This window comes from Dermochelys coriacea, chromosome 3 (assembly GCF_009764565.3).
Source record: "Dermochelys coriacea isolate rDerCor1 chromosome 3, rDerCor1.pri.v4, whole genome shotgun sequence".
In the NCBI taxonomy this organism is placed as follows: Eukaryota; Metazoa; Chordata; order Testudines; family Dermochelyidae; genus Dermochelys; species Dermochelys coriacea.
Genome location: NC_050070.1, coordinates 147,767,356 through 147,911,534, shown reverse-complemented (window position 1 = coordinate 147,911,534; position 144,179 = coordinate 147,767,356). Strand labels below are relative to the sequence as shown.

The following is a 144,179-nucleotide window of genomic DNA, read 5'->3' as shown; positions in this document are numbered from 1 at the left end:
GGTAGCAGATGACAGAACGAGGAGTAATGGTCTCAAGTTGCAATGGGGGAGGTTTAGATTGGATATTAGGAAAAACTTTTTCACTAAGAGGGTGGTGAAACACTGGAATGCGTTACCTAGGGAGGTGGTAGAATCTCCTTCCTTAGAGGTTTTTAAGATCAGGCTCGACAAAGCCCTGGCTGGGATGATTTAACTGGGACTTGGTCCTGCTTTGAGCAGGGGGTTGGACTAGATGACCTTCTGGGGTCCCTTCCAACCCTGATATTCTATGATTCTATGATTCTATTTGGAACCTGAAGAACATCATTAGTGCTGGAAGAGGCAAGACTCCAGAGGAATCTGGCTGGAGAGCCAGGACCTGAACAGGAAACCATCAGAAAAAGCCACAATGGGTTGCTCAGGGATAGTAAGTCTGCTAAACTACACTATATCACCCTCCTGTCACAGGGTCCCTGGTCCTCTGTGGATAGACTAGGCCCAGCTCCCCTGGACCAAAATAAGTGAATCCAAGGTAGCCAGTTAAAAAGGACAGGGTTACACCTTGGCCTATAAAGGGCTGCTAGGAGGCAGGAATAGTGGGGATTGACTGAGACAACTGGGAGAGGGATAAAATGTGACAGTGGAGTGACAATAACTCCTGCAGTTAGTCCCCTGGAGCAAAGGTACTCCCCAGGTGCTCAGGGAGGTGGTCCTGAGGTTGCTGTCCCGAAGCAGGAGCAGAGCTGCCCAGAACTGGGAACCTGCCAGAGGCCCCTGAGAGGGGTGGAGCTGACATCTGCAAATAAGGCCTGAGTTAAGACTGTTTTTCTGTTTACTTGCTTTTATTAAGGAAACAAACCTCCTTGGAAGAGACTGGGTGTTGCAGCACATACTATGGCGCTGGGGAGAAGCCCAGCCCAGTGACATTCCCCCACCAAATTTCCAATCTAATGCCATTTGAGGTGGCAAAGGCAGACATACCAAGCAGTACATTTCTGTGTTTGGACCTAATGTTTGCACACTGGCGAATGTTTGTGGTTTTTATCAAACATTTAAAACTTTTGACAAATGTTGTTTAAAAAACAATCCAAATATTTCAACCAGTTCTCTAATTTTGTAGTGATCGGGGCAGCTCGGTAATGGAGTGCACCAAAGCAGTGTACCAGCTGCTGGTAGTGTACTAAGTCTACCGGGACTCCAAGGCAAGTGCTGGCGATGCTTCAGCAGCTAATCATTGTGGCTGCTGCTAACCCTTGTGGGTTCCAGTAACCATGCAAAGTGTGTCTGCACTGGAGCTGGAAGTGTGCTTCCTTGCTTGGTTGACAGACATGGGGTAATTCCGCTTGAACTAGCGTGAAAAAACCAGCAGTACAGCTGGTGCAGCACAGGCAGTGGCTCAGGCTAGCTAAGGGGTGTGGGTGGGTTTATATTCAGGCCAGAAGCCTGTACAGAGCTAGTACCTGCCTGTCTACCTGAACTGGGAAGCGTGCTCCCAGCTGCACTGTAGACCCTCAGACACATGGCTAAGGGAAAGGGTTTTTTTCCAGGGATGGCAGGAAAGGGAAAAGTTGCAAATACCTTAGGAACAGAGGTTTAAACAGTTATAGTTCAACGCAAGCAATGGTGGTAAATGTTTAGGCCCCTGGTGGCAGTCCCATCAAGAGCTAGGGCTCATCAGGCCTAGTGCCTGGGGTTTCCTCTCCAGCCCAATCTCTATTCTAGCAAACAAGAGCTTGTGGGTTTTTCAAGCCAGACTCAGACAGCGTCTCTTAGTAGGACCCCCCTGCACTGGCTCCCTGCCTACCTGCGGTTGCTCCCGCATCGGTCCACACAGACCTGTACCCAGCTGTGATCTGTGGCAGTCACCCCTGTTCCATACACGGCTCTGCATGTAGGTAGTGGGAATTTTGATCTCTACCCGGCTTCTCTGCAGCTCCTGGCTAGCAATGCAGCCACTGCTTCCAGATGGAGCCAGGCCACTTCCTGGAACAGGCCCTGTCCCTGCCCTGGCCTGGAGGAAGGGGATTGCAGTGGGGAGGGGGCTGATGGGAGTTGTAGTCCCCTGCTTAGCAGATCCATCAATTGTTCAAAAATCGGAAAATATAATGGAAGTGTCATTGACATTTCTTTATTTACTGAAATTTAGAATTCTTACAAACCTTTTTTTTGGGGGGGGGTCGGGAGAAGGGAACCCTCCACAACTTGTATCGGGGGTAGCCATGTTAGTCTGTATCCACAAAAACAATGAGGAGTCTGGTGGCACCTTAAAGACTAACAGATTTATTTGGGCATAAGCTTTCGTGCATAAAAACACACACTTCTTCAGATACAACATTGGAAAATGTTGCCCAACTGTAATTATATATAAGAATAATGCCCAAAGCCACTGGACTCTAGCCCTGGCCATGTGACAGGGTTAAAACTTTTTGTAATCCTGTCTTTGGTCATGTGATTGGGCCAAGAAATAAAGAGGTTTTGTTTTACCAGCACTTCTGTTCCACCTTCATTACATTGTGGACCTACTTGAGCTGATGTGATTTTGGACTTTGTTCCTTTTTGACACTACAGAAACTGTACTGTTTAATCCAAAAAACAAAACAACAAAAAACTGTAACTAGAAGAACATACTTCTCTTTATTCAGTCTATTGAAATATAATTTGATACCAATTAAACAAGCTTCTTATTTCATAACTGTCCATGTTAGGTAGAGGCAGTGTTACTGTAGACATTTTGGCCTTAGGCCTGAAGGAGGGAAAAGACCACCCCTGGATATATGAGAGACAAGGTGGGTGAGTTAATATCTTTTATTGGACCAACTTCTATTGGTGAGAGACACAAGCTTGTGTAAGCTCACCTGGTCTCTAATGTTAGATATAATTGGTTCTGGAATAAATGTGATACATTGTCTTATAAAAATGTATAATCCTTTCTGTTTTCCCTTGTCTATTTTTAAGGCTATTAGTGTTGAAATGGAAACATCAGGTTTAGTCCCTGAATGTATACAAGCTACTATTATACAGCTTCACTTCTCTTCTCATAGGGCTCTACTTTGGCTCACTACAGACAAACCTATTAAAAATGTCCATATAGTCACCTATATTAAAATGAAGTTGCTTGGCTGCCAGACCGTTTCTAGAGAGTTTATTGTGCACTTTTCACTCTGTATTAAAAATGTTCCAAATCAGACCATGACATCATCTTGATCTGAATGTTGCCTTACTGTTCAACTTACCCCACTTGCCCATGCTTACACTAGTTTGAAATCTTCTAGCAGCTTGTTGGTTCAGAGGCATAATTTTTGACTCACTATTTCCTCCCAAGTCTAAAAGGCAAACATCAGTGAGGTAGTGTGAGGGAAGGGGGTTATTTGCAAGATTCTGATTCCCCAGAGACCAATTTATTGGCCTGTTCAAAAAGCTGAGGATGTTTTTGTAGCATATAAACCAAGCTGACCTTGATAAAAACCTTTTGGGGGTGCAACACCAGGTTGTTTTCTGCCTTTGGTTAAACCCTAATATTTGGGACTAACTTAAAATGTTGATTGTTTTATTAAAGATTTGCAATTTTCTCTTCTCAAGAGGCTTGTGAACACTAGTTTCTTTCTAGGTATAGCCTGTGAGTAACCCACAGGGAATTAGCCACACTTACACTGTATATTTCACCATATGAGCCAGTATATTTCTAGCATGAACCCAAACAAAGGAGAAACTGCTGCAGTAACACTGTCAGAAAACATAACTCTAAAAACCAGATGCAGATTCCAGAACCAATGAAATCAATGGCAGAGAGGGAGGAATACATGTGTTTACAACTGTTTCAAGGAAAATATTAACCCCTTGCCAACAACAGCTGTGGCAGCACCAGCAGCATGAGTGCAGAAAGACATAATCACCTAGTCTCAAGGGGTAAAGGCCCAGTACCTCAAAGCAAACTAGATGTCTAACTCCCATCCCCAAGATGTTTAAGGACCTAACTCACATTTCAATGGCAGTTAGGTGCCTAAATATGGTTGAGTATCTGGGCCTAAAAAGTATGAATGTAACAGACAACTTTTTAAATTATTCAAACTATATAAATGTGAACATCTTCACACTGTATGTGCAAACAGATAACATTTGCTATTCATTTAATATCATCATAAGAAACAACCTCCTCTGAGTAAAATTGCTTTTTTCCTCTCCAGTAAATAGCACTAGCACTTCATGCCTGTAGGAAAAATTATGAGACACACTTAGGCCTGAAGGAGGGAAAAGACCATCCCTGAGATCTATTGCTAACCTAGCATTTCTTTGTTCTGAAGACCCCATATTCCATAGTGGAGTGCCCAGTGTTATAGCTACAGCCAGGGTCTGTCTCAGATGGCGTTAAGTACTGGCAGTGCAGTGTCATTAATTACTGCTGCTACCAGGCACCTGCATTATAGCCTGCCTAAGCTTTGTTTAAAACTAGCAAATGGGGAAATCACTCCGATCAAGTCCAAAGCAAGGTATTAAGTGATGATTTGCAAGTGATTACAAATGAGCACTGAGAACCAGAATCATGGTGCCCCATGTATGTAGTTAGGCCTTTGCCATATTAGAGCTGAAGCTTGTACTAAGGCATCCCAGCATACCACACACCAGTCATTCTGTAACCAGCACTCACCCTAGCTACTCTTGACCTTCTGTGTCTGGCTCCTTTCCTTCAGTGGACAAACATGCTTTGTATCACCAGTGCTAGAGAAATTCTCACCATCAGCCCCAACACTCTTTCTAAATAGTGTTCTTCTATTCTCTTGTAAGCTTCCCCAATAGGCTATTTACAATCACTGCCTTGGGTCCTCTCTTAACGCTGTTCTGGATTTCCACAATCTACTTTCCATCCATTCCACAGAAACTACACCCACCAAGGTCACTAATCACTTCATTGTGGTTAAGCCTGTTGGCCAATACTCCTTTGTCATCCTCCTTGATCTTTCTGCAGCCTTAGATCGTTCCCTCCCCATTGCCATTTTCTCCTCCTTTGACTTTCATGGCCCTGTTTTCTTTCAGCATCCACTTTGGTAGTTCCTCCTCTTTTCTGCACCCCTCACTCCCAATCTCTGCAGGAATCCTTCAAATCCTTCAACACTTTCTCTTTTTCCTCTTACTTGACACCTTATTTCCATGTCTTCAGTCTCTTTGCTGATGACTTCCAAATCTGCCTCTTCTCATCTGTCACCTTCTCTGTCTCTGGCCAGGGTGTGGTGTGCTCTGGCTATCCACAGATGGCGGACAGTCCTTTTGGACTTCGGCAGAAATCATAGGGTGAGGTTCTATGTGCCCTCATATAGAAGATCAGACTAAATAATTATAATGGCCCATTCTGGCCTTAAAATTGATGTAGCTGGTGTATGTTGGAACAGCCCACAAGGTGTTCTAACCCGTGCCAGGACTAAGCAGATAACCAAGAAGCTGTAACAGGCTCCCTGATTGTCCCCCATCCTTTCCTGCCTGCTGTATTGAAAGAGGTCTGGCACAGCTGAGAATTTTGGCCATTATTTCTAAACCAAAACATTGCATTTCTTATGCCTCCTACACTGTAATCTCTGAGGCAACGGCTGTCTTTATCTGTCGGCACTAAGATCATCAGTGCTTACAAGTAATAAAAAGTAAATGTTAACTCAACTCTGGTTCTGCATATCCATGATTACAGATAAAACTTTGTTAGTTTATAAGGTCAGGTTACTACTTAGATTTCAGTTTTTTTCTTCCAGTCTCCAATCATGAATATCATGGAGAGATTAAAATCATACATCAGGCATAACCAAACTCTGTTGTTTCTCTTCCTAATATGTGGAAGAGGATAGCGCATGGATAGATTAATTATATAGAAATATGACAGTTGTTCTGAGAGGCACCGTAGCTCCTGAAAATAAATTTATATATAAGGAATAATGTCCCTATTCATTGCAGGAACCCTGCTTTGATGACACTAAAAAGACCCTGCAACTTTGAACTTATATACAGACTCTGTAATTCAAATTGATCTCATTTGCATCTAAGGGTATGTCTACCCTATGAAATTAGGTCGATATTATAGAAGTCAATTTTTAGAAATCAATTTTATACAGTCAATTGCGTATGTCCACTCTAAGCGCATTAAGTTGGTGGAATGCGTCCTCGCTACCATGGCTAGCATTGACTTATGGAGCGGTGCACTGTGGGTAGCTATCCCACAGTTCCCGCAGTCTCCACCGCCTATTGGAATTCTGGGTTAAGCTCCCAATGCCTGATGGGGCAAAAACATTGTCGCGTGTGGTTTTGGGTACATGTCGTCAGTGAAAGCAACAGCAGACAATCGTTTCGCGTCTTTTTTCCGCTCATACACCATACCACAGAAAGCGTGCAGCCTGCTCAGCTCAGCTCACCGATACTGCCATTGTTGTGTCCTGGGTACTGCTGGCAGCAGACTGTGCAGTGGGTCTGCTAACCATCATCATCCACCGCTTCCGCTGCAACTCTTCTCTTCTGCAGCTCGGGGATCCGTTCTGGTCCTCCTGGGTGCTGCTACCCGTCGTCAGACACCGCTTCCGCTGCAACTCTGCTCTCCTGCTCTCATGAATCCCCCTCGCAGGTCCTCTTGTTGTTCTGTATAAATATCTATTCTTGTGGCATCCGTCTTTAGCCACCGCTTCTGCTGCAACTCTGCTCTCCTGCAGTCACCGTACCATGGCAAGCATGGAGCACGCTGAGATCACCGTGGCAGTTATGAGCATTGTAAACACCTCATGCATTATCCTGCAGTATGTGCAGAACCAGAACCTGCAAAAGCAGGTGAGGAGGTGACAGCAGTGCGGTGATAGTGATGAGGACATGGACATAGACTTCTCTCAAAGCACGGACCCCAGCAATTTGGACATCCTGGTGGCAATGGGGCAGGCGCATGCAATGGAATGCTGATTATGGGCATGAGAAACAAGCACAGACTGGTGGGACCTCATAGTGTTGCAGGTCTGGGATAATTCCCAATGGCTGCAAAACTTTAGCATGTGTAAGGGCACTTTCATGGAACTTTGTGACTTGCTTTCCCGTGCCCCGAAGCACAAGAATACAAGGATGAGAGCAGCCCTCACAGTTCAAAAGTGAGTGGCGATAGCCCTCTGGAAGCTTGCAATGCCAGACAGCTACGGGTTAGCCGGGAATCAGTTTGGAGTGGGCAAATCTACATGGGGACTGCTGTCATCGAAGTAGCCAATACAATCACTGAGTGCTGCTATCAAGAGTAGTGACTCTGGAAAATGTGCAGGTCATAGTGGATGACTTTGCTGCAATGGGATTCCCTAACTGTGGTGGGGTGATAGATGAAACGCATATCCCTATCTTGGGACCGGACCACCTTGGCAGCAACGGGTACTTTTCAATGGTGCTGCAAGCACTGGTGGATCACAAGGGACATTTCATCGACATCAACATGAGAGGGCCAGGAAAGGTACATGACGCTCGCACCCTCAGGAACTCTGGTCTGTTTGAAAAGCTGCAGGAAGGGACTTACTTCCTAGACCAGAAAATAACCATTGGGGATGTTGAAATGCCTATAGTTATCCTTGGGGACCCAGCCTACCCCTTAATGCTGTGGGTCATGAAGCCATAAACAGGCACCCTGGACAGTAGTAAGGAGCTGTTCAGCTATAGGCTGAGCAAATGCAGAATGGTGGTAGAATGTGCATTTGGATGTTTAAAAACTCACTGGCACAGTTTACTGACTCAGTTCGACCTCAGCGAAACCAATATTCCCATTGTTATTGCTGCTTGCTGTGTGTTCCACAATATCTGTGAGAGTAAGGGGGAAAAAGACATTTATGGTTGGGTGGGAGGTTGAGGCAAATGGCCTGGCTGCTGATTACACGCAGCCTGACACCAGGGTGATTAGAGGGGACAGCAGGGCATGCTGTACATCAGAGAAGCTTTGAAAACCAGTGTCATGACTGGCCAGGCTATGGTGTGACAGTTCTGTTTGTTTCTCCTTGATGAAAACCCACCCCTTGGTTCACTCTACTTCCCTGTAAGCCAACCACCACTTGTAGAGGCAATAAAGTCATTGTTTCAAAATCATGCATTCTTTATTAAACTCATCACACAAATGGGGGGGATAACTGCCAAGGTTGCCTGGGAGGGGTGGGGGAGGAGGGAAGCACAGAGTGGGGTGGTGGATAAGGGGAGGACAAGGCCACACTGCACTTCAAAACTTATTGAATGCCAGCCTTCTGTTGCTTGGGCATCTGGGTGAAGGCAGCTATGGAACTTTGGGAAGAGGGCAGGCGGTTACACAGGGGCTCCTGCTGCCTTTCCTGCAGCTCCACCAAATGCCAGAGCATATCAGTTTGATCCCCCAGTAGCCTCAGCATTGCATCCTGCCTCCTCTCATCGTGCTCCCCCTCCCCATCTGTCCTTGCATTCATTTTCTGCTTTCCTGGACTCGTACATTATTTGCCGCCACCCATTCTGCTGAACTCTTTCAGTGCGGGGAGGACTGTATGAGCTCAGAATATTTCATCATGAGTGTGGTTTTTTTTGCCTTCTTATCTGTGCTAGCCTCTGGGATGGAGAGGATAGTGGGAGCGATGAAACATTTGCAGCTGCGGGAGGAAAAAAGGGAGAGTAGTATTTAAAAAGACATTTTAGAGAACAATGGGTAGACTCTTTCAGGGTGAACCAAGCTGTTAACATTACATAGCAGTTGTGCTTTCAGTACAAGGTCGCATTTTGCCTCTTAAATTGAGGGCCTGCTGGTGTGGTGTGAGAGATCACACACGGAGGGCTGAGCAACAGAATTCAGCTTGCAGGCAGCCATGGTAAGTCACAGTCTTTCTGCTTCTTCAACCTTCATAACATGTGGAAATGGTTTCAAACAGCAGCACCCTTCTTTCCCATACCAAACACCCGTTGGGTTGGCCATTTAAAAAGAGGGACTGTACTGGCCGTGAATGCATCCCAAGTCTTCAGGTAAAATCAATCATTATATTTACAAAGATACATGCACCAGAGGTGCCTTCTCCAGCTTCATGGTCCAGGAGCCTGCCTTGGGAGGGTATTGGCTCCAGGGTGATAAACAGTTCCTGGCTGTCAGGGAGAATGGTTTCTCCACTTGCCTGCTGTGCGCTATCCTCATCCCCAAAATCCTCATGCCTGTTGCGGGAGACTCCCCCCTTGCAGGAGTCCATGTACAGGGGTGGGGCAGTGGTAGGGGGACCCCCTAGAATTGCATGCAGCTCATCATAGAAGCGGCATGTCTGGGGCTCTGACCCGGAGTGGCCGTTTCCCTCTTTGTTAGGCTTGCCTGAGCTCCTTAATTTTCATGTGGCACTGCTACGGGTCCCTGTTGTAGCCTCTGTCCATCATGCCCTTGGAGATTTTGGCAAATATATTGGCATTTTATCTTTTGGAATGGAGTTCTGCCTGCACAGATTCTTCCTCCCATACAGCGATCAGAACTGGTACCTCCTGTTTGGTCCATGCTGGAGCTCTTTTCCTATTCTGGGACTGCATGGTCACCTGTGCTCATGAGCTTGCCATGCTGGCCAAACAGGAAATGAAATTCAAAAGTTCCTGGGGCTTTTCCTGTGTACCTGGCTAGTGCATTGGAGTTCAAAGTGCTGTCCAGAGTGGTCACAATGGAGCACTCTGGGATAGATCCCGGAGGCCAATACTGTCAAATTGCATCCACACTACCCCCAATTCAACCAGGTAATGTCAATTTCAGCACTAATCCCCTCCTTGGGGAGGAGTACAGAAATAAATTTTAAGAGCCCTTTCAGTTGACAGAAATGGTTTTGTCATGTGGACGGGTGCAGGGTTAAATTGATCTAACGTTGCTAAATTCGACCTAACGCTGCTAAATTCGACCTAAACTTGTTGTGTAGACTAGGGCTAAGTCAGTTAAGTTGATAAACATGAGTTTAAACAACTAAAATATATAATAAAGCACATATATACCTCTTACTGGAAATATATCCAGATAAAAAAAGACAAAGTCTAATGAAAAGAAAAGGGGGGGGGGGGTTTAATAAATGAAGTATAATGTTACTAACAGGCACCCTTTGTTTGTTAAAAACAACGATCAAGCTGCCTGTAGTATTTCAATAGCTACATGGCATTGAGTGAGCATATCTAATTTTGGATGGGCAACCTTACATTGTTAGTCCAGCCCTGAATATACTTTTAAGGCAAGCCAGGATGCGAGGCACACTATACAGCAAGGCCCCTTATAGCCCCCCCCCCCCCCCGCCATGATCCTGCCTTACACTATGGCTCTTCCTTTCCCACATTAGGTATGGTAGTGATGAAGGCTTGAGCTGGTTGGAAAAACATTCCATTGGAAAACTTCCAATCAGAAAATGCAGATTCATCCAAAACTGTGGGAATGTGTTGATTTCAACAAAACTTTGGATAGAAACCTGCCTGGTTTCCTGCCACTTCCACAGCCCACCTCAGGAGCCTTCAGGGCTCCCAAGCTCCTCAGAAGTTAGCCAGGCAGTGTGCTAGAAATGGGAGCCCAAGATGATGGGACCAGAAATTTTTGAAATTTCCTTTCACAGGAGAGCTGAAATGGTTTTTACATAGCTGACCTTTTGTTCCAATTTGGAATAGATGTATTTTTTTAAATGTGAAATTTTCTGCAAGAGAAAAATTCCAGTTCTGGCACAGCTCTAATTGAGATCCTCTCTCACAGGCGCACGGGCAAGGGCAGCAGCAAGGGGCATCCTTCTTCATTCCAGGAGCTGCAGGAAGCGTACCCTGCTCTTGGGTCCTCTCTCACCCTTGGAGACAGGCAGAAGTGGGGAGTGCACTACTTACTCCAGCAGCAAGGGGTGTCCACTTAGTTGGGGGACCAGGGCTGCTGCATTTTTAGTCTTCCTGCACACACAGTGCTATGCTGGGCTGGTGTTGATAGACCTCCCCTGACCCCACAACTCCAAGACCCACTCAGGGTAACAATCCATTGAGATACATGGGGCAGTTCACCACATTTAAAGCTGTTATTTCAGGCGGACTGCACACTGGACACACATAGCTGCATCAGTTATGCTCAGATCACGTTTCAAACTTTTCTTCACAGTCATGAGTGCTAGATGCTTGCATTTTTTTTAAATGAAAGCAGAGATTCTGAATTAATCAGGACACAAGGAGTTTAGGCCCTATTCCTATATATTATCTATGCCTCAATCCAGCTTTGAATGTATTTATTTTCTTCACAATAAAGACACTGGAATGAATTAGCATGCCAAAACAGGACAAATGGCAGTTATCTTACAGTAAAGTTTAGTTTTGCCCAAACCCCTGCATCATATAAAATCAGATTCAGCCAAATCCTGAAGTCCTTATTCAGGCCCTGATTCAACAAACCCCTTAAGCGAATGTTTAACCCCCATTGACATAAGTGCTTTGCTGAATTGGGGCATCACTTCATACTCAGGAGAAGCTTTTATTCAAGTCAATGGAAGTTTTTCCTGGGTGAAAACTGGGTTTCAAATTTTCACCATTGTTTGACGTTTCAGGAACATGGCACCTGCAAATAAAAATCATCAGTTTTTTTTCTTTCAATCTTCCCCTAATTTAATTTTACCACTTATGGGTATTTGTACAAGCACAAACTGAGCAGTACAGCCTTGTAAGGCATCTGGTCAAGAGGCAGAATTAAACTTGTCATGATTAAGAGATTTGCCATAAAAGCAAGCGAAGAGCTCATTCCTCTTTCATTGATTCCATTTTAGGTTGTAAACTGAGAAGTGAATATTTTGTTAAAAAACCTGTGTTGTACACAATACCAGAAGGTTAAACATGATTTTTTTTTTTTTAAAAAGCAAGTGCAAGCTTTTGGCTACAACCCAGCAGACGTTTTTCTTTGTCCATTAAGATCTCCTACACAATGTTCCAGGGGAGGATGAAATTCCTTGGGTCATGTTGTTATAAACATTCATCACTGCAAACACACTCCTAATAGAAAGAACAGGAGACAAAATGTAAGACAGTGCCATGTTGAATGTGCTCTACCTATGGAGAATCTAAAGTCAGGACCGAACCAATAAAGCCAAAGACAAATAAGCCACCATGAGGCGATTAGAAAAAACAATTTGCAGATAGTCAAGCTCAGTAAAAGTTAAGAGGAGAGAAATTGAACTCTGTCATTGTAAACATAAGACACTGTAATACTGAGATATCAAAGGGAAGAGTTAGGTGTGTTGACTTTTATTTTAAATATCTAAACAAACAGGAAACGTACCGAGATCTCCCTTGGGAATCTTGCTAAAGAGATCTTACTTAGAAGCACTTCCAAAACCAAAGAATTAGCTTAAATTTCCTCCACTTGGGCTGGAGGCTCCCCGCATCTTCATAAGAACTGTGCAAAATCTCCATGTTATCCCATCTCTTCCTATTCCCTGAGCTCCCATTACTTGGTTCTGCCACTGAACAGGCTAAGTCTGAATCACCTTTTTTGCCCTGGTTTACACTGAAAAATTAGATCGACCTAGCTATATTGCTCAGGGGTATGAAAAAAATTACACCCTGCACACCATAGTTAGGTCAACCTATTGCCTGGTGTAGATGTAACTACATTGATGGAAAAATTCTTATGTCAACCTAGCTACTGACTCTCAGAGGGGTGGATTAACTATAGTGATGGGGAAAAAAAAACAACAACTTTCCGTTATCATAGGAAGCATCTATACCGTGATGCTACTGTAACACAATTATGGCACCATAGCTGTGCAGCTATAGTGCAAGTAAATCCTCTGTCCTCTTCCTGTGTCTTATTTCCCCACCCCACCCTCCTCAACAGTTTTCCTAATTAGCTCAGGTAATTTGGCCTCTGCCCTAATATACAGGGCCTACCCTCAGGTGAATTGGGGCTGTAAACAGATATTTTTTGGCATTCAACCATTGGCGTGTTCCGAGTCAAACTGGAGGAGAGAAATCCGTGTACCCTGACACCACCACCGGTCTATAATTCGTGCATCCGATGTCTCCCAAATTCCACAGGGACAGATTAAGGGGTTGGCTGATGCTACCTTCACAGACACTGCACCATCAGTTCCCAGCCAATCCTAAATGTGTTGTGTAAGAGAAGAGCAGGTGGTTGGGCAAGTGTCCTTAAAAGGAGCTTTCTGCTGCTTTGTCTGCACCTATCTTAGTCCTCACCAGGTTCCTAGCCAGCCAGAGTGCCATACATCCTACAGCAGGGGTCGGCAACCTATGGCACCCGTGCCAAAGACGGCATGGGAGCCCATTTTTAATGGCACGCTGCTGCCTGCTGGGGTCCCAGCAGGCAGCAGCGTGCCATTAAAAATCCGGCCTGGCCCGCTTTTCTCCGCTCCCTCCTGTGGGGGCAAGAGGCAGAGAAGCTTGGTCCTGCCGGCTCCCCTGCCCCTCCTCTTCCTCCTGTCCATCCCTCCCTCCCTGCCCGCCGATCAGCTGATGGCCCTTGTGAGGGACAGGGTGGGGGAGGAGCAGAGTCAGCATGCTCTCTGCTCCCAGCAGAGGCAGAGAAGAAGCAGGGGAAGGGCCTTGGGGAAGCAGGGCATATCCCTTCCAGCCCCGTGCCATGAGCACCCCACAACCCCAGCCCATACCCCCAGCCCTCTGCCCTGAGCCCTGAACACCCCCAAGGCCCCTGCCCTGAGCCCTGTACCCCCCTCACACACACCCAGCCCTCTGCTCGACTCCTTCACCCCCCCCCACAACCCCAGCCCTGACTGGCACCCCCACACATACCCAGGCCCCCCCACACCATGCCCTGACACCTGCACCCCCTCACATGCCCCCAGCCCTCTGACCTGACTCTTGCACCCCCCACACTCTGACTCTTGCAACCCCACATCCCCACCCTGAGCACAAAATGGGAGATCCTACAACTCCCCCCCCACATTCCCACTTGCACCCCTCCCACCAGATGGGAGCTGCCCAGGTAAATGCTCCACACCTAAACCTCCTGCCCCAACCCTGAACCCCCTTCCTCATTAGGGTCTGGCCAGACCCTACACCCCAATCCCCATCCTGCTCCTTCACCCCCAGCCCTGTGCTCAGTGCCCTCCCACCCTCAGCTCAGTGCAGAGAGAGAAGAAGAGAATGGCCAGAACCAGGGAGAAGGTAGGTACCCACTGTATGTGGGCAGGGCCGGGACCTCAGACCAGCAGTGGGCTGAGCGGGTCCGGCAGCTGGGATCCCGGCTGGCAGGAGCCAACGGATGGAACCCGAGTGGCAGCAGGCTGAGCTGCTCAGCCCGCTGCTGGTCTGGGGTTCTGGCTGCCGGCCCCGCTCAGCCCGCTGCTGGTCTGGGGTTCTGGCTGCCGGCCCCGCTCAGCCCGCTGCTGGTCTGGGGTTCTGGCTGCCGGCCCCTTGTCAGCTGGAATCCCGGCCACAGGCCCTGCTCAGCCTGCTGCTGGCCTAGGTGAACTGAACCCCAGACCAGCAGCGCACTGAGCGGCATAAAATCAATGTTTTACTTTATTTTTAAATGAAACTTCTTAAACATTTTGAAAACCTTGTTTATTTTACAATACAACAATAGTTTAGCTATACAATATATAGACAGAGAGACCTTCTAAAAAAGATTAAAATGTACTACCGGCACGTGAAACCTTAAATTTAAGTGAATAAATGAAGACTCACCACACCACTTCTGAAAGGTTCCAACCCCTGACCTACATCATGGTGTTCTGGCTGGTTGGCTTTTAGTCTTATGCCTTGGGCCACCACTACTGATTAATTGACCATTTTCCCTTTATAGGAGAGTCCTATGGAATTGACTAGAGATGAAACCAATAAGGTTCTATAGAAATGTAATAGAATTCTGTTAAACTACTCTGAAAACTCATAGAATACAATAGAGAATGAAGGCTTTTTATGCAGGGTTTTATCTGTAAAATCAACCTACATAAATCTGTGGAAGGGTGTAAATTTCTATTAAATTCAGTAGGATGGTGCAGAAAACGTATAGAAAAGTTATCCTGTTCTATGAAATCCTATAGGACTTTTCCATAAGGGCCAAAAGCGTGACTTAGCTTTTCTACAAGCAGCACTTCCTGACTGTGACTGGCAAGCAGCTCCTTCTCTGCAAGAATGGATTTTCTCCATCTTCCTTTGTTTTTTCTGTTTCTTCCTTTACTTTGTTTTTTTAAATTATTCAGTTTTGTCTCTTCTCCTGCTTCTCTGTTTCCATCCTTCCCCTGTAATATTTTTCTTCAACATTTCTCCTGTGGTTCCTGTATTCAGAGAAAAATGGGTTTGTTCTGAAACTTTGCATTTCCAGATAAACTCATGTTTAGCATTTGTGTTTTGTTTAGGGGTCTGCTAATAAACAAATCCCACGATAAGTGAACTAGTTCAGCTCCAAACTCAAAAACAAGAATAAAAAGAAAGGGAACTGTAGCGATGCAATAACTCACCGGTGCGGCACCTCCTGCTGGTCATCTGGGAATTAGCTCTTTTTTCCTGCTTACGACGGGCTCTCTGCAGGCCGGTGTCTCACCTGCCGCTGGCCCCGTGCCCCTCCCAGACCTTGGTACCCTTTATCCTAGGGTTCTGCCCCAGCAGTACCCCCACACCCTGGGTCTCCCCTCCCAGGGGAAACCCCAACCCTCTAAACCCACCTAGCTTCAGTGGCTATTGCCAGTCATCAGCTAGCCTTCACTCACTAGGGCAGATAGCAGTCCATAATGGCTACTCATCATTGGCACAGGGGTAGGACCTGCTGCCTTTGCCTATCCTCAGGCTGCCCTTCTGCAGCCCCAGTACCTTTTGGCCTTAAACAAGGCCTTTAGCCTGGGGATTTACCAGGCTAGAGCTCCCCAGCCCCCTTTGCTCTTCTCCAGCCCTGTTCTACTTCAGGTACCTTCCTCTCAGGCAGCTAGCCCTTCCCACTCCAGGGCTGGGCCCTAATTGAGCTATCCACAGCTCTGGTCAGCTACTCAAGTACTTTCACCCAGCTGTTCTTAATCCCTTTCCCTGCTGCAGCTCTCTCCAGGGCTGCTTTTATCCCCTGTTCTGCAGGAGTGGGGCAGCTGCCCCACTACAGGAACTATTCTGCTCTCTGGAACTAGCAAACCCATTTGGTGCGGTTCACCACAATCCCAGACACCTGCCCCTTTTGCGGCGTGAGGGATACCCTGGCACATGTCTACCTGGAGTGTGCCAGGCTGCAGCCCCTATTCCGGCTCCTCACCAATATCTTATTACGTTTTTGGTTGCACTTCTCCCCTCACCTTCTCATTTATGCACTCCCTATCCGTGGCCCCACAAAGTCCCGGGATCTCCTGGTCAACCTCCTCCTGGCCCTAGCTAAAATGGCCATCTACAAAACCAGAGTGAGGAGGTTGGCCGATGGAGTCTCCTGTGACTGTGGGGCCTATTTCCGATCCTCGGTCCGTTCACGTATCCGGGCAGAGTTCCTCTGGGCGGCGTCCTCTGACTCCCTTGACGCCTTTGAGGAGCAGTGGGCTCTGTCCGGGGTTCTCTGCTCGGTGTCCCCGTCCGGTTCCCTTCTTTTGACCCTTTGACCGCACTCCTGTCCCTGTTATTTTATTAGTTGTCCCCCGGAATTTTTTGGGTATCTAGGTCCTGTGGATCCCCCTTTTAGGCTGGGGGGGACCCTTTAGCAGTGGATGGGCTTCGCCCGCCCACTTCCCGGATCCCAATAAGACTAGCAAACCCATCATAGTAACTGCTGCCTTGCTGGTGGAGAGATTTAGATACATGCTGAAGTATTAATGCACAATGTCATTCCTTCCTCCACTTGAATCCTGCATCTTTTCTTCCTTCACAGCATCCCTCAGCTTAACTTTCCCCTTTCAAGATATATCTACACAGTGAGCTGCAGCAAGTCTCAGAGTCTGGGTTGACAGACTGTGATAGTGTGGCCTAGACCCAGAGGCCTCCTGCTAGAAACCTCAGAGTCCTACCACACTCCTGAAAGAAGCAGAAGAAAAGTCCTCCAAACAGCCTACAGTGGTGTGGGGAAGCTGCCAATGAGAGAGGGTGCAGGCAGCAGCCAATCAGGGCCCAGCAGACTCACATAAAAGGAGCTGCAGGGGCAGAGTCAATTAGTGATTGCTTGAATCTGGAGGAATGTGGATAGTGTTTCTGTCTAGTTGGAAGAGCAACAGGACTACAGACAGATCAGTTGTTGGCAGGGACTTGGGGAGCAAGAGAGAGCTCCTGGCTAGCTACTAGAACTGAAGATAGAACAGCTGGGGCCAGAAAGGATGAAGAGTCTCCAGGGAGGAAGCCCTAGGAGTATGGACCTCATACCAGGGTTGAGGGACTATTTGAACTGGATAAAGATGGCAGATTCACCTGACCAGAATGGGGTGTTTATGAGAGGTGGGTGCCATGCTGTTAAACAGACTTGGTTGGGCTACTCCCCTCCCCAGGTTTCAGAGCTGTAGCTCTAGTCTGAGCTTCAATGTCTAAACAGCTGTTGTTAGCATGGTAGCCTGAGCCCTGTGAGCCTGACCGAGTCTGTCAACCCAGGTTTTGAGACTCCCTGCCACAAGCTCTTTAGATGTACCCTCAAATGTCTATTCCATTACGTCTCTGTTCTTTCCTCCTGCCACCCTGTAGTGCAATGCTCAACTGTATTATACTGTTCAGCTACTAGATTTCTCTGGGTGTAACATAGCTTAAATAAGGTAACTTCAGCAGTACCTGGGAGAGCATTAAGGGATCTTATGATGAACACATCTCGTGTGTATCCTGCTTAGTAAGAAGCTCTGTGACCAGCCCATATCTGGTACAGGAACATGACCCACCCAGTTCCTCTCTTCTCCATCATTCTGTCTCTGTTCTCTTCTGTTCCAAACCTCTCTGTTTTCAACCTTCTCTTCTCCTTTTTCAATCCTCTTCCTAGAAAAACTAGTAATAGCCAAATCAAAAAAATAAAAATACTGTATGTTCAGTTCAGCAACCAAAATTTTATGCAAAATGTCTAAGCCTTTTGGGACCAAGATTTTAAAAACTGGGTGTCTAAAGTTAGACTCCTATGTTCATATTAAAGCACCTAAATAAGTAGACTGATTTTCAAAAGAGCTCAGCACCTCACAGTTTCCAGTGAAGTCAGACATTTCTACCAGTGCCTAACTGGATTCTGAAGTCACATTTTAGGCCTCCCATTTAAAAAAAAAAACAAAAAACAAAAAAAAAAAACAAAAAAACCCAAACCCATCTTAGTCCAGCTCTATAGGCTTTCACTGAGAATCCCACAGAGGCTCTTACGTGAGACTTCCTGTTTATTGACACAAGAACATGGAGCAAGACCTTGTAGCATTTCAACATTTCCATGTGAAGTCCTAAGTGGTATCATAAAGTACAAAGCAACTGGTGAAAAATTGGGGCTGGGGAAGGGACTACATATTTTTTTAACTTTATAAAAGTTCCTTTCAAAGGATGGAGCAAAGGTTCAGGGCAATTCTTATTTTTATGTAAAATGTGCCTTTCCTTAGATAATATAATTAATAAACTAGAAGAAAGAAATCCTGGAATGTAATATGCACTGAGAATTGTTTGTGTTGATATGAATCCTAGGTTCTGACTTCCCCGCTAGCCAGGGGGTGCTCAACCCCCTGCCCCACCTCTTCCTGCCCCTGCTCTGCCTCTACCCTACCTGTTTCCCTCCTCTTACTGCTCCCTCCCCTGCGGTCGCCCCCCCCCCCCCGTCCCTGCTCCTCCCCCTCCCTCCCAGAGCCTCAGGCACACCATGAAACAGCTGTTCTTCCTGGTGGGCGGGAGGCGCTGGGAGGGAAGGGCAGGAGTAGATCCATGGGGTAGTGGGTGAGCGAGAGGTGCTGGGGGGTTGGGAGGCGAGCTTGGCTGCTGGTGGGTGCTGAACACCTGCTAATTTTTCTCCATGGGTGTTCCAGCCCCAGAGCACCCACGGAGTCAGCGCCTATGATACGAGCAGTGTGCAAGAGAACAGGGCTGAGATGTGCTAGGATAAATGAGGACCTTACATATGTCTCTGATCCAGAAGATGCTGTGCAACTCTGGAAAGGTGCCCAAAAATATTGAAGTCAGTGGGAGTAAAAGGGACTCAGGCCCTCACAGGATCAGGCCTGGGGTCAGTCCAAATGTTGGGGACTGCTTTGTTTTAGCACTGATATTCATAAGGAAGAGGAGGGGTACTTGCAGCTTCATACATACAGTTACATCCCTTAAATAGTTATGCTTCATCAATTGCTTTACAGAGATCTGCCTGGCAGCAAGTTACATTCTAGCCCCCCCTAGTGGATGATCACAAATATAAGCCTGAGATGACATGAAGGTGATGTAAGGAGACCTAATGGCTAATCTAGATTTTTTTCTAAAGTTGAAACAAACCCTGCTAATATTAGGAGGGCCCTGGGCCACAGGAACTGAGGGTGACCCTTCCTTCTCCTAGAGTCAGCCCAAGAGCAGCCAAATATCAGACATTTTCATATGTGTGGCTGAAGATGGAAGAAGTCATAGCTAGCATTTCCAAATGCTCACCTTTTACCCTGTAGGGGAGTAACATATGGTGTAGCTGCTTTCACAAAGTAATGAAGGCCACCTGCTTGCATTGCAATATCATGCTGGGGATTTTTTTTAAAGGCTTGCTGCTTTATGATGTGATTTTTGTGCCATAATTGTTTGTGCTGAATTAGGTACTTCCAATGTCAACTGTGCTTGTCCAGTGCTGTTGGATGTGCATGTGATCAGCACCTTTTACTTGGACCAAAACCCAACTACAGAGGCTCCATTCCTTTTCCATATCCCCATTGCCTCACCCAAGGATGTAAAAAAATACTCAGCAGCCTGAACATAAAGTAATGTGAACCACCAAGGTCTGTTGAAGGATGGGTCCAGGAAGGCCATTTGCAGGTCAGGGCCAGCTCTGAAAGCAGACTCTTAGTGAGATGACATTCAGCACCTGGTTTTCTGCATCAGAGGAATCAGGAACCATGGAGAGACCACCCAGAGCTCTTCCTCCTATCAGAAGCAGCTAGGTCATGTAGAGGCAGTGTTACCGGAAGATTTGAAAGCAATTGCATTAAGCCAATGATGTTGCCTACAAATGTTGCTCTTAATTTAAAACCTTTATTTTAATTTATCTATTCTGGTAATTAAGGTTGTGGCCTGCCCTAAAGGAGGTTCCAGGGAAAGCCACGGCTAGCTAACTTTCTCTTGAAAGGACATGGATACAGCCCTCTGATCAAGAATAGACAGTCAAGCAGTAAATCTTTGAAAACAAAAGTAATATTTATTTAGAAGTGAGTGGTTATAATAAAAGAGTACAGATCGATTAAAATAAGGTTACAATTAAAAAGGGAATGAAGTGGCACAACAAATAAAAACACAACACTACAATAACAATTTCAATTTAACTCTGGCATACAGCTACTCCTTGCTTAATGTCATCGTTACATTCTTGAAAAATGCAACTAAGCAAAATATTGTTAAGAGAATCCAATTTCCCCATAAGAATTAACGTAAACAGGAGGGGTTAGGTTCCAGAGAAATTTTTTTGCCAGACAAGACATTATATACATATACAGTATAAGTTTTAAATAACTTCAAACAAACAATTTAATACTGTACTCACCAATGATGATTGTGAAGCTTGGTTGAGGTGGTGAAGTCATAGGGTAGAAGAGGGTGGATTGTCTGGCTGCTCCTCTTGCTGAACTTTCCCAACTCGAAAAAACACATCTAGAGATTGTTGTTTTGCTTTCCTTTTTTTTTTTCTTTCTTTATAGCAATTCGTTACATCACCAACTCCCTTAATCACTCTGGAGTTGCGTTTCCTGTTAGGATAGTCATCACTAAGGATTTGCAAGCCAGCTTCGGTCATTTGGAAAGCTTCAGAAAGACGTTTGGTAATCAAAATTCAATGGGTTGGTTCTTCTGCTTCTTGGCCCTCTTCTTCCATTGCTCTCATCACCTCTAGTTGCATCAGATCTTCATTGGTTAGCTCTTTTCTGTGTGATTGCAGAAGTTGTGTAACATCAGCTTCTTCCACCTCATCAAAACCCACTTTCTTGGCCAAGCCAAGGATAACTTTTTTCATAGCAGGGACATCTTTAAATCCTTTTAAGTCATTGACACATTAAGGCCACAACTTCCCCCATGCACCATTCATGCCTGCCTGAGTAACTTCAGCCCAGGACTCACCAATGTAATTGATGCACTTGAGGATATTGTAGTCATGCCAAAATTGCTGAAATGTAGGCTTGTCTTCCCCATTGGTGCCTATGATGACTGAGCTGGTCTAAAGTATTACATAAGTAATGCGCCTTAAATGCAGCGATGGCTCCTTGGTCCATGGGTTGGATGAGTGATGTGGTGTTAAGTGGCAGAAAGACAACTTTGACATTTTCGCACAGGTTGTCCAGGTTGATTGGATGAGCCAGTGCATTATCAATAAGTAATAAAATCTTGAAATCAAGATTTTCCTTGGCACAGTATTCCTTCCATGCAGGGACAGCATAGAGAGTCAGACATTCTGAAAAAATAGCTCAGTTAACCATGCCGTCTTATTGGATTTCCAAATGACCCGAAGGTGTTCCTTTGAAAATTCCTTGAGTGCTCATGGTGTTTCAGAATAGTACACTGTCAGGGGTTTCATCTTCATGTCTCCAGCAGCATTACAATCTAGAAGCAAGGTTAGGTGGTCTTTAGCTGCTTTAAATCCAGAAGCTGTCTTCTCCTCTCGGGGAAATGAAACTCCATTCAGGCATTCTTTTCCAGGAGAGGCCTGTTTCATCAACATTGAAGACTTGTTAGGTGAATAGACGCCTTCCTCGATTATTTTCTTGAGATAATTGGGGAATGTTTTAGTTGCTGCAGTATCGTCACTATTGACCTCGCTGGACATCTTGATGTTATGCAGGTGGAAGCACTTCTTGAACCGATCAAACCATCCCTGACTTGCCATGAACATCCCTGTCTATGATCTTTCACCATGGTCTCTCTTCAAATTGTCATACAAACTTTTTGCCTTAGCTTGTATCACTAGCAAAGAGGTATGTTAGAGGTATGTTCCGCAGGTTTTGGTCTTCTATCCACACTGCGAGAAGATGCTCCATGTTTTCCATCAAACTGCTTCTTGATCAACTTATTTTAGTAGCACTAAGTGGTGTTACACACTGAGCACTAGCCCTGGTCTTGTTGGCATTACTCCGAATTGTTCTCACAGTGGTCAGAGTAAGACCTAGAGCGATGCCAATGTCTACTGCATGCTTGCCTGCATAAAAACACCTTAAAACATCTCATTTAATAGCCAAACTAATGGTTTTCCTGGTTTTCTTACTGCTACTGCTAGGCATTCCACTATCACTTGCTGGGTGTTTTTGACTCATGATACTGGGTGATACAATCATAATGGGTTAGAAATGTTCAGGGAATACTTGTACTGACGCAACGTACACAATGGCTGCCACACTGAAGCAGGAGTGTCGCTTGGCTTACGTGACAAAGTAGTTACCTACTAGCAGGGGGTGGCCAAACAACATTATAACAGAACATTGTCTGACTTTAAATGAGTATGTTCTCTAATAGATCAGCAACATAATAACGAAACAACGTTAACCAGGATGACGTTAAGTGAGGAGTTACTGTACAACAATATAATCATTCACTTAATATTCTATAACTTAACAATATAATAATTAAACATGTAACCATATATTAAACATTTAATATTAAATACTTAAAACTAAGCATCTAGTAAGTGCTGGCCTGGCAATTACTAAATGGGTAGGAGAAGAACTCAGACTACAAGCATTCAGCTTTATTTACAATTGAAACCCATACGCTCTAGGACAGTGGTGGGCAACCTGTGGCCTGCAGGCTGCATGTGGCTCATCAGCGTAATCTGACTGTGGGTGGCGAGACATTTTGCTGACATTGACTGTCTGCAGGCACGGTCCCCCGCAGCTCCCAGTGGCCACGGTTCACTGTTTCCAGCCAATGGGAGCTGCGGGAGGCGGTGGCCAGCATGTCCCTGCAGCTCGCTGCTTCTCGCGGCTCCCATAGGCTGGGAACAGTGAACTGCAGCCACTGGGAGCTGCGGGGGGCTGTGCCGGTGGATGGTCAATGTCAGCAAAATGTCTCACCGCCCACAGTCAGATTACCTTGATGAGCCACATGCGGGCCACAGGTTGCCCACCACAGCTCTAGGATGTTAAAATAGAAGAAAATTCAACTTATAGAAGCCTTCTTAAAAGTCTCTCTGAACTGTCTTACAAGGTCCTTCTGCTCTGTCTCAATTGGGGATCGTTTGTAAACTTAGGGAACTCTGGTGAGTTCACCGCAAGCTGCTGCTGAGGTAAATGCTGCTCTGTGGTGGCAGAGACTGAAGCCTGTTGGTAGCTGCTGTGGTGGCTGCTGCAGTGGCCTCCTGCTGTCCGGGTAGCGGAAGCGGCTGTTGCCAGGGGCAACCTTGGAACCCTGGGAGGACTGCGGTTACCGCTACTGCAAGAGCTGCTTGGGAACGAGGCTAGCGAGCGTGCATCGCAGTGCTACTGTGCGGCGTGGCTAGGGTGCCATTGCTATGGCTTGTGGTGCTGCTGCAGTAGTAGCTGCTTTGTGAGTGATGGCCTCTAGTGAGCATTGTCTGAGGCTAGCGAGCATTGTCGATGCTTCTGATAGTGGGGAGCTAGCTTCTTTGCTGCTTGCTGTAAGGAAATAGTTAGCTTTCTAGCTTACCCAGCAGGGTTCTGCTGGTGTGGTTGCTGCAGGTCTGTGAGTGTCTTCTTTCTTCCAGGTGTCCTGCAGCATTCCGCTCTCCTTCAGGTCCCTGGCCCCTAAAAGGGTTTAGCCTGCTGGCTGTCACCTTTATATATGATTTGCAGCTCATTAGCTATAATTTGGCTGAATTATGATAATAATCAGCTTTCAGGGATTTGCATATGCTAATTTATGTCACGTGTACCAACATGATACTCAAGCTCAGCCAATCAGCTTCCAGTTAGTCACATGTACTTGTCGGTCCTTCTCCCATAGACTTCTATGGGCTCAATGTATTCCTATTAAGTTTTTCAGTTGACCTTTGGATGAACCCTAGCTACTTCCTGTTTGAAAGTCTCATGTATTCCTATGGGCTACAATGTATCTGTCTTGGATTTTGCTGAGTCATTCCCCACAGGAAGTGGAATTCACCATTGCATCACAGAAAGTGAAGTTATTACATCGTATGCAATGGACCCCTATGTGCCCTAGAAACTACAGTATTCTTAATTTTTATTTAATTAAAGACTTATTCCTAAAACAAATTACTATCCTAAGCATTCCAAAGGGTCCTGATACTATTATCACTCATTTTATGTCCAATTAATCAGTTTATAATTTTTCCGAATTTAAACCCTTTCCGAGGTTTCTCTACAAATTTCCAATTTAAAGATTTTTTTTGCCCACGCTACTCCTTTTGGAAGGCTATTCCAGAACTCCATTCCTCTGATGGTTAGAAACCTTTGACTAATTTCAAGCCTAGACTTGTTGAGGGCCAGTTCATGTGCATTTGTTCTTGTGTTGCATCTTAACTTAAATAACTCCTCTCCCTCCCCGCTTTTTATTCCTCTGATGTATTTAGAGAGAACAATTGTATCTTCCCTCATCTTTTGTTCTGTTAGGCTAAACAAGCCAAGCTCCTTAAGTCTCCTTTCGTATGGCAGGTTGTCCATTTCTCTGATCCTCCTCGTAGCCCTTCTCTGCACCTGTTCCAGTTTGAATTCATCTTTCTTAAATATAGGATGCCAGAATTGCACACCGTATTCCAGATGAAGTCTCACCAGTGTCTTCTACAATGGTAATAACACTTCCCTACCTCTACTGGAAATACCTTGCCTGATGCATCCTAGGATTGCATTAGCCCTTTTCATGGTCGCATCACATTGGTGGCTCATAATCATTCTGAGATTCACCAATAAATCCAGGTCTTTCTTATCCTCTGTCACTTCCAACTGATACAGCCCCAGCTTACAGCAAACATTTTTGTTGTTAGTCCCTAAATGCATGACTTTGCACTATTAAATTTCATCCCATTTCTATTACTCCAGTTTCCAAGGATATCCAAGTCTTCTTGTATGATATTCCTGTCCTCCTCCTTCAGTGGCCATACCTCCAAACTTTACCTCATCTGTGAATTTTATTAGCACACTCCCACTTTTTGTGCCAACATCCTTAATGAAAATGTTAAATAATACTGGTCCCAAGACCAATCCTTGAGGAACTCCACTAGCGACGTCCCTCCTGCCTGATAGCTCACCTTTCAGCATGACCTATTGTAGTATCACCTTTAACCAGTTCCTTACTTTCCTTTCAATTCTAGTATTCATCCCCATCTTCTCTAATTTAACTTCTGTTGAAAAAAGAGATAAGCTTCTGAACTCCACAACACTCTTCAGGCTTCCTGAAAGCTTGTCTCTCTCACCAACAGAAATTGGTCCAATAAAATACATTACCTCATTCACCTTGTCTCAAGTATATTTCAGATCACTTTGTACTGTCCATGACTACACTGACTTTCACACCTCCTGAGGCACTCTTCATGGACTTTTCATGGAACAGGTCCTGCTTTAATTTCTGTTTGGAAATTGTCTCTCTCACTTTGGGTACTATCACAAATGAAATGTGTAATAAAATTTAGGTAGCAGGAATGCAAACTTCTCCATGCCCTAGGCCTTGTTTTCCCTTCTATTCCCTTCTCCTGTTTCTGCCTACCCAGAATTTGGATCCTCTCTCCAAAGTGCATATCAATTACTGACTCAGCTGACAGTTATGAGAACTATTTCAGACTCTCTTAAACAAAACAATATTTGGTAGTATTTCTTGACAATTTACTTGAAATAGATTTAAATCGTAAAATGAAAAAAAGGTGTAAAAATATTCTAGCCTGGCCAAACTCAATGGAAAATGTTACGTACAAAGTATTGAAACATCTTCTTGTACCTAAATTTCTGTGTCGTCTTGACCTTTTCTCCCACCCTTGTCAGGAAACACTGCGCCAGCCTCCAAAAGGAAAATTTCTCTGAGCCAAATTTAGGCTGGGAGTTAGTAGGTGCAATTCATACTGAAGTCCATGAGAGTTGGCCTTCTTATTGAAGCAAAGAAAGCCTACCAGATGCTTCACCAGGTATGTGTTTGTCTGCCTCCATTGTGACTGAAGAACCTTTAGATGCCCCATAACCTCAGAACCTGCTTCAGTGAGGTGGTGAGTACCCACAGCTCACTGTAATGTCAATGGAAGTTGATATATACAGTGTTGTAGTAGATATGTTGGTCCCAGGATATTAGGGAGACCAACAGAAGTTGGTCCAATAAATGATATTACCTCACCCACCTTGTCTCTCTGATGGAAGTTGACATTCACCACCTCTGAAGTGGAGCTCATCACTTTGCAGAATTGGGCCCCAACTGTGTTAGCATGTGGCAGTGCCATATCTCCAGTCAATGAATGACCATCACTCCCTTTTGTTTTACAAACCTGTTTTTCTTTTCATTTATCAGCAAACTCAGTTATAAGACTTCTTGGGCACGAGCAGAGATAATTTCTTCTCCCGTTAATGTCTGTAATGCTTAGAGCTAATTGCAATTTTTAAAATGTAAAAAGTCCATTGAAAAATGGCCTTTTTTCAAAAAAGAAAAATTGTTGCAAAAAAAACTGACAGGAGTTCCCCTGCATAAGGACCCCAAAGTACAAGAATCCACTCCTTAATTAAGGAGCCAATAGTCAAGCTCAGAAAACAACCAGTGCTTTGTGGGCATGGAGTTGAGCTCCATTTAGTCTTAAATCAGTGGTAACTAAACTTTTCCTGTCATGCCCCCCATTATCAGTAATGGAATCTGTCCGAAGCCCCCCCCCACCCCAACATTACTGCATAGTTGGCTCAGCTCAGCAGAGGAGCTTGGGCTGAAGGTGGATCTGGGAGCAGCATTGGGGATCGGGGAGGAGCTGGGGCTAGAAGCAAAACTGGGCTAGGGTGCGGAGAGGGAATGAGGGCAGAGCAGGGATGGAATGGACTGCAGCTGATGCCAGAGCCAGGCTGGGGGTGGAGCAGGTGGCAGAGTGGTGCTGTGACTGGGGGACAGAACAGGGCTGGGTGGCATTCCCTCCCTGCCTCCTGTGGGGCAGGGAGGGGCCCTGTTTCATGCACCCCCAAACATTCTTCCACACCTTCCTAGGGAAACACCTTCCCCACAACTTGGGGACCACTGCCTTAAGTGTTTTGATCAGACTAGTACACATTGTACCAAGCAGCCACTTGGAGCTAAATTGTCCTGTACAGAGAAACTACATGAAAAGAATGGTAAGGTTGCAAAATGAAGTGTTCAGGTGTCAGGAAAAGAAAAGAGGTAAGGCTGGTCAGGCCACCTTAATCCTGCCCTCTTCCCCATGTGTGTTTTGATGCAGTCTTTCATTACACAGAATCTGATTATCCATTATACCCAATGGGGCAGCTGCAGGAAGCTAGTTATGGCTCCATGTTTCAGAGCTGGCATTCTCTGGTGCCAGTTATGGCTGCACAGGGGCAGCTGTAAATTATGCCATCAGAGGCTTGAGCATCGCAGAGCTCTGCCACACCACCTGCTCCCTGTCCCACCATGTCCTGAATCCAGAATGCCCGCAATAGGCCTAGGGTTGCCCGTTTGGATTGGATGTTTTCCTGGAGGTTTCATCACATGACAGTCTTTAATTAAAGATTCATCTTTAATTCCTGGAGACTCTAGGACACTCCTGGAGACTCCAGGACACCCTAAACAGGCCTCTTTTCCACCTTACATCCAGAGTGGAGGGGGTAGGTAGATTTAGGATAGTTTGCCAGATTATTATCAACAGAGAGTTCCCCTGCACAGGAGCCATTGTCAGCTTCTTTAAAGTCACTTCGCGCTGCGTATGATATATTGAATAGATTCCCCCACCACATCTAGCCAGCCCCCACACACACAGTTATGCCTAAGTATACACAGACAGTCAGACAGCCAGGCGACTGGTCGTGGCTTTATCAGGAACAGGAGAAGGCAGTCTGTCAGAACTACCAGGGAGATGGGACTATCCCCAACAAGGTAGCAATCAGGGCTGTCCTTACCCATATGCAAAGTACGCAGCTGTGTAAGGCACCAGGAAATTTGGAGCACCAAATTGCCTGGTCCCCGTGTAGCTGCGTGCTGCTCCAGCCCCTGCTCTGGCTCTTCCCCAAGGCCCCTGCCCTGCTCCACCCCCGCCCCTTTCCCGCCCCAGCCCTGCCTTTTCCCACCCTTGCTCTGCCCCAGCCCCACCCCCACTCCCTTGAGCTCTGCAGCAGGGCCGGGCCTGCACTCACAGGCGGCGGCAAGTGCAGCGACCCGGCTCGAGCCGCACCACCGGTGAGTGCTGGGGGGTGGTTCCTCCCTGCCCCCCAAGCCAGCCATGCCCCCTGCAGAGGCCTGCCCCCCCCAGGGGGGCTGCAAAGGCCCAAGCATTGCTAGGGACAGCCTTGGTAGCAATGTTGAGCAAGCTGGGGTGGCTGCTTTCATTAGGAGCCTATATATCTGCCTCAGAGTGACCTGGTTGGACGCTTGCTTATGGATTGGCTGGACCATCAAGACTCGCAGGGAATTACTTCAGATGGCTCATCAGGCTCAGAGCACATCAGGCTCACACTCAGCACACAGACTATTGTATAATTTAGTAGGAGGGGTGCAAATTATAAACCTAAAATTATCTCAGATCTCATTTAAATATAGCAGTAGTTCTGTCTGCCTCATTGGGAACTACTTGTTTTACTGGTTTTTGTTGTTTCCCTCATGTTGGTTGATTCCAATTCCACAGGTCAAAATGCTGATTTTAAGCTTTGGCAAGTACTTTGGGCCACAAACAGGAGATCTCTGGTTTTAATTTAGAATCCGCTCTGCAGAACCTACGGAACCAAAGAGGACTCAGTTTATTTAAAAAAACAACAGAAAAAATATATGGGAAAAAATACCTTCATAGTAAACCCTTATATCCCTTCTAGCTGTCCTTACACAACACTTAGAGTTATGTAATGTGGTTGTCTAGAACCGAGTACTTTCTCAGATACAGAAAGCAGTAACACTCTTCTAATAGCCAGAGGTGACAGAAGCTTTGGGAAGATATTGATATACATTCATTATATTGCTTTTACAGGCATTAAAATTTCTTCAGGGCATTTCCTGCTCTCAAAGGTGAATTCAATTGAATAATACTGAATCCCTGCTTAAAAAAACACTCCAGACACTCCTTTCCTGTAGAACAATTGGAAATTAAAAGGCCCAGGATTATACAGAAAGGGCACTGGCAGTTATGAATGTAATACTTTAGGAGATGAGATGGGTTCTCCTGTACAAAATTGAAGGAGAAGTTGCAGCTGGTTGAAAGCCAGGTGGTAGCGTAAAGTAAACTGTAGAGGGGACAGAAATCTACACACACACACCGCCCCTTCCTCTGTTCAAAGTACAAACTGATTTAAAGGGGTCCTGTAGTAGTGGTGGGAGAATGAAATCCTTACCCATGAGCTTTGTTAAAGAGACATACTCTAAGTGTTTCAGGGGAAAATAACTTACTGGACATTTATCAATATACAGTGTTTGCCATAGAATGCATATAAATTAAATTAATTTTAAAATTATAGGGTGGCTTTAGATTCACAGTGGCAACTTTAAAATATGAAATAATTTGATAACTTTTTGTCCTGTATCAAATATACTGTACATATATTCTGTTTTCTTTTCCCCTTTGTAATCAGGCAAAATTCAGAAACTGTAAATTTCCCCACTCACTCAGAACATGTCAGAGGAAAGAAATGACTATATATGTGCTAGCTGGTTAACATAGAGTATTGAGCCACTACTCATTAACTCTTACTCAGGATTTGTGTAACTTTCTGGTAATGACGGTATTCTAGGATGGCATTTGTGTAAATTGCTGGATATTACGTAGTGATGTTCCCCTGGTGTTATCCGGACCGGTGGTCTTCTACGTCACTCCAATCCTTGACTCTGGGAGCCACAGCCTTTGGCACGTAAGCTGCTCCTTGGATTATGCAACCAAGTGACACTAGCTGATATCTCTGGTCCCAGACACAACCCTAGGAACCTCCCTCTTGTAGTGTCCAGGTATGCCCACTGGATGCTGCAAGCTTATATGAGTTCTTCAATTTAACAAAGGAATTGATATGCACCAGGCTTGTTATCCCAAGGGGAGTCTCTGACATGCTTCAAACCAAACGCACTGCTTCAGGTAGAATAAACAAACAAATTTATTAACTACAAAGATATATAGGCAAAAAGTCAGAGTGGTTACCAAAATAAAATAAAATATAAGCACGCAGTCTAAACTCTCAACCCTATTAGACTGGGCAGCATCTATATTAAGCAGTTTTTGTCACCCCACTGGACATTACAGTCCTTTAATATACAGGTTTGTTTCTTAAACCTGGGCCAATCTCCTCTGTTGGAGTCTTGTCTTCTTCTCAGTGGTTTAGGACTTGTCCACACTGGCAATTTACAGCGTTGCAACTTTCTCACTTAGGGTGTGAAACTCCACCCCCCGTGTGCTGCAAGTTTCAGTGCTGTAAAGTGCCAGTGTAGACAGTGCACCAGCATGGGGAGCCACGCTCCCAGCGCTAGTAGCTAGACCCCTCGTGGAGGTGGTTTCTTTAGAGGGTGGCTTTAGATTCTGCTTTGCTGTGACCACACAAGCCACATTAAAGCACTGCCGCAGCAGTGCTTTAGCGTTGCCAGTGTAGACTAGCCCTTTGTTGCTTGCAGCAAAAGTGGGGTCAGGAGAAGCGCCCAGTATGTGTCCACTCTGTCTGTTTTATACCCTCAGTCCATGTGCTTGGGCAACACAAGTCCAGGCATGTCTGGAGGGCATTGCTGAGTCTTTCCAAGCAAGGTTGAGCAATTCCTCTGGTGTGGCCACATGCAGATGAGTCATTGCATTGTAGCTCCCTTGCTGGACAATGGCTGCTGATGGGTTTCAGAGTAGCAGCCATGTTAGTCTGTATCTGCAAAAAGAACAGGAATACTTATGGCGCCTTAGAGACTAACAAATTTATATGAGCATAAGCTTTCGTGGGCTACAGCCCACTTCATCAGATGCATAGACTGGAACATATAGTAAGAAGATATATATACATACTGAGAACATGAAAAGGTGGAAGTTGCCATACCAACTCTAAGAGGCGAATTAATTAAGATGAGTTATCAGCAGGAGAGAAAAAAACAAACAAAAAAAAACTTTTGTAGTGATCATCAAGATGGCCCATTTCAGACAGTGGACAAGAAGGTGTGAGGATACTTAACATGGGGAAATAGATTCAATTTGTGTAATGATCCAGCCACTCCTACATGCCACCAGCTTCCATCCAGGACACACCACACGATCCATTGTCTACAACCAAGCTCTAAAATACAACTGCATTTGCTCCAATCCCTCAGACAAACACCTACAAGATCTCTGTCAAGCATTCCTACAACTACAATACCCAACTGCTGAAGTGAAGAAACAGATTGACAGAGCCAGAAGAGTACCCAGAAGTCACCTATTACAGGACAGGCCCAACAAAGAAAATAACAGAACGCTACTAGCCATCACCTTCAGCTCCCAACTAAAACCTCTCCTGCGCATCATCAAAGATCTACAACTTATCCTGAAAGACGATCCCTCACTCTCACAGATCTTGAGAGACAGGCCTTACTTACAGACAGCCCCCCAACCTGAAGCAAATACTCACCAGCAACCACACTACAAAAACACTAACCCAGGAACCTATCCTTGCAACAAAGCCCGATGCCAACTCTGTCCACATATGTATTCAAGTGACACCATCATAGGACCTAATCACATCAGCCACGCCATCAGGGGCTCGTTCACCTGCACATCTACCAATGTGATATATGCCATCATGTGCCAGCACTGCCCCTCTGCCATGTACACTGCCCAACCGGACAGTCTCTACGCAAAAGAATAAATGGACACAAATCTGACATCAGGAATCATAACATTCAAAAACCAGTAGGATAACACTTCAACCTCTCTGGTCACTCAGTAACAGACTTAAAGGTGGCAATTTTGCAACAGAAAAGCTTCAGAAACAGACTCCAACAAGAGACTGCTGAACTGGAATTAATTTGCAAACTAGATACCATTAACTTGGGCTTGAATAGAGACTGTGAGTGGCTGGGCCATTACACAAATTGAATCTATTTCTCCTTGTTAAGTATCCTCACACCTTCTTGTCCACTGTCTGAAATGGGCCATCTTGATGATCACTACAAAAGTTTTTTTTTTTTTTCTCTCCTGCTGATAATAACTCATCTTAATTAATTCACCTCTTAGAGTTGGTATGGCAACTTCCACCTTTTCATGTTCTCTGTATGTGAATATATATCTTCTTACTATATGTTCCATTCTATGCATCTGATAAAGTGGGCTGTAGCCCACGAAAGCTTATGCTCATATAAATTTGTTAGTCTCTAAGGTGCCACAAGTACTCCTGTTCTTTTTGTTGATGGGTTGTTTGACACCCTGCCCAGGCACTGGTTACTTTCCTTGCTGTTGCCTCTGGGGAGTTAATATCTGGCTGATTCCCCAACTTTCAGCCTGTTTTAGTGACCACCATACAACACAATTCTCATAACTTCATATGCATTAATGATACACATGTATGGATAGAGAAATGACTTTCAGCAGATCATAACCTTTCCCGATACCTTACAAGGCATGCTTTATATGTAAGATCACGATTATATGAAAATGAGGAATATGGGTGTTAAAGTACGCTCCCCCAAGGTATAGAATGGCATTTATGTAAATTGCTGGATACTATGTATAAAAGATTTTAAATGTAAACGTACATTGTGTATATTTTTCCCCTTTTTCAGTGACAGAGAATTAGCTATCCTTTGAAAAACTGGCTTATGACTCCTATTTCTCAATCCTAGAAATAAAATATACTTAAGTCCATCCACTTCGTAGAATGGTAATTTCAAGAACTTTTGGCATCTCCAAAAATAAGATTTAAATGTCTAGATAAATCAGGTTTCAGAGTAGCAGCCGTGTTAGTCTGTATTCACAAAAAGAAAAGGAGTACTTGTGGCACCTTAGAGACTAACAAATTTATTAGAGCAAAAGCTTTCGTGAGCTACAGCTCACTTCATCGGATGCATTCGATGCAGCTGTAGCTCACGAAAGCTTATGCTCTAATAAATTTGTTAGTCTCTAAGGTGCCACAAGTACTCCTTTTCTTTTTAGATAAATCAGGTGACAAGTTAGAACATTGTGCTTCAAAAGATTACCATACCGTCATGCCAAAGTGTGTAAGATGTTCCTGGCTTGCTGCATGGCACACAAAGTAACTATTAAATGTGCATTATCTTTGAAAAGGCAGAAAGTATTGAGTCAAATGAAAATGATGAAGTGATCTTGCTGGGGTACAATTGTAAAAAGTTATGTAGCATTAATACTGTGTAGAACCCAGGAATATCCACCTCCAATAAAAGAGCACAGTTTCTAAGGTACGTACTTTATATTTGATTCACCCAGTATTTGAGGGCTATATTGGTTATGTTAAACTACTTAGAGGTTGGAATAGATACTTATTTGTAAATACATTGAAATAAAGAAATCAAATCACATGTATTTGTGATACAGCTATGTAAACATTTCTTTTTTTACTTTTGTTACACAGGGTGATGTTACCTTGTTGGGAGCTCTGTTTCTGCAATTTGTCCACCTCAACATAGCACGTACTAAAATCCTGCTAGAAACGTCTACTGCAGACATATTACATTGGTAATGTACTGCACTGTATTACTGGTTTAAGCCCCATTTTAAACTAGTACGGTGTGCCTATACTAGGGTTTTGCACTGGTACAAGTACACTGAGGTATTTACACAATTGCAGATTTCACTAATCTAGATGAGCCCTCCCTGAGCCTAATCTTTCTCTTCCAATGTTTTCAAATTCCTGCCTGCATTCAGCAGTGCCTCTATTGTGCATGGCAGAGAAGTGCTAGTCGATTGCATCATCTTCACTGCTGATACTTAATGCTGTGTGATTATACAATTTATATTAAGCATTACTTGTTACAGATGGAAACAAGTTGCAAATTTAGGCCCCGACTCAGGCCTCAAATTAAAATTAAGCACATGCTGAAGCACCCTTCCTGCATAGGGACATTTTCCTGAATCAGGGCCTAAGACAGTGGAATTGTTGACATAGCTGAGTCATTTGCTGCATAAAACCACTTGGTGTGTGATATGTTCAGGGACACAGTTATGAATTCTGTGCACCCCTCAAAGTCCTGTTGATTTCAGTAGGAATTTTGGATGGATAGAGAATGGGAACCCAGGGATTGCTTTACAACTTAAAAATTCTTCTAAATATTAAAAATACAACTTTTTGCAGCCACAAGATCTACTGCATTTAAATGTTTTAATAAAATGTTTTGCATCCTTGAAACAATTATAAAAAACAAAACAAAATAAAATTAAAAGTGAGATTTTATTATAGGTAGAAAACAGTTTATATTTTATTAATCCTGAAGCAACTCTAAAACCGAATTCAAAGCCTTCTTCAAAATCTTAAAACATTTAAAACACCAGTGGAAAACAATTGCTCTAAAACTCACTACATATTGTGGGAGCAGACATTGTCCCACTGAAATTAATATAATTTTGTCAAATTGCATTGAACAAATTACTATTTTGCAGGCTGCAGGTCTAATCCTGCCATCCTTATCCATGCAGAATTCCAAGTGAAGTCAGTGAGAGTTTTGTCTGTTTAATCTTCAGAAATAATCTCTCTGATCCTGATTCAGCAATCTATCCCTATTCAGCAAAACACTAAGCATGTTTACTGAATAGAGATGGATTTAAACATGTGCTTAAACGCTTTCCCAAATTGGTGAGTATGAATACTTTTATAATATGTAATCACTACTTAATGTGCCTATTAAAGTGCAAAATAATATATTTGGGTATTTGAAAATTTGACAATATAAATTTGTTACTGATATCCCATTTATTATTGTCAGTAAATTTTCTTTTTGATGTTTGCATCACTAGTCAATCTTCAGATGTGACAAAACTGTTGCTTCACTGATGCTTTCATTGTATAAGGGCAAAAGCTAATGAAAACAAAGAAAACATATGGAGAAAAGCTATATAGCTTGTGTTCCTCCCACTTAATTCTAATACTGACCTGTGCACAAGAAAAGTGACAGCTAATATCACAATTGCTATAACATTTGTTCCCACAAGGTGGCATTGATAGTACTATTTGGTAAAAAGTGTTACTAAGACTGAGCATCCCATTGAAGGTCAAGAAACTATCTCTACTTTTTTCATCTTCTGGTAAAGAATGGATCGGTTTAATTTGTAGCTGATAGTTACCCATGAAAAATGACACAAGAAGATAAAACTGGGTGCCAACTGCAGAGGAAAAATGAAAACCTGAATTTACACAGCGTGACCCTAAGCACCATTGTGTTCACAAGCTAGTGCAATGATATTTGTACAAAAAATGCTTTGTAAGGTAACTTTGAAAACTAACAGCATACTGGTAATTAATGTTGTAAAATGCATGTGCTAAGCTTATATGTGAAGTTATGAATTCCCTCTTTATTTTTGTTACTAGGCCAGTTTTAAGAGGACATGCTAGCTTAGGTAAAGGTAATAAACGGGTCAGTCCTACCTCAGTTTACATATGAGCCATAACCAAAGCTATTAAGCAAACCAGTGTGGGGGTGGGGAGGCTGTCTTGAGCATGAACTCGAGGGACAGAGATTTAACATGGCACCTGCACTGCAGAGAGACACAATAGGCTGAATCCCCAGGACAACCTTCGTATGTCTAAGAAGAAGAGAGTTCTTTGGGAATATAAGGAACAGAGGGAGATTCCATCTTTTTCTTTCACACCTAAGACAACAAGGGAAACCAACATCTCGTACTTCTGTAGAAGGTCCTGATGGAGAGACAGTCAGTCATGCTGGACCAACAGTAATTGGTGAATAGAACCATCTTAAACAAAAATGTGTGCCTTGCTGGATTAAGTTTTAGAGTTTTAGATGCGTGTTTTCACTTTTATTTGTTTGTAACCATCTTTATTTCTTTTACCTGGCATCACTTAACCTATGTCCTGCTTTTAATAAATAATCTAAGCCATCCCAGTGCTATGTTTGAATTGAAGTAATTGTTAACTCTACTTAATACCCATCAGTTAGCGATATTATCTCTTTAAAAGAGCAAACTAACGCTATTATTTCTCTGAATGGCCTAGAAGAGGGTCAGACACTTCCGGGAAGATGGTTGTGGGGAAATTTGGGACTGGAAGTATTTTAGGGCCATCTTGCCAGGTGTAGCCAAAGTTGGTGGAAACCCGGGGTTTCTGTTGTGTTGTGGCAGGCTGCTGGGGTCAGAAGGACTGAACCAGGGCCGCACATCACGTAGACACTTAGGATACTCCACGCTTGTCTGCTGGCTGTGGGCATCTGAACTGTGAGCCGTAGCAGCAGAGCATTTAAGGCACCCGGGTGACAGGGCAGGTGCTGACAGTACCTTACTGGTCTGGATTGCACCCCAACACGTGACACACTACATTAGCACACCAGTCAACTGCTGAAAAATAAAACCCAGGGGACTTGCAACATGCAAAGGGGTCAAGTGCCACCTCCTACAAAGCAGAGAGGTTTTACAGAATTCTTTTTGCTAGAAGCAACCTAAATCACAGATAAAAATTATGGCTGTATATAGCAAATAACCTATGTGAATGACTTCCTTCCCCACAATTCTTCTCATTTCACCACTTATGTATATTGATACATTGAAAAGCTATCACTCATAAACAGTGATCTTTTTCAGTGTCTTGTTGTTTTCCCTGCACGTTAAAAACCTCCAGGAGGAGAGGAAGGGCTCTGAAGCTCCTGCCCCCTCATGTCCCACTCACCCCAAGTTTCAGAGCTCCATGCTGAACCACAACTTCAAAGCACTATCTATACAGCTATTTTTAGAGCATTAGTGCAAGTCCTGCTAGCCCAACTCTGTCAACCTGGGCTTGGAGACTCGATCCCATAGGCACCAAAATGCTGTGTAGACATAGCCCTAGTCTCCAAGTACTGGACTGTGGCAGGCTTAGAGCAGGGCTACAAGAGAGAAGGGAGGAAATGGTTAGCTCAGTCCCTCTTCTGCACCAGCACAGGTGACAACCAGAATTCTGGTGCTTGCACTCCCCGAGTGTTACACAGCTGGGTAAGTGGAGCCAGCAGTACTCCACACCCTAAATTGGTAGCATGGCCTGCCCCCATTGCAAATGCTTAAAGGTTATTGCTGGGAGGACTGCATGCTGCTGATGAGACAGTTCATGAGCACACACCCCAGGACCACTGGAGGTATTCGGCCTGCCTCAGCACTCCTCACCCAACATCTTTGACAACTGCTGCTTGTGCAGTAGAGCTCAGCAGCAATCCTACGAGCTCAGTGAGAATTTAATTCCCTGGATACAGCATTAACTATAGCCCAGGTACATATTAGTTGCTGGAAATTTCAGGAAGAAGTTTTGCAAGCACAGTGGTAAAACATTCCTAACACATACAGCAGACTAGATGGAGGAGTTGTTCAGGACAGGACTACCTAGTGCCCCAACAAAGTTTGTTGGTGACATCCCTGTGCTTGGGACAATGAAAATATGTGACCATACGGTGGTACTCCATCTGAAGAACCTAGAGCCCTTGACTGCCAGTCTCATCATCTCACCAATAGACAATGCTGGAGAACTTGAAATACCTAGATGTATATATTAGAATTATTAATGAAATAGTTAATAGTATTGTCAGTGTTAGACTTCATTTTGATGAATGGGGCAATTCATCCCCCTTGGCAAGTGTTTTAGTTTGTCCAGAGAATTGATAAGACTGCTTTGGTTTATATTCAGTTCAAATTCTGAAAATCCTCACTGCAACTGGCTAGAACCATTTGTATTTAAATAAAAGCATACATCCTTCAGGGATTGACAACGACCGCCACTGTCTAGTTGGAGACAGGCTGAAAACTTGGCCCTTAGTGCTTAAGGTGTCATGCCGAAATTTTCATAATTTATTACCTGTCAATCCCAACATTCATTCCTCTAACTTGTTATTAACAACAGATCCAAGCCCTACCAGCCCTCTGAGAGATATTTGCATCAGAAAGTCATACTTCCTAAGGCAGGGCTGGGCAAACTAAGGCCCATGGGCCGAATCTGGCCTGCCAGCCATTTTAATCTGGCCCTTGAGATCCTGTTGGGGAGCAGGGTCCAGGGCTTGCCCCGCTCTAGCTCTGATCAGGGAAGGGAGGTTGGAGCAGGGTTGGAGGCCGCTCTGCGCGGCTCCCAGAAGCAGCAGCATATCCCCACTCTGCCTCGTATGCGTAGGGGCAGCCAGAAGGCTCCGCTCTGCACACTGCCCCCTGCAGCTCCCATTGGCCAGCAACCGTGGCCAATGGGAGCTGCAGGGGCAGCACCTGCAGACAGGGCAGTGCACAGCAGAGCTGCCTGGCTATGCTTTCACTTAGGAGCCAGACGATGGACATACCGCTGCTTCTGGGAGCTGCTTGAGGTAAGCGCACCCCGAAGCCTGCACCCCTGAGCCACACCCCCCCCATGCCCCAACCCCATGCCCCAGCTCTGGTCCCCCTTCTGCCCTCCAAATCCCTTGATTCTAAGCCCAGAGCACCCTTCTGCACCCCAAGCCCCTCATTCCCAGCCCCACCCCAGAGCCCACACCCCCAGCCCAAGCCCTCACCTCTCCCTCGCCCCAGCCCAGAGCCCCCTCCCACATCCTGAACTCATCATTTCCAGTCCCATACTGGAGCCACACTCCCTCCTGCACCCCAACCCCAATTTCGTTAGCATTCATGGCCCACCATACAATTTCTATAGCTGGATATGGCTCTCGGGCCAAAAAGTTTGCCCACCCCTGTCCTAAGGGGTAGAAGCCAGCCCAGCCCAGATGAGAGGACAAGAGGAAAAGAGTTAGACTAGATAAGACTTGCTTAAGAGAGAGCGGGGTTAATTAGATCAGATGGGTAAGAATGAGTTTGTGGGAGGAGGCAGGCAGGAAGGTGAGACTGTGTCAGCAGGAAACTGTAGTTTGGAATGGCTACCCAATACCAACGTGAGCAACTGTCCTGTAGAGTCCAAGGAGACTCACTCGCTTGTGGCTCCTGCAGATGGAAATTGTCACAGCCCTTTTAAATATTCTAAATTTGCACATCAGGGATAAAGGACAGATGGACAACCCTTGTCTAAGGGCTTGGCTATCCTTGAAATGCTATGGTGGTGCTGCTGTAGTGCTTCAATGTAAACACTACAGGAGGAGTTCTCCTGTTAATTCACCTCCTTGAGAGGCGGTAGCTGGATCGATGGAGGAATTCTTCTGTCGACCTAGCACTATCGACACCGGGGGTTAGGTCGACAATGAAGTTGCTCAGGGGTGTGAATTTTTTACACCTGTGAGCAACATACCTGGGTCGACCTAACTTTTTAGTGTAGATCAGGCATAAGGGAAAAAGGATTAAATAATGTGAAACTTTAATGTTATTTCAAAGTTTGAAACCTTGGAAGATTTCCTGTAACATATGTTCATTATAGCATAAAGAGCTTTCTTGGACTTCTGAAGGACTATATAATTCTTATATTTTTAAGCCATTTCTTAAATTTGTCTTCTGAATAAATCTGCTAATTCAGTCATTTGGAATGCATCCAAGTATTTACAGCATGGTTTCTGGGTAAGGGTTATTTCTGTGTAAGAGGAAATTAGGCCAGCAATATAGAATTACCCCTTACATTTTCTGTGCCCTGACTGGCCTGTTAACTTTTTCTTCTCATTTTGAACACACGCTGTAGAAAGTCTTCTATCTTCTGGACAGACAGCTCTTATCTCCTAGGTCAATGAAAGTGAACCATGCACTTTGGCCCAAAAAGTGAATATGCACTGGGATAATACATTTTGACAAAGATGTCCTTGAGTATCCTGACAAGCAGAAGAAATGTATGCAGACAGAAGAACATATTTCAAAATAAATATTGCCAGGGCATCAATGACCCTTTACAGATAGTTTCCAGTACTACAATTTGAACTGTCAGTGCAAAAAAAATAAATGTGTTAATCTGAAGATCAATGAGCAATCACCCAGCCCCTTTTAACTTGGAGGCTTTTTTTAAATTAAGAAGTGTGCTTGGTACATATTTAGGGACACTTGCAGCTTAGATAGGTGATGAGTCTAATGGGGAATGCCCCTCTCTTCCCTTTGATGTATAAAATAAATATTTGGTAATTTGTTAAAGAGGCTTGCCTATACACTTAAAGACAGTTGCCAAAACATTAATAGTTGATCAGTTGGCAAGAGCAAGCAGGACAAATGCGCACTTTTGTCAAAAAGTGGGGTCCAGAGGAACATGCGGGAAGGAGGGGAGAGCGGTGACGCAATCCCTGTGTGTGTGGGGGGGGAGGCAGGGCTCAGGCAATCAGTGGAGGAGGAGGGGGTTGGGCTAGCCCCACGTGGTGTCCCGTTTTCCCTTTGGGAAATACAGTCACCCTAGTAAACCATCTCCTGTTTGTCACAAAGTGTTAAATTGTCTTGTCGCACACAAAAAGGAGACACTTTGGTCAAGAAAATTAGATAAGATACTTCAGTCTGTGCTAAGTAGTTGCTGCTCTTAACATTTACAAAATAATAAAATACAAATAAAATAGAATATTTCAGACATATTATGTCACAATCTGATATGACTCAATATGATAGACACCTCATATTATGCACTGCTACTAGTGACACTCTCAAACGGATCCTCACAGCTCCTACCACAGTGAGGTAGGCAGGAGAGGCTTGTTAACCTTACTTGACAGAAGGAGAAACTAAAGCTGAGAAAGGTGAAGTGACTTGTCTTAGGTCATGAACTGCTCAGGGACAATTATTGGAGAGAAGCAGCAATTTTAATCAGACACATGATTGGTTATGATTTATTTGCTTGGTCTTAAGTTAAAAGAGAACAAAATGACCTGAGTCTCCTCCATGTCAACAGCCCCCTGCTCAGCCAATCAGCATTCAGACTCTCGGAGCTGGGAGGCTGAGCAGTCTCACGAGATGCCCCGAAGGATGGTATCACTCTCAGAGCACTATTCCAGCCCCCCCTCTTTGTGAGGGTAACCTCTTCACCCCAAAAAACACAAACATCCTTGGGGGAGGGAGGGAAAAAGGGAAGAGGGAAAAAAGAAGCAAGAGGATGAAGGAGGTAGGGACAGAGTAAAAGGACAAACCCCAATTTCCCCAGTGATTCCTAGATAGGAAATCAAATTCTACCACTTTAACCTAGTGTTTTCTGTACCTAGAATTCAGCCGGCACCAGGTGGATCAGACTGAACAGGTTCCAAACCTCTCCGAGGCTCTTACCTTCTAGACAGGGACGTTGGTTTTCTAGCAAAATGAGTAGTAGGAAAGGAGAAAGCTCTAAAAAGGTTCCTCCTCGTGCTCAAGTACATGAATCCTAATTCTCAGTCCTCAAGGAGAAACCCTAAGAAGGAGACTTGCTGCAGCAAAGACACTGGGGTCTCTGAGGTTGCCCCTGCTCTGTAACTCTCTCCTGCCTGGCTGATGTCAGGGTCTCTCTGTGAGGTCACTGCCTCCCTACCACCTTTGCCCAATAGGCTGAGGTCCTGCAACAGGCCTTTGTGATGTCACCGCAACACCCACCTCTTCCCTGCAAGGCTGATGTCCTGCCTCTGGCCAGCCGCTCTGGATGTTTGAGGTGCTCCCTGTGGATCACCCCACTCAATGACAGTTGAGTCTGAGGATCAAGCCGGCTACACAGTAAAGCTTCAGAGGCTGCTCCCTATGCCACACTCAGTTTTTCATAAATTAGTGATTTTAAGGCCATTAGGGACCATTAGAGCAACTAATCTGACCCTCTGCATATCCCAGCCCTCCTGTATAACACAATAGCTAGGTTTTGATCAAAGCACATACCAGAAAGGCATCTAGTCTTCATTAGAAGACATCAAGAGATGGAGAATCCACCATTTCCTTTGGTAGTTTGTTGTTCCAATGGTGAATCATGCTCACTGTTAAATATTTGTGCTTTATTTCTAATATGAATTTGTCTGTTTTCACTTTCCAGCCACTCGGTCTTGTTATGCTTTCTCTGCAAGATTAAGGAGCCCTTTAATACTCAATATTTGGTCTCCATGAAGGCACTTAGATACTTCAATGAAGTGACCTCTTGACCTTTTTTACAAGCTAAACAGATCAAGCTCTTTCAATAGCTCACAAGAAGGCATTTTTCTCCAACCCTCAAAACATTTTCTGTTTGCTGCACAATCTCTTCAATTTTTCAACATCTTTTAAAAATATGGACACCAAAACTGGCTGCAATATTCCAATCTGTCTCACTAATGCTGTGTCACCTCCCTACCCTACTCGCTACTCAGCTCATATGTCTAATGATGGCTTCAGCACTGTTCACCACAGCATCACTGGGAGTTCATGTTGAGCGGCTTGCCCAGTATGACCACTAGAACCTTGTCAGAGTCACTGCTTTCCTGGATAGCCCTATTCCATAGCGGTGGCCTGCATGCTTTGTTGCTAGGTATATTACCTTGCATTTCGCTCTGTTCAAACTTGTTTTGTTTGAATGGGTCCAGCTTACCAAGTGATCCAGATTGCTCTGTATGTCTGCCCTGTCCTCATCATTATTTACAACTCTGCCAGTATTTTGTCACCCACCCATTTTATCAGCAGTAATTTTATATTTTCTTTTAGTTCATTGATAAAAATTATTTTTAAAAAATTAGTTCTTGAGAGCCTCTTCAGACCCCCCTAGTACCAAATGCCTGCTCCCTACAGCCATAGGCACTGACTTTGTGGGTGCTCCAGGGCTGGAGGACCCATGGGGAAAAATTGGTGGGTGCTCTGCACCCACCGGTAGCCAAGCTCCCCGCCCCACCCCTGCCCCCCAGCTCACCTCCGCCTCCTCCCAAAGCACGCCATCCCTGCTTCTCTTCCCAGCTCTTGCCACCAAACAGCTGTTTCACGGTGTAACAAACTATGGGAGGGAGGGGGGAGGAGCGGGAACGTGGTGCACTCAGGGGAGGAGGTGAGGCCAGGGCAGGGATTTGGGGAAGGAGTCCAATAAGGGCTAGGAGGGGGCTGAGTTGGGGCGGCGACTTTGGGGAAGGGGTTGGAATGGGGGAGGGGCAGAGGTAGGGGGGGCCTGGCTGGAAGCGGGGGGTGCGAGCATCCACCCGTGCCAGCAGAAGTTGGCACCAATGCCTATAGCACAGCAGGAAAAGGCCATCCAGCCCTGCTGTTACATAGGGGCTAAGCACAGAACAAACACATGCTTAGGAGCTGTGTTATCCAGAGGCACTGAGCAACACGTGGGGGTCAGCAGCTTACAAATGCACTGTAGTCGTATAGTGTAGACAGGCCCCAACTGTGTCTCAGTCTCTCAACCCATAAAATGGGGATAATAAATGAAACCTTGATTATCTCTATTTTATAGCTGGGGAAACCAAGGCACACAGAGGTGAAGAGACTTGCTCATGGTCACAAAGCCAGCAATAGAAAACAGCAGGTCTTCTGCTTGCCAGTCCTGGACTCTCTGCTCTAACTTTAGTCTCAGCCAAACTAGAGGTTTTCTTCTTCTACATGTTCCTTAACTCCACATCACTACAGAAAAAAGATTTTCTATTAGCATCTGGCTCTAATGAATGTGGATGCCTTTCCAAAAGCTGTGCTTTGGCTCAGTAACATGTTATGGGTTTGACGGAGGAACCACTTAGTGATATTGTACGGCCTGTTATACAGAGGTCAGACTAGAAGGACAGAATGGTCCTTTCTGACCTTAAAATCTGTGAATCTATACATTTTCCTGCTGCTGCTAGTAAGATAACTCTGGTCATATTTTCTAACATTCACTTTCAGTTGGAATAATAAAGCAATACTTACAAGCACACACTACTCAGGGCAATTTATTTATCCAGTATTGGCTCCTAATGCATAACACCAAATTAACTTTCTTCCTTCTCTTAGCATGTGCTTTATCTTGCCTCCTTTCCCACCTCCACCCCCACTCTCTCTTCTAAGGAACTACCAGCAGTTTGCAGTAATAAAGGGTAGAAGCAGACAGAGTTATATGAAGAGAGCATGGAAGAGACAGGGTGAGTTAGCAGCAGATAGACTCTGATTATAGCATCATCTGCTTATTTTTATTAATTAACAATCTTAGAGAGGGGTGCATATATTTAGCACTAAAAAAGCAATTACATGCCGTCTGCATCCATAGAGTAGTGTGCTGTTGTAAGATTTCACAAGATAAGCAACATCAGGGTTGGTTGGCGCTTGGATAAGTGACCTCTAAAGAAAACAAAATGTGCTGTTGGGAGTACTGTGGATGTTTTAGTAAGAGGCACGGTCTGTTTGAGGCAGTTTGGAATCAATGTCCCAGCAGGGTGCTGCTGGACATGCTGCTTTTTGGCAAAAATGGAAAACGATGCTACTGACCACCACTCTCATGCTCAAAAATTCTAGTCCCAGACAGTCTCCTGGCCAGATGCTAATATAAGAAGCTACAATCTGCCTACCCAACCCACCTTTGAATAAAGTATGCTTTCTGAAATACCTGTCCTCAACGGTTTTCCCAGAGCTTGCACAATTATCACCTTCCACCCCAGAGGTAGCTGCTTTTCAATACAAGATAAAATGGTTTCTCTTTCATGAATCTGATTCAAAACCCAGTGAAGTCAACGAAGTTGACAGAAAGACTCATAATGAACGTTGGCGCAGGTCCTATCGGCATTAAGGATAGCCTTATTAGATCATAACCTGATCAGACCTTTCCAAGAGTTACTTTGTATAAGAAGAACCTACTATAAAGGTTAATCCTATGGTAAGGCATTCATCAGCCTTCTGAAGATCGCTTAATTATGTCTGGAATGGATTTCAGGGCAGCCAGAGAAGCAAAGGATTCTGGAGTTTAGACACCTCTATGATGGGATTCATTATAAAACAGGTTTCAGAGTAACAGCCGTGTTAGTCTGTATTCGCAAAAAGAAAAGCAGTACTTGTGGCACCTTAGAGACTAACATCTGATGCATCCGATGAAGTGAGCTGTAGCTCACGAAAGCTTATGCTCTAATAAATTTGTTAGTCTCTAAGGTGCCACCAGTACTGCTTTTCTTTTTATTATAAAACAGGAAAGTGAATGTAAAGAATTTTTAAATTTGTTTTATTATAAATTAACTTAAATTTCAAAACCAAGTTCTATCACCTCCAAAAAATTAGAACTTCTTTGTTTAGAAAATGTTGAAAGTGATGGGGAGGTCTTTTGATAATTTTGAAAATATTTTTTCAATTTTTTATTAAGCGGGTAATTTGTCACCATTCTTTTTCCATGAACCAGGGTGGATAAAAATCAATGATTTAAAAAAAATCCGATTTTTAAAATTTAAATAGGATTTTTTGATAACATGCTTTTTGAGAAAAAAACCTATCTAAAGATAGTTTTAATTAAGATACATTATAGCTCAAAGATATCTCATTGTGGAATAGGGATTATAAATTCTAATTCTATAGTATGAGACAATATATTCATGTAACATTTAAGAAAAGTTTTGTAAATGAGTTCCAATCATTCATGGATTAGGGACCCAATCTTATGGGGTTCCAGGGGCTTCTGTATAGATTATTTACGTTAATCTTTCTATCTACCCAATGGGACTCAGTGCTCAGTCTAGAAGATACCATCAGAGATGCTTAGTTTTGCAGTTCTGTGGATTTGTGTGTCCAGAGGTAACATGCTTGTTAACAGCAAAAATGTTTTAAATAAATAAATAATATATGGAGGTGAGAAATAACAGACCTCAACACTATTATCTCTGCAAATTTGTGTACACAGAGTCAATCCCTTACCTCTCTATGAACGTGCAAAGTTTCAAAAAGTTCAGTGAATAGAAGATTGTTGGGTGCGGAATAAATCTGGACAAGGACAAGAAGTCTCAAGATAAATGTGAGAAGCGAGGGACATATGCTTGTTTTGTTAAAATAGTATATGTTTGCTATTGAAGAAAAAAATCCAGAATACCTAACTTTGTTTTAGTTCAATAAAACAATTTAAATGTCTGTCTGGTGATGCTCTCCTCCTAATACAGCATGGCAAGAAAATCCTCCAAATATTAATGATTAACCTGTTGAATTGGAGATAGTTCACCTCCCAATGACTTCATAAATATCTGCTTCAATTACCTTTAGTAAATGAAATAACCAAACAATCATTCATTTTCTGTAAAACTAATCTGAAAAGTTTTCAAAATAAATTACTATTTAAAAATGTATAGTGTGTACCTTCTAAAAATGAAACCTATATCTATTTCTGAGTTGTGAAGAATATGTATTAAGTTTATAACAACCAACAAGAATGCACTTTTATGTAGAAAACCATGATTAAATCGAGTCTTCCTGATTAGTGATTTAAATAATGATTTAAATCAATTTGATTTAAATCAAAACCACCCTGCCACGAACAGTTTCGGTTTGAACAAATCAGCATTTTCCAATGAAAGCACCTTTCATAAAGATATTCCCACCCTGCTCTAGATCTGAGGGTTAGCCCCATTGTTGCTGTGAAGCTCAAAGTAGCTATGACACGAAAACTATGAGGTCAGCTATGAGCTCGAAGGTGACCTCTGGCCACTTGCTTAATTCAATCCAACTAATATGCTAGAATGCTGGATTCAGACACTGCCAGTCTCTCCTGTTGGAGCTGTTCCACTTGGTATAAATATTCATTGAGCCAGAAACAAAGACCGGGTGAGTAGGAGCCTGAGGACCAAGTCCCTGCGCTGGCTGATTCAGTTCAGGGACTTAAGCTGGGGACTCCCACATCCCAGAAAACTGTCCCAACTACTGGTATTCTGGGGTCTCTGTCTCCCTTGGTTTTTTTGACAACAGATTTCAAGAGGCCTCATTTTCCTTTTGCTTTGGAATGAAAACGAACTTCAAAACCTTGCAAATTTTTGCAAAACAGAATTGTTGTTTTCCAGTCAGTTCCAGGTACTGCCCCAATGCACTTTGTGGGTCATGGAGAAAAATAAATACATATTCTATGGCAGTCACTTCTAATGCCTGACTGCCTCGCGGTGGGTAACTCATCATGAGATAACGGGTAGAGGGTTGGGCAGGGGCACCACGCAGCCTCACAGTTCAATTCTTTATGAGCAAAATCGTAAAATACCTTTTCTTCTTCAACAGGAAGAACAGCTCCCACTGAAGTTAACAGAAGCACCGGAAAATCACCCCCATTAAAATTCTTGGAAGTACTTTTGAAAATCAGGCTACCTATCTAGATGCCTCATTTTAGGCACCTACTTTTGAAAATCTTAGCCCACAGAAACAAAAAATTAACTGATTGCTGCATCTGTAACCTTTTATTTCAACTTTGTGTTGCATCTGTCATGTGCTAGTAAATTCACCTCTGGTAATCCTTTCTAGCTTTATTTGGCTTGCATGAATATATTTGGCATAGTACTTAAAAATTAAAATATAAATAAAGGTTTGAAAGCAAGGTTTTTGCTACACTTGTTCCTGAACATCAACAACTGAAACACAATTAGCTAGAAGACTGGCACCATCCTATTGTCTAAAAATAGCAGCTGTATTATGTAACTTAAAATTATAACTCTCACTATACTAAAATCCAATCCTTTGGAAATAATGTACCTAATATTTTCATGAAGTTTCCAAGTCACGTAAGACTTTCTAAACTGATTTTCTAAACTGCTGAGCACCCACAATTCCTACTACTATCGGTGCAAGTTGCGGGTGCTCAGACCTCTGAAACCATGTTAAGACTTGACTGAGTACGGACAGCTCCCATCAACTGGAATTGTCAGTGTTCAGAAATTTTGAAAATCAGATACTTAATCTCTATTGAGATTATCTCAGTTCCCACTTGTAAAATGAGAATAATAATAATAATAATAATTCTTTGTATCAGAGGTGTAGTGAGGATAAGAACATAAGAATGGCCATACTGGGTCAGACCAAAGGTCCATCCTGCTTAATATCCTGTCTCCCGACAGTGGCCAATCCAGGTGCCCCAGAGGGAGTGAACCTAACAGGTAATGATCAAGTGATCTCTCTCCTGCCATCCATCTCCACCCTCTGACACACACAGGCTAGGGACACCATTCCTTACCCATCCTGGCAAAAAGCCATTAATGAACTTAACCTCCATGAATTTATCCAGTTCTCTTTTAAACCCTGTTATAGTTCTAGCCTTCACAATCTCCTCAGGCAAGAAGTTCCACAAGTTGACTGTGTGCTGTGTGAAGAAGAACTTCCTTTTATTTGTTTTAAACCTGCTTCCAATTAATTTCATTTGGTGGCCCCTAGTTCTTATATTATGAGAACAAGTAAATAACTTTTCCTTATTCACTTTCTTCACACCACTCATGATTTTATATACCTCTATCAAATCCCCCTTAGTCTCCTTTTAAAATAAAATAAATGTATTAATGTATTAGAAGTGCTCAGATAAGGGTGTGATGGGAGCCATAAAAGTACCCTGATAAAGCCATTCCTTGTAATAAGTGTGTCAAATGTATCAATCTCAGACCAAACTGAAAAGGACTTGGCTTCAGTCTTACAACGTGCTCCATTAAGGTCTGCACCCATATGAAACCTCAGTGGGCCGCTGTTTTGGCACAGAGATCAAGGCATTGAAGTCTAAGACCCTGATCCTGCAAACATTTTCTCACATGCTTAACTTTACCTCTGTGAATCGTCCTGTTGAAATCAAAGTGTGTGTGTTTTACATGATTTGGGCCTTACAGAGCTCTTATATGAGGGTGCAATGTAAAAGCCTGTGTGAGATATGGCACCCCTTTCTCTGTTGCACCAAACATAAGCTACTTGTCTTCACTTTCAAGGCCCTTCGTGACCTATCCCCACCCCACCTATCATCTCTCATTTGCCACCACTGCCTTCATTGCCCACACGTTAAACTTTCAAGCACCTTGTGCTTTCTCTCATGCCACTTCTCATGCCTGTAAACATCTGCAAAACGGTCTCATTATCTTTCTTCAAAACCCTCCTTTACTGTGATGCCTACGGAAACTTTACAGTGACTAAGCTTCCGGCACAAGTACACCATTGCCTGTCATTCTGACCAATTCTGTTGCATTGTTTCTTTGTCCTCCCCCGCCATCTGTCCAAATCTATCTGTCTCTTGCCTTATACTCAGATTGTAAACTCTCTGGGGCAGGGACCTGCTTTATGTTCTGCTCACACAGCCCCTAGCACAATGTGATCTCGGCCCACACCTGCGGCTCCCCTGAGCACTACGGGAACCCGAATAATCAAAGATATATCCCAGGTGATGGGAGGGCCTTGCTGCAGAAATCCCCGCCTCGCTTTCGCTTCTTTTCTCTGCAGCCACCTGTAAAGCAGCGCTGCTCCGAGGGGCGTTCCCCGCCTGGCACTGCCCAGGGCAGCGGACCCAGCCCCAGCCCCAGCGGGCCCCGGCCCCTGCCTAGCCAGGCTGCCCCAGGAGCCCCGCGCAGGGCCCAGCTGGGATGGGCGCACCCGGGGGGTTGCAGGAGACTTCCGCGGGGCCGGGATTTCACCCCGGGCCCTTGTCCCCGCCGCCGGGGAAGCTGGCTCCGCTTTGCCGGCCTGCAGCCGCCAGGCTCCCGCCGCCAAGGAGGAGCCGCCCCAGGGCGGACGGGCTCCGAGCTGGCCGCAGCCCTCCGGGTCTCCAGTCCCGGAGCGGCCCAGCAGCCCGGCCCATCTGTATCCGGGTCTCTGCAGCTCCTGGGCGGCCCCCTGCCTCACGCCGCGCCCGCCCCCTCCGTCCTCCCAGGCGGAGCCGCGTCTCTTCTCCGAGCCGGAGCCCCGCTGCCCCCGCGCTGCCCGGTACGTCACCGGGGCTGAATCGGCCCCCGGGGTCCCGCCACCGCCCTCCGGCTGCAGCCCGCCCGCCAGCACCCCGCCTCCCCCCGGGCAGGAGGCGGCGCCTCGGGCTCCGCACGCAGCGGAGGGGTGCAGCCCGCCCGCTTGGGGTATGGGCTGTGGAGCTGCGCGCCCAGTCGCCCCGCGCCGCCTGCTGAGAAGGCGCTAGCTCGGCAAAGGCACCTGAGCCCGCAGGCAGGGTCCAGCTCCCTGCGCCCCGGGCAGAAGGGGCCTGAGGGGCCTGTCACGCGCCCCGGGACGGCCTCGGGCTGTGCTCTCTGCTCCCTGGTTTACAGGTCCCGGCTGGGGCGCGGGAGAGAGCCGCAGTGAACGCTCCAGTGCCGGGGCAGGTGTATCTTCCTCTGCTCCTCTAACCCGTCCCTCTTTTCGCTCGCTTGTGCTTTTATAAAATATCCTCCCTTTGGGCTGAACGTGCCCTGCTTGGGGGTCAGCGGGCAGGGGAAGACTTTTGCAAAGTCTGAAGACTGTCTGTCCCTTTTGGCTGCTCTTTGATCGAGGGGGTGAGGGGAAGATAGCGCTTCCACCTCTTCAAAAAAAAAATTGTTACGACTACTTTTGTGCATGGAAATCTGTAAGCCAACTTTCAAACGCCAAATTGCCTGTGTGGCTAGATCTGAACAGAAAGGTAATCCTTGAGTGTCTTTGAAAATAATTTAGAAATTATGAACATACAAGCCATTTTTTAAAAGGCTCCATGTATGTACAATAGACATTTTATTAAACTATGTCAGTGCCTGCTGTAAAACAGGCTGTGCCACTGTATAGAGCCATAGCTAGGTATTTTGCATTTGTGCAAACTAAGGCAGCCCCCTTTGACTTTCACAGTTTCTTTGGGGGCATTGCAGGGAGACGGATCTGCATGCAGAATCTGATGCTGATCTTGCAAGCCCTTATGCATGTACATAATTTTTAAGCGCATGCAGGCAGGACAATATCTGAAGTTACACAAAAAAAGTCTGTAAAATCAGGGCTTAAATTTGTAAAGTGCTGTGAAAATATAAATTCCTAAATAAATGTTAAGTGTTGTTAGAAAATGTTGTAGTTTAAAAACCATAGAATTTTATAAAACCAAACTGCACAAGTTTCTTCTCTTAAAACAGAAATGCCCAAGAACATTAACTACAATATTAAGGTTACAAATGAAGGCCCCAGTCCTGCACACACGTAAGTGTGTTTGCAGAATGGAGGCCTTGAACACAAAAAACAAAACAAAACTGGGAAGTACATTTGTTAAGGTCGTCATTGCAACATTGTCTCCCTCATTGCACATATGTAGTATTTTATTTTATTACTATTGAGGCTATTAAATGTATGATATGTAAATATATATCGTATCTGCTTGCTGGTATAGACTTATATTTATGATTTAAAGGTAAGAGTATTCTGACAGATCGAAAAAGCAGATTTCATTCTCCTCCCCCTTCATTTTCAGATAAACAGAAATGTCTCACTCTGAAAACAAAGGGCTGATTTTGGGCATAATGGCAGGGGCTGCAGGAATAAGCTTGGTACTGGTTTGGTATCACAAGATCCGAAAACCTGGGGCAACTGCATTTCTAGATTTACGCAACAGATTTCATTATGTAGATTTGCAAAATGAAACGCATAATGAGCAAGGAACAGTGATGGTTTTACAAAGAAGACAGCTTCAGATACTGGAAAAATTGAATGGCTTACTACTGAATGTGGAAGAACTGAAGAGAGAGGTGAAGTTTCTTAAAGAAGCTGTTCCAAAGCTGGAAGAGCTTGTTCGAGATGAGCTGCAAGGGAAGGCTGATGTTCGTCGGATTAGCCCTTCACACAGAGCCACCAGAAAAAGAAGAGCTGAGACAGCTTATGGAGCAACAGAAACTACCAGCTCTGAGGAGGCAGATAGTGAAGGAGGGTGAGTCTAAAATATTTCATGCACAGTACACTTTAAAATTGGCATGCAAACATTCCATATATGCAGAATTATGTTCTGTAAACAGCAATACAATTTATTTGTTTCATGTGTACTTATTATTCTATATCTCAGCATCTGATAAAGCTTTCCAAATCAGTAGGGCCAGATCCTGTACCCTGCTGTGGCTGATTTGCACAGGTTTTCTAGGAATGTCTCAATTTTGATGAAAAAACAAATAAAAAATAAAGCATTTTGGAACAAATGGGATGGGATGGTTCAATATTTTGTTTTAACGTGACTTTTAATATTGAAATTTAGATCTTTCTATTACTATATAAAATTTGAGGTCAACATCAGAACAAAATGTTTCAATTTTATCAAAATGAAACAGTTTGACTTAATCATTTTTTTAAAAAATATTTATTTTGCCTGAAATCTTAAGTTTTTTGTTTGTTCCTATTCAGAATGAAAACAGGTTTTTAAATCATGAAATTTTCTGCATAACATAATTTCTGGCTCCTGCATAGCTCTGCTCCTGACCTTCTCATGGAGGCACCCCATATCGCCACAATTTCAGATGGGATGTTTAAAAAGAAATTCCTGGATCATTTTTTAAGGGTCCCGGTTGTGTCTAACAGTTATTTAGTGCTTTCCCTTCAAAGTGCGTTATACTTATCACTAATTGTGTTCAATGCTCCCTATTGCCTGAGAAGTGAGTATACTGTTTTCTTAGTGCTGTCATCACTTGATGGCCTGGAGACACAGAATTTAAGCTTCAGTTTCTGGTCTCACTTTCTGTAAATTTAAACAGGTACAACACGGGCAGTGGCAATACAGATTTCACAATATTGCCCTGATAATGCATCTAAATCCTGACCTGGAGGGCCCACTTCTAGGGTCAAGAGGTCTCCATACCATTCAGTCCTTGGCCTTTTTTCTAGGGCTGCAAATAAATGCGAGTTGTCATGGTGGATTATGTGGAATTTTATTAATAGGTTACTTTTATAATTAATTTTCCCTTTTAAGGGAAGGAAAGAAATATGAGCGGTTTGCCCCAACTGTGTGTTCTTAACTCTTTGGTGCATACACCACTTAGAGACTGTTCTGAAGAGAGCTCTCTTGCAAATGTCTTCATGGAATGAGTCAATGGCACTCAACTCTAAACATACTGTAGAATTGTAAAGGCCTGCATTTAGTAACAGTCTAAGATAGGGGTAGGCAACCTATGGCATGTGTGCCAAAGGCGGCACGTGAGCTGATTTTCAGTGGCACTCACTGCCCAGGTTCTGGCCACCAGTCCGGGGGCTCTGCATTTTAATTTAATTTTAAATGAAGCTTCTCAAACATTTTAAAAACCGTATTTATTTAATAGTTTAGTTATATCTTATAGTCTTATAGAAAGAGACCTTCTAAAAATGTTAAAATGTATTACTGGCACATGAAACCTTAAATTAGACTGAATAAATGAAGACTCGGCCCACCACTTCTGAAAGGTTGCCGACCCCTGGTCTAAGTCACAGCCAGCTTCTATGATCTGTCTTTAATGTGATGAAGGCAAAAGTTCTGGGATCATGCTTTTGGCTTAATTGTGTTTTAGTAGGTAAATTCCACAGAGAGAGCCTCTTTCTCTCTCCTTTGACATACTAAAGATGTGATACCATCAAAGAAATACAGAACAGCTCTTTTTCAGTATTTATGCCTTTTCTTTTATTTCTGACTTCTAGTGGCTTTAAAGGTAGTTATTGAATGATTCTATAAACAGGTGTTGGTTGCATATTACGGTAACGTGTTGTCTGAATGTTACATATGTGTAGAGTAGACTGCATCTAACACGAATACTGAATGCATCCGCTGAAGTGAGCTGTAGCTCACGAAAGCTTATGCTCAAATAAATTTGTTAGTCTCTAAGGTGCCACAAGTACTCCTTTTCTTTTTGTGAATACAAACTAACACGGCTGCTATTCTGAAAACTGAAAATTAGTAAATCTGACTAATCAAATATATTATACAAAATGATTATTGTTGGTCAAAGTTGTTGGTAGACTTCAACACTAAGATATTCCCCAGATGTATTTGAAGTTATATGTACGGTGTCTTTTTTTTAAATCAGATCAGATTAATGTAATAATAAACTATGATATTCTTGGATTATTAGTTTGAATGTCATAGGAGAATGTTTTAATGACATAGAGACTTACCTGAGGCTGAAATAATCAGTAGTAATTTTTTTCATACTAAGGTAACCTGCAAAGGTGAAAGTGTAGAACAACACATTACTACTGAAATATTTTTTTATTTTGAGCCTGAGTGGATACTCTACACCTTACCATCATAGTTCTTTGCAATAGTCTTTCCTTTGCAAATGCTTAATAATTTTACTTAAATTTCAAAGCATATACACAATATAACAAAACACCTAAGTGCAAAGCTGACCCTCTTGTCATTGAAATCGTTCCTTAAGATTCATTTTTTCTTTACCTATAAGAATCACAATTATAATCCCCCCCCCCAACTACCTTTTACTTGAATTGTGAAGCTGTGCACATGCCTAACCTGAGTCTGAAACATATTGCTCTGAAATCTAAGCTTGCTCATTATAATGCTCTCCACCTTTTGTTACTCCTCACTCACTGGATCATTTCTAAGTTTAGGTTCTGATTCTGAAAACATTTACGTATGAGCCTAACATTACGTACCTGAGAAGTTAGATTACACACATGGGTCAGTGTTTGCAAGGTTGGCCTTAGATTGAAAATTCTTTAGGGCTCAAATTCATTAAGGTACTTAAGCACATACATACGTAATCCCATTGACTTCAGTGGAAGTAATGATGTGATTAAAATTAGTCCTGATTAAAATGTGCTGCGTGTTTTCCAATCTTTATGCATAACTTTTAGAACCAGGGTGATATAAAAGGCTGCTAGCTTGTTCCCGTGAAACCAGTCATTGGGCTCCTTTTAGCATTTTTCACATCAGTAATTTTTAATATTTTCTTACTTTGTCATTTAACAATTGGAAGAATTCTCTACTTTGAGGTAAAACGGCCTCTGATTCAAACTGATAAATTGCATATCATCCTTGCTTTAATGAGAAGATACCTTTGTTGATTAGTTGTCTTGAAATCTGTGTTCCCTTCTTAGTATGTAATGCTTTCATACTGAAAATATTTAAAATATCTTATAAAGGTGTAGGGGAGAGAATAGTGAGTAAATTCATAGGTCGAAGATACTCAAAATGTATTTGTTCCCTGATCCTGCAAACAATTAAGCAGATGCTTAAATTATGTACTTGAGTATTCTCATTGCTTTGTGTCAATAGGGCTACTAATGTGTGAAGTTATGCATGTGTTACTATTTACAGGATCAGAGCCATAGATTGTACTCTCTTTGGATGTTTTGCTGTGGGGACAAGTACTTTTCAACTTGCTATCTGAAAAACTGTGAAAAGGTCAAGCTAGGAGAAGATTTTAAAAATTGCTGTACTACATCTGGGCTATCAGCATCTATCGCTGCTAGTTTTTTTGGTGCCCAGTTCCCTGGTGGACTAATTGAGTGTCTTGTGACTCTTTTCAGCAAGAATGGAGTTGTAGTATAATACATTACAGCTCTCAGAAACCACTGGTTTTGCCTTAATAATGTAAAATTGTTTCAGCATGTTTCATTTAATAATATACCTATCATTTTTCCTTTGTCAGAAATGATTTGAGATACTTTAAAAAAAGGAAAACGGTATCAAAATGAACAATGTCATTTATCTTTATCAAGGGAACAGATTGTCTCCTCCACATATGTCTGTGAGGATTCAAAAGCATGGGGATGAGGAAGTGCTACATATGAATATTAATACAGACTTGAGATTTTTTAAATGCACTTCCATAGGATCAGAGGGGGATGATGTGCAACCACCTGCCTGTTCCTATTCCTACTCACCTTACCTCCTCCCTCCTCCCCAGCACAGGCTGTGGACTGGAAAAGAAGTTCTTCCCCTTGTTCTGGGAAGTGAGGAAAGGCACATTATGTGGATTGATGGGGATATAATCTGGCTATAGAACATTATTCCCAGATATTTTTGTTTTGTTATTGATGAAGCTTATTCACTTGTTATAGTTTCCAAAACAAAATATTGCTTAGCTGTGACCTGCTTACAGATTTTCCAAGTGAAGTTGTTGAAAAATAGTATTTTATGATCTGGCCGTCCGGAGCTGATGCTTGGTATTGTCAGGTTGACACAAGACCCTTTGGAGTTCTGTGATGCACTTGCTTTTGAATGCTTCTCAGCACAAACTTGACCTTGGCATTTTTTGCTTATATAGGAACATCTTGTAGTAATCATATTAGTCTGTTTTTCAGCCTTGGACAGACAATGTTTTTACAGAGGGGGAAAAAAACAAATGGAGGAGGAGATGTTATTTCTGCTAGTTATCGTTAATGATAATTGATAACACTGAGACCTTGATTCCCATGCGTAAAATCAAACACTTTAAACCTTAAAGGGTATTTGATGTGGTTTGGAAAAGCTTTTAACTCTACACTTTTACAGTTAACGTCGTTCCGGAACACGTAGTTCCATTTACAATTACTATTTAATCATTGCTACTTTACGCTATCTAACCAAGCATTTTCAGTTGGTAGTTAAACAAAACAGCCCTTTTTACCTGAATAAGATTTCCAACTGATTTGAGAGAAGGAGTTCAGCACTGAAGCACACATTACAGCTGAAGAAGCATCTAAAAATGTACTGCTTTTTTGGTGGTTTATATAGTCATTATATACACACCACTTACATATGCAATAGCTTTACAACCAGTTCAAAATAATAATGAAATTGCAACATATTGCACTTTTAAATATGTTTTAGCAGACTGCAGTAAATGTTTAACAACTTTCAAATCCTGACTACTGAAGTCAAGGGAACTTTTGCCATTGGACTTCAGTGGTATGAGGATTCAGCTCTAAATTAATAAACTAAATATATAAAAATCTGTTCTGAATATTTCACTTCTTTGGTCCATCACACTTCGCTTTTTCAATTTTTCACTAAAAAGCTTGTGTTCCTCTTCTTTCCCTTACCAGTTGGGTAATTTAGGTTTAAAAACTACTGTGCCAAATCTGGCAATTCTGTTATTCAATAAGCACCTGCATACTTACTTTAACTTATCCAAGCAAGATATAAATGCACAGTGTCATTTTAATTCTGGTAGTTTTCTTAGAATGATGATTTATTGAAGACAGGATTACTTAAATAATCCTATCAAAAATCATTTAGCTCTATATTTCCAACACACTATAATCATATTTCTATAAAATAATTTGTGTGTTTTGGTTGTTCTGAGCAAATTTGAGTGAATTATTTATTGCTTAAGGTGTGAAATAAATATTAAAAATATGCAATTTGTATTTTATTCTGGTCATGGTAACTTTGAGTGCTCTGTGCTTGGTAGCAAATAATTTCTAAAGATTACTGCAAAGAGATTGTTCCATAAGAACATGATTTTCAAAAAATGGATGTCAACAGTTACTTACTTTTTTTGGGGGGGTGGGTATGTGCACCTAAATAGATGGCCAGAACTTCAAATGTCTTTTGGAGTTAGTGGAAATTGTTGGCTGGTCAGCTCTTTGGAAAATAAGGCCACTTATTTATCTCTGTGTGGCAATTTATAAAATAGGATTCTTTCCTTAGTTGTATTTTCCCATAACTCAGTCAGTTAAGTTAGTGAACTACTTTAGTTTTTCCAGTGTGGGATATTAATCTTCTGAATGTACAAAATATATTGATGTAATTGATAATGCTTAACATGTAAATAGCATTTGACATCATTAAAGCATTTTTAAAATGCTGTCATTGATTTTTGCAACATTCTTATGCAGTTGGCTAGTATTTACACCTGCATTTCACAGATGGGGAAAATGAGGCACAGAAGTAAAGTGATTTTTCAAAAAGAAAAGGAGTACTTGTGGCACCTTAGAGACTAACAAATTTATTAGAGCATAAGCTTTCGTGAGCTACAGCTCACTTCATCGGATGCATCGGATGTAGCTCACGAAAGCTTATGCTCTAATAAATTTGTTAGTCTCTAAGGTGCCACAAGTACTCCTTTTCTTTTTGCGAATACAGACTAACACGGCTGCTACTCTGAAACCTGTGATTTTTCAAGGCTACTATAATGAAATGTTAAACTATATTGTACTGTTCAGGCACCAGATGTGTCTGTGCATAAAATACCATACTTAAGCTAACCTCAGCCACATCTGGCAATACCTTAAAGGATCTTATGATGAACAACACATCTGCTATGTATCTTGCTCAGAAGCAAGCTCTGTAGCCGGCCCATATCTGGTAACAGGATCATATGACAACTACAGAGACAGTGTCAGAAACAGAATAAGAACTCTCAGTAGTCCTGTGCTCTAACCGCTAGGCAATGCCGCTGACAATCACTTTTTGCAGACTTAGGCAGAATTCATCAAGATTATTTGCCTAATATGCTAGTGATGATGAATCCATTGTCCAGTTTAGAATAGGGATAGTTTCCCATTCATTTTACAGTATCAGGAACTGAGCTAACTGTTTTAAAGTTGGGGAACTGGCACAAATTGTTATAGAATGTTTTGTCAATATTTTTAGAATATATAATTATAGTTTCTATAATTTTAGCTATATTACAGCTCATACTGATACTGAAGGAGAATCCGAAGAAGAAAGGCGATGGATTAGTTTACCTGCAGAATCTGCGAGACCAGAAAAGGAAACAGAATTATTTAATCTTCTGCAGCAGGTGGACAGTTTGCGTTGTGGTTCAGATGGTGATAAAAAGGAGAGCTTCAGACTGTTACTTGAGAAAGAGGAAAAGGTACTATGGGATAAATGAACAATTATTTTCATGGTCCTGGCTCTAGGTTCACTACTGTATATGCCATCCTTTTTAACTCTTTGAAATATTAGAACTATAGTATAGAAGAATAGAAGGTTTTGTACAACAATTGACATTTAAAAACAAAAATTATTTCAAAGTATCATCACATCAGTATTTTTATTAGGATGGCTGTAAAGGTGTAATTGTTTTGTTTTGCACTAAAGTTAAAATACATCAAGTTCCAGTTTGTTACAGCTTCTTAAGGAACAGACATGGCATGGACTTTTTAGACCATAGTTTTTTCATCTCTTAAATTTGTCCATATGGAAAAGTCCTATGGAATTAAATAGTGAAGAAACCAATAGGGATCTAAAGAAATTTAACAAGTGACTATCGAAATTACACTAAAAACCAATAGGGGAGAGATCCACTGAAGCCAATGGAGCTATGACGGTTTACATCACCTGAGGATCTGCCCCATAAAATCGAATAGAGTGATCATTAGTATGTAGTGGTTTTGTTTTTTTTTTTTTTTTTTTTTAGTGTCCTATAGAATTCTATAGGAGGGTATGATGGCACACTCCCCTCGAGTGCCTTCTAGTGGCTGGATGTGGTACTGCGGGCCTTTCTTGCACCTGTCTGTTGGATGTCGACCTCTCTTGGTGGGTCTTCAGTGGCTCAGCTCTCCAGCCACGTCTCGTAGTCGGTATGAATGAATAAACCCCTTCTGGGGTAACAAGGTTCCAACAGGGACAACCAGTTTGTCCTTATTAGTGTCTTCAGCAATGTCTCTGGACCCTTGAGTCTAGCCTCTTTATTGGGCTTTTAGTAAAGAGCTCCACCAGGAGTGTTGGTCTACTCTCATCTGGGCCCTGTTTCTTGGCCCTTTAAATCTAGCCCCTTTTCTTGGACTTTTAAACTAGCTGTGTCCCTTTCCAGGGCTTAGGCCACTCCAGCACTTGCTGGTGGGGGACCCAGGTCCATCTACTACTCCAGGTACCAACACACAGCAGCCACTTACTGCTCCCTCCATTTTGCTGCTGCTATTCCTTTGGCCTTTTCTCATACCACAGAGGTGAAGTTCTCAGAGCCTCTTCCTCCTCTCTGAATGCAAATACCACAGAACCCTTCTGTTCCCTCTGGAGCTCCTGTGTCCAGAGAGGAGCACCCTTCCCTGCTCCTCTGGTCACAACCAGCAACTGACCTGCTCAGGTCTTGCAGCTCCTTTTATCTGAGTCTCTGCTGGGCTCTACTTGGCTCCTTCCATGTAGCCTGTCTAGGCAGGTCTATAGGACCCACCTTTGCTCCCCTTTTCCAATGGCAGCGTGTAGTAGGACCACAGGGCCTCCAGCGGGGGGCCACAAAAGCCTAGTACACCCCATTACAGAGGGATATAATTCTCTATTAAATTCTAAAGAATGATTTGAAAAACCAGTAGAAAGTTACAATTTTCTGGTATATTCTCTAGGACAGAGAGAGCCAATTATTGTTTGCCAAAGTCCACATTTCTTGGTCAAGGTCCAGACTCCAGAGACGACGACAATTTAAAAAAAACAATAATAAGTAAAGAAAAAGATTTTGGGGTCCGTTCAAAAGTGTCTGTCAATCCGAATTTGGCCCGCAATCTGCCTATTTACTACCCCTGCTCCAGGACTTTTCCTTTAAGGTGAGCTTGACCTTTCAGCACTTATGCTCTCATTGAAATCACAGGGAAATTTAGGTGCAGTAATCGGTACAGTGCTCATTCTTCATACGTTTTTTCTGGTTAGGCAGATATTAGTTCTTCTGGTAGTGTTCCTTATTTAATAAGTGTAGAAAATAGCTGTCAGACTGGTAGATATGATACTTACTGTGAGTGTATGATATTTTTATTTCATGCACAAAGAAAACATTGTAATTGCTTACTACATGATATTTGTATAATGGATTACCTTTTAAATTGTAATAATGAACAGTTATAGAAAGTCCTTTTGTAAAGAAAAGAGGAAAAAAAATCTGAACAAACCTAATACATGGGTTCCAGCTAAGTGTCCCAATATTTATCTTCTCTTCCTAGAGGAAAAATTCACTTATCTTACTCTCCAAACATCATAAACATAGTGTGGCAGGAATAAAAATAGCCCAAGAGGCACCATCTTTCAATGAGGGGAACGAGGGGAGAGAATAAATGTGTGTTAAATTATTTTAACTATTATTCAAGGAAACTATATAAAATTAAATTTACATTTTGGTCAATTTAATGGTCTAATATATCTGCTTCTTCCTTCTCCTTTCAGTATGGAAATCATGAAGGGTTTCTTTGGAGACTTGCACGAGCTTATGGAGATATGTTTGAGATGACTACTGATGTTGAAGAAAAGAAGAAATATGTTGCTAATGGTAGGGGGAGCAAAAAACTGGCTAGATAAAATGACACCTAATTATTGTAGAAAGGCTCATATTGTGAACTTTTAGTGGTACTTTTCCCTGAAATGCCATAGTCCAAGCAATTTGTAATCTGGTTTTATAAGGATAGCATTTAGACCTTGATGAAAATGTTTCGCATGATAAAACTGCCATGTGTTTTGGCATCAAGCACCTAGTTTCACTCTACTCAAGAAGTCCAGGACTGGATTAGAAGGGGTTTTGCCAGTCAGGATTGGCTCCCGTTAGTGCTTTTAATCCTTAAATGTGAGCCAGACTGACACAGAACTAAAATAAAAAAAAATCATGAGCCTGATGACAGCTAAATAAATGCCAAGGCTAAGGCAATCTTTTTCCTAGGGCAAAGGTGGGGGTCTAGGGTTTCCTCCCCCCCCCCCAGCCCCACAGTTTAGTAACTCCATCTCAGGTGAGGAGGGCTGAATATGGCTCTTTCGGGTGCCTGGGAATACTGTGGACTAGAACTAGTGCTAAAGAATGAAAAGCAGAACATGCTGCATCCACTGCACCTAGCCTGTGTATCCAACATCTCTTTCTAGATGTCCTGTTGTCAGCTTAATCTCAAACTGGTCAAAACTAAATTCCTGATTTTTTTTTTCTTTATTTTTCCCCCCCCCCCCTCACTATCTCCATTTTTCCTCTGCAACTTTCCAAAGCACCACCATCCTGGCCATCACTCGGGTTCATAACTGGGAGGTCGTCATTTGCTTTCTCTCCCTGGTCCTGCACATTTAAGCTGTATCTAAATCCTGCCACCTCTTCCTCTTCAGTACCTCTAGCATCTTCCTTTCTCAATGAGAAATTCTCACCCAGGCTGTCTTGATCTTGACTACTGCAAAATTCTTCTCTCTTGCCTCTCTGACATCCCCATTGCCCCCTCCCTGTCCATACAACACACTGCCACTAAAATAATCCTCTTTGCCCATCTCTTTGATTACATCACTCCCTCTGTACCTCATCCACTGGCTCCCCCTGCATCAAATTTAACTTCTCCTTACTGCCTTCAGAACCCTACATAATCCTCAAAAAGAAAAGGAGTACTTGTGGCACCTTAGAGACTAACAAATTTATTAGAGCATAAGCTTTCGTGAGCTACAGCTCACTTCATCGGAAATGCATCCGATGAAGTGAGCTGTAGCTCACGAAAGCTTATGCTCAAATAAATTTGTTAGTCTCTAAGGTGCCACAAGTACTCCTTTTCTTTTTGCGAATACAGACTAACACGGCTGCTACTCTGAAACCTACATAATCCTGCCTCTCCTTACTTATCTCTTTGTCTTGTTCTGAGTTTTCATTAACCCACTCTGTTCCTCCAGGGATGCCAGCCTGGACTACTCATTTGACAGCTTCTCTCTCTCACACACCTCTCCATGCCTTCTTTCTTGCTATCCTTACACATGCAGTGTCCTTCCTGAGCTGCTCTGCAGGGTACCTACTCTGTCTGCCATCACATCTCCTGTGAAGACTCATCTCTGTCTTGATTCCTATAAGAAACTTGCTAACTGACATTGTCTTGCTTCACGACTAACTTGGATATAACTTACAAGCTTGGTATGTGTTTAATATTAACACAAGTATATCTTTGTTATTCCCTTCCCCTTACTCACTGTCCATTTGTTTACATCTGTCTGTGTGGTGAGCTCCTTCAGGCAGGGATGTTCCCTTTTTTGTTTGGAAAGTGCCCAGCATACTGGAGCTACCAAAATAAATAATCTCACATAATTTGCTGCTGCTTGTGATTAATTTTAGCACTTGTTCATGGGAGAGATGAGAAGCAACGGTGGTATGTGAAGTGGTCAGAAGTATTCATGTGATCAGCAATGTTGCATCACAGCCTGTTCAGATATTTATCCTGCAATGGCTGGGTGTTCTGAAGTCTCTTGCAGCATTTTTTTTTTTTATTTTTAGTTTTAGTTTTGGAAGAGGCGCAGAGAGAACTGTTTCTAAAGGGGACTTGGCACAGTAACTTATTTTTAATTCCCACAGGACAGAGGATTGTTTGCTTTACCTCTTGATTTTATAGTTATTTTTAATAATAGTAATAAAAAAAAGTGTGGCTTAATTGGTTACAGTTAAGGCTTTAGAAACAGCAAGCTCATCATCCGGACTCCTACTCAAAATGTGAATTTGGGCCAGTTGCTTAATTTCTTCATTCTTGAGTCAAAAGCAGAACATCACCGAAAACCAGTTGGTTGCATCTGAATTGAACTATCCTAAGTAAACAAAAGGATAAAAAATAAATGTGTATGTATTGTGAATCCATAATGTTACAATATCCCTCTGTGTTTAAATGGAAAATCAGATTGGCTTATTTTATATCTAAAGTATATCATCTCATAATGTAGTTCCTGGCTTAATCTAAGATGGAGAGATGCTTAGTGTATCTTTTTCTTTTACAGGAAAAATTGTCGCTGAAAAAGCTATTCAACTGGATACCATGAGTGCTGACAGCCACCAATGGTAAGTTTGAATAATGGAGAAATATTGTTTGTATTATGGTTTTCTGCAAAGTCAGAAAGCTGAAATTGTCTATAAACAATGTCCACAACAAGTCATATAAGAGTTACAGGCTTCATACTTTATCGTTGTAGATTATTGGTTGGATATCAGTTTTGCAAGTTAGCTGTTTATATGGTTTTATTTACCCAGCATAATGCAGTTGCATCTAATAATTACATTAAAATATTTTGAGAAAAGCTTGCTATAGTACATGAAACCTCATTTTTTTTGGTGAAACACTAAACAATTTTCCAGTAAGTATGATGAAATGCAGGAATGAGTATTTGATTATACCAGTATCTCATAATGTTCATACAAACTACTATTTTCCATTTTCTTTCTTTTTCCTAAACTATTCAAAACAGTTGTTTAACATGATTTTCTTTTTGAGGTTATTTTTATGTCATTCAAATGCACCCATCCAAAGCTGTAGATGAACTTACAATCTGTAGCAATGAAAGTTAACAATAGAGCCACATTCTTGTATGTATAGATTAGTATCTTTCTATGTAAGTATTCCCTCTGGAATCCAGAGTTTTAGACAGGTGCATTGTAATAATAAATTAAATGAACACTATATTCATAGGAATACTTTAGGAATAGCTAATTATGGAAAAAAAAAACAAAATAAAAAGTAAACACTGTAATGGAAGAGAGAGAGACAAATGGAAAATTATGGCTTCTGTGAACATTTGCAGATGTGGGTATATCTGGATATTAATTTCTGCATTTTATCATATTGCTTACTGAAATGGGGTTGGTTTGGGACCTCAAGATATTGGCCCAATGTCCATCCAAAATTGAAAATCCTGCCACATCCCCAGAATTGAGACTTTTCCATCACTCTTCCCAAATTAATTCTTCCTTCACACAACAAGAAAGAAACTGTGAGGGTAGTTAATGACTTGCAGCATTAATTGGAGACCAACAAACTTGGTTCTGTGGACCAGGAGGGTAAGGAAGCTTCAAAATAATATCTTCAGCTCCCTGTTATAAACAAGGGAGTTGTTTGCTGCAGCCTTCAGCTAATCTCCTAATATATTGTGAGGAGTAGGTGATTTATGAGATATTTAGGCCTTTCCTGGTTAACTCCAATAACATAAATTACACCTGGAAATGAGTTGGCAGCCAGTGCAGATCATAAAGATCAAATGTGATGCCTTCCCTGTGAGGAAGATTACATAGCAAATGAACCACTGCTTTCTACACTAGCAGAACTATTTTTACTGTCTTATATTTGAAAATTAATATATATTTTTTTCCTGTAGCTTGATGTAAAAATTAGGATCATGAACAAAATGACATATGAAAAGTTGGTAATAGAGTTGGGCAAAATTTAGAATTTCTTTTGCATGAGAGATTCCAACATTTCAAAATTGTCTTTTAGTCCCAAATTGGAACAGAAAAGTCAAAAATTTCCTGAAAAAAAGTTTTTTTAAAAATTTAGTTTTGGCGATTATCAAAATGATCTCATTAAGGCACTTTGCTTTAATTGAAACAAATTGTTTTTACCTTATTAAAATAAAGCACTTATCAAAGTCTATATGTTCCCATGAAATCTTTCAAGTTTGGCAAATCAGCATATCTGACAGAAACATATTCCATCAAAAAATTTTCTGCTAGCTTTAGCTGGTGTCTCCTCAGTGATGCTATTTTATTTATTGTTTACTTTTCTCCTTTCTGATGAAAGTTTTGTTTTTCTTTCATTCCAGTGTTAGTTTATTAATTATTTGCTAGTTATTGCATCAGTTTAGTCTCTGTTGCTATGCTGAGATCCGCACTTTGTGTTATCCCTGCACAGGGGTTCCTGAGAGAGTTGCTACACTTTTAAAATGGTGTATTTCCCCTTTCTTTGATGTTAATCTCTCCTCTCCTTGATTCAGCTCTGCTTTCTGGCTGTGGGCCATTAAAGAGGTATACTATGGAAGGGGAATTTAGTCTGTGCAAGAGGACATTTAATTTATCCCCTCCTCCTTGTCGACCTTGTCATAGTTTAGAAGTAAAATATTGTAATGACAGGCCCCGCTAGCAGGGAAAAATACTTACAAAAGTAAGGAAAGAAAAGGTGTCCCAAAACTAGATGGATCAAAAAACTTGTTCTAGAGGTTGAAGTGTGGAAGGAAATCCCATGGTGTCTTGTTGCGGAAAAAAAATATATGTTCTACAATTTCATCCTTATATTTCTGTCCTTAGAAAGTGTGAACTTTTCTTTTACTGTGCAACCAGAGGTAAGGTGGCTTTCCAAAAGTATAATGGCATTGTAGATTTTGTGGGTTTGGAATGATCAAGTGCTCAGCAGTGGTGGTGATTTTAAGGATTAATATGGTATAGATTCTAAAGTAGTTTATAATTCCACTTTGTTTATGAAGAATATTGTAATATTTGATATTATTCCCCTGATTAGTACTGGATAAGGGTTATCTCCAATTCACTTTGTAAATGTGATATAGATGGGCTGCAATAATAAAAGCAATAATATTATAGTATAATTCCTAGTAGGCAGCTAAGTCTACTTATCTGCTTTTATTAAGGCTATGTCTACACTTGCACTTATGTCGGCAAAAGTTTTGTTGCCTGAGCGATATAAATTTTGCCAGCATAAGCGCTCGTGTACACACCGTTATGTTGGCGGAAGATGCTCTCCCACTGACATAGCTGCTGGTGCTCATTGAGCTGGTTTTATTATGTTGATGGGAGGGGTCTCTTGTGGCTACAAAAGTGCTGCTGTAAGTGGAGACATGGCCTTAGTTTGTACAGTTTTCTCTTCCTTGATTACACAGAAACTTGTAATCTAATAATTTGGGGAGAAATGAAATTTAAATGGACAACTCTGAAATTGTACATCAAATTGTTATTCCTTCCTTTTGTGGGAGAAAATTTGTTTTATAAATTGGTACTAATGTTTCCCTGGATTTTATTCTGTTTGTCTATTGGGAACATAAAATATATGTCTCAGAGGATTAGGATAATAGGCTTCTTTGAAAGCTTTTCTTAGGAGCTCTTCTCTAATAATTAGGAGCTCTAATTAGAACATAAATAAATTTCTATATGTACAAGCCAAGGAAGTTCAGCAACCGTAAAGTATAATTGATTGAGGGGAAATTGCTAATTCTGTCCTTTTCCCACCCATACAGATTTTTTTTTTTTTAGATTTATTTGACCTGGTATCCATATTCTATATGTTCTATGTCAACTTGGTGACTTCATTTAGTCTGTTCAGAGAAGTCCTATGATCTGAGAATAAGTGATGGGCTTTCTGGGCAAAGACAAATATGCCCTTCAACAAAAAAAAATCTTCATATCTACCTACCTCTATATTTAAAAGGTTTTTAGCATAATGTGTTGGTTAGGAGTATGAAAAAAATCACACACTCCTACTAACATAACTGTGCTGGCAAAAGCCCTATTGTATACACAGAAATATCAGCAAAAAAGTTTTATTGCCAGTATATCTCTTTTAGTTTGCGGAACTGGTATAAGTTATTTATTTGGACAGAAGCATTCTTTTGCTGGAATAAGCAATGTCTTGATTAGGAGGGTTTGCTGATATAGCTAAGGTCGTTTTTAACTACTTTCCACATCTGCCTGCACAAAAATGCCTGGAATTGGGCCCACTGCCTGTCTGTGTTCAGTTGTGTGATCTGTCAGTGCAGAAGATAATCTTTTCGGCAAAAAGATATCAGTACCAGAACTAATCAGTGTTTTTAGCAGCAGCTGGCCAGGTACTCAATATTCATCTTCAAATTAAATTATCGGTGGGATAAAAATAGAAAGTACTGACCAAAACATCTTTTATCAGTCAGTCAGCCTTGGCAATCGATCTTTTTTCAGCCGCTAATAATCTCAAAATTAATAGATGCAGCCAGACTTCAGCTGCTGAGTGATCATATTTTATTTTATGGTTCCTGGATAGATCATGAAGCCTTTAGATTGTTTGATTAGAGATTTTAAACTGTTACTTTCAAGAAAACTTTTGACAATGAAAGTCAGCTGTAATTTTCATGTGTAATCAGTCCAGTACTCTGTGAAGAGGGATTAGAACTATAGTAAGATTTTAGCAAAAGATATAAATGTGCACTCAAATGTTTGAACACCTTGCAGCATTTTAACTTGTGGAACTTGTTGCAAGTTCCATGGGAACGGAATGCAAAAATTGGCATTTGTCAGTTAACCAGCTTTAAAAAAGAAAACAAAACAAAACAAAAAACCCAGCAACCTCAAACAGAATCTTGTTTGTTATTGTTTTATGCCCAAATTCAAGGTCCATTTTGGTCAATTTTATGGCCAGGGGGTATAAAATTAGTCAGCTTCATGCTTTCAGATGTTTAGATCTGAAATTTCAGTGTTGTAACTGTGGGGGTCCTGACCAAAAAGGTGGTCAGGGTTGGGGGAGGGAGGGGGTTGCAAGGCTATTTTAACTGGATCATGGAATTGCCACCCTTACTTCTGCCTTGCTGCTGGTAGGGGTGCTGCCTTCAGGGCTGGGCAGCTAGAGAGGAAGGCTGCTGGCCCGACGCCCAGCTTTAAAGCCAGCACCACTACCAGCAGCACCTCAGAAGTCATGGTCGGAAGTATGTGGGGTTGATTACCATATGGTTTTCCTGGCAGTCTCCCGCCCAAGTGTGGGGCCGACAGCTGGAGCAGCAGCATCCCTGTGAAGGGGTGTGTGGGTGTGTCTGTGTGTGACAGCTGGAGCCTCAGCTTCCCTGCGCAGATGGATCGGGGTGACAGCTAGAGCTGCTGAGTTTCCTGAAGCCGGGGGAGGTTCTCAGAGGTGTGTCTGCCCCATCTTGGGGGTGGCCCCTGCGGGGGAAGAGCAAGTCCTGTCCCTCCCCATACCCGGCCGGGAGTAGAAACTGGAGCCCTGCACAGGGTAGGGGCTCCCAGCTGGGCACCAAATTTCACAGGGGAGAACAGATTTCATGGTCCATGATGCGTTTTTCACGACCATGAACTTGGTAGGGCCCTATTTATGTCTGAGGTTTTCAACCTTTTTTAATTTGCGTACTCCTAAAAGATTTTGAATAGAGATGAGGACTACTTTGGAAATCTTGGACATAGATTGCAGACCCTAGTTTGAAATCACTGTTCTATTACCTTAATAAATACAAGGAGCTCTTAGAATATAACAGGTACATTTTTTTTATTTCAGCTACAGCATTATTTACAAAAACATTCTATTCTGCTGTTTTTTCTAAGCCACTTTTCTAGAACAATTGGTAAAACTAAATAAATGTTTTTCTGTGAGTAGCAAAGTCTTCCACACCTTTTTCTCTTTACACTTTTCATATGCTACTGCTCAATCCACCGTACCCACTTTTTGGATGAAGAAGGTTGGTTACAAGCTCTGCAAAGAGCAGAAAGATTTCAAAATGCTATCTCTTTTGGCTGACATTTGTTTACACAGAACGTTTTCTATACTTAGCGTGGCCAATGTATATGTTAGCCACATAACTAACCTACTGCCGCAGTTAGTTATTTCTATGCGTTTATAGGATGTCGCTGATTACAGAAAGTCTGAGAGTGCGCGCGCGCACACAAAATTTAATACAAATTACTTTTCAAAGTGAAATCTGCACTCAGTACAACTGCACCCACCACTCCTCTTTCCCAGGCACATGTATGTTAAGCAAAAGCTCTGTGCCAAACTCAGGGTCTGTTAGATCAGCAGGGGAAGTGAATTCTATAGTTGACCATGCTGAGCCAGCTGGGGTGGGATATTCTGGTATGATGGTGACCATTGACTGTCGTTGGCGGCCCCTGCATAGTGTGCTGGTTTTTGTGAATTGCATTCTCAGGCATCTGTCTTTCCCCATGTATTATATAGGGAGCTTAGGCTTCTAACGTGGGCTTTGTGGGTCCCATTATTGTTCCAGGGATTTTCTAGGCACATAAAAGTTACGTGGTGCAACACGAAGTTACACCTTGGTCCTTTGGTGGATCTGGGCCTCTGAGGCTAATACTGCCAACTAGGAAGTCATTTGTATGCTCTACTACAGAGGTGGGCAAACTATGGCCTGCGGGCCATATCCGGCCCGTGGGACCATCCTGCCCAGCCCCTGAGCTCCCGACCGGGGGGGTTCCCCCGGCCCCTCCCCTGCAGTGATGCTACCGCGTGGGCAGTGCTCTGGCCTGCTGCTCCTACCAGGGAGCGCAGCTGGCTTTGGCCGGGCAGCGCGCTCCTGCTGCTCTGAGCAGCATGGTAAGGGGGCGGGGATCCCGGGGGGCAGTCAGGGAGCAGAGGGCGGTTGGATGGGTGAAGGTTCTGGGGGGACAGTCAGGGGATGGGGAACAGAGAGGGTTGGGAGTGGGAGTCCCGGGGGGGCCTGTCAGGAGGCGGGGGTGTGGATAGGGTTTGGGGCAGTCGGGGGACGGGGGGTTGGATGGGGGGGTGAGTCCCGGGGGGCCTGTCAGAGGGCAGAGGTGTGGATAGGAGTTGAGGGGGTTGGATAAGGGGGTGGGATCCCGGGGGGCAGTTAGGGGTGGAGGGGTCCCAGAAGAGGGTAGTCAGGGGATGAGGAGCAGAGGGCGGTTGATTAGGGGGTGAGAGTCCGGGGTGGCTGTCAGGGGGCGGGGGTGTGGATAGGAGTGGGGGCAGTCAGGGGACAGGGAGTGTTAGAGAGGGGGTGGGGTCTCGGGGCGGTTAGGGGCAGGTGTCAGGGAAGGGGGCGGTCAGGGGACAAGGAGCAGTGGGGGGTTGGATGGGTTGGGGGTTCTGAGGGGGGTAGTCAGGGGGCAGGAAGTGGGAGGGGGCAGATAGGGGGTGGGGGCCAGGCTGTTTGGGGAGGCACAGCCTTCCGTACCCTGCCCTCCGTACAGTTTTGCAACCCCGATGTGGCCCTCGGGCCAAAAAGTTTGCCCACCCCTGCTCTGCTAGCTTAAACTTCAGTGTGACATTAAGGGTAAGTTGTTCTGTGTTATGTTTGTTTTGTAAAGAGCAAAAGTCCAATGTAGAGCACATTGTAACTTCCAGACTGGCTTATTGCAAAGTCATGGACATGTCTGGCTGTGTAAATGTCCAGTGTGTAAATGCCCAGCCAGAAGGTGCTTTCGGCTTCCTGTCACCCCTGAGAATCCAAAAATAGTCAGGGATCTGAATGCACTCTCAAACTATGAATTTCCGGAACTAAAGGGGAACAGCTCCCTCAGGAGAAGGGACGTGCATTATAACCATCACCATTATAATTTGAGAATCTTACTCATCATTTTGACTTTACCAGGTTTTAAGCTTCAGCCAACTCACAGCCTGTGTTACGCTCCCAGTCCTAGCAGAAGTTACTACTGCATGTGCATGAAACCAAGTTTGTAAATGCCTTAACTTGGTTATTATACATCTATGCACATGTGTGACTAACAAAAGGGTCTAGTCCTCAGGGCTAGGCAACTTGGACATCTCAAATTTTAAAGTATTTGAGTTGTGTGAGGACAGGAGAGGGCTAGGGAAGGGAGCTATTTATATGGGGAAAAAAATCTTTGTATTAACCCTCATCTAATACAGGGCTGAAGGGATTTTACAGAAAGTTCCCAGCAAAATAGAGAGTGCTGACAGGCACCCACAATAGCAGACATGTTCTAGATAATGTCAGGGTTTGAAGGGGGAATGGCTGTAAAATATTTCCCTAGGGAAACAAAGTTCATCAAGTGTGACAGACCCAGACCAGTGGGGTACAGGAGTCTGGTAGAAAGCAAATATACTGGCCACTGGATGAATAGTTTTCTGTTCCCTGAGTGACCAGAGCAGGGGCTGCTTTAGAGCAATCAGGAACCTGCTAGAACCAATTGACAGGCAAGCTAATTAAGAGACCTGGAGCCAGTTAAGAACATACTAGAATCAATTATGGCAGGCAGACGAATCAGGACACCTGGTTTAAAAAGGACCTCCCATCAGTTAGTGGGGGGTGTGCAAGGAGTGAGAAGGCGTGCTGCTGGAGGACTGAGGAGTACAAGCATGATCAGGCTTCAGGAGGAAGATACTGTAGTGAGGCTAAAGAAGGTGCTGGGGGGAGGTCATGGGGAAGTAGCCCAGGGAGCTTTAGCTCTCACATAGCTGATACAGGAGACGTAGACAGCTGCTATCCACAGGGCCCTGGGCTGAAACCCAAGTGTAGTGGGTGGGCTCGAGTTCCCCTCATCCCCCCCCAACTCCTGATTGGACACAGGAAGAGTTGACCTGGTCTGTGAGCAACACCAGAAAGGAAGGTCTAATTTGGAAAGGGATCTGGCCTGTCCCTGATCCACTAGGTGGGACAACAGAGACTGCGGAGATTGTTCTCTGTTTCCCCCATGCTGGCCAGTGATGAGGTTAGCTAAGTGAAAGGTAGGTTTGAGCCTTTAGCAGAAGCGGCCAAGCTGAGGGCTGCTGTGAACCTCTGAGATGAGCAAATCCGCCAAAAAGTGCAGGACCTACCAAGGCAGAGGAGGAACTTTGTCACACAAGACAGAAATATGTGTGAGGATAGTAATTTACAGCTAAGGTAACTTTCAAACTTGGAAGTAATATTTTTACACACACTTTTATAGCTAAGGTTCATAACAGTTTTCTCTTTTAATTACACACACATTTTTATATTATAGCTGAGCCAGATAGCACCACTGTGTCTAAGCTGAGCAGCTGTTTCCATTATAAATTCTTCATTTTTTTAAAGGGTTGACGCTTTGGCCAAAAAACTTGCCCTCAGCTGAAACTTAGCATAATGATGTCTCAGGTTGGGGAAAGATTTTTCCCATGTTTGATTTATGAGGAGACACAAATAACGTGTGTGTGTGTGTGTGTGTGTGTGTATGGATCTGTTTTTTTATATTTTTTTTAATTATGCTTCGTGTCGACACATTGTATAAACTAATCACTTATTATTTTGACAGAAATAATGTAAAACTTCAAATATATAGGCCTAGATGCAAGAGAGATGTTTCAGGGGCTGCAAATTGTTGGTTGGTAAGTTGGCCTAAGGGAGAACTTGTATAATTTACTGTATATTTCTAACCTCTTAGCGGGTAAATTATGCACATTTAAAAAACAGGTAGAGGGCTACAGCAGTAAGATTACATAATTGCTGAAGCTAGTGATTAGAGTTGATTGTAATTTTTTTCCTGCAGAAAATGTTAAGGCTTGCTTATTTATCTATTTATTTGCAGAAAACAAATATTTTTATTCGAAAATGCTAGTGTAGAGTCTCCTGGGAGTTGTAATTCAGGTGGCTCATGCTCCCAGACTCCTTTATAATATGGGCTCCCTGCTCAGATTACATCTTCCATGATTAAGGCTGTGAGTCTGTCATGGAAGTCATGGATTCTGTGACTTCTGAACAGCTGGTGCTGGTTCAGGGGCTGCCCAAGGCATGCAGCCCCTGGGTCAGCAGTTTGGGTGTGTAGGAGGGGGCTGAGGGCTAGGGGCATGGGGTGCTGTGGGGTGCTTAACTCAGGGTGGCGGGCTCCCCGGCTCCCACTGACATGGCCCTGCAGCTCCTATGCGGGAGCAGGGAGGGGGCTCTGTGCTGCATGCTGCCCACCCCCGCAGGCCCCGCCCCCATAGCTCCTGTTGGCTGTGCTTCCCGGCCAATGGGAGCTGCGGCAGCTGGCACTTGTGGTGGGAGTAGTGGAACCCCTGCCCTGATCCCGCCACTGCCTAGTATTGCAGGAATGCTGAGCCGGGTAGGAAGCCCCCGCTGCCCTCCCCCCCCAACACCCTCCCAGCACCAGTGGGGTCCTGGGCCACCTCCCCCAGCATCTGTGGTGCCCTCGGACTGTCCCCCCCACAGAACACCCGCGGCCCCCAGCCCAAGTTTTAGTCATGAGGGTATTTTTAGTAAAAGTCATGGGCAGGTCACAGGGCCATGAATTTTTGTTTACGGCCCGTGACCTGTCCATGACTTTTACTAAAAATACCCGTGACTAAAACGTAGCCTTGATAAACTGTGGTCTCCTTCTTGGTGAAGGGAAACAGTGAATCATGGGAGATAGAGCCCAGCTCATAGAGGAAAATTGGGGTATGAGGCGCTTTGAGCAGCAAGGTCCTTTGATTAGTGACACTGGTGGAAATTCTGCAGCAATTCACATAGGTGAATGGAACATAGTTTGGGATTGCGGCATAAACACACCAGTTGGATGTTTCTGTTAAAATAGTCAGTAAAGGAAATAATGACAATTAAATTATCATAGTTAGGTTTCAGAATTAACACTCAGTTGAGATTAACGGAGCTATTCACACCTCTGAGAACTATTGTTTCACACTGCAGATTCATGAAGATCTGACTGTTGATTTATGCTCTGTTTATATTTTCAGAGTTATATCTGCAGCCAGACGAGATAAGAACAAATATTTTAAAAATTAAAGTTTAGTTTCTAGGGGACAATTCTGCTACAAATTCCATGGCCACAGAAATGCAGAAGGCCCATAATATTCTGTGAATGTTGTTTTGGGTACAACAAATTAATCTGTATTGAATACTAGTCTAAAATGTGTGCCTTGGGATTCCTCTTTGTGTATTGCTGTGTCCTTTACAATGTTTTACTATATGAAAAGTCTCAGATTTAGTTTGCATTTGTGTGGGTGTTTTTTTAAAAGTGTTGGTTTTTTTCCAGTGTGTTTGCTTGTGTTTGCTGCATATGTGTCTGCTGCACCTGACATTTCCATGGAGCTCCGCTTTATTACTTTTATGAGATCTTACAACAAAAACTACTGTTCCTGCCAGCCTGGATTAACCAATGTGTACTCTCGGAACTTGCACGGGCCCCTATCTTAAGGGGGCCATCCGATGACCGGGGGTATGATGGGGAACCCTGAGCAGCTCTGCATTTCAATGCCACTTGCTCAAATTTGGCCTGACTGCCCCCCATCGATGCAGAACTGAGCAACCAGGACCAGGAGAAGCTGCCCTAGCCCAGGATGGCACTGATGAATGGCCAGCAAGGTTGCGGGGATGGTGGGTGAGTTGGTGGTGGGCTATGGGTTTAGTGAAGTGAGCAGTTGGGGATGTTGGCGGTGGCAGGGTTGGAGGCTCGGATGTTGGGGGCTGTGCCCAGTGGGGCTGAGCTGCTGAGGGCTGTGTGAACAGGATGTATGTCTGGGCTGCTGGAATGTGTGTGAGGGTTGTCAGGTTAAGTGGGGGACAGTGGAGGTTAGTTGGAGAATATGTGGAGTAGGAGGAGCACTCGGAGGTCTGTGGGGAGAGTGGGGAATTGGTAGTATGTGTGTGGGGTGGTGCATGTAGGAGGTGGGGGTGCTTTGCTGTCTATTTTATGAAAGGTTTGGAGCAGGCAATTCCCACAGTGCACAAGGCCCCAAAATTCTTTCTTCCAGGTCTGGTTCCTGCCAGAGTCTACAGTGTAGGCTCTGTTGCATTCCAAGTAAGGAAAAACTCAGGACTTGCAGTTTCTTAACCCCAACCCCACACTTTCACCAACATATGTAAATGAGGATCCCACTGATGCTTTCCGTGTGCCCTGAGACTAATCAGATTTTTATAACTAAAACACTCTATAAATGGTGGTAAGAAAGGCTATAACTTTAGGTACAAACCCATGATATCTGTAATGTAAAGTAACAGTAATCATAAACAGCACTGTAAATCACAGAGCTGAGAGCAACTCTGTAAGGCTTTAACATCTCATTCAAAGCCAGACTTAGCAAGGAAGCCTAGGAGGCAAGTTGCACTGCCACAGAAGCAATCAGTGTGTGTCTGAGGCTGTGTAAGCAGCACATACAGCCATGGGAGGGGGGAGCGTGTGCAGCTCTTCTGGCTGACACAGGGAACTTGGCGGATGGACTCGGAAAATAAGGGTCCAGTGGCGGGATGATAATTGTGAGAGAGGACCTCTGAGAGGAGCAGTGAAAGGGAAAAGGGAGGAGCTGAATGAGGCTCCCATGGCCGGGGGCAGGAAATCAGGAACAGCATTTGGAAATCATAGAATATCAGGGTTGGAAGGGACCTCAGGAGGTCATCTAGTCCAACCCCCTGCTCAAAGCAGGACCAATCCCCAATTTTTGCTCCAGATCCCTAAATGGCCCCCTCAAGGATTGAACTCACAACCCTGAGTTTAGCAGGCCAATGCTCAAACCACTGAGCTATCCCTCCCCCAGGATCAGCATTGATAACTGTGTGAAAATGAACCCTTCTTTTCCTGGGCTTTGCATGTATTTGAACATTACCCTTTAAATAAAAAGTTTCACTAAGAGAGCAAGTGTGTGTGTGTGTGTGTGTGTGTGTGTGTGTGAGAAATGTCCATGAATGGAAAACTGCCTGGCATTCACAAATAGCACTTACCCTTTCCCTGTTTTCCAAATTTACAGACCTTTGATTACATTACATCTAGCGAGCCCAGGCCTATTCAAATGAGAATGTTTAAAGCCTTCCTAGGAGACCTCAAAGCTCATCCCCTGCGGGGGTAGAGTGGGTGGGTTTCCAATCTAGGGTCCATCTGGGAGGAAAGGGAAGGAGAGCAGGAACTGGGGTGGACTGAGGGAGGTGTGGGTAGGTCAGGAGCAGGTCTAGAGGGTTGCGTATCATTTCCCTGCCTCTGGGCTCATGGAATTTATCTGGAAAAGTAACAGCCTTTGCTGTGGATCCACCTCCTGGGGGCCCATGCAGGTGGCTATGTTGCCAGAGACCATCCCTGGCTGCTAGCTCATGTCTGCACCCACCCATTTAGAGATGCCAATACAGAAGGTGAAAGTCATGAATTTAGGAGTGTCTCAATCTGATGCATGCATTACATGTTTTAGGCATGAAGCACTCTTTCGGAATGGACCTTTTAAAGTCGGATGCACTGCAGTATGAACAAGGAGACCACCAGGGTCCAGAGTAATAACGGGATATGAGGCTTTTGTAGTGATGGCTCTGCCTTTCAATCAACCTTCAGGGATCTTTAGGCAAACGCCAGCCTCCTCTCTCTCCTCCCCTTTCCATCAATGGCATGGGATGTGAAAGTATCCTCACGGAGAAAGAAAAGGAGTACTTGTGGCACCTTAGAGACTAACAAATTTATTAGAGCATAAGCTTTCGTGAGCTATGAAATGAGCTGTAGCTCACGAAAGCTTATGCTCTAATAAATTTGTTAGTCTCTAAGGTGCCACAAGTCCTCCTTTTCTTTTTGCGAATACAGACTAACACGGCTGCTACTCTGAAACCTATCCTCACGGAGGTTTCCACTGAAAATATGCCCTCCCTCTGCTTTTCATGCTTGAGCAGAGATGATCTGTATCATTAATGTTTGGCAGATGATTAGTTTGCTTCTGTAAGGAAAATTAGCAATAATGATTTTGGAAATTCTCGGATTTTTATCTTCTGAATGGAATGCCAAACTCACAAAACCCTTTTGGCTTTGTTTACAAGATCACATCATAAATCTCATGGGTGTGCAGCAAACAGTCACGTTTCAAATGTTACTTCCCCTGAGTGAATGGGGCAGAGGGACAGTGGTATTAGCTATATGTACTGATGAAGCACAATATGCTTCAAGCATTTCTAGCAAGGCTAGCAGCAGAATTGCTACTAATTATTGTTGCATTTTAAAAAATTAATCATACCATGCAAAATAACTCTTGAGTCATTTAATCAACATGACTATATTTAGAGATACTTCACACATTTATTAGAACTATTACAGGACATTTTCTGAACAGTACACCTCAACTTTGTTTATAAAAATGTGATGAAGCAAGATCCATTTATTACCAAGAAGGATGGGTTTACAGAAGTTAGAAGAGGGTCCCAGGACTGACTATGGGCTAAGATCTTGGTTTCCCTGTAGAGTTTTTCATATTTGATACACTGTTGTAATACACATGAAGACAAAACTCAGATTTGTCTTGGAGGTTTTAATATTTTGTATTACTAAAGCAGACTAATTGGAGCTATTTCATTTACAACTTCAAAAACAACCTATACATTCTTCTTCATTCTTCTTTAGCTGTGCTGATTTGGATGGCCTCCTAAGTCACTTAGATGCATTGGCAAATATTGTAAACTACATCTTGTTTTATTACTGCAGGAGAATAACTTAGGCCCCTAGCATATCTGCTGAGAATCATGTTTCTTCTGTCAAGATTTAGGGGATAGACTATGTAGAACAAATGTTCATCCATAAATTTCCTTGTTTTTAAGACAGATATAAATCCTAGAACTATCTACATTTTCTGTGTTAACATTTGGGCTGTTTCTGAACATGCAAGGTAAAATGGGCTGAATGAACCTGCTGCACTTCCGATTGTAACAGCTATGCCCTAATATGTCTTGGTTTTGACTAAATGCCAATAGACCACCTGGAGCATGATCAGGGAAAGGTTAATTCATTGTATGCTGATCTTCAAGGAGCTCCATGTAGGCAGACCCATCCACCTGCATAGAGCTTCATTGCAACAGGTCTCCATGTGGGCACTGGGATGCATCCAGCCAAAGCTCATTCCAAGATCAGATCCTTGGTGACTGCTGAAAGCTAGCTAATTTTTATTGTGTGTTTGTGCAAAAAAAACCCCCCAAAACAAAAAAACAAACCCCAATGTTAACTGCAGGAGAATAATTCTTGTTTTTCAGTAAGATATTTTTCTTCCAGAAATCTCGACATTTTTTACCTTCATTTCCATTTTTCTTGGTTTGTCTTTTTGTGTTTATGCTTTTTTTCAGTGTCTCTTATACAGTGATTGTACTAAAGCATATTTCCAAGTTCAAAATTTGATTTAACTTTAACAGAAACAATGTTTGCTCATACAAAAGTAATAACTAAAAAGAAAAGGAGTACTTGTGGCACCTTAGAGACTAACAAATTTATTAGAGCATAAGCTTTCGTGAGCTACAGCTCACTTCATCGGAATGCATCCGATGAAGTGAGTTGTAGCTCACGAAAGCTTATGCTCTAATAAATGTTAGTCTCTAAGGTGCCACAAGTACTCCTTTTCTTTTTGCGAATACAGACTAACACGGCTGCTACTCTGAAAAAAGTAATAACTGTATCCATTATGTTTGTTTAATGAGCATGTTTGAATATATGGGTATTTGATATTAGTTAAGTACCAACATTAACTCAGTCGTGGTGTCACTGTTGTAGGTATCTAGTCTTTAAAGATTTGCTCTTTATTTTTCCAGACCTAAGCGTTATAAAGTTTTATTCTTTTTATACAGTATCTGAACATTTTGTTTTTCACAAATTTTATAATACTGTAGTGGAATTACATTGTCATACCAAAAAGAAAAGGAGTACCCGTGGCACCTTAGAGACTAAAAAATTTATTAGAGCATAAGCTTTCGTGAGCTACAGCTCACTTCATCGGATGCATTTGGTGGAAAAAGCAGAGGAGAGATTTATATACACACACACACACACCCATTGTTTCATGTTCTCTCTCTCTCTGTGTGTGTGTGTGTGTGTGTGTGTGTGTGTGTGTGTGTGTGTGTGTGTGTGTATCATACACACTGTAAGGAGAGTGATCACTTAAGATAAGCCATCACCAGCGGCGGGGGGGGGCGGGAGAGGAGGAAAACCTTCCATGGTGACAAGCAAGGTAGGCTAATTCCAGCAGTTAACAAGAATATCAGAGGAACAGTGGGGGGAGGGGGAGGTGGGAGGGAGAAATACCATGGGGAAATAGTTTTCCTTTGTGTAATGACTCATCCATTCCCAGTCTCTATTCAAGCCTAAGTTAATTGTATCCAGTTTGCAAATTAATTCCAATTCAGCAGTCTCTCGTTGGAGTCTGTTTTTGAAGCTTTTTTGTTGAAGGATAGCCACTCTTAGGTCTGTGATCGAGTGACCAGAGAGATTGAAGTGTTCTCCAACTGGTTTTTGAAGGTTATAATTCTTGACGTCTGATTTGTGTCCATTCATTCTTTTACGTAGAGACTGTCCAGTTTGGCCAATGTACATGGCAGAGGGGCATTGCTGGCACATGATGGCATATATCACATTGGTAGATGCGCAGGTGAACGAGCCTCTGACAGTGTGGCTGATGTGATTAGGCCCTATGATGGTATCCCCTGAATAGATATGTGGACAGAGTTGGCAACGGGCTTTGTTGCAAGGATAGGTTCCTGGGTTAGTGATTCTGTTGTGTGGTGTGTGGTTGCTGGTGAGTATTTGCTTCAGACTGGGGGGCTGTCTGTAAGCAAGGACTGGTCTGTCTCCCAAGATCTGTGAGAGTGATGGCTCGTCCTTCAGGATAGGTTGTAGATCCTTGATGATGCGTTGGAGAGGTTTTAGTTGGGGGCTGAAGGTGATGGCTAGTAGCGTTCTGTTGTTTTCTTTGTTGGGCCTGTCCTGTAGTAGGTGACTTCTGGGTACTCTTCTGGCTCTGTCAATCTGTTTCTTCACTTCAGCAGGTGGGTATTGTAGTTGTAGGAATGCATGATAGAGATCTTGTAGATGTTTGTCTCTGTCTGAGGGTTTGGAGCAAATGCGGTTATATCGTAGCGCATGGCTGTAGACAATGGATCGAGTGGTATGATCTGGATGAAAGCTAGAGGCATGTAGGTAGGAATAGCGGTCAGTAGGTTTCCGATATAGGGTGGTGTTTATGTGACCATCGCTTATTAGCACCGTAGTGTCCAGGAAGTGGATCTCTTGTGTGGACTGGTCCAGGCTGAGGTTGATGGTGGGATGGAAATTGTTGAAATCATGGTGGAATTCCTCAAGAGCTTCTTTTCCATGGGTCCAGATGATGAAGATGTCATCAATGTAGCGCAAATAGAGTAGGGGCATTATGGGACGAGAGCTGAGGAAGCGCTGTTCTAAGTCAGCCATAAAAATTCCAACACACCTCTGACCAACATATTAACCCACAGAGACCTTCCTGCCAACACTACAAAAAGAAGGATTCTGGGTGGACTCCTCCTGAAGGTCGAAACAGCAGCCTGGATTTCTACATAGACTGCTTCCGCCGACGTGCACGAGCTGAAATTGTGGAAAAGCAGCATCGCTTACCCCATAACCTCAGCCATGCAGAACACAGTGCCATCCACAGCCTCAGAAACAACTCTGACATCATAATCAAAAAGGCTGACAAAGGAGGTGCTGTCGTCATCATGAATAGGTCGGAGTATGAACAAGAGGCTACTAGGCAGCTCTCCAACACCACTTTCTACAAGCCATTACCCTCTGATCTCACTGAGAGTTACCAAAAGAAACTACAGCATTTGCTCAAGAAATTCCCTGAAAAAGCACAAGAACAAATCCGCACAGACACAGCCCTGGAGCCCCGACCTGGGGTATTCTATCTGCTACCCAAGATCCATAAACCTGGAAATCCTGGACGCCCCATCATCTCAGGCATTAGCACCCTGACAGCAGGATTGTCTGGCTATGTAGACTCCCTCCTCAGGCCCTTCGTTACCAGCACTCCCAGCTATCTTCGAGACACCACTGACTTCCTGAGGAAACTACAGTCCATTGGTGATCTTCCTAAAAACACCATCCTAGCCACTATGGATGTAGAAGCCCTCTACACCAACATTCCACACAAAGATGGACTACAAGCCGTCAGGAACAGTATCCCCGATACTGTCACGGCTAACCTGGTGGCTGAACTTTGTGACTTTGTCCTCACCCATAACTATTTCACATTTGGTGACAATGTATATACTTTCAAATCAGCGGCACTGCGATGGGTACCCGCATGGCCCCACAGTGGGCCAACATTTTTATGGCTGACTTAGAACAACGCTTCCTCAGCTCTCGTCCCATAATGCCCCTACTCTATTTGCGCTACATTGATGACATCTTCATCATCTGGACCCATGGAAAAGAAGCTCTTGAGGAATTCCACCATGATTTCAACAATTTCCATCCCACCATCAACCTCAGCCTGGACCAGTCCACACAAGAGATCCACTTCCTGGACACTACGGTGCTAATAAGCGATGGTCACATAAACACCACCCTATATCGGAAACCTACTGACCGCTATTCCTACCTACATGCCTCTAGCTTTCATCCAGATCATACCACTCGATCCATTGTCTACAGCCATGCGCTACGATATAACCGCATTTGCTCCAACCCCTCAGACAGAGACAAACACCTACAAGATCTCTATCATGCATTCCTACAACTACAATACCCACCTGCTGAAGTGAAGAAACAGATTGACAGAGCCAGAAGAGTACCCAGAAGTCACCTACTACAGGACAGGCCCAACAAAGAAAACAACAGAACGCCACTAGCCATCACCTTCAGCCCCCAACTAAAACCTCTCCAACGCATCATCAAGGATCTACAACCTATCCTGAAGGACGAGCCATCGCTCTCTCAGATCTTGGGAGATAGACCAGTCCTTGCTTACAGACAGCCCCCCAATCTGAAGCAAATACTCACCAGCAACCACACACCACACAACAGAACCACTAACCCAGGAACCTATCCTTGCAACAAAGCCCGTTGCCAACTCTGTCCACATATCTATTCAGGGGATACCATCATAGGGCCTAATCACATCAGCCACACTATCAGAGGCTCGTTCACCTGCGCATCTACCAATGTGATATATGCCATCATGTGCCAGCAATGCCCCTCTGCCATGTACATTGGCCAAACTGGACAGTCTCTACGTAAAAGAATGAATGGACACAAATCAGACGTCAAGAATTATAACCTTCAAAAACCAGTTGGAGAACACTTCAATCTCTCTGGTCACTCGATCACAGATCTTAGAGTGGCTATCCTTCAACAAAAAAGCTTCAAAAACAGACTCTAACGAGAGACTGCTGAATTGGAATTAATTTGCAAACTGGATACAATTAACTTAGGCTTGAATGGAGACTGGGAATGGATGAGTCATTACACAAAGGAAAACTATTTCCCCATGAAGAAAAGGAGTACTTGTGGCACCTTAGAGACCAACAAATTTGTTAGTCTCTAAGGTGCCACAAGTACTCCTTTTCTTTTTGCGAATACAGACTAACACGGCTGCTACTCTGAAACCTATTTCCCCATGGTATTTCTCCCTCCCCCTCCCCCCACTGTTCCTCTGATATTCTTGTTAACTGCTGGAATTAGCCTACCTTGCTTGTCACCATGAAAGGTTTTCCTCCCCCCCCCCCCCCCGCCGCTGGTGATGGCTTATCTTAAGTGATCACTCTCCTTACAGTGTGTATGATAAACCCATTGTTTCATGTTCTCTGTCTGTGGGTGGGTGGGTGGGTGGGTGGGTATATATAAATCTCTCCTCTGCTTTTTCCACCAAATGCATCCGATGAAGTGAGCTGTAGCTCACGAAAGCTTATGCTCAAATAAATGTATTAATCTCTAAGGTGCCATGGGTACTCCTTTTCTTTTTGCGAATACAGACTAACACGGCTGCTACTCTGAAAATTGTCATACCAAGAATTACTAAATACTCCCCGCTTTAAAGGTGTCTGCTGGTTCCTAATTGAACCACTAGATGGGGCAAGTGACTGTGGAGTGGTATACTCTTAAGAGGGAAGTTCCCTAGCAGCGTGCAGCTCTGAACCCTGAACATGCAGGTAAATGATGAATTTGGATAAAAGGAGATTGTTAATATTTCAATATGTGTAGTAAAAGCAATGTTCCAATTTTATTTCTTTTGCTAGCTTTGCTAATAAATATGCCACAAGTCCATACATGGATCTTTATGCACCGAAGACTTTCATCTGGCTGTTTATTGTTTAATTCCCCTTGATTTATTTTCTCTAGTGAAACATTTTACCAGGTGTGAAAGTATTATTTGTCTTGAAGTAACATCCAAAATGTTGGGCAGGACAATGATTAGCACATGTTTTGTTAGTCCCATGCTTTGGTTTAGTGTTTTAAGGTGCTCCTGTAACTAGCCACAGAGTCCACATTGGTTAATCCATATAATAGATTATCAGTTTACAAATAAGGATAAAATTTCACCTTCCCTACCATCTTTTATTTATACACGAATGCATCCACACGTGGAAATCTGAAAAGTTATCAATTCTGTCTTTAACCAACCACTATCCACAAATGATTGTCCAACGTGCTTTGCAATTTTAACTCTACATAATTAAGTAATTTGTATACACAAGTTGCCAGCATTACTGTTTATGCAGATAGAAAAGTAGAACAATGCAGCAAGTATGAGTTCCTTATTTTTAGAAAAGGGAATGTATTTAAAATTGATATTTTTAGCTTGTTTGTTTTTCATTTTGTGTGTATTTTGTTGGGATCTCTTCATATTACAGATAATCACTATAAATAAAAGTACTGCTCTGAACTGGTTTAAGCTAGGGCCCTTTTTCCCTTGTCACGCACAGACAGGAAAATACTGCAAGATGCGGGATTAGCTTGTTCGCTTTTCATTGTTTTCTTTTCCAGCAGCAATCCGTTTAGCCATGGTATGCTGAGTTTATCTGATTAGCACCTAATGAGTAAAGGGGGTAGGAAACATGTTGCCTAGATTTGAGTAATTTATGCCAAATAACATTTTTAGTACCTTTCCCCTCTCTCTAAATACCTGAACTTTCGTGACCTTCCTAGTTTCGCTTCTCCTTATCGGCTCTTTCCCATATGAAATCAGCTGTTTAAGTTGACTCCGTACCAGCGTGATTAGCCAGATTCTGCTCAGTGTACATCTTGCTCAACAATGTTTGACAATCTGTCTGAGAGTCGCATGAATTCAACAAATGTTATGCCCACTTTAATGCCTTACCAGAAAACATTGGCAGTATCAGAAATCAGCAGTTCATAACATGATTATTTTTATCATTGATTCTTATAATAAAAGCGTTGGATTTATTTATAAGCAGTAAAATGATATTTTATTACTTGTGTCAACAATTACAGTATGTACATTTAACAAGAATTCACTAGTAGTTTGAACTGTTAAATCTTTTAAAGAATCCAATAAAGCTGAGATTTAATAATGCTTAAAATAAATGAATACTAACATACTGTTCTTCTTTTACTGTCATTTACTTGCTAAGTTTTTTGCATAATTCTCACTTTAACTTGATACTTCAACTTATTTTTTCTCTTTTAGATTACTCTTTATTTTGATTTAATAATGCATTGTGAAATCTTAAATGTCTTAGCTGAACTCTACAAGATTTAAGAAACCATATTTGAGTTTATGCTGCTTTAATACTTCTATACAGTGGTGTAAAGTGGCCTTAGGGCAAATTAAAATCAGGCCCAGGGGGTCTGTTTTCCTCTCTGTATGCATGCATGATTCCATCATAATTGAAGTAATATGTGCACATCAGTAAGCGTGCATAAGCTCCTGGAGTTTCAAGAAGATGAGAATATTGTTCAAATAATACAAACCTAGAGAGGGAGTCCATTTAAAATATTTCTAAAACAGAATATTTTCCCCAATTATAATTTTTTTTGAGTGGCCCTAAATTTCCTTTTGAAATGCTAATGTCTCCATACCTAGTTATTTATCATAATTTGAAAAATCTTGTAATTATAGACAGTTTGGAATGAAGGCCTTGATCCTCCAAGCACTTAATGTACATGCTTAACTTTATGCCTGTGAGTCATCCCATAGAAATCAATGTACATAAAAGATAAACATTCCAGAATTGGGGCCTAAATGAATAGCTCAACTGGCACCTCATGGCTGCCCTGTTAAAATGCTGCTTGCATCCAACAATTGATCATGGGCTCATATTGAAACAGGGAGGAGAAAAAAACCAAGATATGATAGGGTGTGTTTTTTTTCCTAGGGGTGAATTTTCATGTGAAATTATTCTTTTTAAATAGTTAAGGCAACAGGTTCTAAGATGCACCGTGAGGGGAGGAATGTGATAGAAGTCCGTAGGTGACTTGGCTTGGAACCATAGAAAGAGCAGCATTGTGTGGTTTGCTGTAACAGAACACACATTTTAGGAAATTTAAAAGTTAACTAGACACAGAATATTAGAAACACTAGAACAACTAACGAACATGGAGGAATGGGTAAAAGGGAGATTAAGATATTTGAAAAACTTCTAGAAAGCTAGGCAGCAGCAAAGAGTGAAAACATTGCTTTACTCAGTAACAGCAGAAAAAGCCATAAATAAAATAAATAAGCTTTGAAGTGTCTATTTATATTCTGATTGTTCACTCGTGAGTGTAAGCACATCACAAAGAGCCCCACCTTTAGCTGAGAATACTCTGATTATACCTAGTGCTACATCTTTGAGTACAGTGTAATCTATTTATATACATTTCCATAACAAAATCTACCTCAAGAGAAAGTTAAGGTAGCATTCACAAGTCAAGAAATGGGAGTTAAGATTGTGCACACAATCTTAACACTCTTCTCCCTTGTACATAAGAACGGCCATACTGGGTCAGACCAATGGTCCATCTAGCCCAATATCCTGTCTTCTGACAGTGGCCAATGCCAGGTGCTTCAGAGGGAATGAACAGAACAGGCAATCATTGAGTGATCCATCTCTTGTCATCCACTCCCAGCTTCTGGTACACAGAGAGGCTAGGTACACTCAGAGCATGGTGTTGCATCCCTGACTGTCCTGGCTAATAGCCATTGATGGACCTATCCTTCATGAATATGCAGTCTGGTACAGGCTTTAATTACATGATCACATACAGTTTCTCAAATACAATATCATAGACTAGTCTCTGTGTAGCTGCATCTTCTACTTCTGTGTGCTTTCCTGCATATTCCAGACAAATGGAATCTGTGAAAGTCATTTATACAGAAGATGTACATACAAGATCTTCTCTGAGCTTTGCACACCATGAACTATCAGTTCTATCCTTTGCTTTCACTCATGTTTCTAACATCCCTATCAAATCTCTCCTGTACCATGTAACTGATGTGATGATCATTGCATTCTTGTAATAATTAAGAAACTATTTCTGTGAACCTTGCTAGCCTGTGAATACATGAATGATGCAACCATGTGATCTGAGTGCCAATCTTGTATTCTTTCAGTCATAGCTGCCAATTGCTGCAGTTACATTCCTATCAAATGTGTGTGGTCCTGCTGGCCTTATTCGCGCCTCAGGTATATTATCAGTAGCGGCTTGATGTGAGGATATGTGTTTGCAGATGAGGATGGTGTTAATATCTCATGGTCAATTCATGCAGTTAAAATAATTGCAACTCATGCTGGCTGCCCACCTTGCCCTAAGTCCATGCCCCTGAGCACACCTTGGTATGATCACAAGCTCAGTATTTCCATGCTATCTATTAGGTGAGTATTTGTCTTTGCTTTTGGACATCATGGGTTTCCTTCCTCGGTGCTGTCCAGGGCCTGTCTTGTCACCCCCACTGGCATTCTTGACATAACACTGACGCAACGTAGTGTTCAGCTAATCTACTTGGTGCTGCTTAGTTGTGATACTGAGTGTGCTGATTGCTCCACCATTGAGGTGAAATGATTTGCTCCAGCAGATTCACTGCTGGCTTCAGGTCCTGAAAGACAGGATATGATAATGCTGTTTTCTATGTATAGCAAGCTGGGCTCCTTTTTCAAGCTCGACAACCGCATCTGTGGCAACTTTCACCCTTCTCTGTATGCCAGGATAAATGTGTGCTGCTTATGTAACCCATATTAAGAGAGTGTGGATCTTTCTCCACCTCTCATGGCTGGTCCACATAAGGTTAATTAGTTTATTACAGCTGACAGCTAGAACCCAAAGGGTAAAAATGTTCAGAAGTGCCTAATTCCATTTGGGAGTGTGGGGGGAAGTGACTTAGGCACTCAGTCAATGGACTTAGGCTCCTAAGTGCCTAGGTCACTTTTGTAACTGGCACTTTGGTGCCTGAGTCACTTGGTACTTTTAAAAATGTTATTCTTAGTCCTTTGATTTAAGTAGTGGAAACTCATACTTTCAGCTCTGAAGGAAGGTCCCTGGTTCAAACCCCATTGACGGACTAAATCAGTTATACTTTCTCAGTGTCTGGCAAATTTTTGATGCCAGTTTATCATGGCTTTTCTATTTTCCAAATATGCACAACTCACATTAAATTTTGGGCCAGCCAGTAAATCTTTATACATTGCTAGACTATTCCTGAGGTAATTATGGAAATATTTTATAATTTGGTTCAAAGGGGTTTGACTGAAATGATCATAAATGTGTGAACTTTATTTTTGCTGCTTTGCTTCCCCCTCTCTTCCCCACAGGTTTGCAATTATGTGTGGCTATATGTCTGAGTTTGACAGTATACAAAACAAAATCAAGAATGGCTGTCTCTTTAAGGTACGTTTTTTTTTAGTAGTTTCATTAACAACTCTTCTTAATTTACTTTCCCTGATAGTATAAAAGGGAGGTTTTTTCAGCAAACTAATTTAGCCTCAGGGCATGTTTCAATGCCAGTGTTATGGTTAAGAAATTATTTGTTTCAGAGTAGCAGCCGTGTTAGTCTGTATTCGCAAAAAGAAAAGGAGTACCGGTGGCACCTTAGAGACTAACAAATTTATTAGAGCATAAGCTTTCGTGAGCTACAGCTCACTTCATCGGATGCATTTGGTGGAAAAAACAGAGGATAGATTTATCTGTTTTTTCCACCAAATGCATCCGATGAAGTGAGCTGTAGCTCACGAAAGCTTATGCTCTAATAAATTTGTTAGTCTCTAAGGTGCCACCGGTACTCCTTTTCTTTTTGCGAAATTATTTTTATGTGCTTCTACCACATATTGTCCATTAGCTTTCAAACTACAAAGATTTAAATATGACTTCATATATCAATGCCAAGATTTTTTGCTTTATTCCTTGACCTAAGCAAAATGGGGAAAAGTGATTCTGCTGTTGTAATTTAAAAAAAAAAATAGAAAATTGAAACATGTTTAACACTAAATGCAGCAGTTTCCTACAGTGATTGATGTTGCTTCATGTCACCTTGGGGAAGTGATAATTTTGTTTAATGTTTTCCATTTGCAGATGCATGCATATTTCATATTCAGAAATTTGGGCCATGTCACTTAGCATTGTAACATGGGGGAAGGTCTTGCTAGGAGCTTTGTCCTTGTCCTCCTTTTCTAGCTTTACATCTTTCCCAGGGATACATACACACACACACACACACACACACACACACACACACACACACACACACACACACACACACACACACACACACACACACACACACACACACACACACACACACACACACACACACACACACACACACACACACACACACACACACACACACACACGGCTTCAATTATCATCTTTACATGGGTGACTCATAAATCTTCCTTTTTCTCCTGACTCATCTCTGCTCCCCCAAGCCTGTATTTCAACCTCTTTCCAGCATCTCCTCTACAGCAACAGATTATACCCCCACAGAGACCCTCAGCCTGCTTCTTGAAGTCCTGGCCCCTAGGATACTGGCAAGAGAATGCCGTGGCTAGCATCCCTGCTTCTGTTAGCTACACCAACCAGTGCCCAGTGTCTGTGTTGTTTCCTTTGTAGCTCCAGTTTTTAAGGTTTCTTTTGATGTTTAATTTTTATCTATTACATGGCACCATGGATGTGCATCACACTTTATAAAACAAAAAGAAGGAACTAAGTCTCTGCCACAGAAAGCTTAAAATTTTAGTTGTAACTTAAAGGTGTCTAAGGAGAGGTTTTGCCGTCTGCTATTATTTGTAAACGTTATTTATTGAGGCTCACATGCACCTATATGATCCATGTAGCATACCACCTTGCTGCACAAGTAGTCCCAATGAATGAATGAGACCCAGAAATAGAAGGCTGATAAACTTGTGCTGCTGTTCAACAAGAGCAAGGGTAGCAGAATTGTCTCTTATATAGCACTATTCAGCGGTATTAGGGCATTTTACATTACACAGTAAATAAAGAAAAGAAAAGAAAAGGAAAAAAAAGGAAAAAAAAAAGCACAACTAATAAACACCTATGCCAAATAATGCAGTTTATATCAATGAAAATGCTTCCATAATTAAGTAAAATTGTTAGCAATTGTCTAAATTGAAAGGTGTAATTTTAAATTGGGATGCAAAAGAGCATATTGTATACTATCAATATAGTACATAACTCATCTTAGACAGCATTCCACCCTAACAGTTCCAAGTGAGTAAAGCCTAGAATATCTCGACACACAGCAAAGGGCAAGAATTGAGGAAAATGGATCGATCACGAGCCAGATATAATTACAAGAGGTCATGTAATTAAAAAGCAATTTTTGCAGTTATAAAAGGAGTGAGTTTAAGAAGAATCTCAAATGTTAACAGTACAATTTTCAGCAAGATTCTCCTCTTCAGACGTAACTTCTGAAATTATGTGAGTAATATAGAAACATGGGAATTATAGGGAAAAATAGATTGGAAGAGTAGTATATATGTGAATAGTTTGCCAAAAAAAATGAAATAGGGAACTCTCAGATCTGCAAGAATATGATCATTTGAGTGGGTCAGATGAGAAGTTATAATACTTTATACCACTATTTTAGTGATTGGCTTAGTTAAAAAAAATAAGAGATCTAGGAAAAGTGAAACCTACAGTATCTGACAATTAAGTTATGTTGAGAGGCAAGTGATAAATCAGGGTTGGAAAAAACTCCTTATTCTTGAAATAATGGTTATGCAGAAATAATTTGCCTCAAAAATGAGACCTGAAAATGGAGGGAGGAGGGGAAAGGTGGGTTTGGAAGAAAACCATCTAATTTGATTTTTATTATCCTTTGTATTGTTTAATTCAGACCCATTTTATCTCCAGAACTGCGGCGTGCAGGCACAGGAGCTGTACTTCAAGTCACATTTCAATTGAAAAGTTAGATCTGTGGTTCAATTCCTATCCTATGTCCAATTAATTCTAGGTTTCTGACTATCTGCCATGGATGTATTTTCACATTATCCACCTCACAGAAAACCAGGTCCTACTTCTAAATATAAAAGATTACGTGGTGCCATGTTCCACACTAGCGAAAGTTACACTTCAGTAGTTGATCATTAGTTCAAGCATACGATATCTAGGAAGCAAAATAGGAGTGTTCGCATGGGGTTGATATGCTATACTTTTCTAATACCCGATAGGGATAAAACCAAAGTTTTAGTAGGTTTGGAGTACATCAGTCTCTTGTTTGTTTGTTTTAAAGCTCTTTCAACTGTTTGTTTGAACTTCAGAGTTGTTAGGTCGTATTCTAAATGCAATGTTATGGTACGTTATGTGCAGAGTTATTAAATAATTGTTTGTGGTTTTCTTCGGTAAGCAAGGATATTGCCAGTTAAAATATTTACAGATCATTTGAACTGTAGCAAAAGCAGTCACAAAAGAGAATTTAAATAAATTTGCACTGATTTTGCAATGCAGTTTTAAAGTTTGAAGGCAACTCCCAACCAGAAATGAATATCTCATTTTCTTTCTTTTGAACTTATTTCTAACAGGAGCATCTAGACAAAGCAATTGAACTTAAGCCTGAAGATCCCTTTTTATATTACCTAAATGGAAGATGGTGCTATTCAGTAAGTTGTTTTCTATGCCTAACAGTTGACTTGAATGTGCTGAAAAATGATAATGTTTACAATGGAATAGTGTAACTGAAATCTGAGAGAAATGACACGTTTATTGAAGTGGAAACTTTGAAACTGTAAACAAAGCATTGCTATGTACTTGTCATGAAATCATTTCTACATGCCTGGTTATTAATACAGACTGTCCTTGTTACCCATCATTCTCCCACATGTTAACTATACCACATACTGCTATTCAAAGCCCCTTGTTTTGAATTTTGTTTTATTATTTACACATATCAATGAAATGGTAACTAAAATTTGGAGAGGAAGCATTGGTGGCTAGGTGTTAGGTAAAAGCTCCTTTCTGCAAGCCCCTCTATTGGTTTTTTTTTTCCCCCCCTTTAGTCTGGTATTTCTTCTATAGCTCAGCTTTCCTAGCCTTGCCCCTGTTTCAGGGCTTACCTCCCTTTTCAAAGTCCTCACCCAGTCCTGCCCTTCTCTCTGGCCTACAGTCCAGGGGTGTTCCCTTTTCCTGCTCTCAACTTTTCTTCCCAGCCTTCTCCTAGTCTGGCTAGGATCCCAGGGCTTCCTCCTCCCAACCTCTCTCTCTTCAGAGACTGATTGTAGATTCTCTCTGCAGCTCCCTTTCAGCTTTTAACTTCCTGACTTTTAGTAACACACAGCTCCTTCCCAGCTGGCACTCATGTTTCATTAAATCCGGCTCTTCCTCCCGGTGCATCCAGGAACATAACTGGCCTTCCCAGCCCACATTAGCTCTTTCAGGCCCCAGGTGGGGCAGACATCCCATCTTAGTACTGTAGCTTTGTTAGATTTTCTTGGAAGTTATACAAACAAATACATGGCTTTTTTTATAGTAGTTTTTCATTACTCCAGGAGTGATACAGAACAGCCAAAACATACCAGTGAAACTGTACCAAGGCCTCTAATAAAGGCCACTTAAATGTTAAAAGTCGACTGTTGAGTTTTCTTTTTGCAAATTACTCACAATTGCCAGACTCACCCTTGGTGTAACTCAAGTGATTTCAGTGATGTTACACCAGGGATCAATTTGACCCAATTTCTTATACCATATTCTTTGTAATTCTCTTCCTCTCATTCACTGGTAAGTGAAAATTTGTGCTGGATAAATGGGTAGATACATATGCAGACTATTATGGCATTTCTCAGCTCTTACAAGGCAAACGATGAAAGTATTTGCCTTGGAAGCTGATAGTTTACAACAAGGCTGCTGTCCAGTTACTTAATTTCTGCCAAAAGTCCTGAGACATTATACAATTACTTAATTCAATTCCATCTTAATATACTGTAAGAAAACAAGAAGAACCTCTCATGATATTTAAGTAGGTGACAGTAATATTTTTGCTAAAATTGGATGGATTGGAAGGTTTTATTGAGGACAATTGTTTTGTGTGTTTTAGTTAGCTATTACTAAGGAAGCAGTGAGGGAGGAAATTCTTTAGGGATGCAAGTCTCTTCCAGGCTGAATTTTCAGATTGAATGGGTTTGTTTTCTTGATAGCAGATTCCTGGTATTTGAAAAAGACTTTGAATGAACACAATTTGCATTTTGTTAATTAGCTGATAGCACTAAGTTCTGGTACTGCTGGATCCTGGGAGAAAGGGAGGCTGTTAAGAACTTCTCATGTAGCCTTAAAATCTCCAGTAGAGAATTGAAGTACGCTCCCTGTCCTCCAATAGCAGGATTTCTTATGAGATTTTTGGCAGCCACCGCCTCTGGCAGCAGTCTATGGGGTAGCTTTCTTTCCTCCTTGGCAGTAACAGTTACTGTTACAGCAGCTGCCAGTCCCCTTCCCCCTCCATGGTTTCTGGAGGTGTCATCTGATGGTTCCCCTCTTTGGCAGTAGGTGGGATATCTTGGTGACCTCTCCCCCTCCAACATTAGTAGGGTTAATCTGGGAGTTGATGACTCCTTGGGCGCTCTCCTCTGAGCACCTTTTTCAAGCAGGGCAAACAAAAAGAAGCACGGAAAGGGAAAAGACCAAACCCTCCTCATCCTCAGATGATGAACTGTCGTCATCTTCAGACTCCCAGGTGTATGACAGACTCCAGTGGGGAAAGCTGGCTTTTTTTAAGACAGATGCCCTCCAAAAGCTAATTGTTCATCCTTCAAAATTGATCCTGATGGTGGTGTGGATTCTATTCCTCCAAGGGACATCAGGAAACAATAAAATCCTGGCATGATGCCTTGTTTTCAGTATCTGATTTCCAGAAAATATAATGGACTCTGAATGGAAAGACCCCACAAAAAGAGGGGCATCACCAGATTATTCCAGAAGGGGTATAAAGTTCAAAGAGGGAGAGCATCAAAATTCTCCTGAGATCTCAAAGGGGATTCCCCCATTTGTAAGATGCTAATAAACCCACTGTCCCAGTAGAAGGGACAGGCACCCTCAAGGATCCTGGTGACGACAACCTAATGTTTCTTCTGAAATTAAACCATAATGCTTCCTCCCTTGCCCTTTTCAATGCCGTCAGGGTAGCTTCAAGCTATTAAGTTAGAGCCATGGGCTATCTTCAAAAATACTAACCTAAGGAAGGTTCAAAAGTCAATCAGAGGCCTGCAGATGGCTTGTTCTTCGTTTACTGTGTTCCTGTGATATCAGCCTGCTCTGCTCTCCACTCCCAGGAGGAACCTGTGATTCTGAGCCCAGGAAGCAGATAGTGGGTAAAATCCTGGCCCAACTGAAATCGAGGGAATTTTGCCACGGACATTGAGAAGGTTCACGTTTCACCTAGTCTATCTGAAACCCATCTTGTACAGGCCTCCCCAGCTATTTCACAGTCTTTGGGATAACCCTGAACATCGTAATTAAAGGGTTTTTTTAAACTAGAATAAATTTGAATTCAGCAGCTCCAATACAATTCATTCTTGGCATCATTATAGCCCTGAAACACCTTTTTAAAAATAAGACACATTCTAGGCCAACGTTGTCCCTTTTATTTTTTGCACCACTTCCATGACACAAAGGGGATGGAGAGCAGCTCCAATAGGATGGGTGGGGATTCTCTTCACCTAGGGGAAGCGGTTGGAGTATAAATCTGAATGCTTAAAGCTCTGTAGAAGCCAGTAGGATGCTTATGTATTATCCATAATAATAGTACCAAACCCTGTGCACATTAAATATTATTAAAACTGAAATATTGCCCATGCATACTTTTAAAATGTAGATAACTGTGTTGCTTTAAATTGGTGTTTCTTTTTAATATAAAAAATGCAGAGCAAAGCTATTTATTTTGGTCTGAGCATGCAAATGCGCACCCAAGTCAGCCAAAATACAAAACCAGACCCCAGTAAAGTAATTCTGATTAAATCTAGTAAGAAAACAAGACAACTGCCAGACAGAACTTGTATTTAAATTTCAGTTTGCAGAATTAAAGCAGCTAATTATAAATTCCACCGTGGAAAAACTTGGAAGTCCCTTCACTATTGAATCATATTAGGGGAGCGTGTGTGTAGTGATTGTATCTATGTAGTGTGTCTGTGTGTATAACTCTAGAATTTTGGGTGGTCCAGAGAGTTTCAATATGAGCAGTTTCTCTTCCCTTCCTTTTTCTCTCCTACCCTACTAATGGGTTCTCTGCGTCTGGATCAGATGGACCTAAAGATACCAGTAATAACTTCCTCCCACTCCAAGAGAGCAAAGATCATTGCAGCAATGGATTGGCCTGAAGAAAGCAATATATTCTTTTAAACTCTGCTGCAACTTCCCTGTCCCACTCAATGAGTCTTAGAAAATAAAGAGCAGGTGAAAAGTGCAGCATGAGGAGGAGGAGGAATCATTTTATCTACACACTAGCTTACATTTGTATATTTTCACTCACATGCCGCACTTAGTAGCGCCATGTTGGCACTATGCATTGTAGGGGTAAAACAAGTTTTAATGAACAGGAAACAGTGAGCTTGTCTAAGAGTGTGTCTTTGAACCAGGTCTTTGAAAGAGGCATTGGGAGGGAGAAAGATAATGAAAATAGCTAAAGTTACTTCTTAATATTGTTTATCTTCAGAATATTATTTTTAGTGGTTTTTCAAGTGAAAGACTCACTGACTAAATCATTCCTCAGGAACTGGCTTTTACCAGAAGACCAGCAAGACCTGGCCAGGTTGCTTTGTCTCCATGCAGTGCTACTCAAACTTGGCCAAAATGATTGAGGTCAGACAAGAAAGCAGTCTGTATACACTTTACTGTTGTATGCTGGCTAAATTAATACTTTGCAATGGCATATTTTATAGAACAGTTTAAATAAGAAATTAAAAAAATTCACATTCCATGAAAATTAAAAAATTGTAGTGGATGGCAGTGGCTAGGCATATGTTATGATAGTTAGTTTTGGATAGCTTTCCATTAAAAAAAAAATCTATCAGCTTTCAAAATCTGGTGGATAATAGCTGACAGCAGCAGCAAAGAGCAGAGGAGCAACTAAGTAAGGGTTTGAGGGTTCTGAAGTTCTCCATCCTCTTCTCATTCACCACCGGTCATCAGTACTGTGGCAGAAGAGAGATGAATTTTAAAGGCTGAAGTCTTTGGTTACAATGTGATGCTCTGTCTAAGCTGAGACTGGTTTGGCTAACCACATTTTCCAGCTCCTGGTTCTCGCATGAATTCTTCACATCTCTACGTTCTTTGGCTGCATCCCCTTCTCTCTGGCCCCTCTATGTAGGTCATGTCAGCAGTTGCCAAGGAATCATAGTGCCTGACTTCTTAGGCATATGCCTTGTGAGTCCTAGTCAATTTCAGTAAGCGTCAGGTGTACGGTTAAAGTACAGATGTGCAGGAGAATCATCCTGCTTTTCCTCTCCAGAAGCACTAGTTTTTTCCTCCAAACATTAGTTGGGGGGAAAACGGGTAGTTCCTCCACTCAGTGAAGTGGCATCCCATTTGAGAAAACAAGGGGAAAACTCGGGGGCGGGGTCACAAGGTTATTACATGACGAGTCGTGAGCTGTCAGCCTCCACCCCAAACCCCACTTTGCCTCCAGCATTTATAATATGTGTTAAATATATTTAAAAGTGCTTAATTGATAAGGGGAGGTTGCACTCAGAGGCTTGCTATGTGAAAGGGGTCACCAGTACAAAAGTTCGAGAACCACTGCTGTATTGTCATCTCTTCACTGTTCCTGCTTTGATTAGGGATTTGGAGTCTCTGGTTCATTGGATTAGGTGGTGGAACTAAAAATATTATGGCAGTAACCCTCTCACTCTCAAGAATCCTTTCTTGTGACTGCTAGAGTATGCCTAGATGTATATGGGAAGGAAATGGCACACAGTATATACTGTAGTGTGACAATGGCGACACAGAATGAAGAAAACTCCAGAAGGTCCCTTTACACCAGCCTGTAATCCTGGGAATTGAGAGGCTCCTTGGCATGTGCTATTGGTCAGAATTCAAGCGGACAGCTGGGCACCTACTTAGTGATATCTGTGTCACACCACTGCACAAAAAATGAACTTGTCTTAGAAGAGCATTAGCTACCCACATAATGACCATATCAACAACTGCCTCTAATGGTCAGAAACATTTAGTAGATGGGCTATCAAGCTATACCATCTATTTCTCTATACCCTCTAACTCTGACCTTATAAAACTGATGTGGGTAGTGATAATCTCATGTCGGTTTAATCAGTATTTTGCACTGAATTTCTCATGATTGTGTTTTTTTACAGTAAAAAGGGATTTATTAAAAAACCCTTTAAATTATGTCAAATATTCAGTGTGTGTATAAGAGATGACTCTTTGGGATAGTGAAGCAAAAATATTTTATTAAAAATTCCTTTGTGTTCCTTTGCACACCAAATTGTATAACTATACAGTAATGCAAGGCAATATTTTGCTCCACAACTGAAAAATAAGCCTAAAGTATATTTTCCTTCTCTGATTTTATTATAGGTAGCACAGTTGTCTTGGATTGAGAAGAAAGTAGCTGCTACTCTTTTTGGGACTCCACCAACTTCAACAGTACAGGAAGCTTTGCAGAATTTCCTTAAGGTAGATCCTATCCAACAGTTTTCCTGAGTAGCTATTTACCAAATACTCTGTGTGACTGTTTTCAAGAGATCAGCATAGCAGCTATAAATTAAGGTTCTATCACATATTTCTGCAATAACTTTTTTTTAAAAAGTTAGTATGGGGTACAGTGAGTAGCACCACTTACTTATTCTTTTTTTAAAAAAATTTCAGTAATCTCCCAGGTTAATTGCTGTCAGATTTCATTTCAAAGCTACAGATGCTTCTGAGACAAAAATAATCATAATGAATAACTTGTGTTAAGCCCATTTTTTTAAGGGACTTGCATAAGTGAGGATGATTTTTATGCAATTTGAATGGAAAACTCTGACACTGTAGCAGTTTCCTCTTTCTAATCTAAACTTTGCATTCTGTAGCTTTCAGTGGGACATTCTTCCTTGTGTGGGAGATGAGTAAATACTGAGTGCACGTAATATGAAGAAAAATGGATGGCTCCATCACATAGAAGCATGTTCTTGTGCATTTGTCTTTGAATTCATAATTTTAAGAAAGCTGTGTGTGCACGCGTTAAAGCTGCCATTGGGCAACTTTGATCAGTTACTGCTATTTCTGCAGCTGATAAGTATAAGCCAGTTAAATTCAAAAGGGTAAATTTTCATAAATGTGATTTCTTAGAATCATAGACTAGGTTGGAAGAGACCTCAGGAAGTCATCTAGTCCAACCCCCTCCTCAAAGCAGGACCAACTCCAATTAAAGCATCCCAGCCAGGGCTTTGTCAAGCCGGGACTTAAAAATCTCTAAGGATGGAGATTCCACCACCTCTCTAGGTAACCCTTCCAGTGCTTCGCCACCCTCCTGCTGAAATAGTGTTTCCTAATATCCAACCGAGACCTTCCTCACTGCAACTTGAGACCGTTGTTCCTTGTTCTGTCATCTGCCACCACTGAGAACAGCCTAGCTCCATCCTCTTTGGAACCCCCTTTCAGGTAGTTGAAGGCTGCTATCAAATTCCCCCTCATTCTTCTCTTCTACAGACTAAATAACCCCAGTTCCCTCAGCCTCTCCGTGTAAGTCATGTGCCCCAGCCCCCTCATCATTTTCGTTGCCCTCCTCTGGACTCTCTCCAATCTGCATCCTTTCTGTAGAGGGGGAATCAAAAACTGGATGCAGTACTCCAGATGTGGTCTCACCAATGCTGAATACAGGGGAATAATCACTTCCCTCGATCTGCTGGTGGTGCTCCTACTAATGCAGCCCAATATGCCATTAACCTTCTTGGCAACAAGGGCACACTGACTCATATACAGCTTCTTGTCCACTGTAATTCCCAGGCCTGGTCTACAGTATGCGGTTATTTCAGAATTAGCCGAGTTACTTCGAAATAAAACTGATTCCGTTCACATGAACAAACCAGTTTTTTTGATTTAAAGGGCTCGTTAATCCGATTTCTGTACTCCAACTCAGCAAGTGGAGTAGCGCTAAAATCGAGATCGCAATTCCGGGTTACAGGTACTGTGGACGCAATTCGATGTTATTGGCCTCCGGGAGCTATCCCAGAATGTTCCCTTGTGACCGCTCTGGACAACACTCTCAAGTCCGATGCACTAGCCAGGTAGGCAGTAAAAGCCCCGGGAACTTCTGAATTTCCTGTTTAGTCACCACCATCACAGGCGACCATCAGCACAGTCCACCATCACAGGTGACCACGTGGTTCCAGATTTGCAAACGAGCTCCAGCATGGTCCAAATGGGAGGTACTGGATCTCATCACATGTTGGGGAGACGAATCTGTTATGGCAGAACTACGTTTCAAAAAAAGAAATGCAAATACGTGTGCTAAAGTCTCCAGGGCCATGACGGAAAGAGGCTACTCCAGGGACACGGAGCAGTGTTGTACAAAAATCAAGGAGCTCAGGCAAGCATACCAAAAAGCCAGGGAGGTGAACAGGCACTCTGGGTCACAGCCCTATACATGCCGCTTCTACCATGAGTTGAATGCAGTTATGGGGGGGTGACGCCACCACTACCCCACCACTGTCCGTGGACACCTGCAAGGGGGGAGTAGCACGGAGCGAGGAGGATGAGTTTTTGGAGGACGAGGAGGAGGAGAGCGCACAGGCGGCAAGTGGGAAATCTGTTTTTCCCCCCTAGCCAGGAACTATTCTTAACACTGGAGACAATAGCCTCCCCCCACTCCCAAGGCATGCTCCCAGACCATGACTCTGGAGAAGGCACTTCTGGTGAGTGAGAGCTTGATCGGAGCCATGGGGTGGGGGGAAACCCAGCTGTGCTGGGCTGTTAGTGTTTAGTTTAAAGGGCTCGCTTATCCCTGCTCAGAGCCTCATCGGAGCCATGTGGCAGGGGGGAGGGGGAAGGGTGTTGTGTGAAGCGAGAGCCTGGCAATTTAAAAGCATTGAAATGAATGTGGAAGAAGCAGAACCCCATGTGCCCCTAGGACTTACCATGGCTGCCTGCAAGATGAATTCTGTTGCCTGGCCGCATGTGATGGCTTACTCATACCAAAGTGGCAGTCATAGAATCATAGAATCATAGAATATCAGGGTTGGAAGGGACCCCAGAAGGTCATCTAGTCCAACCCCCTGCTCAAAGCAGGACCAAGTCCCAGTTAAATCATCCCAGCCAGGGCTTTGTCAAGCCTGACCTTAAAAACCTCTAAGGAAGGAGATTCTACCACCTCCCTAGGTAACGCATTCCAGTGTTTCACCACCCTCTTAGTGAAAAAGTTTTTCCTAATATCCAATCTAAACCTCCCCCATTGCAACTTGAGACCATTACTCCTCGTTCTGTCATCTGCTACCATTGAGAACAGTCTAGAGCCATCCTCTTTGAAACCCCCTTTCAGGTAGTTGAAAGCAGCTATCAAATCCCCCCTCATTCTTCTCTTCTGCAGACTAAACAATCCCAGCTCCCTCAGCCTCTCCTCATAAGTCATGTGCTCTAGACCCCTAATCATTTTTGTTGCCCTTCGTTGTACTCTTTCCAATTTATCCACATCCTTCCTGTAGTGTGGGGCCCAAAACTGGACACAGTACTCCAGATGAGGCCTCACCAGTGTCGAATAGAGGGGAACGATCACGTCCCTTGATCTGCTCGCTATGCCCCTACTTATACAACCCAAAATGCCATTGGCCTTCTTGGCAACAAGGGCACACTGCTGACTCATATCCAGCTTCTCGTCCACTGTCACCCCTAGGTCCTTTTCTGCAGAACTGCTGCCGAGCCATTCGGTCCCTAGTCTGTAGCGGTGCATTGGATTCTTCCATCCTAAGTGCAGGACCCTGCATTTATCCTTATTGAACCTCATTAGATTTCTTTTGGCCCAATCTTCCAATTTGTCTAGGTCCTTCTGTATCCTATCCCTCCCCTCCAGCGTATCTACCACTCCTCCCAGTTTAGTATCATCCGCAAATTTGCTGAGAGTGCAATCCACACCATCCTCCAGATCATTTATGAAGATATTGAACAAAACGGGCCCCAGGACCGACCCCTGGGGCACTCCACTTGACACCGGCTGCCAACTAGACATGGAGCCATTGATCACTACCCGTTGAGCCCGACAATCTAGCCAGCTTTCTACCCACCTTATAGTGCATTCATCCAGCCCATACTTCCTTAACTTGCTGACAAGAATGCTGTGGGAGACCGTGTCAAAAGCTTTGCTAAAGTCAAGAAACAATACATCCACTGCTTTCCCTTCATCCACAGAACCAGTAATCTCATCATAAAAGGCGATTAGATTAGTCAGGCATGACCTTCCCTTGGTGAATCCATGCTGACTGTTCCTGATCACTTTCCTCTCCTCTAAGTGCTTCAGGATTGATTCTTTGAGGACCTGCTCCATGATTTTTCCAGGGACTGAGGTGAGGCTGACCGGCCTGTAGTTCCCAGGATCCTCCTTCTTCCCTTTTTTAAAGATGGGCACTACATTAGCCTTTTTTCCAGTCATCCGGGACTTCCCCCGTTCGCCACGAGTTTTCAAAGATAATGGCCAAGGGCTCTGCAATCACAGCCGCCAATTCCCTCAGCACTCTCGGATGCAATTCGTCCGGCCCCATGGACTTGTGCACGTCCAGCTTTTCTAAATAGTCCCTAACCACCTCTATCTCTACAGAGGGCTGGCCATCTCTTCCCCATTTTGTGTTGCCCAGCACAGCAGTCTGGGAGCTGACCTTGTTAGTGAAAACAGAGGCAAAAAAAAACTTCAGTATAAGAGTGTACACAAAACATGTGCTGTCTACTATGAATTGCCTGTTTCATTGAGAAAGAGTGTCCTCTTTGTTCTCTAAAATGTATCTTTTAAAATACTACCCTCCCTTTTTCTCTTCCTGCAAGCGCAAATGTTTTAATGTGGTCCCTATCTACTCCGTCCCAGAGGCTGGTCCAGATTAGAAGGCGGAAAAAACGAACTCTGGATGACATGTTTGCCGAGCTCATGCAGTCCTCTTGCACTGATAGGGCCCAGCTGAATGCATGGAGGCAAACAATTGCGGAGTTGCATAAATCATTACATGAATACGAAGAGACGAGGGACGCACGCGGTGAGAGCAGGCAGGATGCTATGGTCAAGCTCATGAGGGAGCAAACTGACATGATCCACTGTATGGTGGATCTAATACGGGAAAGGCAGCAAGACGACAGACTGCCGCTGCGGCCCCTGTATAACCGCCCTCCCTCCTCCAAGTTCCATAGCCTCCTCACCCAGACGCCCAAGAACATGGGGGGGGAGAGGCTATGGGGACCCACACAGTCAACCCCAGAGGATTGCACAAGCAGCAGAAAGCTGGCATATCTGAAATTTTTATTTGGTTTCTGGACTTGTCCTTCCCTCTTTCTCCACCCCCCTAACCTAATACAGCCCCCCACCCCCTGGTCTAGCTTCTGATTTCTCTCACTGTTTGGTGCAACAAATAATAAAGAATGTTTGTTTGTTTTTTTAAACAATTGTGACTTTATTTTCTTTCACCATCACAGGTGACCACGCAGTCCCAGATTAGATAGATAGATAGATAGATATAGGGGGCGGGTAACTTTGAGAAACAAACACAACTGTCACACCTTAGCTGGCCAGTCATGAAACTGGTTTTCAAAGCTTCTCTGATGTGCAGCATGCCCTGCCACACTCTTCTGTTCACCCTGTTGACTGGCTGTGCAAAACTGGCCACCGGGTGAGTTGCCTCAACCTCCCATCCCACCATAAATGTCTCCCCCTTAATCTCACAGATATTGTGGAGCACACAACAAGCAGCAATTACAATGGGGATAACGGTTGTGCTGAGATCTAACAGAGTCAGTAAGCTGCACCAGCCCGCTTTCAAACGTCCAAATGCACATTCTACACTTTCTCAGCCTATAGCTGAACTGCTCCTTACTCTGTCTAGGGTGCCTGTGTACGGCTTCATGAGCCATGGCATTAAGGGGTAGGCTGGGTCCCCAAGGATAACTGTAGGCGTTTCAATATCCCTAACAGTAATTTTCTGGTCTGGGAAGTAAGTCCCTTCCTGCAGCTATTCAAACAGACCAGAGTTCCTGAAGATACGAGCGTCATGCACCTTTTCTGGCCATCCCACGTTGATGTCGGTGAAACGTCCCTTGTGATCCATCAGTGCTTGCAGCACCATAGAAAAGTACCCCTTGCGGTTTATGTACTGGCTGCCCCGGTGTTCCAGGACCAAGACAGAGATATGCGTTCTGTCTATCGCCCCGCCACAGTTAGGGAACCCCAGCGCATTAAAGCCATCCACAATGGTCTGCACATTTCCTAGAGTCACTACCCTTGATAGCAGCTGGTCAATGATTGTGTTGACTACTTGGATCGCAGCAGCCCCCACAGTAGATTTCCCCACTCCAACCTGATTCCCAACTGACGGGTAGCTGTCGGTTGTTGCAGGCTTCCACAGGACTATGCCACTCGCTTCTCAACGGTGATGGCTGCTCTCATTTTGGTGTCTTTGCGCTTCAGGGCAGGGGACAGCAAGTCACAAAGTTCCATGAAAGTGGCCCTACGCATATGAAAGTTTCACAGCCACTGGGAATCATCCCATACCAGTCTGTACTTGTTTCCCGGGCCCAGAATCTGTGTTCCACGGCGTGAACCTGGCCCAACACCACCATGATTTCCCAATCGCCACATGCCATGCTTCTAGGAATGTCTGTGTCCATGTCCTCATCAGTATAGTAATCGCGCTGTCGTCGCTTCCTTGCCCAATTTTGCAGGCACTGCACATACTGCTGGATAATGTGTATGTACACATTGGTCAAAACTGCAGCAGAGATCTGAGCGGGCTCCATGGCTATGTCGCCTGCATGGGTAATCTTGGAAAAAGGGTGCGAAATGTAGGAGAGCAGAGTGGCAGCGGAAGAGGTGCAGTTCAGTTCACCATAGCTGAAAAAAGGCTGGAAAAGGTTGCCTTCTATAGCTTTCATGGACGCGGGAGCACAGGACAGACAACGTGGAGAAGCTTGGTAGAGCGGGAGAGCAGAGTTGGCAACGGAAGCTGCGCTGCTTAGTTCATGATGGCCGAGCAGAGTTGGCAGCAGAAGGGTTCGATGAGGAAGAGAATGAGTAGATACTAGAGATTACGAGAGAAAATGCGAGGTGGATTCATATTAGCAGGAGAGCAGCGGTGCACCATCTGCTGAAAGCAGTATGATGTCTGCATGCCAAAAAGGTGCAAAATGATTATCTGCCGTAGCTTTCACGAAGGGAGGCGCGACTGACACACCCAGAAACACCTGGGAGAATTTTTTCCCATCATGCACTGGGAGCTTAACCCAGAATTCCAATGGGCAGTGGGGACTGCGGGAACTGTGGGATAGCTACCCACAGTGCACTGCTCGGATATTCGACGTTAGCCTCGGTACTGTGGACTCATTCCGCCGAATTCACATGCTTTAGTGGGGACACAGAAGACTGAATCTATAAAATCGCTTCCGAAAATTTGAATAGAATAAATTCGAAATAATTTCGTACTGTAGACGTACCCCAGGCTGTAGAAGTGCATGGGATTCTTCTGTCCTAAGTGCAGGACTCTGCACTTGTCATGTTGAACGTCATCAGATTTCTTTTGGCCCAATCCTTCAATTTGTCTAGGTCACTCTGATCCCTATCCCTACCCTCCAGCAGTTTCTACCTCTCCCCCAGCTTAGTGTCATCCATGAACTTGCTGAAGGTGCAATCCATCTCATCATCCAGATCATTAATGAAGATGTTGAACAAAATTGACCCCAGGGCAGTCTGCTTGATACCGGCTGCCAGCTAGACATCAATGGGATCACTACCCATTGAGCCTGACGATCTAGCCAGCTTTCTATCCACCTTATAGTCCATTCATCCAATCCATATTTCTTTAACTTGCTGGCAAGAATACTGTGAGACACCGTATCAAAAGCTTTGCTAAAGTCAAGGAATCAACTTTCCCCATATCCATAGAGCCAGTTATCTCATCATAGAAGGCAAAGGTTGGTCAGGCATGACTTGCCCTTTGGTGAATCCATGTTGACTGTTGCTGATCACCTTCCTCTCCTCCTAGTGCTTCAAAATGGATTCCTTGAGGACCTGCACTATGATATTTCCAGGACCTGAGGTGAGGCTGACCGGTCTGTAGTTCCCTGGATTCTCCTTCTTCCCTTTTTTTAAAGATGGGCACTATATTTGCCCTTTTCCAATCGTCTGGGAACCTCCCCTGATCGCAATGAGTTTTCAAAGATAATGGCCAATAGCTATGCAATCACATCAGCCAACTCCCTCAGCACCCTTGGATGCATTGCATTAGGCCCCATGGACTTGTGCCTGTCCAGCTTTTCTAAATAGTCCTTAACCTGTTCTTTCACCACTGAGGGCTGCTTACCTCCTCCCCATACTGTGTTGCCCAGTGCATCAGTCTGGGAGCTGACCTTGTCTGTGAAGACCGAGGCAAAAAAAGCATTGAGTACTTCAGCTTTTTCCACATCATATGTCACTAGGTTACTCTCCCATTCAGTAAGGGTCCCACACTTTCCCTGACCACTTTCTTGCTGCTAACGTACCTGTAGAAACCCTTCTTGTTACCCTTCACATCCCTTGCTAGCTGCAACTCCAATTGTGCTTTGGCCTTCCTGGTTACACCCCTGCATGTTCAAGCAATATTTTTATACTCCTCCATAGTCATCTGTCCAAGTTTCTACTTCTTGTAAGCTTCCTTTGTGTGTTTAAGCTCACCAAAGAGTTCTCTGTTAAGCCAAGCTGGTCATGTGCCATATTTGCTATTCTTTCTGCACATTGGGATGGTTTGTTCCTCTGCCCACAATAAGGCTTCTTTAAAATACAGCCAGCTCTCCTGGGTTCCTTTCCCCCTCCTGTTAGCCTCCCAGGGGATCCTGCCCATTAGTTTCCTGAGGGAGTCAGTCTGCTTTTCTGAAGTCCAGGGTCCGTATTCTGCTGCTCTCCTTTCTTCCTTTTGCCAGGATCCTGAACTCAACAATCTCATGGTCACTGCTGCCCAGGTTGCCACATTCTTCTACTTCCCCTACCAATTCTTCCCTGTTTTGTGAGCAGCAGGTCAAGAGGAGCACGGTCCCTAGTTGTTTCCTCCAGTACTTGCACGAGGAAGGTGTCCCCAACACTCTCCAAAAACTTCCTGGATTGTCTGTGCACTGCTGTATTGCTCTCCCAGCAGATATCCAGGTGATTGAAGTCCCCCATGAGAACCAGGGCCTGTGATCTGGAAACTTCTGTTTAGTTGTCCAAAGAAAGCCTCGTCTACCTCATCCTCCTGCTCTAGTGATCTACAGCAGATGCCCACCACAATATCACCCTTGTTGCACTCACCTCTAAACTTAACCCAGAGAGACTCAACGGGCTTTTCTCCAGTTTTATACTGGAGCTCTGAGCAATCATACTGCTCTCTTACATACAGTGCAACTCCTCCACCTTTTCTCCCCTTCCTGTCCTTCCTGAACAGTTTATACCTATCCATGACAGTGCTCCAGTCATGTGAGTTACCCCACCAAGTCTCTGTTGTTCCAATCCCATCATAGTTCCTTGACTGCACCAGGATTTCCAATTCTTTCTGCTGGTTTCCCAGGCTTCTTGTTTTTGTGTACAGGCACCTAAGGTAACTAGCTGATAGCCTTACTTTCTCAGTATGAATCAGGAGACCTCTCCTGTTGCATCCTCCTCCTTGTGTTTCTTCCCTGTATCCCACTTGCCTCAGGGCTTAGGTTTCCATCCCCTTCTTGAACTATTTTTCAGATTTATTGGGCACATTTTTCCTCAATATCAAGCTTGCTTTTTTTCATGTCCCTACTTCCTTTAAAAATAAAATGAACACAAATTCCTGTATTGTTGGACAATACGTATCTACATCTACACTACCACCCTGCCTATATAACCAATGTTTATTCTATTTAAGGGTCACTTTCCGCTAAGTCAGTGAAAAACTCCCATTGACATCAGTGGACTTTGGCTCAGGCTCCAGTGCTGTAAAGTAACGGTAGTTTTAAGTGATCTTCTGCACCTGTCTAAGCCTGATGATAAATGTTTGTGCATTTTTTTTCCGCAGCACCACCAATAACAGCGAATGTTTTGGCCTAAGAAATAGCAGCGGTAGTAAATTCCGCTGAGACGTCATAACTACTCTCCTCGTGGTTACCAATTATTTTGTAAAGAGTTCAATCATCATTAAGATTTGCACATCTCTTGTATATTCAAAAAGGGGTAATATCTGTGGCTCGTGCTGAAATAAGTTGTTTTTGAATACATGTATCCAACTCTGCAGGGCATCAGAGGAGTCTATCGTCTATCCAGAGCTCTTACAACAAAGTTAGGGGAGTCAGATGCTCCCAAATATATTTTAAAGACATCTTGAACTTTCCAGGAGAGAGGGTGAAGAAGAGGGTGGAGACGCAGATAAAAGAGGGAAGGAGAAGAGGGGAAGGGTGAAAAAAAATTGTTCTTGCTCGCTTGCTTATTTGACAGAAGAGTAAAATACCACTTTTTAAAAAAAAATTATCATCTTTCACCTGGTATGAATGGGTGAATGCTGTTGATTTGTACCTGGAGTGATGCATTTTCTTGATCCTTTTACAAGCATTTTAGACACAAGCACCAGGACTTGAGCTAAGTCTCAAAAAACGACTTTTCCAGCTTTTGCTTGTTAACTGTAAGAATGTTACATGTATATTTTTTTTAAACAGTGCTAAAGGGATTATGGAGCATTGGTATGAGATGATTCAACCAGAAGAGGCTCAGCCTAAATCTTTGAGGAAGCTTTGTGCTTTATTGGAAATAGAATCTTGATCGCATTAGTCTTATCATGCTATATTTGTATGTCTGTTGTTTCCTGTATTTTATTATCCAGGCTGAAGAAATGCATCCTGGATATTCCAAATACAATTATGTGTTTTTGGCAAAGGTAACTAAAACAGTTTACTTAAAAAATATATATATATAAAATTCATAGAATCTGGTATTATAGAGGGGCCTGGTTAGTTTTTACACATTTTTTTTTTCTTTCAGTGCTACAAAGATCTTGGCCATAGAAGCAATGCACTGAAATACTGTGATTTTGCATCATCATTGTTACCAGTTACCAATGAGGTGAGTACCGAAGTGACAACAAGTTTCTGTTGTGATTGTTGTCCTCTTTTTGGCACTCATCACTGCTGTGTCCAAATGCACTATGGTAATAAAGCTACTCCACTTTACCTCTTGAAGGTGAAACCCTCCTCCTTTCTTTTTAAGCCAGTTTATTACAATAGTTGATTGCATCTGTGTGAAATATCTTACAAAATGGTTGTTTGGGAAGCTTCCTAAAGCTTGCTCTAAAGAGTCTGGTTTATGCCAAAGAGTTGACCCATTTGTAATTCATCTATTTGTATTAAACTAACTTAAGCTCAAACTGTTACGTGTGTCCACACTAGCCATTCTTCTTACCCGCACAGTCCAGGGCACCCCAACTTTACCCTTCTGTGGGCTCAAGGCGTAACCCAGTTAATTTAGGCACTCACCCTTTCCCAATTCCTAGGCACCTATCCTTACCCAATTCCTAGAGCTCAGGGACACCCATAGAGCTCAGGGCATAACCTGGTTAATTTAAGTACCCACCCTTACCCAGTTTCTGAGGCTCAGTGGGTTTGCAGGGCCTTATACTGGTGAAAGAGCCTTACAGAGTAATATCCTTAATCTCTATTTATTAACAGTTACCAAAATAGAATACACATGCTAATCATACAATGCTCATCACTCCCAATAAGGCAGATGAACTTTTCTTAGTAGCCAGTCAGGGATCAGGTCATCCGGGGCTCCTCCACCTTCTGCACGATATACTGGCAAGTTGTTGAGGTCTGGCAGCTCTGATCTTGGGCTATGTCCTGGAGTTAATTTCCAAAGAACTTCCTTTTGGACCTCCGTTTATAAGTTAACCTTGAGTCCTGCTTAGCTGTACCGTAATCAAAGTGCTACAAAACAGTATTTTTCACCAATCCTAGCCCATTATGAAACAGTTCTTTAACCAATCAGACCCCACCACCTTAACTGATATAAATCTTGCAAAATTAGTTATGTAACAGACAAACAGTCAAAGAATCAGACAGAAACCATGCAGCTAAACAACAGAGAAGTGGGGACCATAAAGGCAAAACAATAAAGAAGTATAGATTTCACAGTCACATCTGTTGATAAGTGATTCCTTGCCAGACAGAATGCTATCAAACAAAGTTTTCTTTAGCCATCTTAAGATCTGTTTCTTTATCTGTTAATGGTCGGCACTATTACGACTGGAGCGCCTTCTTAACAGCCCGATGTTACATTGTTTTGATGTGATTTACATGGAATGTGGGGATGTGACTTTCTGCTTCTTAGCTCATGGCTGCTGCTGTCCTAATGTGGCTGCAGAAAAAGGCCTCAGACTTTACATGCTGCAAAGTTTTGCCCCACATCCGCATTTGTGCTGCCCTAAATAATGTCAGTCTCAATGACTCTGGATTCTGAATTTCTGGTTCTGCTTCTAAAAGCAGTGTACTCTGGAACCTGGTGATTCTGCAAGGCCACCAGTGCATTGTGGGTCAGTAGCAGAAGGAGGATAAGTTTCAACTTGTCTTCAGCCACAGTACTATTAAACGAGTACAGTCTGAACCTGTTACACCTGCTGAAGAAAGTCTGTTCTAACTGACTATTAGATCCTTTGTTGACCAATTGGAGTGCTTTGGTATGTGGACACAACACGTTCTATAACTACTCTAGAGACTTCAACTGGTTTAATTTCTCCAGTGTAGACCAGGTCGTGGCAATAAAATCCATACATATTCTCTGATCTCCTGTAGAAGGAAGTTCCACAGTTACAGACCTTCCACTGAAAATGCCCTAATGTCCTAGAGTCCTTTATCGGCCTAAGACCTCGCTGTGAGCATAGCAGATATGGTGGGACAGGAGAGAGATATAGAGGTGGTTCCTGAGAGAAAATGGCCATATCCCATTCAGTTCTTGAAGTTAAGGAAATAAGACCCTTAAGTGGCCCCATAGTTTGATTGATAACTGTGTCAAATGTTCCTGCTCAGAAGACAGACCACTGCCTGCTGCACCAAGATCAGCTTCTGGGTGGGCCTTAGTATAAGCCAAAGTTAGGGTATAGTGTAATCAACCGTGACATTTTCTGGTAATATATATTGGTACAAATATTAATATTAATCTCCTTAGCAGTGTTTCATTCTTTACTTAATGCTAAGATATGCCTTGAGTTTCTTTTTTTTATATACTAAAGTTAAGAGGATCTGTCATCAGTTAGCAGTACACAGTAGATCCGTCATCAATTAGCATTACACAGTAGATTGTAGAAAAATCAAGACCATGGGCTTTGGGGAACAGTTTGTAACTGAACTGGTTTAAGCAGAGACCGTTTAGTATGTCCACATGAGTCATAGAATCATAAGACTGGAAGGGACCTCGAGAGGTCATCTAGTCCATTCCCCTGCACTCATGGCAGGACTAAGTATGCTGAATGGTTTTGCCCCCATGTTCACCCTCGTGCTATTCACATGATGTTGCAATGAGCTCTGGGTGAAAAAGTAGAGGAAATCATTTTGGATATTACAGTAAAAATGCATCAAAATAGAACAGACAGATCCCAGAAGGTTATGGTGAGCACTTGATCCCTCAAATACAGCAAGCCAAAAGGAACAATTCTCCAAGACATATGTGAAAACTGGTTGAAGAAAGCTTGAGGCAAACAGCACTGTGTTAAAATGCACTAGAGAACATTTGGACACCAGCAATGTCTACATGGACCAACTAATGCTCAGCACATTATTGTGCTTTAGAAATCATACCCTGTAGAGCGCAGCACCCCACTGTGTAGACAAGCCTAAGAGTGGGGACCAATTGAGCCCCTCTTAGCAATAAAATACTTGTTCAATTAAAACACTTAAATGATTCACCCTTTTCTGTTGTGCATGATTTTAAAGATATTACAACATTCTGGCCCTGGATTGTTGTTTGCCTGACTTGGCTTTGTTTACATGTGAAATGTTTTGGATTAGATTTAGAAGAAAGTCCAGGAAAAAGAGACTTTGGGGTCACAGTGAGTAATGCAGTAAAACCAATGTGTGTGATCAAACAACAAGCAAAGTCTGTGAAACTATAATGTAGAGATTTGAAAGATGAATTGTGCCAAATGTCAGCCCTAATTACATCTGAATTAGAATGTTGTGGATTGTTCTGTTTATTGAATAAGGGAAAGACTATTATTGAAATTGAAAAAATGTGATGGAAAAGCTCCTGAAATGATTCAGGGTTTGGAGATTAAGGCGGGAAGAATATCTAGTCGGATTACTTTGGGGAGGGAAGACGTTGTACTGAGAATGCAGAGGCTCATGGAAAGAAAATAGTAAATGGATACCAGTAAAGTTTCTAAAGTGGAAACAGATCTGAAAATAAGGAGGTCATAGATTGAAGATGGAGAGGAAGGGAAGCAATTCAGGCACAATGTATTCAATGTGAAGGTTACTTCAGTATAATTGTGTAGTCTCAAGGTTCATTATATGACATATGGCTTAAGATGCTGTCACAGTCATGCTAGAAATCTGTCATTTCCGACTAATCACAACCATCTTCTCAAGTGGTTTAAAATGTCAATTCAGCAGGGGAATTCTTTGATTATACTTTTTTAAAGATTGGTTCTTATTGAGAAATGTGTACATTTACATAAAAAGCAGAAGCATAATATAGACAACACTATCATTCTACCTGTCACTCAGGCCCGTAACCTGGGTATCATCTTTGCTTTGAACCTCTTTCTAAGTCCTCATTTCCAGGCTATGTCTAAGTCTTGAAGATTCTTTCTGTGTAACATCTCTAAAATATGACCTTTCGATTGATCCAGCCAGCCAGCTAAAACCTTTGTCCAGGCTCTCATCTCGTGTCTTGATTACTGTGACATCCTTTTCTCTGGCCATCACAAATACAATCTTGTCCATTCAGAATGCTACTGTAAAGATCATTTTCTTAGCCCATCACTTTGACCATGGCACCCCTTTCCTTGCATCCCTTCAGTGGCTCTCTTCTCTGTCATATCAAACATAAGTTACTTGTCATTACTTTCAAGGCCATTCACGATATATCTCCACCCAATCTATTATCTCTCATTCACTAATGAAAAGTCAACTCCCTCCTCTGAGCCACCCATGATGCCAGTCTCCATCGCCCCTTTGTTAAATTTTCAAGCAAGCACTGTTGTGCTTTTTCCCATCCTGCCCCTCATGCTTGTGAGAAGCTCCCCTTGAATATTCACTAAACTAACTCATTATCCTCTTTCAAACCTCTCCTAAAAATTCTACTTTGCTCTAGGGCAGTGGTTCCCAAACTTGTTCCACCGCTTGTGCAGGGAAAACCCCTGGCAGGCCGGCTGGTTCGTTTACCTGCCGCATGTGCAGGTTCAGCCGATCGTGGCTCCCAGTGACCATGGTTGGCTACTGCAGGCCAATGGGAGCGGCTGGAAGTGGCGGCCAGTATGTCCCTCGGCCCGCACCGCTTCCAGCAGCTCCCATTGGCCTGGAGCAGCGAACTACAGCCACTGGGAGCCGCGATCGGCCGAACCTGCAGACACGGCAGGTAAACAAACCGGCCTGGCCCACCAGGGGCTTTCCTTGCACAAGCAGCGGAACAAGGTTGGGAACCACTGCTCTAGGGTCTACAAAAAGCTTGACTGCAGTTAGACAGCTGGTGTGCTGAGACCACTGCCTGTTATGTTGATAAATATTGTCTCATTGTTTCCTTGTGCTTCCCCCCCACCCCCGTCTGTTGATATCCACCTGTTTGTCTCTTGTCTTGTAATTAGATTGTGAACTCTTTGGGGAAGGGACTGTCTTTGTTCTGTGTCTGTACAGCGCCTAGCACAAGGGAGGCCTTGGTCCATGACTGAGATTCCTAGGTTCTATAATAATACAAATAATAAATAATAGACTAAGGGCTAGATCCACAAAGGGGACTTAGTCTCAGCATTGCAATGTCTAACATTTTTTTGTCTCCTGCCACCTAATAGAATTCATTCTCAAGTTAGGCAGCTAGGCTTCTTGTACAAAGCATGGGGAGAGTTAGAAGCCTAAGAATGGGAGTCACAAAAGCCACTATGTGGACAAGGAGCTGCTTAAACTAGCCCGTAGGAAATACTGAGGAGAGAGATGTGGCCTAAGCCCCAGCCCTCAAAGGGGCTTAGGCGCTTAATACTGGGCCAGAAGGAGGTGCCTCATGTACTCGGGATTCACAGCCATGAACCCTCTCCTGGAGTTAAGTGCCTAAGCCAAGTCATCCTCTTTTTCACAGAAAATGGAGGAGGTGGTAATAGTGGCTCCCTTCTAGTCAATATCCCAGTGGCTAGAGAGCTCACCCAGGACACAGGAGACCCCGATTCAAATCCCCACTCTGTCTAATTTGTATCAGGAATTTGAACCCAGGTCTCCACCCTCTCAGATGAATTCCCTAACTACTGGTTTCTGAGGTGGGAATCTATCCTGTTGAAACTGTTCCACTTTGTACACAATAGTTAGATATTCACTGGACCAGGATTGGAACTATCAGGTGAGTGCCCTAACCATTGGGCGAGAGAGCTGTTCTCTCTCTATTTAAGTATTTCCTACAAATTGGAACAGCTTCAAAAGCAAGCAAGAATGACCCACCCCAGAACACCTTAAAGCCCAGTGGTTAGGCACACACCTGGGAAGGGAAAGAGATCTTGCTCCACATCAGGCAGAGTAGGAACTTGAACCCTGGTCTCCTAGATCTTGGGTGAATTCTCTAACTTCTGAGTATGAGGGTGCCACTGTTGCCATCACCACCTCTTTTTCCTGGGCTGCGTTTTTGGTGGATGGGTGGGGGCAATTTGATAGGTGGCTTCTGAGGATGCCTATCAGGTTGGGCCTTGCAGGTGAGATAGGTAGAGGAACACCTACTTTGTGGATCCTGGTGGAGTATAGTCACCAAGCTGTTTGGCGTCATCAGGAGACGTTACCAGAGGAAACTTAGGTGCCTACCGGGTTAAGCAGCAATTTAGTGGGTGTTTTGAGGATCTAAATTTTGGACCTAGGTACCTAAAGTGGCAGTTAGGTGGATAGATCCATTTGTGGATCCAGCCCTAAATGACAAATTTCTGGAGTGGTGCAGCAATGGGTTTTAAGTAACAAGCACTTAAAGCAGTTTATGGTGCAATTTACGCTGCTGCATAAACACTAGAAATAATAGTCAATGATGGCCTGATTTCTCAGAGCTGCTGAGCACTCACAGCTTGCACTGAGTTCGGTGGGGGCTACAGGTACTAAGCATCTCTGAAAATCAGGCCATTCTCATATTCATGTTTGTCCCTAATGAATTTTGATCCTAGAAAACATAGGCCCAGATCTTCAGCTGGTTTAAATGAACGTAGATCCAGTTCAGTAGTCACATCCAAATATCCTCGTTTTCTCTGCTTTCCCTGCTACAGAATATGCACTTATTCCCAGGGGGCCACTTCCAGCTGGGAGCATCTCTAAGTAGACAGGTCTCAGAGTAGCAGCCGTGTTAGTCTGTATTCGCAAAAAGAAAAGGAGTACCAGTGGCACCTTAGAGACTAACAAATAAATTCGTTAGTCTCTAAGGTGCCACTGGTACTCCTTTTTTTTTTTTTCTAAGTAGACAATATCCCTCGTGAAAAGGAAAAAAAATTCAGTGGGCCAGTTTAAAACTGGGAGTAATTCTTCAAAGGGGGCACAAAAGAAGTTTTCAAGTAAAATGACAAACTACTTCTCAAAGAGAATTTATTACCCTTCAGGGTCATTGTTCCTATAAGTCCCTATATCTTGAAGTTTTGGAAATGGGCGACTTGGCATCTCTGAACAGGGGGCCACAGTCAAGTACACAGTTTTTTTTAAAAGCAAGGGAATACACAAGTAATGTCACAAACTAGATTTGGGGGTTAAATTGGTGGTACAGCCCTATATTAGATTTCTTTTCCTTTATCCCCTGTACTAAACAGTGGGCTCTGATGAATCGTATGGTCTTCCACTGGCCATAAATCTCATATTGTAAAGTTAGAAGTGCATGAGATGTTACGTTGTCCTGCTTGTCTCTGGTAGCTCTCCAGGTGGATAACCTCAGGGTCCTGGGAAACATTTGCCCTCTCAATAAAACAGGTCCTAATGTGCAAGGCTGTTTGTGAACTGTAGTTGAATGCATAATGGCTGATGTGTTTGGCCAGTGATCATTACGCTACCATTACTTTGAAATGTGCTTTTAGGAACTGAGTGTGTGAAAGGCATTATATAAATTCTGTCCAAAGCAGATGTGGTGAACTACCGAAATGAAAACAGTACTTTTTGAAATCTTGGGAGAAATGCGATAATTTAATTTGAAAATATGAACAGTCATTTGAAATTGAAAAAGGAGGTGTGAGTGTGTGTATGCATATAGTATTAAAAATAAAGTTCTCAGCAGGCAAAGGAGGCCTAGTGGTGTAGAACTGAGAACACTGACTCCTTGTTTTTAACAAAGAATCTTGTATATTGTCAGTGGTGAAACTTGTAGCAGCAAGAACCTAAAAATATAGTTTTAATATGTCCAAGTATAAAAAGCAAAACAAGAAAAATAAGTTGCTTTTATATCCTCCATGTGGCCACAGTGAAGGTACCATGCTTGTCTATTGGGAACAATGAATTCATCGCTAAGCAGTATAATAAAAGATTTAGTGGCATGTTACCGGAAAAAATTGGAAGGTTCCAATCATCCATGGCCTCATATAAAAATAAACATGAGGAACTGTGGTTATAAATGCCTGCCTCCCTTATCCCCCAAAAAGAGTTGTCATTTCAGAAGAGCTGAAAACAGCAAAGCAGGAAGAGCTATCCAGTTACACTGGGAGATGTATCAAATCCAGACAAATTATATTAAACTGGAGTTAAGATGGTTAATATGTTAATATTAACATAATAACATAATAAAAGTTAATATATATAAGTATATTAATGGTGGTATAATGTTATCAGCATACTATAGTTATCAAAAAAAACTACTATTAAAAACACAAGAAATTCAGAGTAAAGGCTAAACATCAAAGAAACAAGGAGGGTGAGGTAATATCTTTTATTGGACTAACTTCTGTTGGTGAGAAAGACAAGCTTTCGTGCTACACCTGAAGAAGAGCTCTTGTGTCGCTTGGAAGCTTGTCTCTCTCACCAACAGAAGCTGGTCCAATAAAAGATATTACCTCATTCATAATCTCTCTTAATTCCTGGGACCAACATGTCTACAATAACCCTGCAGACATAAAAGAAACACACATTTGAATGTTACAGAAATGCACAATGAAGACATTGTCCGGAGACTGGGTCAGAGGCGGTCATGCCTAGTGGTCAGAGTCCAAATGCCAGAGCCCTGGCTCAAGACAAGCCCAGAACCAGGGTTGAAGGCTAGAACTGGAGTCAGAAGCCAAATGACAGAGCCAATGATAAAAACTGAGTCAGAATCGGGAATCAGAGCTGAGGATCAAACCTGGATTATCAGGTGTCAGGGAAGAAAGTAAGAATGGCCATACTGGGTCAGACCCAAGGTCCATACAGCCCAGTATCCTGTCTGCTGACAGTGGCCAATGCCAAGTGCCCCAGAGGGAGTGAACCTAACAGGTAACGATCAAGTGATCTCTCACCTGCCATCCATCTCCACCCTCTGACAAACAGAGACTAGGGACACCATTCCTTACCCATCCTGACTAATAGCCATTAATGGACTTCACCTCCATGAATTTATCCAGTTCTCTTTTAAACCCTGTTATAGTTCTAGCCTTCACAACCTCCTCGGGCAAGGAGTTCCACAGGTTGACTGTGCGCTGTGTGAAGAACTTCCTTTTATTTGTTTTAAACCTGCTGCCCATTAATTTCATTTGGTGGCCCCTAGTTCTTATATTACGGGAACAAGTAAATAACTTTTCCTTATTCACTTTCTCCACACCGCTCATGATTTTATATACCTCTATCATATCCCCCCTTAGTCTCCTCTTTTCCAAGATGAAAAGTCCTAGCCTCTTTAATCTCTCCTCATATGGGACCCGTTCCAAACCCCTAATCATTTTAGTTGCCTTTCTCTGAACCTTTGCTAATGCCAGTATATATTTTTTGAGATGAGACTACATCTGTACACAGTATTCAAGAGATGGGTATACGATGGATTTATATAAGGGCAATAAGATATTCTCCATCTTATTCTCTATCCCTTTTTTAATGATTCCTAAGATCCTGTTTGCTTTTTTGACTGCTGCTGCACAATGCGTGAACGTCTTCAGAGAACTATCCACGATGACTCCAAGATCTCTTTCCTGATTAGTTGTAGCTAAATTAGCCCTCATCATATTGTATGTATAGTTAGGGTTATTTTTTTCAATGTGCATTACTTTACGTTTATCCACATTAAATTTCATTTGCCATTTTGTTGCCCAATCACTTAGTTTTGTGAGATTTTTTTTTTTGAAGTTCTTCACAGTCTGCTTTGGTCTTAACTATCTTGAGCAGTGTAGTATCATCTGCAAACTTTGCCACCTCACTGTTTACCCCTTTCTCTAGATCATTTATGAATAAGTTGAATAGGATTGGTCCTAGGACTAACCCTTGGGGAATACCACTAGCTACCCCTCTCCATTCTGGAAATGTACCATTTATTCCTACCCTTTGTTCCCTGTCTTTTAACCAGTTCTCAATCCATGAAAGGATCTTCCCTCTTATCCCATAACAACTTAATTTACATAAGAGCCTTTGGTGAGGGACCTCATCAAAGGCTTTCTGGAAATCTAAGTACACTATGTCTACTGGATCTCTGTTGTCCACATGTTTGTTGACCCCTTCAAAGAACTCTAATAGATTAGTAAGACATGATCTCCTTTTACAGAAACCATGTTGACTTTTGCCCAACAATTTATGTTCTTCTATGCGTCTGACAATTTTATTCTTTACTATTGTTTCAACTAATTTGCCTGGTCCTGACGTTAGACTTACCGGTCTATAATTGCCGGGATCACCTCTAGAGCCCTTCTTAAATATTGGCCTTACATTAGCTATCTTCCAGTCATTAGGTACAGAAGCGGATTTAAAGGACAGGTTACAAACCATAGTTAATAGTTCCGCAATTTCACATTTGAGTTCTTTCAGAACTCTTGGGTGAATGCCATCTGGTCCTAGTGACTTGTTACTGTTAAGTTTCTCAATTAATTCCAAAACCTCCTCTAGTGACACTTCAATCTGTGACAATTCCTCAGATTTGTCACCAACGAAAGACAACTCAGGTTTGGGACTCTCCCTAACATCCTCAGCTGTGAAGGAATTCATTGAGCAAAGAATTCATTTAGTTTCGCTGCAATGACTTTATCGTCTTTAAGTGCTTCTTTTGTATCTCGATTGTCCAGGGGCCCCACTGGTTGTTTAGCAAGCTTCCTGCTTCTGATGTACTTAAACACATTATCTTTTGAGTTTTTGGCTAGCTGTTCTTCAAACTCCTTTTTGGCTTTTCTTATTACATTTTTACATTTAATTTGGCAGTGTTTATGCTCCTTTCTATTTACCTCACTAGGATTTGACTTCCACCATTTAAAAGATGCCTTTTTATCTTTCACTGCTTCTTTTAACACTTTAACACATAAATAGTGTGGCACTAATCCTGAACATGCTATGTTCAAATACAGCTGTCTGACCAGTTACCAAAACATCAAATATGACTACAGCTATGACATTTAAGAGGGCCAAGAGAGCTATATGACCCATTTTGCCATCAGATGGATTAAATGTGTTGCTACAGTAAAAATGTTATTGAAGTAAGTTTTAGTTAAGAGAATACTTTACCATTTCATTTTAGTTTGTTACAAAATTAGATTTTGCTTTAAGATAACTATGTGAATATTAGGATATCTTTCACAATAGTGAAAGACTAAGAGCTAAATCTATACAGCTTGACTGAGTGATCATTAATACCCTGATCCTCCATATAGGCAGCCCATTGGGCTGACATAGAGCCCCACTGAAGTCGATGAGGTCTGCCTATGAACAGCCCCGTTAAAGGATCAGGGTGTAAGGTGGCTCATGATAACTATTCAAAGTGTATTTGAAAGTACAAATAATTTCTCCCTTCTCAGTGTTAAGTCTAAGGTAGTATAACAAGTAGTAATGGAGTAAAACTAAGACAAGAGCATTAAGACTATTGGCAGGAGCAGGTCTGGTTCTGAGGTAAGAGCAGGGTTGGGACAGGATGGGAACAAGGCTAGATGCAGGGCACGATCTGGGCTGGAGCTGTAGAGGAGCAGGGTTTGGTGAGAGGTAAGCACAGGAAAGCAGGGAGGGTGTGGGTGTATTTAAGAACTGGCCTGCTAGCTTCCTGAGCTAATCAGGCAGGGCAGTCCATCAGGCAACCTAGCTGACTCATTAGGGTGTCAGGAATACTGCAGCTGCAGGGCCTTACTCCGGACAGGCATCCACAGGCTGATGACCTTAGTAGGTTAGCAGGAGCCAGGGTCTTACTAAGGGTTACAGCAGCTCTTGCAAATATTAAAAAGTCTATGAGGAGGAGGCAGATGGGACTGGAAACAAGGATTAAGATCTGGAACTTGGGGGATTAAGATCTGGAACTTGGGGGATCAAGAGTAGAGGGCAGATGAGTCAAGGTACTTAGCTGGGAAATGTGAAAATCTGAAGAATCCCTTGATATTGGACAAGAATGCAGCAACAGGGGAAGAACTCTGCCTGTGAGGTTTTTTTTTTTTCTATACATAAATCACCATGACAAACCTCCCTAGTGATAGATTCACATTTTCAAGAGTTTGCGTAGGAAAGGGCTAAAGACACTCACATCTATATTTTTGCACTATATATATGTATGTGCCTGTATATATAAAGAGAAATACACACACACACACACACACACACACAAAATAAATGAGTGTGTATATGAGAGAAAGAGAGAGTTGCAGTCTCCATCAGTCATTTGACCCCTTTGAAAGTTTGCTATACCTGCGCAGGGGTGGCAGGTTTGTAGAAATTTTGGTGGTGCCCACAACCTGTCCCCCCCCCAACTCTGCCCCCCCACCTGCCTAAGACTCTGGGAGGGAGTTTGGGTGGGGGAGGGGGTCTGGGGTGCAGGCTCTGGGATGGAGTTTGGGTGCTGGGTGTTGGTTCCGGGCTGGGTCAGGTGGTGGTGGTGGGGGTGCAGGAGAGGATGAGGGGGTGCAGGCTCTGGGAGGGAGTTTGGGGGTACAGGGGTAAGGGCTGTGGGGCTGAGGATGAGAGGTTTGCAGTGTGGGAGGGGGCTCAGGGCTGGGGATGAAGGGTGTGGGAGGGGCTCAGGGCTAGGGCAGAATGGTAGGATAAGAATGGGGGGCACTAGGACCCTGCGGCAGCAGTTGGGAGCCAGCAGAGCAGAGTCAGCATGAGCTGCAGGGTCCAGGGCGGGGGAGGTGACCAGGGGCAGCAAGTGAGGACTGGGGGGCATTTGGGGGAGATGCGGGGCCAGGGGAAAGACCCGGCCCCAAACATTGGTGGAGCTGGGCCCTGAATATTGCTGGAGCCCAGGCACCACGAGTGTATATAACTCGCTGCCCCACAAACCATTTTGATGTTTGTAACACTCCTGTATCATCTTAAATGTGCTTTTCCCAATCTCACAAACTGTTCACCCTTACTAGGTCTTGCCAAGATACTTCAAATAAACCTAATTTGAAATTTCTGTGACAAGTTGGTTTGTAGATATGGCATGGGAATACAAAAGTACCAAATTTTAAGGGGAAATTACCTTTATTGAGTATTTGGGATTGGGGAGGAATCAGGATTTTTTGTCAAAAATAAGTTTCAAACTCAACCATAGAGAGGCTGCCTCTTTTCCATAATCCTGCCCTGGGAAGAGAGCTAGAAATCTTGGTAAACCACCCTGATTGTATGATTGGAACAGAGAAGGAGGTCATGGGTTATATTCTGTTTGTGGATAAATTGATACCAAAGGTATAAGATATTGATTTGGTTGGGGATTCCATTTGCACTGAATGTGACTGTTTGAATTTCAGTAAAGGGCCCAGCCAGAATAGGCAGTCCTTGAGGCACCATAATTTACTCTTACAGGCTAACAACTGAAACATGCCACTTAAAAACAGACTATATGTTAAGGTTCTAAATTTATAAAAACAACAGAAGATTAACATCTTCTATATTCTCCTTTTCTTTTCTTTTTTTTTTAACCTCTCTCTCATACATTATAATCTACATGGTTTTTAAGTTATTGCCAAAAGGCTTGACTTTTTTTCTATTGCTTACATTCTTCACAGTCCAAAAAAAGTATATGGGGAGATGACCTGAATATTTGCATTTTTTTTGATTGGGGGCACACTTGTGTGGTAATTTTTATACATATTAATAAACTATCCTACCTTTATGTCTTGAGTTTAACATGTTATGATGAAACTGATGATTAGTTTATTACTAAGCACTCATGGCAGCATCCTCTCAAATGTAAGTAGGGTGACCAGACATTCCGACATTATCAGGACCGTTCCTATATTAGGGGCTTTGTCATATATATGCAATATATCTAATGCTCTAGGGAGCAAAAAAAATGGTGTTCCTGATTTTTCATACTTTCTATCCGGTCACCCTAAATGTTTGAACATAGTTGTCAGTGCAATAAAAATGTGATTGATTGCAGCAATCTTCAAAGTGTGGGCCATGTTGGTGCACCAAGGACTAGTTATAGACATGTAGGAGAAACATAAATTGAGACGGTAGCACATGACAGCATTGAAGGGAGGTGCAATTAGTTTCATTTTCCTGAAGGGAGGCTCGGCTTTCAAAAATTTGGGATATGCTGTTGCTAAGTGTGCTAAAATGAAACCAAATTAAGTGATGAAATTTGTTTTTCAAGGTTGGACAAAGAGCCAGTCAGGATATAAAACTTTACATAACTGATGCTCAGTGTAAATTGAACCTCAAGTCATTTGTCAAAGACTTATCTCTGCAACACAAATCCTAGAAATAGTTGAAATGAGTTTTCAGTCATTTTGATAATTTTTTAAATAAGGTGTCATTAGAACATGCAGGATTACGAACAGTCAACTGCATGTTTTTCATTTTGGTTGCATTGATAATTAGAAGCCTTGAGAAATCATGGCTCATTTCCAGAGGAAGACATTAGAAATAAGTAAGACTGTAAAACGCCCTGTCTTGTGACATAGAGTAACAACACAGAAAATTGCAAGTGGGTGACTGCAGTAATTTATTGAAATATCTAAGGAGGAAAGCAATATTATGAAATTATATTTAAACTGATGACTACTGCAGTCATGCTTATGTATGAAGTGCCTGCGGTAGTTATTAAATTGGGAACAAGCAGCAGGTTAGTTTATATAACTAAATATATTGTCCACAAGAGATTTTACTCTAATTGGCCATCATTGTGTGTGATTGGGTCTCTCTCGTAGAGTACTTGAGGGTGTCTCATGAACCTGTACAGGAATTGTGTAGCTATAAACAGAAGTTATGAGAGTGGTTCTCAAAACATGGCAACGTCAATGCTGTCCATTTAATGAATATTAGAGTGTAGTTTTGGACCCTGATGGCCAAACTCTGAACTGATGAAACAAGCCTTGTAGCCCCATTGACTTCAGTGAAGTCATACCTGATGGATAGCAGTCTAGAATTTGGCCCCAATAGCACAAAGTTATGTTCTGGTTTGTTGATGCACCCATTTTGCAATGTTGCCGGGGTGTGTCGACTCCCATTGATGCACAGTTGGGGCTTTATCACCAAACACACGTAAGTATCCGTTGTGCTGTGTGTTTCATGCATAAGGAAATAGCTGAGAGATGGGAAGTAAAAATAAAGATTTTTATCCTTCTCCCATATTTTTATTTGCAATTAAAGAAAAACATTCAGAAATTAGCTGCAAAACACCCGCAGATTAAGGCTAGCAAACCTCTCTCCCCAACAACCTCTTCTCCCTTTCCTGTTCTCAACCACTTCCCTTTCCTCTGTCCCCTTTCTCAGCTGCCTCTTTACTTTTTCTATCTCTAATCCCTCAGATCTTTCTCTCCATTGCTAAATTCCCTGAAGTTAATGGACAAAAGAGACATCTAAACAGGAAGAGAAGGGAGTGGAGGGGTGGGAGGGGAGAAAGCAGTGGAGGAGCCCATGACCTTAAATGTCCTTTAGGGAGCAGTTTATGGCCCACAGAACATATGGAACTCTCATTTGATTGTAAAAATATATTAGAAGCATTTAACCAATGTGTGTGTTTCAGTAGAAAGTCAAAGTTGAAAATGGCAATTGGTCCTACCTACTCAGCTAGAGCCAATCTTCATCCTAGGAGTACTTGTGGCACCTTAGAGACTAACAAATTAGTCTCTAAGGTGCCACAAGTACTCCTTTTCTTTTTGCGAATACAGACTAACACGGCTGCTACTCTGAAACCCATCCTAGGAGTGAACAACTGGGTCTCTTGCCAACAAACTGCTTTCCTGGTCTGACTAAATCCTCCAGAAGGAGATCAAGGCCTTCCCATCCTCCCAGCTACAAATGAATCAATATGATTGATCATCCCTGGAAGATCAGAGATCCAGTGAATTTCTAAAATGCCTTAAGGGAGAAACCTGTGCAGATGCAGGACCAGTGATCCTCGACTCCCACAATAATCAGTGATCTCCTTTATCTCCACATTGCGCCTACGCGTGCCAGGTTGACAGCCCTGGAATCTGAGTTCTTCCTTCATAAAGCAGGGTCACAGTCAACGGCAGTGCAAGCTTTTCTTTCCTGCCAATGTGCCACAACCCTCGCCTGGAGGGACCTTTTTCTATTCAGTGTTTGGTTTCTTGTTATTGCCAGCAAAAATTACAGTAGTTGTGCTTTTTGTAGTGTGGTCTCTTCTCTCTGGATAGAACAACTCAATTCACATAGGCCATTAAACAGACCCCATGCTATCACCAATCTCTTCTTTCAAGTAGTTTTTAGAGCAGCCACATTTTGGTTTCTTTCTCTAATTTCTTAGCAGCAGAGGCAGATGCAGGAAAGATTGCCCAACCTTTAGTTCTGGGTATGTTGCAACTCTCTGAAAAGATTGCCTAATGTATTAGTCTTGTTTTTCCTCTAAGGAAAGAGAGAAATATGCAAGGCTATTTTGGAGATTATTTTTAAAAGGGATAATTTGTGGTGTGAATAAGGAACTCAATCAGTCTTTGAAATACTGAATAAAATTCACTAGGATATGACAGAACCTGAGTCTGTATTTATACCTTTTGGCTGAGAGAAGTGTGGAAAGACCAGGATTAAATAGAACTATTTTTTTCCTAACTGTAAAAGGAATGCCGGTGCAGTGACTTCTGAGTTTAGCCCTGAAAATCATTTCTGAATTCCATTAATAAACCATCATAAATTTGTAAACCTATTATACTTCTTCTGAACCAAGATTGTGGCAGTCTCTTGATGCGAGGATTGTGTGTTTTCCAACTCTGTATTAAGAGCCTATGGCTATGGCTACACTGGTACTTTACAGCGCTGCAACTTTCTCGCTCATGGGGTGTGAAAAAACACCCCCGAGTGCAGTAAGTTACAGCGCTGTAAAGCACCAGTGTAAACAGTGCCCCAGGGCTCTAAGCTAATCCCCTCGTGGAGGTGGAGTACCATGAGTGCTGGGAGAGCTCTCTCCCAGCGCTGGAGTGCGACCACACACACACTTCAGAGCGCTGCCGCAGGAGCGCTTTGAAGTTTCGAGTGTAGCCATACCCTTAGACCAGACACTCTGAGAGGGTGCAGTGGCATGAAATTTAAGAGTTGTGGGTTATAATGTGATATTTCTTCCTGTTACCAAGAGTATTTTGGCAAGAGTGTACAGGCTGTACAATATGTGCCTTTCAAGACTCGGATAAATGATTAGGTGGATAGTTTAGCCTATTGTTGCCAGTGAGAGCACATATTCAAGGGACTTATACAGCTAACGTATTAATGCCTTAATCCGGCCTGATAGTATAATATCGTTTGACATTTCTTGCATATGTTTTCTATCAGTTTCAAATACTTCTTTTTTCCACCATGTCATTATAAACAACTAACCAAAATAAAGAGGAGCAAGAGTTTATTCACCCATAAACTATATTTTAAAATGTTCTGTATTTTGTTCCAGTTCTTTGATTTGAATAACGCAGTGATCCTGAAATTAAGTGATTACTTCACTGGCTTGGTCTGCAGAATTTTCTTTTAGAAAATTTCCTTTGCAGAGTTACCTTGGCGGTTGAAGAAACCACGGCTTCTAATTTTGGAAATACTAGTACAAAATACCTGATGTGTGCATGCCTATGCTTTGATGCATGTGAACCCCGAACTTGTGTGTGTGAATCAGGTGTTTTCACCCCTACTTCTTTGTGTGCATCACGTACAGACTTTTAAAAATGTAGCTTTATCTGAATTGATACTGGCTTTGTGAGATGGAAATGTGTGCATGGGCAGGGAGAAGTAACACACAGGTAGCAATTTTCAGGAGAAATGCTTCAATGACTAGATCATCATATTTTAGAGCTGATATTTTGTATAAATACAAAAATACCTTTGGATAATGGATTATATTTAATGGCCAAAACATAATCATTTATGACCTTCAAAAGAATTCGGTTGGCCAGGTTTTGCCTTTAGGCACAGCCTTGTGTAAGCTGTTCACCTGTATACTGCCCTAGGAGGAGCCCAAAGTTCTTTCCCTGCTATAGCAGTAGCAGATTACTACCTCTGCTCCCATGGTGCCTCAACTCTACTGGCTGTGGGGTTGGGGGTGGAGCCAAAACTGTATGACCCCTCAACTCCTCACCCACATGTACAAGGGAGGGGGAACTACCAGGCATGCAGCCCCTTCTCTTCCACTCCATGCCTGGAACTGGGAGGAGGGGAAGGAAGGGTATATCGACACATAGGGTTAGGGTAGGATCTGGCCCTAAATCATTGGGTATGTTTCTCATATTTTCTTGATAATTGGATAATAGAGTTCCAAAGAAGAGTCAGAGAAGCATCCTTGTAGACACAGTATATTCACAGCATACAAACTTCCACACAAAATAAAAGCCAAATGTCTGTTGACCCACACTGTACCCATACAAGTGTGGGCCTTGCACCAATGCTTCCACACTAAGGATATTACTGGTAAGGTGGAAGTGCTTTGTCAGAGCTGTATGAAGACTGCTACCATGGGCTCTACTTCCCACTCCCCCATTTTACTTTTGTGATCACTGAAAAAGAAAATAACTAGTTCAACGATTTGTAGTTTTGGACATTCCATGGCTATTTAATTTTATGTAATATCTTTTGTTAATAGAGAAATGTGCATGAACACATATTAGCATGATAAAACAAACTGCGGCACACGGGGTATTCCACATCTAATTGCATGCTTGTTTGTTTTCTTGTCTTAGGATAAAGAGGCCCAGAAAGATTTAGAAGCTTTACTTCTAACCTTGCAGCTGTGACTAAAAGCACTTTTAGCTCTTCATGCCGTGATGACATTGTAGAAGAACCATAGAAACTAGTTACTGGGAGTCTGATCCAAAGCTCATTGAGGCTAGTGGAAAGACTACCTTGACTTCAGTCATTTTTGGATCAGGCCCTGTAAGTGGATGGCAATTTGGATATGAAATTGATGCATTCTATCTTTTTGATTCATAGCTTTATTTTTAATTTTTGGATCTACAGTTTGTTTTAAATTATTCTTGCTGGAAGTATAATCTCCCATTATAAAGTCCACTGCTGGCAATGGATACCACATAGGCAAGAACACCAAATGCATTAACTGTGTTCTTGGACTGATTAATCAACTAAACTGCAATGTCAGCACAGAATTATATGGAGCAATTTCTTTGTTTCTACATTAAATTATGTTTCTACGAATTTATCTATATAAATGTATATGAAGGTACATCATAAACATATGTATGTGTGTTCCTCTGCTTTTACTCACAAGAAATGTGTAAGACTGATGGAAGTTAAGGAAAAAGGGATAGTCTTAAAAAAACTATTTTGACTTTAGCCTATTTTTAATTTTAAATGGAAATGTGAAAACTTTATAAATCATGTTTTAAAGTCATATTTTATGTTACTTGAAAGGAAAAATATTAAAAATTGAACCAATGAAATGAAATATTGTGGTTAAATCTGTTAGAATTGTGAAACTTGAGCCCCACCAGGTAGATGAATCCTGGTCATTTGTCTTTGAATAATAGCCTGTTGCAGTATTGTCAGTCTAGCTTTGAGAGCCCCTTCTCCCATGTGTAACATTTGTTGATCTTTCATGTCATTTGTGAAATGTGGCTTATGTATACATATGTAATAACTGAGACATGTTTCTTCTGCTTAATCAAGCCAAGAGTTTATGGAACAGTAGGAGTCTATATGTTAGAGGAAAGGCACAGAAATCATTTTGTTTGCTCAGGGCCTGATCCAAAACTCACTGAAGTCAGTGAAAAAACTCCAACTGCCCTTAATGAATTATGGGTCAAGATCTTAATCTGGATTAAAGTATGTGGCCAGAACAAGAAAATGTTCCCATAAATGGAACATAAAAACAGGTGAATATATAAGCAAGAGCCAGTGAATATATGAGCAAGAGCAAGCATCATTTCAAACAAAGGGCCATATATTTTCCTTTATGTTAAAAATATCCAGGAGAGGAGCACTGACTTCCCTAGTTTCATGCAATGTTGTTACAGCCATGTTGGTCCCAGGATATCAGAGAGACAAGGTGGGTGAGGTAACATCTTTTATTGGACCAACTTCTGTTGGTGAAAGACCTGAAGGAGAGCTCTGTGTATCTCAAAAGCTTGTCTCTTTCACCAACAGAAGTTCGACCAGTGAAAGATATTACCTCACCCACCTTGGTTCCCTAGTTTCATCACCTTTAGGGAGCTACTGATTGACTTCATTAACCTCTTGGAACCTTTAGGCAGCGTGGAAGAGACAGAGCCACTACCAATTTATAGCTGTGACCTCTGCTTATCATGCTGACTAGTATTATTGTTTTCTTATGCTCTCCCAATCTGTTTGGATCTCTGTCTCTTTTCTTATGCTTAGATTGTAAGCTCTCTGGGGTAATGATTTTTTTTGTACTGTGTTGTATAGGGCTGAGTGCAGTGCTTTACTGCAATAAAAGCAGTAGTCTCAGATATTGCTGGCTGATCTCCATCCTAGTTAAGGATCAGGATCACATTGCAGTAGGCACGTACATTCACGTAGTAAGAGACAGTCCCTGTCCTTACAGTCTGTCATGTTTTGTAATAATTTAGTAGGTCATATATCATAACAGTAAGTATGTCATAATGAAAATTTTACATTTAGAGAGCTACCATCTCTCATTCTGCAGAATCCCAAAGTTCTTTACCAAACTTCACTAAATTCACTAAACCACCACCTCTCAAAGCAATGTAGAAGCTGTTCAAAAGCACTAAGTGACAAAATAGTTTAGTAAACGAAGTGAAAACTCATATCCAATTTTTTTTTAAACTTTTATAATATTAAAAGCATCTCCAAAAATATGGAAAGGAAGCTACCACGGGAATGTAGGTAGACATGGATTTACTATCTATCTACTTATTTCTGTCTCTATATAGATCTTTGCATTTTTACTTCTGCCCCTCACGATTGTATCTGAACATCTTCCATGTAAAGTTGCTTCAGGGAATTTGGTGGATTTACCTACAAAGGAATGTATGTGGTCCTGTGATTTTTTTTTAATGGGCACAAGAAGTCACAACCTATACTTTAAATCTGATCCAAAACACAGCAACTCCTGTGGTACAGTGACCACAAGCGATCCTAGTTTTCCGTGACATAAAACCCCAAAATTCTCCAATAAAACACACAAAAATGCATGTTTTTTTCTGTGATTAAAATGAAAGCTGACAGCCGGAGCCCCACTGCCTGGGGCTGACAGCCCGAGCCCAGCCGCCCAAGGCTGAAGTGTCAATTTCCCATATTCCTGTGCATGCACTAGTGGCATGGGGTTTTATTGCATATGTTTTTATTTTTTTTCTCAAAATGTACAAACTAAAGATTCTCTGTAAAAATGCAAATTCCAAATTTTTGCATGGCAAATGGATTTTTAGGATCCCTCCTGACCATGAATACTATAATCCAACATTTATTCAATACAAACTCAGAGGAGAGAGCAGTACCTACTTAATCCCCAACATCACTTCCTGCAGCACCTGGATTTTCCTTTATACGTAAAGTTATGCTGTGATTTTTAGTGCTTTATGTACCACAGATCTTCTCAAGTAGACTTTGAAACAAATCAAACTGCCTATGAGATCATTCCTGGCAGTGTATAAAAAGCAAGCTTTTCTGATCCATTGTATGTCTGTGTAACCCCTGCATTATGTCACTGGTAAATAAAATACTAGAATGAAAAATGAGAGCAGGTTTCTGTTTCCTTAAAATGTTAAGCCTTTTCAATGAAACGTTTTACTAAATTTCAGTAAAGAGGCAGAGATGTTAGAACTGTATTAAGAGCCAGTGTAGGCCCGGGGCTAGAGCAATAGACTGGGACTCGGGAGCTCTGGGTTCCAGTCCTGGTTCTGTCAGTGATCTGCTGGGTGAGCTTAGACAAGTCACCTCACCTCTGTTTCCTTTCCCATCCCGTGTCTGCCTAGATTGTAAGCTGTCTGAGAGAGGGACTGTCTTCTACTCTGTGTTTGTACAGCACCTAGCCCAAATGAGGCACTGCTGTCATATAAATGATTTTCACTAGGTATCAGTGGGGCTCTGATAGAAAAAATACATTTAAAGGCTGTCAGCTGTGAATGGGGATAAACTTTTCCAGCTTAACAAGTAAGAGAACTGGAGTTATGGTTTCCAGTTTATAGAAAGAGATGACCAGTGTGGTGGATAGAATGTCAACACCTTGATATGTCCAAAAGAGTCCTTCTTCGAATAGTGTCCCTATGGATAGAATCGTAGAACTGAACCTCAAGAAGTCATCTAGTCCAGTCCCCTGCACTCAAGGCAGGACTAAGTATTATCTAGACTCTCCTTGACAGGTGTTTGTCCAACCCGCTCTTAAAAATCGCCAATGATGGAAATTCTACCACTTCCCTAGGCAGTTTATTCCAGTGCTTAACTATCCTGACAAATAGAAAACTTTTCCTAATGTCCAGCCTAAACCTGTCTTGCTGCAATTTAAGCCCATTACTGCTTCTCCTATCCTCAGAGGTTAAGAAAAACAATTTTTGTTCCTCCTCCCTTTAACAACCTTTTACATAATTGAAAACTGTTATATCCCCCCTCAGCTTCTCTTCTCCAGACTAAACAAACCCAATTTTTTCAATCTTCCCTCATAGGTCATGTTTTCTAGAACTTTAATCATTTTTGTTGCTCTTCTCTGGATTTTCTCCAGTTTGTCCACATCTTTCCTGAAATGTGGTGCCCTAAACTGGACACAATACTCCAGTTGAAGCCTAATCAGCACGGAGTAGAGCGGAAGAATTATTTCTCGTGTCTTGCTTACAGTCCTGCTAATACATCTCAGAATGCTGTTTGCTTTTTTTTGCAACAGCGTTACACTGTTGACTCATATTTAGCTTGTGATCCACACCACTAGATCCCTTCCCACAGTACTCCTTCCTAGGCAGTCATTTCCCATTGTGTATGTGTGCAACTGATTGTTCCTTCCTACGTGGAGTACTTTCCATTTGTCCTTACTGAATTTCATCCTATTTACTTCAGACCATTTCTCCAGTTTGTCCAGATCATTTTAAATTTTAATCCTATCCTCCAAAGCACTTGCAACCCCTCCCAGCTTTGTATCATCCGCAAACTTTATAAGTGTACTCTCTATGCCATTATCTAAATCACTGATGAAGATATTGAACAGAACCATACCCCGAACCGATCCCTGTGGGACCCCGCTTGTTATGCCCTTTCAGCATGACTGTGAACCACTGATAACTACTCTCTGGGAATGATTTTCCAACCAGTTATGCACCCTCCTTATAGTAGATCCATTTAGGTTGTATTTCCCTGGTTTGTTTATGAGAAGGTAATGCAAGACAGTATCAAAAGCCTTACGAAAGTCAAGATATACCACATCTACTGCTTACCCCCATCCACAAGGCTTGTTACCCTGTCAAAGAAAGCTATCAGGTTGGTTTGACACGGTTTTGTTCTTGACAAATCCATGCTGATTGTTGTTTATCACCTTATTATCTTCTAGGTGTTTGCAAATGGATTGCTTCATTATTTACTCCATTATCTTTCCGGGTACAGAAGTTAAGCTGACTGGTCTGTAATTCTCCAGGTTGTCCTTATTTCCCTTTTTATAGCTGGGCACTATATTTGCCCTTTTCCAGGATGCTCCACTTCAGGTGCATATATGCATCCTGAGCCCTTGATCAGAGATTTTTTGCTAGCAGTGCGCATTTGGCCCACACGTGCTCCCCATGCCTCCTTGTGGCAGACAGCAAGACTATATAGGGACATGTGGGTGAACCAACCTCAGTTCTTTCTCTACTTTTTCAGCCCAAGACAGAACACTAGTGTGTCCACCTATTCATATCCTAATGAACAGGTGTAAGGGGGCTTCCATTTCTGCCCAAAGACTTTCAAAATGGATATTAGGTCAAGTCTGCAGGTGCTCAGCCCCCCTGCTGGTGGTGAGAGCACATTCAACCAGATCACAAGTGCTGTCTACTGCTTTTTTGAAGAATTCCCTGATATCTGAGATAGGTAGCGCCGCTACCAGGTCTTCAGTCCATCGTTTTCAAAACATTACACCCTGTTCCGTGCCATCAGATCTGATGTGGTACTTGGCTCTGCAGTACTATCTTCAGTTTTGGATCCTGTTCTGAAGCTCCTTTCTCCTTCTGGGGATATTGTTTGGAAATCACCCGACGTGGAGCACCGCTAGGGATGCTACTCGAAGAAGAAGGAAAAGTTACTCACCCTGTACAGTAACTATAATTCTTCAAGATGTGTCCCCCATGGGTACTCCACTACCCATCCTGCTTCCCCTCTGCTTCAGTCGTTCCCTAGGGGATGACTGAAGAAAAGGAACTGGGGGTGGTTCACCCACACATCCCTGTATAGACCCAGTCTTGGTGTCTGCCACTAGGAGGCATAGGGCACCTGCATGGGCCGAATGGGCACTGCTAGCTAGAAATTTCTGATCAAGGGCTCAGGAGGAGGTGCATGTGCACCTGAAGTGGAGCACCCATCCGAGGAAAGAATTGCAGTTACTTCACAGCGTAACATTTCCTTTTCAATGTTCAGGACTCAAATAAGGGACAGGATAGCAAAGTTGGTGCAAGTTGTTTCCCAAGCTTAGGAACTCAGATGTTCATTTTTTCATCTTGCTGATGCTGGAGAGAATCTTCTTGGGAGAAATAAAAATCTTCTTTAAGACTCCTGATTGTGTCTTGTTATCTAGCATGGGTAGTTTCCAAAACACTGGGTAAAGTCTTATAATGCCTCTCCTCCTTCGGTTCACAACATAAAGTAAGGTATTAAGTTTTAAAGCAATATCTAAGGTTATCAGATCTTCAAAATAAAAAGACAAAATGCTTTTGTGGTAACATTTTTAGTGAGACAAAATATTCATACAAAAGAACATTTAAGAATGCGTGTTGGCATCACTGTATGCCAGCTTCTGACTCAGCAGAACATGTGTACTTCGCTCGGAGTGGAGAACGTGTTCTGCTTAATGATTTGAATGAGTTTATCATGTAACCCTGCACAAGCATAATGAACCTTCAGTTAAGAATAGTTTGGGGAGTGTCTATACTCATTTGACTTTTCTGTTTGCTCAACACACTGTGGATCACACTAAACACAGGTTGTACTGGACTGTTTATTCCTGGCAAAGGCCCAGGTAAAATCCGGGCCCCATTGAAATCAATGGCAAAACTCCCTTTGACTTCAGTGGGGTCAGGATTGCACCCTGAGAGTGAGATTTTCAAAAGCAGCCAGCTGACTTTGTGGGATTTGTTGCTCCTTAGCAGTTAGGCACTTTTGAAAATCTCACCCAGAGTAAATTCTACTTATTATAGAAAAGCCTTGAACAAATATTTTGCAGTTATTATATAACTAATTTTTTATTGGTTAAATGAAAAACAGACTTTTCCGGTGTCTTGAAAGAAGTTCCTGGGATAATGGGACATCGCATGAAAAAATCAGGACAAATAATCATTTCAGCAATAGCTTGAATCAATAGTCCATCAGCAATGGTTTTCTTAAAACCCATTAGTTCTATATTTTTTATTACAGAGTAATAGATTTTAAGGCCAGAAGGGACTGTTATGAGCATCTAGTCTGACCTCCTATATAACACAGGCTATAGTATTTCACCCTGTTATTACACTGTTTATGCTGCCTTGAAGGCGTGTCTAATTTCATCACTTGGGGCGAGTTCACAAAGGTACTTAGATATTTAAGTCCTGTTTTTAGGTGCCAGTGTGATTCACAAAAATTCCTATTCAGCTGCAACCTAACCGTGTAGATGCCTAAAGTATTCTGGTGCCTATATTTTTTGCAGTAAAAGTTCTGAAGACATCTGTGTTTCTGCCTCTGAGCATGTGTGCTGCTGGCTCACTCTAGGCATCTGGGTATCTATCTCCCACCTAAGCCCCAGAGTGATCCACAAACCAGAAGAAAGATTGACATGTGGCTGGCTGAGTCACATGTGGGGCCTTATCCATTAATAAGGCTATGATTTAATCATGGGTATTTTTAGTAAAAGTCATGGACAGGTCACGGGCAAGAAACAAAATCATGACTCATGACCTGTCCATGACTTATACCATAAATACCCCTGACTGAATCTTAGGAGAGGAGCGCTGCTGGAGGAGGAGGGGAGCCTTTGGCACCATCAGCTCCTGCAGCCCCTGTGACCACTGCTCAGGCGGTCCCCGGGGCCAGCTGCATCAGGCAGTCCCTGGGGCCAGCTGCATTGGCTGCTGCTCGGGCGGTCCCCTGGGCCGGCTGCCCGCGACTGCCTGAGCAGCAGCCGGGCCTGGGGCTGCTCCAGCAGCACAAGTGCAGCTCACTGTGGGGCTGCCCAAGCGGCTGGCTGCAGAGCCGTTTCAGCAGCGGCCATTGGGGCTGCCCCCCAGGGCCTCCTGAGCAGCTGGCCACAGGGTCAGACACACTGGCCGCTGCAGAAGTCACAGAGGTCACAGAAAGTCACAGAATCCATGACTTCCGTGACAAACCTGGACCCCTGTCCATTAGGTGTATGCAAAGGTTGCCTAACTCTACAAAACAGCCAAGGGGACGGCCCCCGCTCTTGTAACCTTTAGCCCACTGGCTAGGGCACATACCTGTGTTGTGAGAAACTGCTAATTCAATTCCCCCCTCTGCCTGAAGAAGAGGAAGTTATCTGCTACCTCTGAGGTGAGTGCCCTAACCTCTAGGCTATAGAATGACTGTCTATCCCAGTGGTTAGATCACTTACCTGAGGGGTGGCAGAGCCTTGTTTAAATCCCTTGTCCTTATTAGGCAGAAGGCGGGACATGAACTAGGGGTCTCCCATCTCATGGGTGAGTTACACCAGCCACTAGGCTAAAGGCTAGAACAGAAGTCAGCCTCAGCCTCTTCTTCCTACCCCGTGGGTGATTTTGTAGTGGTAGGTGCATTTCTGTTTCAATCCGAGTCTCTTTTTGTTCTGGAGAAATTGATTTTTAAAACTGTGACAAATGAGAATGGAAATATTTTTAGCACACCGAGTGCTGCAGGCATTGTAGCCAACACTGTCAAATTTGGGTGCCTAAAGTTATCCCCCTAAGTCCGTATCTGAATCCTGAAGTAAAGCCTGTATCCTGAAGCACTAGAGAGATGGGAGCTCGCTATTGACATCTGTTGGTGAAATGGGAGAAGAGCAGCCCAGAGCTGTTTGAGAGCTCATGCATAGGGACAGAGGTTCCATAGGGGAGGGAGCTCTGCCAGCATTGGTAGTCATAGACTTTAAGGTCAGAAGAGACCATTATGATCATCTAGTCTGACCTCCTGCACAACGCAGGCCACAGAATCTCACCCACCCACCTACTCCTGTAATAAACCCCTAACCTATGTCTGAGCTATTGAAGTCCTCAAATCATGGTTTAAAGACTTCAAGGTGCATAGAATCCTCCAGCAAGTGACCCATGCCCCACACAGCAGAGGAAGGCGAAAAACCCACAGGGCCTCTGCCAATCTGCCCCAACCCCAAATATGGTGATCAGCTAAACTCTGAGCATGTGGGCAAGACTCACCAGCCAGACACCCAGGAAAGAATTATCTGTAGTAACTCAGATCCCACCCCATCTAACATCCCATCACAGGCCATTGAGCATATTTACCGCTAATAGTCAAAGATCAATTAATTGCCATAATTAGGCTATCCCATCATACCATCCCCTCCATCTCTTCTGACCTTAAAGTTTATGACTCTAATTTCTGTCTTCCTCTTTGTTAGCCCCTAAAAATTTTCTTTACCTACTTAAGGATAACCCATCTTCCAGGTGTTGTCAACAGCAAAAAGGGCCACGTTCAATTTTCTGGAGGTTCCTTCTGAAAACAAACATCTCCAGCTTGAGCTCCCACCCAGAAACCTAGGAAACTACATACAACCACCCTGGGTGCCCTTGATAAGCAATATTTCCCTACTCACAAACACCGAGTGTAGGGGTTTAAAACAGAGAACTTTAGAGGGAGGGGAGAAGGGAACAACAGAATAAACTTGGGAAAGGCAGCAATTAATACATGAACAAGATCTGTTAGGCAAGACTCCCACCCCCACAGGCTGCTTTAACAGTAGTCCCAACCTCAGACCTCCACTTGCTCTTGGGAGTGGCTCATACATTTTACCCACTTCCCTCCTGCCCAGCTCCCCCACTCACAGTTTGTTGTCTTGGGTTTGTGGTATCCAAGCATTCTGGAAGGTCAGTGAAGCTCCAGAGGCTTTACCACCTGACCCAGCTGGAGTGAGGTCAGCTTTGATTGCTGCATAGGAAGGCCTACACCAGAGTCTCTCAAATAGGCTGCTGCAACTTCAGCCCAAGACACCTCAACTCCACACTATCTGCTACCTCAGCTCATACCATCCCCTCCATAAACTTATCAAGCTTAGTCTTGAAGCCAGATATGTCTTTTGCCCCCACTGCTCCCCTTGGAAGGCTGTTCCAGAACTTTACTTTTCTGATGGTTAGAAACCTTCATCTAATTTCAAGTCTAAACTTCCTGATGGCCAGTTCATATCCATTTGTTCTTGTGTCCACATTGGTACTGAGCTTAAATAATTCCTCTCCCTCCCTGGTATTTATTCCTCTGATATATTTATAGAGAGCAATCATATCTCCCTTCAGCCTTCTTTTGGTTGGGCTAAACAAGCCAAGCTCTTTGAGTCTCCTTTCATAAGACAGGTTTGTCATTCCTTGGATCATTCTAGTAGCCCTTCTCTGTGCCTGTTCCAGTTGGAATTCATCCTTCTTAAACATGGGAGACCAGAACTGCAGTGCCTTATACAACGTTTTACAATTACCGTTATACAGCAGTGCCTTGTATAACGGTACTAACACCTCCTTATCTCTACTGGAAATACCTTGCCTGATGCACCCCAAGACCACATTAGCTTTTTTCACGGCCATATCACATTGGTGGCTTATAGTCATCCTGTGATCAACCAATACTCCAAGGTCCTTCTCTACCTCTGTTACTTCCAACTGATGAGTTCCCAGCTTATAACAAAAATTATTGTTATTAATCCCGAAATGCATGACCTTGCATTTCTCACTATTAAATTTCATCCTATTACTATTAGTCCAGTTTACAAGGTCATCCAGATCTTCCTGTATGATATCCCGGTCCTTCTCTGTATTGGCAATACCTCCCAGCTTTGTGTTATCCGCAAACTTTATTAGCACGCTCCCACTTTTTGTGCCAAGGTCAGTAATAAAAAGATTAAATAAGATTGGCCCCAAAACTGATCCCTAAGGAACTCCACTAGTAACCTCTCTCCAGCCTGACAGGTCACCTTTCAGTATGACCCGTTGTAGTCTCCCCTTTAACCAGTTCCTTATCCACCTTCCAATTTTCATATAGATCCCCATCTTTTCCAATTTATCTAATCATTCCCCAAGTGGAACCATAACGAATGCCTTTCTGAAATCGAGGTAAATTAGATCCATTGCGTTTCCTTTGTCTAAAATATCTGTTACTTTCTCAAAGAAGGAGATCAGGTTGGTTTGGCATGATCTACCTTTTTTGTAAAACCATATTGTATTTTGTCCCAATTACCATTGACTTCCATGTCCTTAACTACTTTCTCCTTCAACATTTTTTTGAAGACCTTGCATACTACAGATGTCAAACTAACAGGCCTGTAGTTACCCGGATCACTTTTTTTTCCCTTTCTTAAAAATAGGAACTATGTTAGCAATTCTCCAGTCATATGGTAGAACCCCTGAGTTTACAGATTCATTAAAAATTCTTGCTAATAAGCTTGCAATTTCATGTGCCAGTTCCTTTAATATTCTTGGATGAAGATTATCTGGGCCCCCCAATTTAGTCCCCGTAAGGTGTTTGAGTTTGGCTTCTACCTCGGATGTGGCAATATCTACCTCCATATCCTCATTCCCATTTGTCATCCTGCCATTATCCCTAAGCTCCTCATTAAAGACTGAGGCAAAGTATTTGTTTAGATATTGGGCCATGCCTAGATTATCCTTAACCGCCACTCCATCCTCAGTGTTTAGCGGTCCCAATTCTTCTTTCTTTGTTTTCTTCTTATTTATATGTCTATAGAATCTTTTACTATTGGTTTTAATTCCCTTTGCAAGGTCCAACTCCACATGGCCTTTGGCCTTTCTCACTTTATCCCTTATTAATGTAGCTTTCCTTGCTGATCCCTCCCACCTTCCACTCCTTGTAGGCTTTCTGCTTTTTCTTAATGACCTCTCTGAGATGCTTGCTCATCCAGCTTGGTCTACAACTCCTGCCTCTGAATTTTTTCCCCTTTCTTGGGATGCAGGCTTCTGATAGCTTCTGCAACTTTGACTTGAAGTAATTCTAGGCCTCTTCTGCCTTTAGATCCACAAGTTCTTCAGTCCAATTCACTTCCCTAACTAATTTCCTTATTTTTTTTAAAGTTAGCCCTTTTCAAATCAAAAACCCTAGTCACAGATCTATTTTTGTTTATCCTTCCATTTAGTTTGAACTGAATTAGCTCATGATCACTCAAACCAAGGTTGTCCCCTACAGCCATTTTTTCTATGAGATCTTCACTACACACCAAAACCAAATCTAAAATGGCATCCCCTCTTGTTGGTTCAGCAACTACTTGGTGAAGGAATCCATCAGCTATCTCATCCAGGAAAATCTGAGCCCTATTATTATTACTAGCACTTGTCCTCCAGTCTATATCTGGGAAGTTAGTCTCCCATGATCACCCAATTCCTATTATTATTTACTTCATTAAAAACATTAAAGAGGTCTCTGTTCTTATTCAAATCAGATCCCAATGGTCTGTAGCACACCCCAAGCACTATCCCAGGGAAGGCTCCAGTAGCTTTCTTCCCAAATGTGATTTTTGCCCAGACTCTGTCTTATTCATTCCATCACTTGTTATTTCTTTACAATCTACCTCATCATTGATGTACAATGCTACTCCACCACCTTTGCCTTTATTTCTGTCTTTCCTAAACAGCACATACCCTTCAATACCTGTACGCCAGCCATGACTACTATTCCACCATGTTTCTGTTATCTCTATAATATCTGGTTTCACTTCCTGCACTGTCAGTAGGGCTGTTGCCCATAGGCATGCTAGTATTTATTTTATGAAATCACTTCTGTCCTGAAAAGGAGGACTTCAAGGCCCTGATCCTGCAATTTTGTTCCATGCAGGAAGACAAATGCCTGTGTGGAGCCTGTTGACTTCAATTAGGTCCCTGTGGCTTCAATGGCATTCCCAGAAGGCACAAGAGCCTACCTGTGTTGAGCCAGTTACAGCACTGGGGCCTAGTTACTAAAACAAGCCATTTCCTACATGGATTATTTGTGCTCTCTCTCTGTGCATAGCATTCATGTTTATATGCATTGGTAAATAGGATAACAGAATGAAGGGTTTGAAAAAATGTTGAACACCTTGATTTTTCTGATCATTGTTTATGTTGCATATAATTAAAAATTTTCAGCACTTTAATTTTTAGCAGAATTTCATGCACACTAAAAGTCTTTTAAAATACAGCACAAGGAAAAGACCTTTAATAGTGTAAATATGTTTGCCACTTGTTGCTGCCTTGTCTGAGAACAGTTAATTAACATTAAACAAATATTTATGTGGGTTGAGCTCCAAAATGCTATTTTTTATTTTATTTGCATTGTTTTATTTAATCTCTTCTTACTCTGGTTAATTATAATCTTCACTACTGGACCTTTATAAAAGTACTGTACCCATTGCAGGTCAGCTCCTCAGCTGATGTAAATCAGTATAACTCCTTTATGTAGCTCTATTAGCAATGAGCTATGCCAGTTTAGACAGGGAGAGGAGGGTCTGGCCTGTTGACCTCTATTAAGCTATGCTGATTTATACAAGCTGAGGATCTGGTTTGCAGTTCTAAGTGAAAACTACTCTGTGAGAAGCTTTGAAACAGATGATAAATCTGTTGATATATTTAAAAAAATCCAGAGAGTAGTAGAAACTTGTTGAGTGAGGGAATATTTCTCCTGATGAAGAACAGTGTGCAGTTGAACAATAGGATACAGTAAGGTCTTATTTATGTTGTGTGTTTGAGTATTATTGAATAAAAACCATGGAGCTTGACTGATTTCATTGAAACCAGTGTATCTCCATTGGCTTCTGTGAAAATATTTCTGATTTGCACTGGTATAAATCAGATCAGATTCTTAATCTCTGCTTTACCTTTGAATACTGAAATGAATGCAGAGATATGAAAAATGGATGAGGACTATATTTTTCTCTAAACACCATTAAACAGTGGAGTTGTGAAGTTTGATTCGTGCAGTAGTTCATCTTGTAGTTAGGCAAAAATTACTTAGCCTTTTTGAGTTAAGGGGTTTAGATGGGTTCACAAAGTGTTTTCCCAAGAGACAGGATAAGACAGGGCATAATATAGGCCATGTCCAGTGTTGGGTAGGGAGAGAATTAAAACCAATCCTATAAAAAGAGAAGAAATCGCAGCTGACTACCTTAAGTTCAGCAACTCCAATAGAACTCAGCCATGGGATGGGGTCCAGGTGGAGATAATTACTCTATCAGAGGAAGATATGAGCAGCTGTGGACTTTTTATTAGAGAGGGAGAAAGTGCTAGATAATAGTCACACAATGCATACTGATTTTGGTGTAGGCCAGTCAGCTTCTGTCACTGGCCTTTCATCCCCTTTTTCAGGGAGGGATGGAAGAAGGGTAAATGCTGTTGCAAATCGGTGTGTTAACCTTCCTCTGCTAGGGACCTGAGTTCAGATCCTAATCTGAGTCCAAAAAAGAAAAAAATTGTTCTTTTCCGAGGTTGTAATCCAAAGCCCACTAAACTCAATGGGAAGACTCTCATTGACTTCAGTGGACTTTAGATCAATTCTCTAGTTCTTAGCAGATGTGTATCACTAAACCACCACACAATTCAGCATGATTATAAAAAGTCTCTACTTTAAAGGGGTCTGTCACTTGCACAGCAAATGTACTATAGCGGAGTACTGAGCTGTGGTAGGAGAAATGCTTGAGGAAAGCTTACTCAGCACTTGCCTGGCTTCCTTCATCATCTTGAGCTCTGAATTCACTCTCGCAGTTTTTTTTTTTTTAAAAGAAAATGGGTACAAAAAATATAGTGCAGAGGGTATGGATCCAAAACCAATTGAAGACCCTGAAGCATAGAAAATTACTAAAACAGCTGTCCAGAATTTCCTTTTGGAACTTTTAATTTACACTCTTTGGAAGGATAAAGTGGCTTGAAAAAAAAAAAAGTATATTGTACTCTTGAGAAAATTTCAGATGCCTCTTGAATATTCCCATCTTGCATACAAGGGCATTAGATATGAGCACATTAAAGTGCCAATGTTCTTCCTTAATTTTAGTTCCTTTTTTTTTTTTTTCTGAATTGTCTTCCTTGCAGGAGTTTATTTCTAATTGAATAAACATGGCTGTTATGCATTAGCGGTTGCAGCCTAGGTAGGGGTCTGATCAAATTGCAGTCTGTGTTCTCAGGGCAGTGCAAAGAGTCCCTCACTACTTCATTAGTGGTGCATGGATCTCAGGAAGGGAGCAGGTGAAACCATGGCTCTGATCCTGCCACATGCTAGCCAGCAAACCAGGCTAGCAGGGGGGAGTATACCAAATTACATGAAGGGGAGTAGCATTGTGCAGGCTTCCTCTGTGCACTAGGGAGCTCTGGGAGGCAGTCTTCTAGTGTTCCTCTGTCTGCCTTTTTGTGGCAGAGCAACACTGCCCAAATTTCCTAAATCAAAATCCAGGCTGTAGTATCTGCCCAGTATAGGATGACTAAAATGAGCATCTGTATCCCTCTTCCTCTCTAAAGAGCTAATAATCTCAAGATTGTAATCAGCAAACCACCCACCAAGGCTGCATTAAATCCACTCTAGTTTTCTTGCCAAACCAAATGGTATTTTCAGTCGAGTTCCAAGTCAGAAAGAGCCAAAACGTAACCTTAAGCCAATGAGCTTAGAGCCAGGATTTCAAGGCTTGTTAAGTGATATTGCACCAAGCAGATGGGCGGGCCATTCAGCACCAACCGCAAGCCTGTCAATAGGTTTGACCTGAGACAGATGAGCCTGTGCCCAGAAAGAAATATGCCCATAAAAATAAAATCCTGGGCAGAACTGTGTAAAACTTGATGGTTTTAGTTTGCAGGAATTCTAGCAAACTCCTGTATGTTGTTGTGTGTTTGCATAGTTCCTACCCCCTGAAGTTTGGCTTTGACTTTTCCCTGATTCCCCTGATACACTAAACAGTCAGAAAACACAGAAGTGAAGAGTCTCAAAGTAAAATTTGCTCTCCCGCAACCACATGCAGAGTAGTTTTGATTACTAGTTAGGCTACTTAATTTATATTGTATTTAATACATACAGCATGTGCAATGCAAGGGAGGAGGTGATGCACTAACTGATGTTATTTCTGTATCAGTTTCGATCCTTAATCTTGCACTGGCAGAACTGGGTTGGATTTTGGTCAGAAGATGTTTGACCTGGAGTCATGCAATCTCTTTCCCCCCTACCCATGACCTGTAAGGTAGTGTTTTCATGAGAATAGATTGTATTTTTTTGTGTGTGACCACTGTCTGAATGCAGACTGGTCTTATTCTAAGTGACATAAATGTAATTTAGCCACAAACTAACATGAGAAACTGGGAAGATACAGTGAAATTGTAGCAGCCGGAGAAATCAGATAAGGCAACTGGAAAGAACAGGCTTTCCCACTCAAAATTCCCAGCCCTTAGTGGCTTCTGCATAACTTTTCTTCATGGTATTTCAGCCCAAACCAGGAAGTACAGAAGCACTTGAAAGGTTTAAGACAAGAAAGATTAAGGAAAGTTAACCCAAACATGCCAGCCCCCTTATTCACTCAACCCTTATATAATATGAGTGAACACCTGCAAAAAAAGCAAACATTCTGGGATCTATAATTAGCAGGAGTATTGTAAGCAAGACACGAGAAGTAATTCTTCCGCTCATCTCCGTGCTGATTAGGCCTCAACTGGAGTATTGTGTCCAGTTCTGGGCTCCACATTTCAGGAAAAATGTGGACAAACTGGAGAAAGTCCAAAGAAGAGCAACAAAAATGATTAAAGATCTAGAAAACATGACCTATGAGGGAAGATTGAAAAAACAGGATTTGTTTAGTCTAGAGAAAAGATGACTCAGAGGGGACATAACAGTTTTCAAGTGCATAAAAGGTTGTTACAAGGAGGAGGGAGAAAAAAAATTTCCTTAACCTCTGAGGATAGGACAAGACGCAGTGGGCTTAAATTGCAGTAAGGATGGTTTCGGTTGGACATGAGGAAAAACTTCCTAACTGTCAGGATGGTTAAGCACTGGAATAAATTGCTCAAGAAAGTTGTGGAACCTCCATCATTGGAGATTAAGAGCAGGTTAGACAAACACCTTTCAAGGATGGTCTAAATAATACTTAGTCCTGCCATGAGTGTAGGGGACTGGAATAGAAGAGCTCTCGAGTCCTTCAATCTATGAAAATCCCTTCCAGTCCTTCAATTCTATGATTATAAACTGTTTTCCCCTCTAGTTAGCAAGAGAAACTAAGTCTTCATTACAAGACCAGTATTTTTTTACAGTGAAGACCATCACATTGACAAATACTATTTCTCTGCCTGTCACCATCTGAAACTAGACAGTTCTCATTCATTTGACATTTGATGAAAATTAAAATTTTCATTAAGGTCCTGATCCAAAGACCACTGAAGCCAATGGAAAGACTCCCATTGCCTTGAGTGGGTTTTGCATCATTTCCATTTGTTACCTGTCTTGGTCAGTTAATCACTTTGTTTAATTGAAGTATGTGTCTGTCCTTCTTTTTAATTATTCATCAAAGATATTTTGGCAGTTATAGCAACAAGAAAAGCACTGGGAGAACAGTAAGATATATTTAAGGCCCAATTCAGGAAAGCACTCCATTTTCAGGAAGTCAAGAGGACTGAAGCACATCAGTCCTGAATCAGGGCTTTGGTATTTTGCTTCTGTTTTGTCCCATAGGCTCATTTCCCAACTCACAGTCTCGCTCAATGGGTTCTTCTGCCTTGAGCCTCCTTTGCCTGATAAAATTTATGGAGAGGCAAAAGCAGCTCAGTGAACAGTTTTATTTCTGCCCACTTTGTTTCATTTCCTGTTTAATCTGGGACAAGGTGGCAGACCTTATTAAAGACATGGTCCAAAGTCTACTGAAGTTGCTGGAGATCTTTCCATTGCCATCAACAGATTTTGGATTAGGCCCCAGCAGTGTCTCTTGTGATGAGCAAAAGGAAATAAAAATAGATTTAATGAAAGAAAGCCCTGTGAAATTTCTTGTGACGGGTTGGATCACAGAAACCCTCTTAGGCTGCCAACTGATGTGCCAAGACTACTTCTGCCCCTGCTTTCCCTGCCAGCTTGGGACTCCAGCACCAGCTTGCTGAGCCAGACATGCCAGTCTGCTCCAACACAGACCCAGGGTCTGATCCACGGGCCCCAAAGCTGCAGACTTAACTGAAAGCAATTTAAGAAGTGTGTCTGTCTTTTACACTCAGATGCCCAACTCCCATTGGGGTCCAAACCCCAAATAAATCCAGTTTACCCTGTATAAAGCTTATAAAGGATAAACTCATAAATTGTTCGCCCTCTATAGCACTGATAGAGAGATATGCACAGCTGCCCCCCCCCCGCCCAGGTATTAATACATACTCTGGGTTAATTAATAAGTAAAAAGTGACTTTATTAAATACAGAAAGTAGGATTTAAGTGGTTCCAAGTAGTAACAGACAGAACAAAGTGAATTACCAAGCAAAATAATTAAAACATACAAGTCTAAGTCTAGTACAATAATAAAAACTGAATACAGAAAATCTCACCCTTAGAGATGCTCCAATAAGTTTTTTTTCACAGACAGGACACCTTCCCAGTCTGGGCACAATCCTTTCCCGTGGTACAGCCCTTGTTCCAGCTCAGGTGGTATCTAGGGGATTCCTCATGATGGCTGCCTCCCTTTGTTCTGTTCCATCCACTTATATATCTTT

At 42.6% G+C, this 144,179-nt stretch overlaps 1 protein-coding gene and 1 long non-coding RNA gene across 3 annotated transcripts; one reads left to right on the top strand and one right to left on the bottom strand.

Moving 5' to 3' along the window:
• Window positions 1–9,958: 9,958 nt before the first annotated feature.
• Window positions 9,959–23,834, bottom strand: LOC122459452. Its single transcript, XR_006280159.1, has 3 exons — window positions 23,656–23,834; window positions 17,745–17,847; window positions 9,959–11,934 (listed from the first exon to the last, which is right to left on the bottom strand). It is a non-coding gene; the product is annotated as an uncharacterized LOC122459452 (long non-coding RNA).
• Window positions 23,835–49,405: 25,571 nt separating this feature from the next.
• On the top strand, window positions 49,406–127,620 carry RMDN2 (regulator of microtubule dynamics 2). Of its 2 annotated transcripts, none has more exons than XM_038397860.2 (11): window positions 49,406–49,894; window positions 51,384–51,836; window positions 58,491–58,686; window positions 60,966–61,068; window positions 63,510–63,570; window positions 87,657–87,732; window positions 90,885–90,962; window positions 96,880–96,978; window positions 107,316–107,369; window positions 107,474–107,554; window positions 125,880–127,620. In XM_038397860.2, exons 2-11 carry the CDS (start codon window positions 51,394–51,396, stop codon window positions 125,931–125,933), a joined length of 1,245 nt encoding a protein of 414 aa, XP_038253788.1. In that variant the 5' UTR covers window positions 49,406–49,894; window positions 51,384–51,393; the 3' UTR covers window positions 125,934–127,620. The 2 variants fall into 2 exon arrangements, with proteins under 2 accessions (XP_038253788.1, XP_038253789.1); XM_038397861.2 differs by lacking the exon at window positions 49,406–49,894 and adding an exon at window positions 50,046–50,576.
• Window positions 127,621–144,179: the final 16,559 nt, after the last annotated feature.

Excerpts from the sequence above, each read along its gene's own strand:
- RMDN2 (XM_038397860.2), top strand. The coding sequence starts at position 51,394 with ATGTCTCACTCTGAAAACAAAGGGCTGATTTTGGGCATAATGGCAGGG. Across the intron at positions 61,069-63,509 it reads GAAGAAATATGTTGCTAATG|GAAAAATTGTCGCTGAAAAA; the intron begins GTAGGGGGAGCA and ends TTTCTTTTACAG. Across the intron at positions 107,370-107,473 it reads ATTATGTGTTTTTGGCAAAG|TGCTACAAAGATCTTGGCCA; the intron begins GTAACTAAAACA and ends TTTTTCTTTCAG.